The 144,179-nt window shown below is 40.0% G+C and overlaps 2 protein-coding genes across 7 annotated transcripts; one reads left to right on the top strand and one right to left on the bottom strand.

Annotated features, from left to right (window-relative positions):
• Positions 1–28,729: 28,729 nt before the first annotated feature.
• Nup50 (nuclear pore complex protein Nup50) lies at positions 28,730–45,102 on the bottom strand. Of its 4 annotated transcripts, none has more exons than XM_053771999.2 (2): positions 44,982–45,102; positions 28,730–31,297 (listed from the first exon to the last, which is right to left on the bottom strand). In XM_053771999.2, the coding sequence occupies exons 1-2, from the start codon at positions 45,085–45,087 to the stop codon at positions 29,796–29,798; spliced, it is 1,608 nt and encodes a 535-aa protein (XP_053627974.1). In that variant the 5' UTR covers positions 45,088–45,102; the 3' UTR covers positions 28,730–29,795. The 4 variants fall into 4 exon arrangements, with proteins under 4 accessions (XP_053627974.1, XP_053627976.1, XP_053627977.1 ...); XM_053772001.2 differs by lacking the exon at positions 44,982–45,102 and adding an exon at positions 44,806–44,924; XM_053772002.2 differs by lacking the exon at positions 44,982–45,102 and adding an exon at positions 44,739–44,820.
• Positions 45,103–45,234: 132 nt separating this feature from the next.
• On the top strand, positions 45,235–129,458 carry LOC128685463 (uncharacterized). Of its 3 annotated transcripts, XM_070082933.1 has the most exons (11): positions 45,235–45,811; positions 54,364–54,396; positions 70,459–70,524; positions 75,434–75,738; positions 89,580–89,740; positions 91,934–92,046; positions 93,723–93,969; positions 95,588–95,749; positions 100,761–100,864; positions 127,322–127,598; positions 127,806–129,458. In XM_070082933.1, exons 1-11 carry the CDS (start codon positions 45,758–45,760, stop codon positions 128,129–128,131), a joined length of 1,848 nt encoding a protein of 615 aa, XP_069939034.1. In that variant the 5' UTR covers positions 45,235–45,757; the 3' UTR covers positions 128,132–129,458. The 3 variants fall into 3 exon arrangements, with proteins under 3 accessions (XP_069939034.1, XP_069939031.1, XP_069939035.1); XM_070082930.1 differs by having other exon boundaries at positions 45,382–45,811; positions 127,322–129,454; XM_070082934.1 differs by lacking the exons at positions 45,235–45,811; positions 54,364–54,396 and adding an exon at positions 65,483–66,330 and having other exon boundaries at positions 127,322–129,456.
• Positions 129,459–144,179: the final 14,721 nt, after the last annotated feature.

The raw sequence follows: 144,179 nt of genomic DNA, 5'->3' as shown, positions 1-144,179 counted from the left end.
TGAGAACTACTGAGGGTATGAGTGGTTTTATGGATAGTTGGTTTGGAAAATATTTGAGGAGTGTAGGAGTGAACGGTGAGGATTTAGAGAGATTGGGAGAGAATGTATCTTGTGTGCTGAGTGGAAGTGATCGTATGGCATTGGGTGGGGATATTGAAGAGGGGGAGGTGTGGAGAGCTTTGGAGAATATGGCGAGAGGTAAAGCGCCAGGTATAGATGGGTTACCTTGTGAATTCTATGTGAAGAATTGGAGTGTGTTGAAGGATTTTTTAGTGAACCTGATGAATGTGATGAAAAGTGAGGGGAGGATGGGCGAGTTGCAGCGTACTGCAGTAGTAGTATTGATTCCAAAAGGGGAAGGCCCTACTACAGTGCAGAACTACAGGGCGTTGTCATTGTTATGTGCTGATTATAAGATACTCGCAAAAATCTTGGGGAACAGGCTGAAGTGCGTGATAGATAGAGTTGTTGCGAGAGGTCAGTATGGGGTGCCTGGAAGGACGATGTATGAGGGACATGGAATAATAAAAGATTTTGTGGAAAGTATGGAGGGGGAGAATGAAAGGGGGGGAGGTGTCTTAGCATTGGATTGGCAGGCTGCGTATGATTGCGTAGAACGAAAGGCACTGTGGCATATCTTACGGAGGCAGGGTTTTGGGGAAGAGATGGTACGTTGGATTGAGACTTTGTATAATAGGGTAGGTGTACGTGTGCAGGTGAATGGGAAATTGGGTGAGTGGGTTTCAATGGGTAGAGGCATAAGGCAGGGTTGTCCTCTGTCTCAACTGTTGTTTGCTTGTATACAGGACCCTTTTTATAGGGCTGTGGGGCGATGTTTAGGGGTGGTACGTGGTGTGGAGAATGGTGGGATGGGAATAATAGGGTATGTGGATGATACAACAATTCTAATGAGCAGGGAGGAAAGTTTACATGAGGTGGAGGATGTAATTGGTGGTTTTGAAGGTGTTACAGGTTTAAAAGTGAATGTGGAGAAATCGAAATTATTGGTCTTAGGGAATTGGGTAGGGAGGGCGCGATGGGAAACAGCTGTGCGTTGGTGTGTGGTGGATAGACTAAAGGTGTGTGGGATAATTTATATGGGGAATGCCGGGGAGGCACGGATGCTTAATTCTGGGAGGGCAGTGGATAGGTTGGTGGGTAGGTTAAATGTTTTGAGACCCTTGCATTTGACGATACATCAACGTGTAATAGTGGTGAATGTGATGTTATATAGTATGGTCTGGCATGTGGCAGCAGTATATCCGTTGGCAGGACCGGACATAACTAGAATGCTAAAAAAGGTTTTTCGATATATATGGGGTTCTGGGTGTGATTGGTTGGGTAGAAGTGTTGTTATGCTACCGGTCGACAAAGGTGGATTGGGTTTAATAGATATAAGATTAAGGGTTAAGTGTATATATTTGAAGAGGGGGTTTATCCGAGTGGACGGTCGTGTGGGGAAGGGTGTGCAAGCATTATATGAGGAGGCACGAAGGTGGTGGGTAGGATCAGAGATGAGAGAGTGTGAGGATGTGCTGCGAGCTTTATTGTATGTTAGAGATCCGTCTAGGATACGGGTAGGTGTTCTGGAGCGTGCTGTAGGGGTGAGGGTGATTGCAAATGTTGAGGGCATATACCCAATGTATGCATGGGGAGACATTTGGGTAAGGTTGCGGTTGGTGCGCATAAGACCAAGAGTGAGAGAGGTAATGTTTCGTTTCCTTCATGGAATATTGCCGTCTGGTGTGGTGCTTCGGGAGAGAGGGTTGATGGTGGAGGACGTATGTAGGGTGTGTGGGGATAGGGAGACAGCTTTTCATGTAGTATATTTTTGTAAAAATTTGGAGTGTATACGGGAGTGGATGGGTGGGATTTTGAGGAGGGTGGGTGGGGGAGGGATATCGGTATTAAGGGCATTGAGTTTAGATGTGGGAGGTGTGGAAGAGTCTGTGCAGCGTGCTTTGGTGTACATCATAACTGATTTTGTTTTCGTATCATGGGCCATGAGGGGTAATGGGGATTGGATGGTGCGAAAGAAGGTATTGGCTGCAACAATGTACAAAACACTTAGTCGTAATAGGGGGATATATGGAAGTAGATGGGAAAGGGTTTTTCCTGAAGGATATCGAAGTATGAATGTCAGAGGTTTGTTGGCGGAGTAAGGGAAAGAAAAAAAAAAAAAAAAGAAAAAAAAAAAAGAAAAAAAAAAAAAAAAAAAAAAAAAAAAAAAAAAAAGGGGGGGGGGGGGATGTGTTTGGATTTTCAGGGGTTGCATCGGGCTCGTCTCAGAATTTGGGAATGTATGAAGAGTTCCGTGATATGGTGTGAAATGGCAGCGTAGTTGTGGAGTGTGTTTTAAGTAAGTTTGTGGTGGTTTGTAAGGGAAAAGTTAAGATTTTTATGATATGGAAATGAGCAATATTTGTGTGCATGTGAAAAGTATACGGTCATACTCAGAATGGTATACTGATGTATGTTATGGATCAGTTAAATTTGGCATATGTTGTGATGTATTATCAGGATTGGTGGTTGTATTAAGCAACGGACATGAGGGCGTGATAAATATGTCTGTGTACCAAATGTACTGCTAATAATGAGATAATGTAATGTGTGTGATTTTTATCATACATAAAGTGTATATAGCAGTATGTAAGAGAATTTCATGTACTCAGTATGGGTTGTATATTGGTATTCGGTGAAGTTCAATGAATATTATTGACGAGTGATGGGTATATAAGGATGTGTTGATGTACAATGTGTTAAGTAGGGTTAGGATGGTGAGGCAAGAACTGCTGCCGTCTGTAGAATAAGAATATAGTCTTGTTTAAGTTAATGTTTAATAGTAATGACTATGTATATTTCATTATATAGTAGAAGAAGTTTGTTACTTAAAACTGGAAATTATATTTGAAAAATATTACTAAATATACGTGATTGTGTAAGTTCGCTTGTGGTGATGAATGTAGTGTATGGAAGTGAGGTGGGATGAATGTAGTGTATGGTAGTGAGGTGGGACGAATGTAGTGTATGGAAGTGAGGTGGGATGAATCATTTGTTATATTGTACTGTGTTTAGTTTTTCTGTGGTGAGGTGTGGAGATTATTTTCAAACCTTTATTTGTTTCGTAATTATTGAGGTGTTACGTATTATGTATTTGATATGAAGTTTAATATACAACAATAATAAGTGTGTAAAGAATTTTTGGATAATTGAGAATGTCTTCGTACATACAGTTTTATGTAAAATGTCAATACCTGTGACATTTTTTGGGTTATATTGCATATTGTGTTTATGGCTGCAATTTTGGATGTAATAAACCCACCTGTATATGAAGCTGTGGGCTGTCTTTAGTTTAGTTCTTATGTATAAGTTTAGTGCTACGGTAGGGAATGTGGAGTTTTCTTTTGTTATATATAATGGATACGTTTCATTGATTACATTGTCTACATGTATAACTATGTATTGCGTTTTTCAATAAAATATAAAAAAAAAAAAACAATAATAACTCTAACAAGAAGCTACCGTTGGAACAATTACCTAATCAAGTGCCAGACAACACTCTCTCCCCTACTCTTTAAAAGCTTAAATTTACTTAATATACACAATATGCACTCATACTATTGTTCCTACTATATATTTAGGACAATCAATTCAAATTTCAATCATTCTCTGAAACCTTTCCTTGAGAGTAGCAACAGAACACAGGCTTACACAAATATTTTTATTATAATAAAAAAGAAGCGCTAAACCACAAGGGCTATACAGAACTGCAGGGTAGGAAGGAAGCAGGGGTATCAGGTGGCAAAAGGGAAAAGGATAATTAGTAGGGTACTGAGAACAGCAGGGCAGTGGATAGTACAGGGGCAGAGGGTAGCAAGAGATTGAGGTAGAAAAGGCTGAGGGGAGTGCAAAAGGTATTGTTTACCTGGAGACCTGGAGAGAGTTTCGAGGGTCAACGCCCCCGCGGCCCGGTCTGTGACCAGGCCTCCTGGTGGATCAGCGCCTGATCAACCAGGCTGTTGCTGCTGGCTGCACGCAAACCAACGTACGAGCCACAGCCCGGCTGATCAGGAACTGACTTTAGGTGCTTGTCCAGTGCCAGCTTGAAGACTGCCAGGGGTCTGTTGGTAATCCCCCTTATGTGTGCTGGGAGGCAGTTGAACAGTCTCGGGCCCCTGACACTTATTGTATGGTCTCTTAACGTGCCAGTGACACCCCTGCTTTTCATGGGGGGATGGTGCATCGTCTGCCAAGTCTTTTGCTTTCGTAGTGAGTGATTTTCGTGTGCAAGTTCGGTACTAGTCCCTCTAGGATTTTCCAGGTGTATATAATCATGTATCTCTCCCTCCTGCATTCCAGGGAATACAGGTTTAGAAACCTCAAGCGCTCCCAGTAATTGAGGTGTTTTATCTCCGTTATGCGCGCCGTGAAAGTTCTCTGTACATTTTCTAGGTCGGCAATTTCACCTGCCTTGAAAGGTGCTGTTAGAGTGCAGCAATATTCCAGCCTAGATAGAACAAGTGACCTGAAGAGTGTCATCATGGGCTTGGCCTCCCTAGTTTTGAAGGTTCTCATTATCCATCCTGTCATTTTTCTAGCAGATGCGATTGATACAATGTTATGGTCCTTGAAGGTGAGATCCTCCGACATAATCACTCCCAGGTCTTTGACGTTGGTGTTTCGCTCTATTTTGTGGCCAGAATTTGTTTTGTACTCTGATGAAGATTTAATTTCCTCATGTTTACCATATCTGAGTAATTGAAATTTCTCATCGTTGAACTTCATATTGTTTTCTGCAGCCCACTGAAAGATTTGGTTGATGTCCGCCTGGAGCCTTGCAGTGTCTGCAATGGAAGACACTGTCATGCAGATTCGGGTGTCATCTGCAAAGGAAGACACGGTGCTGTGGCTGACATCCTTGTCTATGTCGGATATGAGGATGAGGAACAAGATGGGAGCTAGTACTGTGCCTTGTGGAACAGAGCGTTTCACCGTAGCTGCCTCGGACTTTACTCTGTTGACGACTACTCTCTGTGTTCTGTTAGTGAGGAAATTATAGATCCATCGACCGACTTTTCCTGTTATTCCTTTAGCACGCATTTTGTGCGCTATTACGCCATGGTCACACTTGTCGAAGGCTTTTGCAAAGTCTGTATATATTACATCTGCATTCTTTTTGTCTTCTAGTGCATTTAGGACCTTGTCGTAGTGATCCAATAGTTGAGACAGACAGGAGCGACCTGTTCTAAACCCATGTTGCCCTGGGTTGTGTAACTGATGGGTTTCTAGATGGGTGGTGATCTTGCTTCTTAGGACCCTTTCAAAGATTTTTATGATATGGGATGTTAGTGCTATTGGTCTGTAGTTCTTTGCTGTTGCTTTACTGCTTCCTTTGTGGAGTGGGGCTATGTCTGTTGTTTTTAGTAACTGAGGGACGACCCCCGTGTCCATGCTCCCTCTCCATAGGATGGAAAAGGCTCGTGATAGGGGCTTCTTGCAGTTCTTGATGAACACAGAGTTCCATGAGTCTGGCCCTGGGGCAGAGTGCATGGGCATGTCATTTATCGCCTGTTCGAAGTCATTTGGCGTCAAGAAAACATCGGATAGGCTTGTGTTAATCAAATTTTGTGGCTCTCTCATAAAAAATTCATTTTGATCTTCGACTCTCAGTCTGGTTAGCGGCTTGCTAAAAACTGAGTCATATTGGGACTTGAGTAGCTCACTCATTTCCTTGCTGTCATCTGTGTAGGACCCATCTTGTTTAAGTAGGGGCCCAATACTGGACGTTGTTCTCGATTTTGATTTGGCATAGGAGAAGAAATACTTTGGGTTTCTTTCGATTTCATTTATGGCTTTTAGTTCTTCCCGCGATTCCTGACTCCTAAAGGATTCTTTTAGCTTAAGTTCGATGCTTGCTATTTCTCTGACCAGTGTCTCCCTACGCATTTCAGATATATTGACCTCTTTTAGCCGCTCTGTTATTCTTTTCCATCGCCTGTAAAGGGAGCGCCTGTCTCTTTCTATTTTACATCTACTCCTCCTTTTTCTTAGAGGAATAAGCCTTGTGCATACATCGAGTGCCACCGAGTTAATCTGTTCTAGGCATAAGTTGGGGTCTGTGTTGCTTAGTATATCTTCCCAGCTTATATCGGTTAGGACTTGGTTTACTTGGTCCCACTTTATGTTTTTGTTATTGAAGTTGAATTTGGTGAATGCTCCCTCGTGACTAGTCTCATTTTGTCGGTCTGGGGCTCCACGCATACATGTCTGAACCTCAATTATGTTGTGATCTGAGTATATTGTTTTTGATATGGTGACATTTCTTATCAGATCATCATTGTTAGTGAAGATGAGGTCTAGTGTATTCTCCAGTCTAGTAGGCTCTATTATTTGCTGGTTTAAATTGAATTTTGTGCAGAGATTTAAAAGCTCGTGTGAGTGTGAGTTTCCATCAGAGCTGCCTCCTGGTGTTATTACTGCAACAATATTATTTGCTATATTCCTCCATTTTAGGTGCCTTAAGTTGAAATCCCCCAGGAGCAAGATGTTGGGTGCAGGAGCTGGAAGATTTTCCAGACAGTGGTCAATTTTTAACAGCTGTTCCTGGAATTGCTGGGATGTTGCATCCGGAGGCTTGTAGACTACCACAATGACTAGGTTTTGGTTCTCGACCTTTACTGCTAAAACTTCCACTACATCATTTGAGGCATTAAGCAGTTCTGTGCAAACAAGTGACACTGCAATATACAGGCCAACCTTCCCCCCCTTTTGCCTGTTCACTCTGTCACATCTGTATAGGTTGTAACCTGGGATCCATGTTTCGTTGTCCAAGTGATCCTTTATGTGGGTCTCAGTGAAAGCCGCGAACATTGCCTTTGCCTCTGCAAGCAGTCCACGGATGAAAGGTATTTTGTTGTTTGTTGCTGGCTTTAGACCCTGTATATTTGCAAAGAAGAATGTTATCGGACTGGTGGTATTGTTGGTACTGGGGGGGGATTTTTTTTCCGGCATTAGTATCTGTATCTGTTGGTTTGGAGTGGAGGCCATCGACTGTGGTTCCACTCCAGGAATGACTGGATTTGGTGTACGATTTCTGCCATTTCCTGCCAGTTTTTTTTCCTTCCTGGCACTAAAAAACCTCTCCCTCTTGAGTGGCTGTGGCTACCCAGGTTTTCCCATGGCCTGGGTGTTTTGTATCTTTTTGTCCCCTTTAGATGGTATGCCTGGCAATTTAAGTTATAGCACAGTCTTTCCTGTACTGAAGAGGTACACATTTCAGGGTGAAAAAGCTTACAGGAAGGGAGTTTGCATTTTCCTGTTGTCACATGGGCGTGGCATTTTCTAGGGTGGTCATAGTTGCATGTCCCATCTGTTTTTCCAGATTTCCCATGCCAGCAGATACCAAGTATGTGCACAGGCTTGGTTTCCGCTTGCCTTGGGTTTCTGTGACTGTATTCCCTGTTGGTGCATGTTTCCCTGTCTTACTTCTATCCTCCCTAGCACCAACAATGGAGCTCCCACCAGTTGTTTTTGGTAATTTATCCTCACTATTGCTATTGGAGTCCTCTTGTTTGCTATTTCCTGCGGTATTTCTAGTTTGCAATATTGGTTTTATCTTATCTTTGACTACACTTGTTTCCCTACTATGGCTCCTGTCCCCTATGAGGTCATTTATATGTATTCCTTCCTGCGTATAATTCCCGACTACCTGGACAAAATCTCCAGCTTCACCATTACTGTCTCCCAGGACAGTATCTCCAGCTTCACCATTTCTGTCTCCCAGGACAGCACCTCCAGCTTCACCATTACTGTCTCCCAGGACAGCACTATCAGCCCCACATTTACTGACTACCAGGACATCACCTCCAGCCTTACAGTTTGTGACTACATGGCCAGTATCAAGGGCAGTACCATTCAGCCCAGACTTTTTATGTTCCCATCTGTTGTAGAAAGCTTCCAGGTTTTCTATGAAAGCAGCTTTGATGTTGTCCTCTTTTAATACCCTTGTGATTTTAGTCCACAGATTTTCCTCATTTGGGCATACCCAAAAACACTTCTCTGTTTTAATACTGCTTGTAGCTAGTTCTTGAATATCTGCACAAGGAGCGTGACACCAATTTCCACAAAAATGACAATTTATCCATGTGGAAGCCCGTTTGTTTGACTGAACACAGACTACACACAGCTTCATAATGATTTGATTGGTTGATTTACTGCAATTCTACTAGCAACCTCTTGAATTTTCTATTAATAACCTTAAATGAAGCTCTAGCTATTTGTATTTCTGTTTCTAACTGTTTTTGTATATTGGACAGCTTACCGTCACGTTCCTGATTTTTAATGTTTGTGTTTATAAGGGCGCCTACAACCCCATCCGTTTACAGTCTGCTTTATTGTCCAACGAAACCGTTTGAAACCAGTCCCGGGTTCGGACCAGTCAAGGGTTCGGACCAGTCAAGGGTTCGGACCAGTCAAGGGTTCGGACCAGTCAAGGGTTCGGACCAGTCAAGGGTTCGGACCAGTCGATCTGATCTGATCAGTGGGTCACTTATTTAAAACATACTGGTCGGTGATTTGAGCTAACACATGAAGGATCTACTGGAAATTATCTACCCGAGTAATATGTGATTTGACTGATACTAAAGTATAACTTGCGTGTTGAAGAAATCGGTGACTGCTGGCAGCTCCTACAGTGACGAACGGTCGACCTCCACCCTTGTTTATCAATCGCTGTGTCTAGCTTTTCTATTTTTTTTTTTCCGTCTCCACCACAATAAATGCTATATTATCACTATAGTTGACTGGTGCAAATTTTGGAGGAAGGACGCTTTTTCTGTAGTAATAATTGCTTCTCGTTGTGTATATTGCGACCGCTGGTAACTACAGGTTATATGAAATTCACAGTAACGTCTGGTATTTCAAGAAAGAGAAACTAATGAAAGTCACTCCACTCCACTAAGTACCATTATAATACTGGTTAGTTGCTACTACAACACTGTATTCTGCTATTCACTGGTATCACTAGATTATATGCGAGTACACTAGCAGGCCAGGAAGATTATTAAAATTGCATTTATCTGTATGTATAATTATGTACATAACAATAAATGAGCATAGATAATTATTATTTATCAGTTAGACAAGTAGGCATTTGGGACACCAAGGTCGCAAAAATGTCCCCCTTCGATACCTACCACTGTCATATCCACAAGTTGCTCTGGACCTATTAATTAAATGAATTATACATCACCAGATATTCTGGTAAATATATAAATTTGTGGACTGTATATTAAATTAAAATATGATGATATATAAATACACATATACATAACAGAAGGAAAATATATCTTAACATCACTCACCAATTTGACTGGATATTAACTTGTATCATACTCAGAAAAACCTCACTAACTAAATTTATGAAAATAATGCTGGCCAGAATTATACACAAATCTAGAGAGCTTATCTGAGGTTCCTGGAGCTGTCTTGTCCAGTCGTCTGATATCTCAAGTTATGCAGGAATGCACATCCAACAATTTCGCCTCCTATTTGAGAGGTGTCAATCCAATTTTAACCTCTAGAGCACGAATTACTATTCCATTCTCTCAGAGACATATTTGCACTTTGCATTATTTTATTAGCCTCTCCATAAGTCATTAACAGTTCCTCTTCAGTTGACGTCACACCCAGGAAATTGTCCACATAAAATTGTTTGCTCATTACTTTACTCAATGGACTTTCCATACGTTTAAGGTGTGCATTTATTGTCGCTTGAAGTAGGAACGAACTGGATGTAGCACCAAATAATACGCTCCTAAAGTGAAAGGTTTTCAGAGGGCTAAGTGGGTCAATAGGATTCTCAGGCCATAGGAAGCGGGTACAATCCCGGTCAGCCTCTTGTAAACCCACTCTTAGGAAAGCTTTACTTATGTCAGCTGTAAAGGCATAATTCTTTACTCTGAAATTTAATAAGATATCTCCTAATTTTTCCGTCAACGACGGACCTGTCATCAAACAGTCATTTAAACTAGGTACATTTTTGTTACTCCTGGCACTACAATTAAACACAATTCTCAGAGGAGTGGTCTTAGAATCCTTCTTCACTCCGTGATGTGGCAAATAGTGACCATAAATTTTGGCTTGCTCAGGAGGTACCTCTTCTATAAATTTATTAATTAACTGCTCAGCAATTATATCATTATAGGCAGTTAACAATTCTGGTGTCTTACTCAGTTCGCGGAGCTGAGCCTTTAACTGCCCATATGCCATTCTGTAATTAGTGGGCAATTCTGGATGGTTCAGTCTCCACGGAAGTCGTACCCAGTATTGTCCAGATTCAAATTTTACATCTTTCAGGTACTGCTCGTGAGTAAAAGAATCGTCTGGACTTTCTTCATTTACATTTATTCCAATGCTGTCTAATTCCCACAATTTATGCACTGGCTCAACACCATCCTCTATGGAAGAATTATACTGGGGTACAACTTCATGAGTAAGACACACAGTTATGGTATTTGTAGTTTCCTCTAGTCATGAATTATTATTACGAGGAATCCTACCATACATTACATGGCCTCCTGCAGTCTTCAAAAGGGTGACACCACATTTCTTTACCATACCCTTTACAAAGGAGGCATAATAGTCACTACCTATCAAAATATTTATTGAGCCTACGGAATCATCACTTACACCAGAAGGTGCTAAATTTACATTATGTGAGAGTCTTTCTGTAGCTTTACTAAGCCCTACTGTAGATATTTTCTCTGGAAGTCTATCTACAATTACTGAATCAACACGTTTTTTCTCATTGCCCAACCTGACAGTTACATAAACAGTGTCATACAATTGAGACCTTTTATCCGAGAGAAAACCAGATAATTTTAAAGTTGTGGGATCTCCTATCTGTACTTTCATACCATCAAGATATTTACGTTTTATGAAAGTACGCTGGGATCCCTGGTCCAATAATGCATTTACATTTTTTGATTTATGCCTTTTATCATCAATTTTTACCTGTAACACAGGTAAGGCTACTTCAGCAAAACCATCATTATTAACATTAGCAGCAATTTTTACATTAGCCACTGTTGTGTCAGGATTGTCAACATTATCATTATCAACATTATCATATAGACCTTTACACATTACTATATGGTGTCTTCCTTTGTGACATTGATAACAGAAGTTTAATTTGGCATAACAATCCTTTACATTGTGATTACCTAAACATCTGATACATCTGTCAAGTTCCTCCAATCTTTCAACTTTATCATTCCATGAATTGTATACATTGCAATTCTTAGAAAAATGAGTACCCTTGCAGAAAAGACAATCTCTCTTTTCTCTGACTGGTTTCTTATTAACTGGGTTACTCTTAGGAGGGTACTTATTCTTCTTACCTTGTGGAGAATCATTATTTCTGATTCTTACTACTTGATATGCACCTATGCAACTCTTTTTAGGAAATGAATTTTGATTATTAACATTGGGATAATTTTTCCCTTTGTGAAACTTGACAGATACCTCAGAGTTATTATGTGTTGCATCTTTAAAATGAGTTAGTTGGCTGGTCTGCAACTGCACAATCAATTCTTGTAGACCTAGTCTTATTTCTCCAGACCAAAATACCCTTGTGATATTTATTTGAGAGTCATTCAAGTGTTTTATAACTTAATTTATTCTGTATCATGGCACTCAATAACCAGTCTGAATCCTTCAGATTATATTTATTACTTAAAGTTTTGAGAGTGCTCTCAAGTTTAACTCTAAACTGTTGTAAACCTTTGTAAGTGTGATCTGGAGATTTTAAATTAACAATGATATTCACTAGATCGAGCCTACTTTGTTCTATATTACCATAAGTGACCTTCAACAAGTCAACTGCTTCCTTGTAAGAGTCATTTTCATTGGGAAAGGCTTGTATGAGTATGTGAGCGTCTCCTCTTGCCTGTCCTTTGAAGTAAAATAATTTAGTTACACAGGCTAGATCACTCCTGTCATGCACAGCTGCTTTAAAAATTGACCAAAATTCCTCCCAATTTTCTCCAGGATTAAACACAGGCAAATACAATTCTGGGAGCAGACTCACCAACTGCCTGGTTTACACATTTTAATTTATTCAAGGCCTGACTTTTACAAGAAAGAATCTTTTCCTCTAATTCATAATACTGATTAATCATGAGATCTATTTCAGTCTCATCTACACAGTTTACTAATAAATCTCCTTCATATTTGTTGTAATATAATTTGTATGAATCATATCTATTACCTAAAGCATCTAAATACAATTTTAAATCATCAGTATTCACAGTTTCTTGATTCATTAATTCCAAGCACTTATTATATGCCTTGGTTACATGAACTTTTCTAGCTTGTAGTGATGCTTTCTTTACTCTATCTTCCATATGTTTGTCTTCTATATTAATTTCCTCATTTTCAGCCATGATGCAATGTATTAAATTCAAGTTAATAACACTGATTATGTACTAAATTATGCACTTTATAAAGGTAAATAGTACAACTTACCTTTAAATAAATTCTAGCTACTTGAGCTTAGCAATTACATGTAAAAAAATTTAATATAAATTTCAAATACACATTAATAATGCACTTGAGCTTAGCAATTACACATGCAAGAAATTTATATATAAATTTTAAATGTACATTAATACAAACCTTTAGCCAGCCTTGGCTTATCAAAATTAACATACAAATTAATATAAATCCTTGCCAGAATTTGGCATAGCAAAATTAATATTATACACATTAATATAATTAGCAACACTTGCCTTATCAATTACACATACATTGATGTAAATCTTGGCCAGAATTGTCTTATCAAATTAACATTATACAAATTAATATAAACTTCGCCAGACTTGACTTATCAAAATTAATATTGTAATAATTATAATCCACTACACATTAAATAAATTTGTGAACTTAACATCCACCTCCTGTCATTTCACATATAATTATTAAGTAATTAACCAATTAATGACTTCACTAATTACATCCGGTTCAAAGGACCAACAGGCAAATTAAATGTGGAAAATTGCATTTATCTGTATGTATAATTATGTACATAACAATAATTGAGCATAGATAATTATTATTTATCAGTTAGACAAGTAGGCATTTGGGACACCTAGGTCACAAAAATGTCCCCCTTCGATACCTACTACTGTCATATCAAAAAGTTGCTCTGGACCTATTAATTAAATGAATTATACATCACCAGATATTCTGGTAAATATATAAATTTGTGGACTGTATATTAAATTAAAAAATGATTATACATAAATACACATATACATAACAGAAGGAAAATATATCTTAATATCACTCACCAATTTGACTGGATATTAAGTTGTATCATACTCAGAAAAACCTCACTAACTAAATTTATGAAAATAATGCTGGCCAGAATTATACACAAATCTAGAGAGCTTATCTGAGGTTCCTGGAGCTGTCTTGTCCAGTCGTCTGATATCTCAAGTTATGCAGGAATGCACATCCAACAATTTCGCCTCCTATTTGAGAGGTGTCAATCCAATTTTAACCTCTAGAGCACAAAAAATTCTTCCCATTACAACGTTTCTAATACAAATTCAAAACCCAAGATGGCGAGTCCCGTCTGCGCAGACGCAGGCTTTCCGTTTTCTATGACATAAATATTATTAAATACAGTATGGCCATCTATTTACATATAAATACTGTATTTCCGGAAAATATGTACAGTATTTTCCACAGGTATCGTCATCAGAGTTTGTGGAGTAAGTCAGTTGCTGTCAAGAAGTCAATGAGAGAGTCAGGATTAAAGGAGGGTCCATCAGCAAGAAGGGAAGGTAAAGAGATAATAGAGCGGAGACGACGTTGGAGGTAAATTCTGCATGCTCGTTGATAGGGCAGTCTAACAATGTGGCTAACCGATACTGGAACCTGACACGTCTCAGAGAGAGAAACAGGGTGCCTCTCCATGAGATACCCATGAGTAAGACGAGTGTGGCCAATGCGAAGATGGGAGAGAGTAGTCTCCCAACCTTGACGCTGAAAACAAGAAGACGGCCAGTAACCTATACTTGGTTTAAAAGAATGAAGTTTGTTACCGAGTAGATTAGACCAACGTTGTTGCCAATGGGTGTGAAGGTGGGTAGCTATTACAACAAAATAGTCCGTAAATAGAACACCTCTATATGAAACTGGTAGGTCATGTACTGCTGACAGCGCAGCAGTGTCTGCCTGTTCATTGTCCTGTACGTCAACATGACCAGGGACCCAACAAAAAACAATATCTTTATGCTTGGTAGAGATACGGTGTAGCCTAAGTTGGATACGGAAGACTAGGAGGTGAGATGTATCAAATTTTCGTATAGCCTGTAGAGCACCAAGGGAATCTGAGACAACCACAAATGATGACACAGGCATAGATGCAATACAGATAAGTGCTGCAAGAATGGCATACAATTCAGCTGTAAAAATGCTAGCCGAGGATAGTAAATGTCCTCATATGACACTGTCCGGAAACAGTGCTGCGAATCCGATGCCATCAGAAGACTTAGAGCCATCTGTGTACACTGCATTGGCATGAGAATGAGAGCGGAAGTGGTCAAGAAAAAGAGAGTGGGAAGCTACCATAGGCAGTTGGGCTTTCGCACAAGGGAGAGAGAAAGAACAGACTTGACAGCTGGAACATCCCAGGGGAAGCAGGGAAAAGAAAGGTGGTAACTGAAGGGAAGACAAGAGCGAATGTAATCGAAGAGAAAAGGGACAGAGCAAACAGTGGCGACGAACAAATAAAGAATGTCTACTGACATCGGTGACTATTCTATATATGGAAGGATTGCGGAGATCATGAGAGCGAACATAGTAGCGAAGGCAATGGGCATCGCGCGATCGGACAAGGATGGAATATTCGATTCTGCATAGAGGCTCTCAACAGGGGAAGAGCGAAAAGCACCAATGCACAAACATAATCCCTGGTGATGGATAGGATTAAAGCTAGAGTAGTAGGAGAAGCCGCTGAATAGATCTGATTTATTTATTTATTTTTATTTATTCACAATTTGAGCACACATACAGAGGTACAAAAAAATACAGATAAGAGCAGCATGCCAAAGCCACTTATACTATGCATAGCATTACGGGCTGGCTTAAAATTAACTTAAGATTAATTAAGCAATGATAAAATCAGTGATAAAACATTAATGTAAACAGATTACTATAAAGCATAAGTGAGTATTACAAAGACAGGTCATATGGTTGCATGCATTGTTGTACATTCAGTCATATGGAGTATTCTGTTAGGTAGTGTATTTAAAAAATAATAAAGTTAGATTGGGTTTTAGGTTTAACATTTATGTGATATAATTGTGAGAAACATTTAAGATATACAATTTATCAGGTTCAGTTATTCAGTATTTATTTGGTTGTGGGTGAGTAAGTGATCTTTGAGAAGAGACTTGAATTTATAAACAGGTAGTGTTTCTTTTATATTTACAGGTAATGAATTCCAGATTTTAGGGCCTTTTATGTGCATTGAGTTTTTGCATAGTGTGAGATGGACACGAGGAACATCAAAGAGTGATCTGTGCCTTGTGTTATGGTCATGTATTCTGTTGAGGTTGGCAAGGAGATGTTTGAGGGGAGGGTTAATATCAGAGTTAAGTGTTCTATGTATGTAATAGGTGCAATAATAAGTATGGATGTTTTGTATGGTGAGTAGGTTTAGTGTATTGAATATTGGTGGAGTGTGATGCCTGTAGTGAGAATTTGTTATCATTCTAACTGCAGCCTTTTGTTGGGTAATTAGTGGTCTGAGATGGTTAATTGTTGTTGAGCCCCATGCACAAATTCCATAGGTGAGATAGGGGTAAATAAGAGAGTGATATAGGGCCAGGAGGGCTGACTGTGGAGCATAGTACCGTATCTTCGATAGTATGCCTACAGTCTTGGAAATTTTCTTAGAAATTTGTTGTATATGTGTATGAAATTTGAGTCTATTATCAAGGTGGATTCCTAAGAATTTTCCCTCTGTTAGCTTTGTGATAGGTGATCCGTTTATCATTATGTTAAGAGGGACATCTGTAGCTCTGTTACCAAACTGAATGAAGTAGGTTTTGTCAATGTTTAGTGTAAGTTTGTTAGTCCTCATCCAGGTAGATATTTTCTGTAATTCGGTATTTACAGTATTGGCTAGCGTGACTGGGCTCGGGTGGGAGAAGACGTATGTAGTGTCATCTGCAAATAGTGTGGGTTTGAGTAATTGCGAAGCATTTGGTAGGTCATTTATGTATAGGAGAAAGAGAAGAGGGCCAAGGACACTTCCCTGTGGGACACCAACTGTAATTGGTTGTGCAGAAGAGTTTGCCCCATTTGCGTACACATATTGGCTTCTGTTGCTGAGGTATGACTTGAGGTAGTTGAGGGAGTGCCCTCTTATACCATAGTGTGACAATTTTACGTGGAGCAAGTCATGGTCAACTGTATCAAAAGCTTTACGTAAGTCAATGAAGATCCCCAGTGGGACTTCTTTTTTCTCTATTGCAGTGTATATATGTTCCAGCATGTGTATAATAGCATCATTAGTATTTTTATTAGGCCTGAATCCAAATTGGCAGGGGTTGAGTATGTTTTGGGAGATAAGGTAGGAGTAGATTCGTTTATGAATTAATTTTTCGAAGATTTTTGAGAGAGGGTGTAAGTTGGCTATTGGCCTATAGTTATTCAACTCTGTTTGGTCTCCTCCTTTGTGGATCGGGGTGACCCTTGCTAGTTTGAGTACTGTAGGGAAGGTGGAGGATTCAGTGGATTTGTTAAAGAGTGTTGCAATGATTGGTGATAGTAGCACTTGTGACACTTTTTTTGTAAATAAAGGGTGGTAAGGTATTTAAATCCCCTGCCTTGTTTTTTAATGCATTGATAATAAGGGAGACTTCGTATGGGTTAGTCGGAGCTAGGAACAGTGTGTTCGGGTAGTTGCCGGTGAGGTAGTCATTTGGTGGGGTATCTGAGCTTGGGATTTTATTGGCAAGGTTTTGTCCTATAGTGGAGAAGAAATCATTGAGTCTGTTTGCTGTTTCTGTTGGTGGGAGTTGGGGTTCATCTGATTTTGCTAATTTTATTTCGCTATTTCGTGATATCTTTTTTGTTCCCAGAATTTCTGATAGGGTTTTCCAGGTCTTTTTTATATCACCTCGTAAGTTGGATAATCTGTTCTCATAATACAATTTTTTTGCCCTTCTTATCAGGCTGGTTAGGATTGACGAGTAACGTTTTGTTTGGTCTCTGGTTGTGTGACCCATTCTGTACTGTTTTTCATATTGGTGTTTTGTATTTATGGATTTAAGAATGCTGGGTGTTAGCCAGGGACTGTTCAGTCTCTTAGCTGTCATCTGTTTAGTTTTTTTAGGGCAGTGCTTGTTATAGAGGTATTGGATCTTTTTTAGAAAATTATTAATACATTCGTCAATATCTGTATAGATTTCTAGCTCAGTGTGCCAGTCAAAGTTTGCTACTGCTGTTGTGAAGTTATTAATGGCTGCCTCATTGTGAAGTCTGAAGGTGACTTTAGTAGTGTCTTGGGGTAATTTACCAAGAGTTGTTATGAGGAAAGTAGGGTAGTGGTCTGTGGTATTATCTGTAATTATGCCTGATTTTAAAGGGGATATGGTTATTATTATTATTATAATCAAGGGGGAAGCGCTAAACCCGGAGGATTATACAGCGCCTGGAGGGGGGATGTGGAAGGCATTCAGGCTTAATTCGGGGAACTGGAGCACAGATCCAATTCCCTAAATCAAGAGCCCCTCACCAACATCAAGGAACCTTCCTTGAGGGGAAGGGGATATGGTGTTGGTCCAGATGTGGTCAAGTAGGGAAACACTAGTCTCTGTAACTCTTGTAGGTTTTGTTACTGTTGGTAGCAACATACAGTTACTCATTGTGTTTGTGAATTCAGTAACGTGTGGGTCCTGGTCTTGCAGGAGATTTATATTGAAGTCACCTGAGAGTAGTAAGTGATCTTTGTTCATGCGTGCATCAGTTATCATACTTCCTAGGTTTTGACTAAATTGGCTAATGTTTGACTGTGGAACTCTGTAGATGTTTATCAATGTGAGAGGTTTTCGTAGGTATTTGGATTTGAATTTGGCTATTATATATTCCCCATGTTCATCCCTTGTGCAAGTATTAGTGATACATTCTAGTTGGTCTGAGTAGTATATGGCTGTGCCACCCCCTTGTTGGTCTGGCCTACAGTTGTGTATGGCTGTGTAACCAGGAATGGCATAGACATCTGTAGTATCAGGCTTTAGCCAGGTTTCAGTTAGTGTAATGATGGACATATTGGCATGTAAGGAATTTAGTAATGCTATGAGGTCATCGTAATGCTTGCTTAAAGATCTGATATTGTAGTTAAAGATAGTTATGTTGTTGGCACTGAGAAGTGCCTTTGATTGTTCTGCAGTGTAGTAATTACAGTAACTGTTTGATTCATTTAAGTCATTATATAAGAGGTTGGTATCAGGATCAATGCTTGTAATCATAAGATTTGTAGTGATTCTATAGTTAGAATTAAGTATAAAACAAAGTAAATAGTCTTAAGCTAAAAAATAGCACCTGAATTATTTAACAAATGTAAAATAATGAGCTAAGGTAGTTTTTTTTTTTTAAGCTAAAATAAAGGAGACAACATAAAAGGGACTAATACAAATAAAGTGATGATCAAATAATGGAGCTTGGGAATATGATAGTAGGTAGTACTATAAAGGCAATTCTTTAAAGTTAGAATTATAGTATAAAATTATAATATAAAAGGGACTAATATAAGTTGTGGTGAACAATAAAGTGGTAATCAAATAAATGAGCTTTGGAATATAATGGCAAAATTGTGAACTTATTCTACTTTAGCACCTGAGAATAGCACCTTGATTATTTTAACAATTGTGAATATATAAACTAGGGTAGTTATATAAAGCTAAAATAAAGGAGAAAATATATAAGGGACTAAAATTAAGTAATGGTAAACAAAGTTAAATGGACAGATGGTCACTATGAAATAATATTGGTTTAGGAGCAAGATCTGATTTGTAATATTAAATAAATTGAGCAGTTTATTGCACAATAAAAAGTAAAAAAAAAATGAGGTAGTTGGTACTAGCTAGCAAAAGATAGTTTTGGTACTTGCAAAAAAGTAATTGGAATATACACTAATTGCATACACAATGAAAAGTGACTAAAAAACAAGTAGTGATAAACAAAATTAAATGGACAGGTAAGAATAATGAATATTATTAATTTGGAGTAAGATTTGACTTGTAATTTAAAATTATGAGCAATTAATAGCAGTAAGAAAGAAGTATAGAGTATTGGAGGTAGTTGGCATTAGCTAGTGATGAAAAATAATAAAAATAATAATGCACAATATAATAGTAAGGTACACTATATGCACCACACGTATATATGTATTAAGGGCACTTATCTAATCTGTTACAGAAATGTCAGCTTTTCTAAGGAAGGTAGAGAAATCATGTTCATTTGAGATGGTATATTGTTGTCCTGTTGATGTTTTCCTTACTAGTATTTTTCCATCTCGCGTGAAACACTGATGTATTTTGTTTTCCTGTTTAAGTTTTCTCAGCCTGAACAGAAGGTTGTTAGGTAAGACACATATGCAACAGTTAGACAACTTTATTCCGAAACGTTTCGCCTACACAGTAGGCTTCTTCAGTCGAATACAGAAAATAGGCAGGAACAGTAGAGATGTGAAGACGATGTAATCAGGCCGAGGGACTGACAACCTCAAATTCTACGACTACAAGGGTGATGGACTGATTACATCGTCTTCACATCTCTACTGTTCCTGCCTATTTTCTGTATTCGACTGAAGAAGCCTACTGTGTAGGTGAAACGTTTCGGAATAAAGTTGTCTAACTGTTGCATATGTGTCTTACCTAACAACCTGTCGGTATTGTATACCATTTTGATGTTCATCTTGTCAGACACTGCAACACGTGGCATCTTGGTACAGAAAACACCTTGGACAAGCTTTTCAAGTGAGAAGTGTTGGATCTGAGAGGGACATGACCTTTCAGTGGTTACATTCTCACTACTACTACTACTACTACTACTACTACTACTACTACTACTACTACTACTACTACTACTCTGCACCTCTCCTTCCGACAGTATTTAAGTCTCCGCACTGTCGCTTGATCTTCAGATAGTTCCTGACTATGGAACTGAACTTCTCCAGGCCGAGGGACTGACAACCTCAAATTCTACGACTACAAGGGTGATGGACTGATTACATCGTCTTCACATCTCTACTGTTCCTGCCTATTTTCTGTATTCGACTGAAGAAGCCTACTGTGTAGGCGAAACGTTTCGGAATAAAGTTGTCTAACTGTTGCATATGTGTCTTACCTAACAACCTGTCGGTATTGTATACCATTTTGATGTTCATCTGAACAGAAGGTTTTGACGTTTTTTTGTTAGACACTCATTTATGTACACTCCATTTTTCATTGTAATTGCTGATTTAATTAGGTCCTTTCTTTTATCGTATGAATGAAGTCTGATCATTATACTGTGTTTACTTCCTGGTTTTCCTAGCAAACGTGTTTCTTTGATTTCATTGTTTTGCACGATGACTTATCGAGTTTCGATAAAATGAGGGCTGAATGTAGGCGAAGGAGAGTTCGACGATCAGCTCCCCATGAAAGATGAGCAAGGGTTTTAAGAAGGTTCAGCCGGTTGTGACAAGTTGCCTTCAGAGAGGTAATGTCAGATTTCCAGGATAACCTACGGTCAAAGAGAAGGCCTAGAAACCTGACTGTATCACGTTCAGGGATACGTGAGCCATAGAGGTACAAAGGATGATCAGAGATGACAGAGTGTCTAGTGAAAGTAATTTGGTGAGTTTTGGTACTGAAAAATTTAAACCCATGCGTGGTGGCCCAATTGGAAACACAGGCGACCGCATTCTGGAGAGAAACTGTAATGAGGTGACAGTCGGCGCCTGCACAAGCTATAGCAAAGTCATCAACATAGAATGATTACCAAATATTGTATGGAAGATTAGAGGCCAAATCATTCATAGCAAGGAGAAAAAGTGTTGTGCTCAGAATACATCCCTGAGGGACACCCTCAGTTTGGACAAAGTCCGGGGAGAGCACATTATTAACCTGAACATGGAAATGTCTGTCAGTTAAAAAGTTTTTAAGGAAGGATGGTAGATTGCCTCGGAGGCCTAAGGAGTGGGCTTGGGCCAAAATATTATACCTCCAAGTTGTATCATATGCCTTCTCGAGGTTAAAAAATATGGCAATAACTGAGTGGTTATTCGCAAAGGCATTACGAACACACATATCCAAGCATAGTAAGAGGTCTATGGTAGAACGGCCCTTACGAAAGCCATATTGACTAGTGGAGAGACTGTTGTGTGTCTCTAAATACAACATTAAACGTCGATTTACCAGACGTTCCATCACTTTGCAAACTGCACTGGTAAGAGCAATGGGACGATAGTGGGAGGCATCATGTCCCGTAGTACCTGGTTCGTGGAAAGGGAGAACAATGGCAAATTTCCACAGCTGGGGGAGAACTCCTTGTGACCAAATAAGACTGAAGAGGTGTAAGAGGACTACAAGGGCTGACTGATGTAAATGTTGTAACATCCGAATATGAATGTCGTCAGGCCCAGCTGCCGATGATCGGCAAGTGGAGAGTGTCGCCTCCAGTTCCTGAAGTGTAAAAGGCACATTATACGGTTCTTGAATGTGAGAAGAAAAGTCCAAGGGTGCTAACTCTCTGGCAGACTTTGAGGAAAGAAACGAGGGGTATAGATGGAGCCCCTGAGAAATACGGACCAGATGACTGCCACTTTCAATGGCAACATCAAAAGGGTTTGCTATATCAACACCAGCAACCTGCAAAACAGGAGCCGGGTCAGGAGAGTATTTACCACTCAGTTTCCATACTTTTTTCCAGACTGCACTCATAGAGGAAGCCGAGGGGATGATGGAAACATAATCTCGCCAGCAAGTGCATTTAGCATCACGGATGACACGGCGAGTGACCGTTCGCTTCTGCTTAAAATCAAGACGTCTCTCTGTGGTTCTATTGTACTGGTACCTGCCCCACACAGTGCATTTCAAATGTACTGCCAGAGCACAGGCCAGAGACCACCATGACACACACTTTTGAGAATGCCTGCCTGAGGTTTGAGGTATAGAATGAGAAGCTGCGGTTAAAACTGATGTCGAGAAGAGATGTAAAAGTTCATCAATGGAGGATGAAGAAGGAACTTCTCTAAAGGCAGTTAGTTGCGAGTAGAGGTCCCAATTTGCTCGATCAAATTGCCAGTGAGGGCTATGAAAAGGTGGTGAATATGAAGGAGAAGTAAGAATGATTGGTAAGTGATCGCTGTCATGTAAGTCTGGTAGAACAGACCAGGCAAAGTCTAGTGCAGTGGAGGAAGAGCAGACCGAGAGATCGATGCAAGAGAGAGTGTGAGTACGAGGATCAAAATGGGTGGGGGTACCCGTATTTAAAACATGGAGGGGGTGAGAAGCGAGAAAAGCCTCCAACTGAATGCCATGTGAGTCACAATGAGACCCCTCCAAGTAACAGAAGTGGTGGCGGTAAGGATGAAACAAAAAAGGCACAATCTGGGATAGATAATGCCCGAGAAGGAAAGAGACATAAAGGACATATTGTAAACCACTTATTCAAGTGGATACGAGCTGCAGTGTAATGCAGCAAGGTATGGACAAATAGTTGACAGTACAGAATATCATTGTGTAGAAGAAGGGCACTTTCATTAAAAGTCTCATCTGAGAAAGGATCCGAAGAATACAATCAATTATAGCCTGAGATGGGTTGGAAAACAGCTGAGTGTATTTTTGGTTCTTGTAAGCAAACACCAACAGGGAAAAACCGGGAAAGCAACATCTGAAGCTCACCCTGATTACCCCTGACGCTGCAGATATTCCACTGTAAACAGGCCATGATTGGCAACGAGAAAAATACCAGGAGTCCGCAGGTAAGGGCACCTACGGACTAGAGGGGTTAGAAAAGTCTGCATGCAGTGGCATAGGAGAGCGTTTAAGCAGCGAAGGAATGGAGCGTTGCGAAGAATGGAGTTGTGGAGATGAAGGAGAGGGAAGAGAAGGAACAGGAGGTGGATCAGTGTCCATTGAAGGTTTAGTCCCTGCAATATATTCTGAAATAGCATCAAGTGTTTCTAAATTCAAAGACATTGTATGGGAGACAATATTGGAGATAGAAGGAGGAGGGTGAGTAAAGACTGGGACAGTAATGGACTGTACTAATGTAGGGGGGGACGAAAGCATGTTGGAAACTGGAGAAGTGTGGGAGGGGACAGAAGAGGCAGAAACCTGGGAGGTGGCAGAAGAGGAAGAGACTTGGGAGGGGACAAGGGAGGAAGGCACAGAACGAGAAGGAGGGTGAACCTCCACACTTGTAATAGAGCCAGTGAGAGGGGAAGAACCAGGTACAGAGACTGGAAAGGTAAAATGTGGGGGTGGAAGAAGGGAAGGAGGGGGCAAAGAAGATTTGAGCAAAGGGGATTTTTTGGACTTCTGAGAAGTAGAGGGGCGATTGGTAGAAGGTGTCGTATGAGATCTTGGCTTGTGAGGGAGAACTAAAAGATGTCAGAACAGACTGAGGTGTTGAAGTAGGGATGTCTGAGCCTAGGACAACAAAAGAATTAGATACAGGAGTGACTATGGGAGGGGTAACAACAGAGGAGGCTGCAGAGGATGGGACCCCAGAAGTGGGGGGACGTTTTGAAACACAAGAATAAGAAACACGGGGTAGTCTCCCTTGGAGGTGGAGATGAGAAACTGCCATAGCATAAGGGAGACCTTTTCCCTCTTTGAGGCAACGGATTTCACGCTCATTTAAGTAGACCTGGCAATGGCGAGAGTACGAAGGGTGAGCCTCATGACAATTAAGGCAAGAGGAAGGTCGACTGCAAGATGTATTAGAATGGTCATCGGCACCACAGACTGGGCATTCCTGGAGTTTACCTGGAGAGAGTTCCGGGGGTCAACGCCCCCGCGGCCCGGTCTGAGACCAGGCCTCCTGGTGGATCAGAGCCTGATCAACCAGGCTGTTGCTGCTGGCTGCACGCAAACCAACATACGAGCCACAGCCCGGCTGATCCGGAACTGACTTTAGGTGCTCGTCCAGTGCCAGCTTGAAGACTGCCAGGGGTCTGTTGGTAATCCCCCTTATGTGTGCTGGGAGGCAGTTGAACAGTCTCGGGCCCCTGACACTTATTGTATGGTCTCTTAACGTGCTAGTGACACCCCTGCTTTTCATTGGGGGGATGGTGCATCGTCTGCCAAGTCTTTTGCTTTCGTAGTGGGTGATTTTCGTGTGCAAGTTCGGTACTAGTCCCTCTAGGATTTTCCAGGTGTATATAATCATGTATCTCTCCCTCCTGCGTTCCAGGGAATACAGGTTTAGGAACCTCAAGCGCTCCCAATAATTGAGGTGTTTTATCTCCGTTATGCGCGCCGTGAAAGTTCTCTGTACATTTTCTAGGTCGGCAATTTCACCTGCCTTGAAAGGTGCTGTTAGTGTGCAGCAATATTCCAGCCTAGATAGAACAAGTGACCTGAAGAGTGTCATCATGGGCTTGGCCTCCCTAGTTTTGAAGGTTCTCATTATCCATCCTGTCATTTTTCTAGCAGATGCGATTGATACAATGTTATGGTCCTTGAAGGTGAGATCCTCCGACATGATCACTCCCAGGTCTTTGACGTTGGTGTTTCGCTCTATTTTGTGGCCAGAATTTGTTTTGTACTCTGATGAAGATTTAATTTCCTCATGTTTACCATATCTGAGTAATTGAAATTTCTCATCGTTGAACTTCATATTGTTTTCTGCAGCCCACTGAAAGATTTGGTTGATGTCTGCCTGGAGCTTTGCAGTGTCTGCAATGGAAGACACTGTCATGCAGATTCGGGTGTCATCTGCAAAGGAAGACACGGTGCTGTGGCTGACATCCTTGTCTATGTCGGATATAAGGATGAGGAACAAGATGGGAGCGAGTACTGTGCCTTGTGGAACAGAGCTTTTCACCGTAGCTGCCTCGGACTTTACTCTGTTGACGACTACTCTCTGTGTTCTGTTAGTGAGGAAATTATAGATCCATCGACCGACTTTTCCTGTTATTCCTTTAGCACGCATTTTGTGCGCTATTACGCCATGGTCACACTTGTCGAAGGCTTTTGCAAAGTCTGTATATATTACATCTGCCTATAGATCTGCAATATTTCGCTGGGTGACTAAATTGCCAGCAATTTCTACACTGTTGCGGTGTAGGGATCACCTTTCAAACTTGTAACCGATGTCCTGCTACATAAACAGAGGACAGGAGTTCACGGCTGTTGAAAGTTAATCGATCCACATTGCAAGGGTATCGTCTCCGCCCGCGGGCAGGAAGGACATAAGTGTCTACCTTGAGGATTGGGAGATCTTGGAGTTCCAGCGGTTCAAGAAATGTCATTGTCACATGCCTGGAAATTCTGTTGGACTATGGTATGGGGCAGAATGACAGTACCACTACAAGAATTGAGGGAATGATGTTTTTCGATAGTGACAGGAATAGTATCGATATGGGAAAGCAGAGAAAGATCATGAGCTTGGGTAGCATTCTGCACAGTGATGATGCGCGTACCGCTCTTCAGAGCATGGAAGGAAATATCTCTACCAACATGGTGGAGGAGTGCCTAGCCAATACTATGGTCAGATTATTATTATTATTATTATCATCAAGGGGGAAGCGCTAAACCTGGAGGATTATACAGCGCCTGGGGGGGGGATGGGGAAGGCATTCAGGCTTAATTCGGGGAACTGGAGCACAGATCCAATTCCCACTATGGTCAGAAAGATAGGCAATAGAGAAAGTCAGTCGTAAAGAATTTAGTCCATTGTGCATTCCGAAACTGAGCATGGAAAGGGAGTGCTTGATGTGTTGATCTTTTCTGAGAAGAACGTGGTGGTGGTGAAGTATCATCATCAGGCAATTGTCATTGGCTTTTAGGAGTGGGACCGGAGTTGATCCGATGTGAAACGGGCTGGCGATTCGAAAATTGCCGCACCGTAGCATAGTCAAAGAAGAGCGGAGGTCAGACAAATCGAAGGAGTCAATCGAAACCCCGGTACCTCAAGCAGGTGAGGAGACAGCACCAACAAGAGGTCCAGGGGCATCAGGAGCGTCTGAAGAGTGGTCAAAAAATGAGGCAGGGTCAGAATGGGGTGTGGTATCAAGAAGGGGCCCGGGGGTAGTAGGTTCATGGACTGGGTTCTCTATGGTTAGGTTACTTTTCTTTTTGTTTTTAAGAAAAAAAAAAAAGAAAAGAAAAAAGAAAAAAAAGAATAAAAAAAGGAGGAGCAGGGAGGAATAGTTCCCAGGAGGAATGAAAGGGTCAGAAATCTCCCTCTGCACCTAAGAGGACCTCAGCACCACAAGTAGCGCAGATGCAGCATGGAACCAGTGCCAGTAAACCAGCAATCCGGGATAGCGACCTCACATCTGCCGCGCTACCTCGGTGGACAAAATAGAGGGTGGCCGGATATCCACCACAAAGCATACCTCCTTCGGCCACCACCCAGGGAATTCGAAAGGTGGCTTCCAGAGATACACCCATCGCCCGAAAGACACCCAAAGCCACCCTCCGGGATACCGTAGAGGAATGGGATGGACCCCAGTACCCTTTCCCCTACCTAGGAACTAGCGCGTCTGTGGGAAAAATCCCAAAGGCCAAAAAGAGGAAGGGCAAAAGGGAGGGGTGGGGAGGAGGAGGAGCAAAGGTAAAAGGGGAGGATGGGATAGGGAAGGTGGGATTGGGGGGTAATTAGGTTCGGTCTGAGGAAGGAGACCGACAGGTCTAATTCCTCAGACCAAGCGCCTCTTCACCACGCCAAGGAGCCCCCCTTGAAGAGGCATACACAAATAAAAAGCCCTAAGATTTGGAACCCCCTGCCTAAGCACTGAACAGTCCCCTATCAAACAATCGATTTAGCTATTGTTAGAAAGCACCTCATCTCCTTAATGTAAAAGAGACAGTGATACGCTATCATACAAAACCAGCTTTCATCCAACTGTCCATTCTTCTTCCAGCCTCCTTCAGTTCCTGTTACATAATTGGTAACATTTTATTTGTATTGTAAGCTAAGTAACTTGCTGTATCTTCACCATCTCTGTTCAATTACTCCACAACACTGAAGATCATTGACCCAGTTTAATTATTATAATCGAAGACAGTGCTAAACCGAGACCCAGTTTAAATAATATGCATTTACGTATTTTGTAATTGACCTTTTGTCATTAGCTACTTTTTGTGTATTTATGGTTGTAGTTAACTGCACTAAAGTCCTACTTAATAGTCTATGTTTAGTTTCTAAGTAGCATCCAAGCCTTTCGTTTATAATCATGTAGTGTTAAATCCTTAGGGTCACACAGTGCCTGGGGAATAAGAGACAATCAGATTTTGTTCCAAGAGCAGTATTATAATATTCATCCAGAGAGCACTAAACCCATAGGGGTCATACAGCACCTGAGGGAATAGAGGGCATTCAGGCTCAATTCAAGGAATTGGAGCACAGGTCCAATTCCTAAGATCAACAGCCCCTTACTAGCATCAAGGATACTACACCCATAAGAGTTATACAGCACCTAGAAGAATGGGAGGCATTCAAGTTCAGTCCAAAGATGAGCCCAATGATTTGGATCATTTATTATACTCAGGAAGAAGCACCAAACCTGTAGGACATATAGCACCTGGGAAAAGGGAAACAAAAGTTTGATCCAAGGAAAGGGAGGATAAGTCCACTACCTTGAATCTAGGCACCTTCCCACGAGAGGTCCTCAGATCAAAGCCCCTTACTGCCATTGTGAGTTAGGTAGTTACAATCACAGTCTTCTACTAGACATTTCTCGGCATAGTAGTGTTTTATTTACAAAAATGTGCCAAACCCATAGTACAAGTATTTTTTTTTTTTTTCAACAAGTCGGTCGTCTCCCACCAAGGCAGGGTGACCCAAAAAAGAAAGAAAAATCCCCAAAAAGAAAATACTTTCAGCATCATTCAACACTTTCACCCCACTCACACATTATCACTGCTTTTGCAGAGGTGCTCAGAATACAACAGCTTAGAAGCATATACGTATCAAGATACACAACATATCCCTCCAAACTGCCAATATCCCAAACCCCTCCTTTAAAGTGCAGGCATTGTACTTCCCATTTCCAGGACTCAAGTCCGACTATATGAAAATAACCGGTTTCCCTGAATCCCTTCACTAAATATTACCCTGCTCACACTCCAACAGATCGTCAGGTCCCAAGTATCATTCGTCTCCATTCACTCCTATCTAACACGCTCATGCACGCTTGCTGGAAGTCCAAGCCCCTCGCCCACAAAACCTCCTTTACAAGTATGTTAACATTTAATAGACAAATATACTATATTTTTGTTGCAGACACGAGTCTGGAAAACTGTATATTCATACCAAGTGCTAAACCCATAAAGGTCATATAGCACTACTGAGCAGAGAAGAAAGTTGTTGGATTTACAAAGGACTTTGACACAGTCAAGGTAATGTCTGGGTAACATTGTAAATATGGCCATAACCGTTTCGGTAAATCAGTCATTTTTATACAAAAAGCTCAAAAAGTTGAAGTAATAAAAAATTTTTTTCACATAAAATATTTTATTATTTAATTTATGACAAATGACAATCCAAAAATTACTTGAAATGTTCACTAGTAGAGTAACATTTTTCAAACTGATTAAAAAAAATAATTGGCATTACTAATTTAGGATGGTTTCTAAGAAAAAGTTGACACTGATGACTCACAATGAAATACCTGCATTTCCAACATAATGAAGTGTTTTATTTTGACTAATATGGTATTCATTTGGCATTGTCACACTCAAAATCAAAATGAATACTATAGGCTGCTGCACTGACAGGCATTACAATAAATGTATTAAATAGGTTCGAATTAATAAAATGACTATGCAATAAAAAAAATTTGTCTTTCATCCCTACAGCATACTTGATTTTAGGATAAAAATGACAGCACATAACTTTTGATAAAGAGATGTTATGATGTTTTAGCATTTAAACCAAGCCTAAGTTTCCAGCATAAGCAAGTTTATTGTAAAGTTGTTTGACACTACTGTTAAATAATACACAACAGCTCTCCAATTAGATAGTTTGATTCAACATTATTATTAAATGGTCTCCTGCAAATAATTTTGAATATTTTATTGATGATGTGCTCAGTGATTTTCTACACCTACACCAATCTTTATGAAGAACCTCTCTTGTGAATGTCAATATTGATGAGTTTGAGCAATAGTTTAAGAAATGAATTCTGAAGCACAAAATGAGCCCAAATCAAACTATTTTAAGGAGAGAATTTCTGGGTATCTGCAGTTTCTGGATTTGCTATGTCTAGGATTGTAACCCTCCATAAATTTGGAAGGCTGTCACCTAGCATTTGAAAATACAGCATAACCACATTTATGCAATGCCTAACATCTGGAGTAGATAACCATAGTTTTTTGTCTTCATACAAATAATCCATTTTTTTTAGCTTGAAAGCCAATTAATTTAAAGCATTTTCCAAAAACAAATTTTTAATAAAAAATATTTAATATTTTTCAATCGAGCATCCTTATCCAAAATACTTTCATCGGAACCAATATTTCTCTATTAAACTTTTTTTTTCACATACTCTATGCCAAAACCTATTTTTTGAGCTCATCAATTTTTTGTAGCAAATTATCAGCATCTTCAACAGTTTTGACACGTATCAACATCTTAACAGGCTCAGTGGATGTAGATTTTCCATCAAGAGGAGGGTTGGGGACACAGGCAATAATCACACCATTCTTCCCAGCACGCATTGCTGGAACAGAAGCATTAAGAATAATGTTGAGCAAGATATTACCTAAATTTGTTAGTGCTCTGATTACCAGCTGAGTCTTGTCTCCAGCAGGCTTGAGGAACAATGTACCTACTCCCTTTTCTACATACTCTTTATCCTTCATGTAGAATAATTTACATTTTTTTTCATAGAGGGCACCATCCTCTTTCACTTCATTTACTTCAACTTTAGGTGGCTCGTCATTTGATTCATCATCTACTTCAGCTTTGCCTACACTGCTTCCAGCAACTTCTGATGTATTACTATTACCATTCCCAAAAGTGAACCCTTTTGATGGTGAATTAGACTGTGAAGAACTTAAATCACCAAAAATTAATCCTATATTCTTACTACCACCAAAAATTGAGGATTCTGGATTTTTACTGCTAGTACCAAAGCCCCCAAATGTGAATCCAGATGTTGTATCAGCAGCCTCTGTTTTCTTCTCAGATTCTGTTGCATTGGAACCTGAGCTGAAAAACATTTTATTTGGCTCCAAACTCTTCTCAGTTGTTGGTGCATTTGGAGGTGCTGTGATAGGTCCAGAGGTTAATTTGTTACTTAATGGACTCTCTTTACATGTGTCCACTGAAATTAATGGCTTATTTTCTTTCTCACTACCTTCATCCTTTTTTAAACTGTTTGATGCTCCTGCATCTGAGTCACTTTCCCCTCCAGATGCAGGGGGATATTTTCTGGTTAATTCCTCAAAGTGCTTCTTGTAGTCATCAAAGACAGGTGACAAATTGACATGTGGATTCTTGTCAAGGTGTTGTTTAACCCAAAGAAGTACACCTTCATTCAATGCCTTTAGATGAGCAAGGAAAATCTTACTACCTCCTTTACCAGTTGAGTCAGCAATTGCCTTTGTTGGTCCAACACCATTAGTATTGCTAGAATCTACTGTCTTTTGATCTGTGGATGCAGTGTCCTGTGTGAATTTAAATGGCTGTGTGGTAGTTTTGCTCTCACATGAGTTAGTTTCAGGTTTTGTAATAGAATTTGTATTTGTGCTAGGCATACTTGAAAAGTCAAAAGATGGTTTTGCTGCAGTCTCGTTAGAATTTTTACTTAGAAAACTAAAAGAAGGTTGACTAGTAGAATCTTTGTTTACACCAAATCCAGTAAATGAAGTGAATCCTTTGAACACTGATTGTGAGGAAGTGTTTCCTGCCACACCTCTTCTCCGTGCTTTTTTTATTTGCCGTACAACCAATTGTTCGGATGATGCTTGATTAAAGGTGCCCATCTCTTCTGGCTCTTCTTCATCTGCCCAGTTATCGTGGTTCAATTCCTTCGCTGCAATTCGCTTGGCCATACTATCTGAAAGAAAAATATAAATGTGAGATATCAGAAGCACATGTTTTCCTATGCGTAGCTGCAAAAAGCAACAAGACAAATTTCTCTACCCTAAAGTGAAGAGTAGCAATTTTTATTCATACAGCACAACATTATATGTGAAGTTCCAGAAAAAAAAAAAACATAGTTCAAGGCATATACTGAAGAGAATTTTTTTATTCACTGTATGTTAATTAGCATTTTTCCACTAACTGCTGCAGGTCCAACAGATTTATCTGTAAATTTATTCAGCATTTCTGGACCCTTTACAGGTCCCAATTCACAGCAAAGCAACTTCTCATAACACACACATGCACACACATGCAAAGGAAATTATTTCTATTTTATTTAATGTACAAATGTTAAATACATACTGTACTCTAAGAGCAAACTTAAATGAGAAAATATCCAGTTTCATAACATATGCACTGTAAGTTTTTTTTTTTTTAACTTACAGTAATGTTAGCTGCTTTGTTTGCTGTCATTCATGCATATTGTACAACATTGTTTATCAACCAAGCTACTGTACATTGAAATTTACTTGCAATAGTTGAAGATGGCTACATCTTATATGTATTCAATGATGTTAAAACTGAATTGTTTTCTTTAGTCCTGTAAGATTGACAATATGAATACACCACATAGCTGGGTGGAAAGAGGGCATTTACTAGATGTAATACAACAGTGCCAATAGAGCCTGTTACCAGCTTATCACCAGCATATTACACGAAATGATATGTCTAATTTTATTTTAACGAAAACAACTGGAAAAGTTGGATACACTATGCTCACTGAAGATAAAATTAGGGTATTTTCTTGCAGTGTAAGAGTTAGGCTAGACTTCAGAGTATACTAAATGTTATGAAGCATTCTGACATTTGCTGAATACTAGTCATGAAATGAGATTCATGGCAAAAGAAAATAACTGAAGTACAAAAAATATAAACAAATATGAATTATTATTACAGTATGCTTACTGGCATAAATAGTTTACACATTATTTAATTCTTTCACCCATTTCCATTAAATGGCACTTATCTGCAATAAATTCCATTACATGGCGGATTTTTTTTTAATTAACACATTGGCCATTTCCCACCAAGGCAGGGAGGCTCAAAAAAGAAAAACTTTCATCATCATTCACTCTATCAATGTCTTGCCAGAGGCATGCTTATACTACAGTTATAAAACTGCAACATTAACACCCCTTCTTCAGAGTGTCAGCACTGTACTTCCCATCTCCAGGAATCAAGTCTGGCCTGCAATAAATTCCATTACATGGCACTTACCTGCAATAAATTCTATCATCCATCTATTGTTCCATTTGATCAATTTATCAGTCTTATTTTTTTTATACACAGACCACTGTTATGGGCTAAGAGCTGTTATCCTACCTAAGCTCATTTCAAAGCCGAGCCCAACTTATGGTATATGACCACAAAGCTGACTAACACTTAGAGCAATAAGTACCTACTTACTGCTAAGTGAACTGGGGCAGCAGCTGCAAGCATGTGTGATGGATCTAGTCATTTGTATTACTGTAATTTCTTTTGTACAAGACTTTTTTCTTCTCTAATTTTAACACACATCATAAAAACCACTTGCCTCCACTCACTCCTACCTAACATGCTCACACACGCCTGCTGGATGTTCAAGCCCCTCAGTACAAACAGCCTTCCTTATCTCTTCCCTCCAACCTTTCCTATGTTTATATGGTTTTATATTCCATCTTTAAGTCATTTATATGAATTAGAAATTTATTTGGACAAGAGCTGATTTTTTGTGGTGGTATAAAATGCAAAATTCAGAGAAGAGAGGGATGATCAAGATGATTGGGTCATTAAAAAAAAAAAATAATAAACTGGCTGACCAAGGTGTACATTGAAAATCTGGGCTGGATGTCACAGAAAGGGTTGGAAGGAAGGTTGAGTGGAATTTCATGAATATTCAGAAATTATAATAAAAACCAAGAAATAAACCCAAAAGGGTCATACAGCAGAGCAGGGCAGGTTGTGCTTGCTTGATTAGAAACTAGCAAAGGTAGAGTTAGAAAGGGTTGTGAGAAGTGTTAAAAGTAGTACCATCAAGTTTGTGTAATAAATTTGTTGCTGTAATTATTATTATTATTATCCAAACTAAGAGCTCAACTACCAGGGTCATACAATGCCGTAGGGTAGAGTTAGTAAGGGTGGAGAGGATTGCTAAAGAAAGTATAATCAAAGGTTGTGTAATAAATCTGTTGCTGTCAAAAAGTCAAGAGGGAGTCTGAGTCAAAGGTGGGGGGCCATCGGCAAGGAGGGAAGATAAAGTAAGGGTGTTTGAGCGGTGATGTCGAAGGTAAATTTTGCATGATTGCCGATAGACTGTACAGTCTAACAGAATATGACAAACTGAAATGAGACCCTGACAATTGGCTGGGCTCCTCTCCGTGAAATACCCATTAGTGAAACGTGTGCCTGATGCAAAGACGGGAAAGTGTAGTCCTCCAACCACGACATCGATAAGACGATGGCCAGGGTCCTAAACTCTGCTTGATAGTGTAATTTGTTATAAATTAATTCAGATCAACATTGTTGCCAATGGTTGCAAAGGTAGCTAGAGATGATAGCAAAATAATGAGAACGAAATACCTCTATATGAACCTGGAAGGTCATGTACTGCTGATCGTGCAGCCGAGTCTGCCTGTTCGTTGCCCTGAACATCAACGTGACCAGGGACCCAGCAGAAAGCAATTTCTTTTTTTTTTTTTGCTACAAATGCGGTGCAACCAAAGTTGTCTGTGAAGAACTAAAGGACGGGGCAAGTTAAGGTTTTGGTAGCTTGAAAAGCACTAGAGGAGTCCGAGACTACCAGAAACTACGAGGTACGTCTGGATGCAATACGGATAATCGCTATGAGAATTGCATCCAGTCCAGTAGTGAAGATGCTAGCCGAGTCTAATAAATGACCTCATACAACACTGTCCGGGAACAATGCTGCAAACCCGACACCGTCAGAGGGTTTAGAACCCTCAATGTTACCTGCAACAGCCCGAGAATGAGACCGGAAGTGGTTAAGAAAAAAGGGAGTGAGAAGCCGCTAAGTATTTGAGCTTTCATGCACAGCAGTGGGGAGGAACAGACACAAACTGTTGGAACCTCCCGAGGGAAAAGGAAACTTAGATGCTAGATGTAAATACAGTGGACCCTCGACCAACGATGGCATCGTCTAACGTTAAATCCGACTAGCGATACATTTTAACGCAAAAATTTTGCCTCGACTAGCGCTAAAAAACTCGACCAACACTATTCGTTCCATCTGAGATGCGTCCACTTGTGGCCAGTGTTTACAAGCCAGCCAGCCACTGCGGTCCCATCCAAACATACAATCAGAACATTTCATATTATCACAGTGTTTTTAGTGATTGCACCTGCAAAATAAGTCACCATGGGCCCCAAGAAAGCTTCTAGTGCCAACCCTACAGCAAAAAGGGTGAGAATTACTATGGATATGAAGAAAGAGATCATTGCTAAGTATGAAAGTGGAGTGTGTGTCTCCGAGCTGGCCAGGTTGTACACAAAACCCCAATCAACCATCGCTACTATTGTGGCCAAGAAAACGGCAATCAAGGAAGCTGTTGTTAGGTAAGACACATATGCAACAGTTAGACAACTTTATTCCGAAACGTTTCGCCTACACAGTAGGCTTCTTCAGTCGAATACAGAAAGTAGGCAGGAACAGTAGAGATGTGAAGACGATGTAATCAGTCCATCACCCTTGAAGTCGTAGAATTTGAGGTTGTCAGTCCCTCAGCCTGGAGAAGTTCAGGGACTGACAACCTCAAATTCTACGACTTCAAGGGTGATGGACTGATTACATCGTCTTCACATCTCTACTGTTCCTGCCTACTTTCTGTATTCGACTGAAGAAGCCTACTGTGTAGGCGAAACGTTTCGGAATAAAGTTGTCTAACTGTTGCATATGTGTCTTACCTAACAACCTGTCGGTATTGTATACCATTTTAATGTTCAAGGAAGCTGTTCTTGCCAAAGGTGCAACTATGTTTTCAAAACTGAGATCACAAGTGATAGAAGATGTTGAGAGACTGTTATTGGTGTGGATAAACGAAAAACAGATAGCAGGAGATAGCATCTCTCAAGCGATCGTATGTGAAAAGGCTAGGAAGTTGCATGACGATTTAATTAGAAAAATGCCTGCAACTAGTGGTGATGTGAGTGAATTTAAGGCCAGCAAAGGTTGGTTTGAGAGATTTAAGAATTGTAGTGGCATACATAGTGTGATAAGGCATGAGTTTGGACCAAAAAGCAGCTGAAAAATATGTGCAGGAATTCAAGGAGTACATAGACAGTGAAGAACTGAAACCTGAACAAGTGTTTAATTGTGACACTGACAATGTTGTGAAACACTTTAGGAATGTCATAAAGGAACGGGAGGTACAGGCCTCTATGGACAGATATGTTGTGCGACAGATGTCCAGTGACTCTCAAGCTGCTCCTAGTGGCATTAAAAGATGGCATTAAAAGAAGAAGGGAAGTAACCCCAGAAAAGGACTTGACACCTCAAGTCCTAATGGAAGGGGATTCCCCTTCTAAACACTAACACCATCCACAGTCTCCCCTCCTCCCATCCCATCAATCATCACCAGATCTTCAATAAAGGTAAGTGTCATGTAATTGTACATGTCTTCTTCAGTTTGTGTGTATTAAAATTAATATTTCATGTGGTAAAATGGTAAAAAAAAATTTTTTCAATACTTTTGGGTGTCTTGCATGGATTAATTTGATTTCCATTATTTCTTATGGGGAAAATTAACTCGACTAACGATAATTTCGATTAACGATGAGCTCTCAGGAACGGATTAATATAGTTGGTCGAGGGTCCACTGTATAAAGGGGGCGACTAAGAGAAGTGTAGGGTCTTCTCTTCCCATGTTTATTCACCAGTCAAGTCTTCCCAGAGTGGAATCTTCTCTCCAAGTGGAGACAAAAAGGGACAGAGTAAATGAACATTGAACAAATAATGGACCTCTACTAATGCCCGTTACTATCCTGTATGTAGACGGATCGTGAAGATCATGAGAGCAGACAAAACAATGGAGGCAATGGGAATCACAGCAATCATTTAAGGATGGAACATTCGCCTCTGCATATAGGCTCTTGACACGGAAGGATAGAAAAGCACCTAGACATAAATGCAATCCCTGATGATGGATGGGATCCAGTTTAGGAGGAGTTGTGGGAGAGGCCGCAGAATATATTTGGTCACCATAGTCTAGTTTTGATAAAATTAAGGTTGAATGAAGTAGAAGGAGAGTTTGACGATACGCCCCCCACAAAAGATGAGCAAGGGTTTTATGAAGGTTCAGCCAGCTATAGCAAGTGTGGCTTTCCGTGAGGTAATGTGAGGTTTCCAGAACAGCTGGCGAGATCAAACAGAAGGCCAAGAAACCTACCGTATCACGTTCAGGGATATGGAAGCCATACAGGTACAAGGAGTATCAGAGACAACAAAACATCTGGTGAAAGTAATCTGGTGTGTTTTAGCACCTTAGCACCAGAAAATTTAAACCCACTCGTAGTGGCCCAATGGGAAACGTGGTTGACAGTATTCTGGAGTGAAGCTGCTACTAGGCAACAGCCAATACCTGCACAGGCTATAGCAAAGTCATTGACATAAAGTGATGACCTGTAGCTCGATCGCTAGTGCACTTGGCACACGCACCGAGGTATGGGGGTTCAATTCCCCGGTATGGCAGGAAACATAAGGACGTGTTTCCTCAAGGAATCTACTGTCCATGTTAACCCATCAGTAAAATGGGTAACTGGGTGTTAGTCGACTGGTGTGGGTCGCGTCCTGGGACAAAAATTTACCTAATTTGCCCAAAATGCTCTGTGGCTTTCTATATAGTATTATGTCATTGATGTCAGCTAGGCCTGTATACCTTGTACATGTACTTGTAGAAATAGAGATATTATATTATTATTAACCCGTAAACGGTCCAAACGTATATATACGTTCTCTCCCGTAGTGCCCCAACTTTGAGAAAAAAAAAATCTTTTTTTTTTTTTTTTTTTTTTAATAGGAAAAAAGAGCATATGGTACCCAGGCATCCCCAATTATTTTAATATGGCGCACAGTGAATGCGCACACCCATTCTCTCATGCCTAGGCGACTCAGGCTTATCGTGGCAATGTTGAATGACAAAAAAAAACGTATATACGTATACGTTTGGGGCACTAGCGGTAAAAACGTATATATACGTTTGGTCCGTTTACGGGCTAAATACAGCCTCTCCTCACTTAGTGACATACTCATTTACTGACGACTCAGACTTACGACAGGATCTCTGACCAGTATGCATACCTAAATAATGTATATCAGAGCTTATTTCCTCTATTCTGTTTATTACAATATACAGTACACTACTGTATAAACATTTAAATGGTGCAAAGGTGATATTAAAACATCAGAGATGGTTGACATAAATCCAGTACCATGATAGTATGCTCCTTGCTTAATGACCAATTCATTTACCGACCTACTCTTAGGGATGGAACCCCCTTCGTTAAGTGAGAAGAGGTGTATAGGGTTCGCTACTACCTGCAGTTTCAGTTGATGGTACATGCCAAAGACAAGGATGAAGAGACTCGTAAGATACATAGTATATAGCCAAAGCAAGGTCAAGGAGAAATATCTATTAGAATGTATTCTAGAGCATGGAATTCAGAACAAACCCACACATCATGGATATTGTGAGAGTTGATGTCCCTGTCTGAAAGCAGTAGTTCAACCAGGGGATGAGAGAGAGAGTGATTTCCTGGGAAGAAATAAAGTGAGTGACTGAAAAGCATCCTTCATGGGCCCCTAAAGCAAGAGGCAGATGGAATACCATTATTAGGTATAATTTTAGACAGTTCTGGATGATTACAATTTTCCTCAATAGTCTCTGATGTGGGACCCTGTCAAAAGCCTTACTGAAGTCCATATACACAATATCATATTCATTACCATGATTTACCTCCTCAAATACCTTAGTGAAAAAAGTTAATAAATTCGTAAGGCACGAACGCCCCTTTGTAAAACCATACTGAGTCGTTGATTAATTTATGCTTTTCAAGGTGGCTACGAACCCACCTTAGCAATTATTGATTCCATAAATTTTCCCCACTATGAAGGCTAGGCTTATTGGTCTATAGTTCGAAGCTAAGGACCTGTCACCTGCTTTGAAAATAGGTATCACATTTGCCATTTTTCCACTTATCTGGCACCATGCCAGTTTGTAGTGATATGTTGAAAAGATTAGCCAAAGGTTTGCTAAGTTCCTCTTTACATTCCTTTAGAACCCTTGCATACAGTGCATCAGGGCCTGGGGATTTGTTAGGTTTTAATTTATCTATTTGCCTAAGGACCATGTCACTTGTGACCCTAATCGTGCATAGTTTATCGTCCTGTTCTACATAATTTATTATTTTTGGAATATCGCTAGTAACTTCCTGTGTAAAAACTGAGAGGAAGTATGTGTTAAAAATTCTACACATTTCCTTATCATTGTCCGTGAACTGACCTGAGTAACTTTTGAGTGGGCCTATCTTGTCCCTGATCTTACTTCTGTATACCTGAAACAATTCTTTTGGGTTAGTCTTCAATTCTCTTGCAACTTTAACCTCATAATCTCTTTTTGCTTTTCTTATTCCCTTTTTTATTTCTCTTTAACTGAATATATTGATTTCTTAACTGCCCCTCTCCTCTTTTGATGTGCCTATACGTATATGCCTCTCTTCTGACCAATGAGATGTTTTAACCCTTTGACTGTCGCGGCTGTATATATACGTCTTACGAGGTACCGTGTTTGACGTATATTTTTTTTTATTATCACACTGGCCGATTCCCACCAAGGCAGGGTGGCCCGAAAAAGAAAAACTTTCACCATCATTCACTCCATCACTGTCTTGCCAGAAGGGTGCTTTACACTACAGTTTTTAAACTGCAACATTAACACCCCTCCTTCAGAGTGCAGGCACTGTACTTCCCATCTCCAGGACTCAAGTCCGGCCTGCCGGTTTCCCTGAATCCCTTCATAAATGTTACTTTGCTCACACTCCAACAGCACGTCAAGTATTAAAAACCATTTGTCTCCATTCACTCCTATCAAACACGCTCACGCATGCCTGCTGGAAGTCCAAGCCCCTCGCACACAAAACCTCCTTTACCCCCTCCCTCCAACCCTTCCTAGGCCGACCCCTACCCCGCCTTCCTTCCACTACAGACTGATACACTCTTGAAGTCATTCTGTTTCGCTCCATTCTCTCTACATGTCCGAACCACCTCAACAACCCTTCCTCAGCCCTCTGGACAACAGTTTTGGTAATCCCGCACCTCCTCCTAACTTCCAAGCTACGAATTCTCTGCATTATATTCACACCACACATTGCCCTCAGACATGACATCTCCACTGCCTCCAGCCTTCTCCTCGCTGCAACATTCATCACCCACGCTTCACACCCATATAAGAGCGTTGGTAAAACTATACTCTCATACATTCCCCTCTTTGCCTCCAAGGACAAAGTTCTTTGTCTCCACAGACTCCTAAGTGCACCACTCACTCTTTTTCCCTCATCAATTCTATGATTCACCTCATCTTTCATAGACCCATCCGCTGACACGTCCACTCCCAAATATCTGAATACGTTCACCTCCTCCATACTCTCTCCCTCCAATCTGATATTCAATCTTTCATCACCTAATCTTTTTGTTATCCTCATAACCTTACTCTTTCCTGTATTCACCTTTAATTTTCTTCTTTTGCACACCCTACCAAATTCATCCACCAATCTCTGCAACTTCTCTTCAGAATCTCCCAAGAGCAGCTGTGACAACTCCCATTTTGTGTGTGATTCTTTATCTTTTAACTCCACGCCTCTTGCCAAGACCCTCGCATTTACTTCTCTTACAACCCCATCTATAAATATATTAAACAACCACGGTGACATCACACATCCTTGTCTAAGGCCTACCTTTACTGGGAAAAAATTTCCCTCTTTCCTACATACTCTAACTTGAGCCTCACTATCCTCGTAAAAACTCTTCACTGCTTTCAGTAACCTACCTCCTACACCATACACTTGCAACATCTGCCACATTGCCCCCCTATCCACCCTGTCATACGCCTTTTCCAAATCCATAAATGCCACAAAGACCTCTTTAGCCTTATCTAAATACTGTTCACTTATATGTTTCACTGTAAACACCTGGTCCACACACCCCCTACCTTTCCTAAAGCCTCCTTGTTCATCTGCTATCCTATTCTCCGTCTTACTCTTAATTCTTTCAATTATAACTCTACCATACACCTTACCAGGTACACTCAACAGACTTATCCCCCTATAATTTTTGCACTCTCTTTTATCCCCTTTGCCTTTATACAAAGGAACTATGCATGCTCTCTGCCAATCCCTAGGTACCTTACCCTCTTCCATACATTTATTAAATAATTGCACCAACCACTCCAAAACTATATCCCCACCTGCTTTTAACATTTCTATCTTTATCCCATCAATCCCGGCTGCCTTACCCCCTTTCATTTTACCTACTGCCTCACGAACTTCCCCCACACTCACAACTGGCTCTTCCTCACTCCTACAAGATGTTATTCCTCCTTGCCCTATACACGAAATCACAGCTTCCCTATCTTCATCAACATTTAACAATTCCTCAAAATATTCCCTCCATCTTCCCAATACCTCTAACTCTCCATTTAATAACTCTCCTCTCCTATTTTTAACTGACAAATCCATTTGTTCTCTAGGCTTTCTTAACTTGTTAATCTCACTCCAAAACTTTTTCTTATTTTCAACAAAATTTGTTGATAACATCCCACCCACTCTCTCATTTGCTCTCTTTTTACATTGCTTCACCACTCTCTTAACTTCTCTCTTTTTCTCCATATACTCTTCCCTCCTTGCATCACTTCTACTTTGTAAAAAACTTCTCATATGCTAACTTTTTTCTCCCTTACTACTCTCTTTACATCATCATTCCACCAATCGCTCCTCTTCCCTCCTGCACCCACTTTCCTGTAACCACAAACTTCTGCTGAACACTCTAACACTACATTTTTAAACCTAGCCCATACCTCTTCGACCCCATTGCCTATGCTCTCATTAGCCCATCTATCCTCCAATAGCTGTTTATATCTTACCCTAACTGCCTCCTCTTTTAGTTTATAAACCTTCACCTCTCTCTTCCCTGATGCTTCTATTCTCCTTGTATCCCATCTACCTTTTACTCTCAGTGTAGCTAAATTCTAGCGGCTTCAAATCAAGCAGGAGAAAGCTGGTAGGCCCACATGTGAGAGAATGGGTCTGTGTGGTCAGTGTGCACCATATAAAAAAAATCCTGGAGCACGCAGTGCATAATGAGAAAAAAAAACTCCGACCGTTTTTTTTAATTAAAATGCCGACTTTGTGGTCTATTTTCATATAGTATTTATGGTTGTATTCTCGTTTTCTTGGTCTCACTTGATAGAATGGAAAACATATTATAGAAATAGAGGTGATTTTGATTGATTTTACTATAAAAAAAGAACCTGGAAATGGAGCTCAAAGTAGGGGAAATGTTTGATTTTTGCCAATGTTCAAAAGTAAACAAATGATGCCATTGTCCAATAAATGTCCAACTAGCCATTCTAATATGCAGTCATGAATGGGTTGATGTTATTTATACAATTATTACAGTATTGCAGTAGTCTGCATAATAGTAAGTCTTCCATTTTTTGTTTGAATAAAAATTCAAAATAGAAAGCAAGAGTAATATCAGAGGGGCCTGGAGACATGACTGATGAGCAAAGAAAATGTTATTTTAGAGCCAGGAATGTCTGCATTGTTCATTCTGGACCTTATTTTGAAATTGTCATATTTTTTAGTTTTTGTGAAATTGGCCAAATTGCAAATTTCTGACCACATTATTAGGTAGTTGAAATCGGTAAATGGGCAGTTTCTTGTACTCAGTCGATAGAAAAAATGGAGTTCTAAAGAAATAGCTATGAGTTTGGGCGACTGGAACAATGGAATTAGCCAAAAATAGGGCTCAAAGTGGGCGAAATCGCCGATTTGTAAACAGCGCCGAGGTCGCTAACTTCGCGAGAGCATAACTCCGTCAGTTTTCCTTCAAATTTCGTTTTTTTGGTGTCATTACAATCGGGAAAAGATTCTCTATCATTTCATAAGAAAAAATATTTTTTTTTTTTAAATTTTGCAACACCAGGAGACACCTCAGGATTGGGGGTTGCGACAGTCATTTAGGATCGTTTTTGTTTGATCCGAGTTACCTATTTGGAACATAAGTTGTCTGAGCAGCTAGAACTATGCCCTGGAAAATGCCATATTGGCAATCATCACCACCTACCTGACCCATAGTCAGGTCATTCCAGTTCAGCCCACCCAAGTAATTTTTCAGTCCTATGAAATCAGCCAAGTGTAAGTCAGGGAGAGAGACTTGATTGCTATTATTAGGGGAATTCCATGATATATTAAAACCGAGTGATTTGTGATCACTTTCCCCAAACTCGTCATTAACCTCAAGATTACTAATTAGTGTTTCCCTGCTGGCAAAAACCAAGTCAAGCAGGTTTTTTTCTCTAGTTGGTTCTGTCACAAACTGTTTTAAAAAAGTCCTGAATCGTATCAAGAAAGTCACTTGACTCTAAATTTCCAGTCAAATTGCTCCAGTCAATCTGTCTATAGTTGAAATATCCCATTATCACAACATTTTCGTATGTAGATGCCTTACAAAAATCATCCCATAGAAGTTTACTGCACTCAATAAGATTTGGGGCCCTGTAAATCACACCCAAAATTAGTTTTTCACGGCCCTTGAGAAGCTGTAACCAAACAGATTCAGTGGCTGTTGCTTCTAATTTTATATCTTGTCTAACACAACAATTTAAACTGTCTCTGACTTACATCACTACTCCACCACCCTTCCTGTTGACCCTGTCAGTGTGGAATAATTTATAGCCTTGTATGTGACATTCAAAAGGCATCTTATCTTTCAGACTGAGCCAGGTCTCTGTTATAGCAATAATATCTTTGCTTCCTGCACTTGCAATTAATCTTAGCTCATCTATCTTATTTCTTACACTCCTGCTATTAGTATAATAGACCTTAAGGGAGCTAGTCCCTTACTGCCCTCTGCTGTCTCCCTTTGTTTGCTGACCTGATCTAGTGTCTTTATTTATAACTTCATGATGAATGTCTTTTATACATTTACTGTTTTCAACCCAAGTGTTGCAACCTGACTGTGATACATAAACTTTGTTTCTATAAAGAATGATTTACAATTTCTACATAAAAGGCGACATTACTGACATACTCTGTGGAATGTCCCTGGTTATGCAGAGCATTTTGGGCTAAACAATGTCAAAAGACCTCTAATGACTCCATGCATGTGACCCAAGGCATTCAAGAAACAGGGTTAGTTACCCAAGAATAAGCAGGTTTATTTAGGCAAAGATACAAGTACGTACAATAATCATACATAGTGTAAATTACCTAGGATAATCTAAAGAGAGTCAGACAGTGACTTATTGACAGTGAGGTCATAGCTTATTTCCACTGGCATCCTCTTCCAAAGGTGACTCACACTAATACCAAGGTACCTACTTACTTACTAAGTGAACTGGTGTATGGAAGTATTTCCAGCACCTCCATATGCACCAGGAATGTAGGTAAGTTTATTCAAGTATACACAAATACAGTTACACAGATTATCATACATAGCAGCATATGTGTAAAGAACCTAAGATAACCCCTAAAAAAGTCAGACAGTGACTTATTTCCATTGGGGTCCTTCCATTGTGAGACCAATACACTGCTACTGTGCAGTGTTGTTGTAACTATGTTAAAAGTATAACAAAAGGAACGTTCCTTCTACTTTCCCCTCTTTCCGTTGCTTCATTAATTAGCAATAATCTTATAATTAGTGTTAAATAACTTCATGCATCCTGTGAGCCTTAAGGTTATTGTATGTTTCACCAACAGTAATTCTGAAATAATAATTTGTATTTGTAATCTTTCACAGCCAATAAATATTAATATTTTAGTCAAGTTTATATATTAATATATTGCACTGACGGCAGCCACAATCACTGCCTAATAATGGACCGCAAACCACTCGAAATTTTAGGTTGCCTAGTCCTTGTAATTCTAGCTTAAATGCCTCCCCAAACTATATTAAAGCTATAAAATGATACTATGAATAAATAAACTGTTTTCATCATATTGGGAGATGAAATATTCCAGCAAAAATCTCAAATTCAAAAGCGAGCGGAGTGGCACCATTCCCGCGCCTGACCTTCCTTCACCAGTCCTGTGCTCACCTCCCATGACTTAAACTTTAAGTCTCACCTCCTGCACCTCTTACAACTTACACTATTAGCTAGCACGTACAACCTTCCAAGATTATTACCTATGACATAAATAAATCTGAGTTCTTACCAATTTCAATAATGCCCCTATGGTGGCCTACACATCTGGTTGTCTTAAGTCAAGGTTGTGTAAACTATGAAATTATCTTCTTTAAATTTCATTATTTATACGTCTTAGTAATCAAATTTGTGCAAAATTATTATATTAAAATTGGAATTTACATTCTTATTATTACAGAAACGTACAGCAAAATACAGTGATAATTTGATGGTGTGGAAATTCTTCACCACTGTGTAACAAGTATCTGTGAAGGTTGGAGTCCAGCGCTGGGAATGTGTTCAGCTGCTTCATCTAAGAGAATTGGAACCTTTTTAATTCTTGTCAAAAAATGCATAATTAACATCGGTAACTTGTCAACCAGGTGACTAAATAAACTACTTTTTCATACTTTTTTCCACTTGATACTCATTCCACCAGTAGTAGAGCTAACATATATATATATTTAAGAATATTTGAAGAACATTTCTACGACGATCAAGAGGCCTAGAAGCTTCGCGGCATTTCCATATAATGGCTATTGTGTGCAACTGATCATGTTCTGGCCTTATTCACAGCTTCTACGTAGATTACATATGTGGCTATCACACACTATCAGTGACTGACGCCAGATAATTTGGCACATTTTCCTTGATATAGAATGTTTCTCTATTCAAGGTTAAAAGCTTTAGAACAAACGTTATTTACTGTGCTTATTAACTTTTAAACATTGTCATCATTCATTTACAAGAAGTACTATTAATAAAAGCCCGTTTAGGAGTACACCACTGAAAGATCACGACGCAAAATTATTAAATTGGTCTTTTTCTAGAGTTTGTTGTAGTGGGAAGGCGGAGAGTTGCGAGGGGTTCCAATAATAACTTCATTTCCCAAACCTGTGTAAGTTTATCTCCTCATTTAAGAGATTCTTGCAAGTATTTACAACTTAAAACTGGCCAAAGTGCAAGAGTGACACACCGTTACAATGGACCTTCAAGCTCTACAATATCAGATGTGGCTGGCAGTCAAAAAACACCAGGTATGTTGTATTTTAGAGGTGGATAAAAGTATACTTGTATAAAGTTCGCTACTCACGTTCACCAGAGTGTATTGATTGTTCAAGACTCTTCTTCTTTCAAGACTTTTCTCCTACCCACTCTCTCATATACTCTTGCACAAGTCTTTATTTAAGTCAAATGATGATAAATGAAGATAATGTGGGGTGTAAAGTGTATGAAAAAAGCTGTTATGAGTGAATAAAATGTGAGAGGTGTGTGTGTGTGTGTGTTGGTTAGACTTTCTGCATCCGAGATCAACTTCTAACAAATTCTAACTAATTTTATTACTAATGTAATCTTGAACACTTAGTAGTTAAAACATTGCAGAAGTGTGTGGGTAGCCTCATTAATATATGTACTTTAAAGTTGTAATGTTATAGCATGTTAAGTCACTTCGTATTTATCAATTATGTGGTGGAGTTGCAAGTTTGCAAGTTTAAATGAGAGGAGGTGGGTGCGCGAGGTGTCCTGCATTCTGTATTGATTTCTCCCAAGATTATGACATTCTCTTTAAAGAATATCAAGTATAAAGAAGAGTCATTACACACCGGGTGCTTCGCCTCTTTATTCATTACACTAAATATTGTCTCTCGTGCACAAGTTTACCAACTATCTTCCCAAGTCAATATTTATTTTCTTACAAACTTTCTATTAATTGGATTATATGACTTACAAGATTTTGGGATTTATTAATCTACATTGTTATTCGTCGTATTATAATGAACTAATTATTTAAGTTCTTACAATAATATATCTGGAAACAGATTGGATTAGTTTTGGTAATAAATATATACGTAATGACTGACACATTTGCAATAAATTTATTGCCAAAAGATGTGAACATGTGAGCTTGGTGCCGCTAACCAGGCGATGCACATCTCTCCACAAAACATATGCCTTTTTTGTATATAAATAGATAATCGTTCCCATGTTAATTTGAGGGTTTTACTTCATACAACAGTGTGCTTATTTACTAATGAAGATTAGGGTAAAGGAGGTAAGCATTGGTTGGAATCCAGAGTTAGGAAGGCGAGCATGGTGCCCCTAGCGAGGCTGAGAAGCCACTGCCATGGCCGCTCCAACCCTCCCTTCCCATGTAACCTCTCGCCTTCTATCATATCTATTTACCTTTAATTAACTCTTTTTCGTTCTCCTGTTCGATAATTTGGTATTATTGCATATAACTAGTCCCTATGTTGAGTTATTTTATAGTTTAAATTTGTAAAATAGTGTATCTTTAAGGTAAAATTAAGAGGGTGATAGCGGGGTTGGCTGAAGCCAGTCTTGCCTCGACCATCCGCCAATACACTAATATATCCTGACGTAAATATCTCTACACAACATTGTTGCCAGCGACATATTGTCAAATGTTAAATAAAGTTAGACATTGATGGAATAAGAAGCTGTGTAAGAGGAAGGAAGATATGGGCCAGTCTCAAGACTGGTAATAAGTTTGCTTATTCTCGTTACACTGCCTGAAAATAGCTGGTGAGGATTATTTATTAGATGTAGGTTGTTGCCAGTGTACAGTTCTGCAGCAGCAGCCACTCAACTTCCACTCCTTCTACAACTTATGATGATTATTGTTGTCAAACACAACATCCACCGACATTATTTATGCTCTGAATAATATACAATAAATTTTATATAGCGTTAATAAGCTTATCGATTTATATTTAAACTCATGCGTGTGTAACTATTTTTATGTAACATTAGTATTGTTATTTATTATTATCGCGACGTACCAATACTATTTTCATCGATTTTTTGTGGAGCAAGTTCACTACACATTCAAAAGATCGCAAATGTAGAATATTTTTGGATTATTAACCTGGAGGGTTAGGTATAACCACGACAGCCTAATAAAGTCAAAATATCATTAGACTGCTTACATCCATTGGGTCATTTATTCCTCCTCCCCCTAGGACCCCCTGAAGGGAGATTCCTTGACGTCGGTGAGGGGCTCTTGATCTAGGGAATTGTATCTGTACTTCAGTTCCCTGAATTTAGTCTGAATACCTTACATCCCCCCCACATGCGCTGTATAATCCTACGGGTTTAGCGTTCCCCATGATTACAATTATAAATCTGTCCCTAGGATGCAGCAGTGACTAACACTCAGGTACTTAGTCGCTGCTAGGTGACGAGGTGCAGCAGATGTAAGGAAAGATGTCCAGCGTTTTCATTCGTGCTGGGGATGGAACCCCGGTCCCTTATTGTGTGAGCTGAAGCCGCTACCATATTGAATATGAGTCAGTAAACATATACTTAAGGGACACGATATTATGACATCCTAGGGCATCGTAACAGTTATTCAAAGAAAATATTTACGTAGTGTCTTACGTTGTGTATCTAAGACGGGTAATATTCAGAGGAGCCATAACAACTCCGACAGGCTAATATACCTGGAGACATGAGTATTACAGTAAAATTAGTAATACTATTACTAATTTTACAAATTTTTAGCACACACGTAAAACAGAATCAAATCACGTGTTCGTTATTCAAGGACAGTACCAGTATGTTATTGTTTTAAAAGATCACAAAAAATGAGTAAAAAAAGGCGTATACACATCTGTTGTAATAGGAATCCTAGTTAAAGATTATATTGTAAGTGAGCATTACAGAAATCTTAGACCGTTTCGTTCGACTTATTTACTGTTGCCATTTATTGTCTGCCCTTAGTACAGCATTGTTATTAGTATTAAACGATATTTTCAGCTAATGTATTTCGCATTTTAAATGGAGAAACAAAACATAACTTGATTTGCTTACTTGGCAGAACATATGCAGAAAATGGAGGCCCTTTTTGTGAGAGCTGGCGACGCTAAAACCTCCTCGCTACTTTGACTACCAAATCTTTAAAAATACAGCTAATCATTCTTGGATGATGAAAAATATTAATTTACATCTACCAATAAGATATACCAGCATTACTAATTTGTTTAATAAATAGTTTATTTTCTATTATAAATCACCTTCCCTCCTCTCACCGACTTCTCTTGCAATACCTCGAGACCACGTTAACTTCCCTCCTCCTTACTCTTCATATTTAGGTAAGTTGGCCTTGCATCCCTGCTCATCTCAGCAAAAATAGGAACTTGCGCGTTACTGTTAGCCGACTTGTGTGGATCACTCATGAAAAGATTGTTATGCAAATGTTTTAGGATATTCCAGTCCTGCTTAAGTTGTATTCTGGGCAAAAATGTCATTGCTTAAAAAAAATCTCGAGACCATCTAGAAGTATTCAAGTGTTGAATAAAAGGTATGCACAAACTGTGATGTATCTAATGATGTTAATTATAAAACGAACAAAACATCTCGCTATCGATGGCATCCAGAACACTTGCTCTGTCTAGCTTTGCTTTATTTGCTACACTCATCTCAAATATTGTTAATTGTATATTTGTCAGCAGTGCTGAAGATATCAAAAATCATTGCCAGAGTATTTTCTGAATGGTCTCCTCCTGAAACAAGTCTCATTATATTGGATGAACATGAACCATGATGCTTAACAATACTGAATCACACTTTCGGGAGTTGCATAACCTGTGCCTCAACATTGTTGCCCGGATTCCAGCAGTGCTCCTGAATAATGATTTTACTCTGCGCTTTGCCCTGCATGGGAGAATAACACCTTTATACTTCGTTTTTTTATTATTTAACATTTTACGTGGCTAGAACAGTAGCTACGTTTACATAATACTCCCACCACGTAGGGTAGTTTTAATTTTATTGTACATATATACAATGAAAACAGATCTTACATGGCTCGTGTAATCCCACCAGTTTATCACTTTCTCCCATTATTGACCGTTATGAAGTATTGTCTTAGGATTCGTACACTAACAGTTTATTTTAAATTATTATTTGTTGTGATTAACTAAGTAGAGAATAAGTTGGTGGTAGCGAGTACAGCGAGAGGGAAGTGTGTGTGGCATACATGTGAGATGACTGCAGCACTTCACAGCCTCCTGTATCCCGGGCCAACTGTGGCTGCTCAGCTTTAGGCCTCGCGCTTCAACTCACTCCAACCTCCCAAGAATATTTAACTTTTCTGCTCCAGTATATAATTTTCTGTTTAAGTCTGTGTTTCTTGGTAAATGCATTAACAACTATTTTACTTTGCATGATTGAGAAAGCCATTAAATATTTAAATCGTTCCTGTTTAGTAATTTTTGAATTTTCTGAAGACTTCCCCCTCATGAAACAAAACTCAATGCACTTGGGTCATTGTTTCCCCGAGTTCCGGTGGCTGCTGTCATCCACCAAGTTCATCACTCCTCACTTGAATACAATTGTGGAGAAAGAAATACATTTTCATATTCGTTTTAATTCAGATCTACAGATACTGGTTTTATTTGAGAATCCTTTGTGACAGAGTATGACGAAAAAAAATCTTTCGTAGCAAGAGAATCACATTATTCTTATTCTAATCTTGTTAAATGTCAAGATAGCTAAACGTTGTAGCGTATTGAATTTCGATAATCCTCCACCATTTAAATAATAGCGCAAGGCATGTCCAGAATGGTGTACACAGATTTCGAAAAAAAATTCAGGTTCAGATTAGTAACGAGGATAAATAAACTAGAATAATAATAATAAAAAAAAAAAGCTTCCCACAACAGTCGATTAGCTCCAGTGTATCTACTGCTTAATAGGTGTTAAGAAACTTACCTAAGGATTCGAGCCGGGTTCTTTTAATTACGGGATGAACGCGCTGCCAGTGCGCCGCGACCTACATATGGAGTTAAACGCTTCAGATTGTTGCTGTATTAGTAGCGTTCCGCTACTTAACATAAGTTCGCTGATGACAATAGTAGGCTGACAAATTGTGGACATCAGGCAAATTCGGATAGTTGACACCTGGATATATATTGTGAAAACGTTTCGCTAACCAGTGGCTTAATTATTTCAGTACAGAGGTTACTGGTGTTGAAAATGGTGACAGGAGATCAGGTAATCAGTCCCACATCCTAGATGAAGTTATTCGCCACCATAGTCGTCGTGACTGACGCTTAGGTAAGACTCGTCAGGGAATAGGACAAGTGTTACCTGACGCCGCTGGAGCTTTTGGTAATCTAACCGAGGTTTTCTCTGGCTTACATGTCCACCTCTTTGAAAATTAAGGCTGAAGCTTAGGCGGGAAGATGGTCTCTTATGGAGGAGTCAGATGAGGTGCAGTAGTTGAAGGTATCGTGACCATGGACGGACCCACTAGAGAAAGTAGGTCATGCCCAATAGTTGGGTCAGACGTTAGATAACAGGTTGAAGAAGGAATCCTCTGTATCAAGATTCCACGGCGTTGTGTCACACAGGTGTAATAATAATGATGGTATACAATACTGACAAGTTGATGAATAAGGTACATGTGCAAAAATGCGGTGGTAAACCCCCTTTAGGATGAGGGACTGGCTACCTCAGCCTCCAATAACCTCAGTATCGAGTTGATAAAATCATTGGCTGACGGAACGTGTTCACAGTAATGATATCCAAGTGTTACACTTTCTATTTCATCAACTTATCGGTATTCTACTGATGTGGATGTGGTTGAAAAGAGGCAGATACAGCTCAAAGTAATACTGGGAACTCCGGGCGGTGCAGTGATGTCAATTCAAAGAATTGGAGGTATCCTTTATTTCCTTGGATCGAATCTGACTGTCCTGTGTTTCGCTGGCTCTGAATGTAATAATGATAGCCATCGCACCCGTAAAATAAATATTTTAGAAATTAACAAGTCTAGGTGCTTAGACCTGTGAATTCTGATTGAAAGAGACATGAAGCAGACGACTTTATAGAGTACAGTAGCGTCAGTGTAGTTCATTTCTGGCTTTGCGTGCTTAAGTCAGTTTATTTACACACGCTAGTTTGGGTATGTATCATTGATATGTACAAATGGATGGTTACCTGGAGGTTATTCCGGGGATCAACGCCCCCGCGGCCCGGTCCACGACCAGGCCTCCCGATGAATCAGGGCCTGATCAACTAGGCTGTTACTGCTGGCCGCACGCAGTCCAACGTACGAGCCACAGCCAGGCTGATCCGGCACTGACTTTAGGTATCTGTCCAGCTCTCTCTTGAAGGCAGCCAGGGGTTTATTGGCAATTCCCCTAATGCTTGATGGGAGGCTGTTGAACAGTCTTGGGCCCCGGACACTTATGGTGTTTTCCCTTAGTGTACCAATGGCGCCCCTACTTTTAATTGGGGGCATTTTGCATCGCCTGCCCAGTCTTTTACTTTCGCAGGGAGTGATTTCTGTGTGCAGATTCGGGACCATTCCTTCCAGGATTTTCCAAGTGTAGATTATGATATATCTCTCCCTCCTGCGTTCCAACGAGTACAAGTCAAGTGCTTCCAAGCGTTCCCAGTAGTTAAGGTGCTTGACAGAACTTATACGTGCAGTAAAGGATCTCTGTACACTCTCTAGATCTGCGATTTCACCTGCTTTGAATGGAGATGTTAATGTACAGCAGTATTCCAGCCTAAAGAGAACAAGTGATTTGAAAAGGATCATCATTGGCTTGGCATCTCTCGTTTGGAACGTTCTCATTATCCATCCTATCATTTTTTTTGCACGTGTGATCGTGGCACTGTTGTGATCCTTGAAAGTGAGATCCTCAGACATTTCTACTCCCAGGTCCCTTACATTATTTTTCCGCTCTATTGTATGGCCAGAGTCTGTAGTATACTCTGTTCTAGTTATCTCCTCCAGTTTTCCATAACGGAGTAGTTGGAATTTGTCCTCATTGAGCATCATATTGTTTACCGTTGCCCACTGGAAAACTTTGTTTATATCTTCTTGGAGGTTAACCGCGTCCTCAGCAGATGACATCCTCATGCAGATCCTAGTATCATCCGCAAAGGATGATACGGTGCTGTGATGCATATCTCTGTCTATGTCTGATATGAGGATGAGGAATAAGATGGGGGCGAGTACTGTGCCTTGTGGAACAGAGCTTTTCACTATGGCAGCCTCCGCTTTAACTCTGTTGATCACTACTCTTTGTGTTCGATTTGTTAGGAAGTTGAAGATCCATCTCCCCACTTTCCCAGTTATTCCTTTAGCACGTATTTTATGGGCTATTACACCATGATCGCATTTGTCAAATGCTTTTGCAAAGTCTGTGTATATTACATCTGCATTCTGATTTTCTTCTAGTGCATCCAAGGCCATATCATAGTGATTCAGTAGTTGTGAGAGGCAGGAGCGACCTGCCCTGAACCCATGTTGCCCTGGATTGTGCAGATTTTGGGAATCAGGTGATTTGCAATCCTGCTTCTTAGCACTCTTTCAAAGATTTTGATGATGTGGGACGTCAGAGCTATTGGTCTATAGTTCTTAGCTAATGCTTTGCTGCCACCTTTATGGAGTGGGGCTATATCCGTTGTTTTAAGTGACTGTGGAATTTCACCCATGTCCAAGCTCCTCCTCCATAGTGTACTTAGGGCACGCGAGAGGGGTTTCTTGCAGTTCTTAATGAAAACAGTTCCACGAGTCTGGGCCCGTGGCTGAGTGCATGGGCATGTTGTCAATGACTTTTTCGAAATTTATCGGAGTTAGGGTAATGTCGGAAATATGGCATACATTTATGAAGTTTTGAGGCTCATTCATGAAGAAATAATTTGGGTCGTCGATGGTAGCGGGAGACATAACTAACTAAATATGAATTTATTCATCCTAATCAAACGTTTTCAGTACATCCATGATTTTAAAGACTGTACATTTATTGTTCTTCATTATAATAATGGAAGTAGCGGCAAGTAGATGAATGAGACATCTATTTAATAGTTTTTGCGTCCCTTTTTTCGAAACGTTTTTCCGAAAGCAGGTTTCTTCAGTCGAATACTGTGTAAGCGAAATTTTTCGGAAATAAAAAACAAATTGTTGGACGTGTCTTACCGGTGTTTTTTTTTTTTATCATCGTAGAAAACACAGATGATATAATTATCAACTTTCTCTTTGTTTCTGGTGAATCTATAACTCTTTTTTTATAATAAACTAGAAATATCCTCATTAACTGAACCGAAACCTCGTCAACGGTGTGAATATTTTATTATTATTATTATTTATATTTCTAGATACACAATACAGTCTCGCACCTTCTGGACAATAAGGTTAAAATATGAATTATCGTAGTCATCCTCAGTCTAGGGTCTATTTATTTGTTCATGGGTCCTTAGTAAGGTTTCTGCAACCCGACCGTGGACTCCATCTCCTGGTTGATGACCTGATCACTTGGGTTTTTGGTGCCAGCAGCAGGAGGAACGTATAGGATCTTGTTAAGTTGGTAATATTTTTTCCCAAGAAGCGCTTAATCCATGTGGGTCATTTATAAAAACACTGATACTGTCTAGAAATGTGAGTTCCTTCAGTCTGATTAATGATTTTCAAATTTATCAATTACAGTATTCATACAGAAAACTGGTAGTGATTGCAATTTAGACAAATACTTTATTTTTCACTTAAATTATAGGTACAACTAATATGCAGTAATAGCCAGGTGAAAGATTAATGTTATTTTTTATTTGACAGGCGCTGATAGGACGACGCCAGGAGGACCCCCACGTGAGTACCCGGGTGGGGGGGGGGGGAGGTTCTTGCTCTGTTACTATGCTCTTATCCTAACTAATTATTCGTATTATAGGTAATTGCACAGTTATATAGTAAAAAAACACTTTTCCTAGTAATTACACATTTTCCTTAGTGATTACACTATTATCCTTAGCTTTATGTAAACGAAATCCCCTTTAGGGTGAACATAAAAGATGTAGATTATGATATATCTCTCTCCTGCGTTCCAACGAGTACAAGTCAAGTGCTTCCAAGCGTTCCCAGTAGTTAAGGTGCTTGATAGAACTTATACGTGCAGTAAAGGATCTCTGTACACTCTCTAGATCTGCAATTTCACCTAGTAATTACACATTTTTCTTAGTGATTACACTATTATCCTTAGCTTTATGTAAACGAAAGCCCCTTTAGGGTGAGCGTGGAAGATGGGAGAGATAAAGAATAGATTTGTAAGAGTATCCTGAGGGAGGAGCGGGGAAGTGCCGAGGATTAACCCAGCTGCTGGGCGTTTTAGAGCGCATGTAATGTTAAATTCTAATTACGGCACGTCATGATTTCGGCTGGGCAGGCAGCGAAGGTCGGGAAAGAGAACGGGGCCACTTGCTACAAATGCGCGGCACTTACCTCGGTGTCTGGGGTTAAGGTAATACAAAATTTTGCACCGGGGGGAAGACAGAGCTTTTCAAAGGTTGTGCCGTTAAGACAGGCCATTAGTTGCGATTTCAGTGACTTATTTGTACATAAGGGTAAGTATAGAGTATAGCGCTGTTTGAAACAAATGTGGGTTTCTTGGCCTTTGATAATGTCGTCCTGGTAGGGCGTCCAAGTGTCGTGGCTTGAGAGTAATTATGTCAAATGATCTTTCATTCAAAGAACACAATAAGGCAAATGTCACGACAGCCAGGAGGATGACTGGGTGGATAATGGGAACTTTCAAAACATGGGAAATAGTGACACTGTGCTCTCGTTTAAAGTTTTGTATTGTTCGTTGTTGACGGCCGATCAGGGCAGGGAAGATATCAGGGTTCGAATCGATACCGAGATTATTTACGACCCGCATAGAGCTGGTTCAAGAATCTGATTTTTCATGGTTTTTGAGTGTTGATTGGGAGGTTGAAGTTATTGTAGATTTTGCATTTTGATCTATGATTCCAGTGTCGAATGCTTTTTCAACAATCTTGTCGACCATCTCTGTTTTAATGCCCTGGTATTTGTTGATGTGCATTTAGTTGAAGATGATGATAGTGTCTTGTGTTGGTCTGCGTTATCTAATCCGAATTGTCTGTCAGTGTGAGGATGTTATTGCTTGTGAAATGGTTTCGTAAACGTTTTTTAATGTTTTTCGAATGTTTACCCTAGTGTTTCCAATAAGCTGATAGGTCTATAGTTTTTGGGGCGTATTTGAGCTTTGTTGGGTTTTAGAATTAAAATGGCTATCGCTGACTTGAAAAGCAGTGAGAAATAACCAGAGGCTAAGGATGTAGTGAGCAAGTTGGTGTAGGCAGTGATGTAAAACCAGGGAGATGTTTTAGGATGATGTAGTTGAGTCTCCTGGATCTTCGTCGGTGGGGGAAGTTGGGGTAACAGAGTTAATGTTATTGTTACTGAAAGGAGGGTTTAGTTTACGTGATGAGAGAGTTCAGGTTGATGTGTGTCAGGGGTAGTTACGTGTCTGTGTCTTGTAATTCAGATTTCGATGTACATGGCGTTTTGGTTTAGAAAAAACACGTAAGTGTAAATACTAGGACATATTTATTAGAAAACGTTTCGGTCCTGGGACCTTGATCACTTCTAACATTCAGAGGTTAGGTTAGGTAAGGTTCGTCAAGAAACGGGACAAGGGTTTCCTGACGCGGGTCTTAGTCAGATGATGACCCGCCTTTGGAACTTTTGGTCATTTGACCGAGGCCTTCCGCTGACTTACCGGTCCACCCCTTTAAAAATTATGGTCGTTTATAACCATCTAGTTTGTCTAGTAATAACATACAGAGGTTGAAAGACAGTATATATAGGCGGAGAGTGAGGTGTGAGTGACGCACGATGACCTGAAGAATGCCATATTGGGATGAGGACGGGTAGACGATGAGATCATGTGACTCCTGTGTTGCTGGGTAGGTGGTACTTTTCTAATAAATATGTCCTAGTGTTTGCTTACATGTTTTTCTAAACCAGCTTGTCGGTATTTATTACCAAGGTTTATACCAACATGGTGTTTTGTATAGCTGTGTGATGGGATGGGTTGCCTCAGCAGGTTGAGATGTTTCTGTTGTCATGTGAGTGAACTTTGAAGTGAGAGTGCCTTTGACTCTTCTGATTAGCGTGTAAAACTCTTGTGGTGTAGTGATTCTGTGTTCTCATTTCTGTACATGAGGGGTGAGCTAGTTTTTATGGGCCTCCTAGAAGCTGCGTATGATGTGGTTTCTGAAATCATTGAGGTCCCAGATATCTTGGTCGTGTCTGTCGTTGTTTGCAATAAAGCAGTTGCGGCAACATGAGACTTGGCATTTGATTCTATATGAGGGGAAGGAATGAATATCGTTTTGTGGGAGTTTGCTTCAGGATAATTTCTGGTGCTGCTTATGAGGCCTGGTCACAGACCGGGCCGCGGGGGCGTTGACCCCCGAAACCTCCAGGTATCTCCAGGTATATGGTGGTGTTTTGGATTACTTCAGGCTGAGTGTTGATGTCTTTGACAATCCTGTATTGGTAGTCAAGGTTAGCGATGATCTGTTTTGTGTTTGAAGGCATTCCGTAGATTGCTTCGCTTTGCTGTACATGTTGGGAAATACTTCTTCAGCTTCGATGTTGTCAGGAAGTGGAACTTAGACATCGAAATGATAGACGCGGAAACCGTACATAGTTTTAAGAAGTATGAAATGACTCACACAGACGGGAGTGAACCCAGTAGCAGCCAGCAGAGAGGCAGGGCCAGGAGCTGAGATTCGTCCCTTGCAGTCACAAATAGGTTACCCTCCCCACACACACACATTATGAACTACTTGTAAGCGCTATAAGAACTGTAACCTTTAAAATCGTAAAATAAATACTTAAAATGGGGTGCACTTATCTATGTGACCATAAATATGTTATTCCCTTCCATCTTTAGTATTGTATTTGTAATTTAATTTTTGAAGTTTTCAGTGCTTGTAGCCTACTGTCTACTTTAGTAATTTATTCCACTGTTCTAACACTGTTACGTGGAGGTTATTCCGGGGATCAACGCCCCCACGGCCCGGTCCATGACCAGGCCTCCCGGTGGATCAGGGCCTGATCAACCAGGCTGTTACTGCTGGCTGCACGCAGTCCAACGTGCGAGCCACAGCCCGGCTGATCCGGTACTGACTTTAGGTATCTGTCTAGCTCTCTCTTGAAGGCAGCCAGGGGTTTATTGGTAATTCCCCTAATGCTTGATGGGAGGCTGTTGAACAGTCTTGGGTCCCGGACACTTATGGTGTTTTTTCTTAGGGTACCAATGGCGCCCCTACTTTTAATTGCGGGTATTATGCACCGCCTGCCCAGTCTTTTACTTTCGTAGGGAGAGACTTCTGTGTGCAGATTCGGGACCATTCCTTCCGGGTTTTTCCAAGTGTAGATTATGATATATCTCTCTCTCCTGCGTTCCAACGAGTACAAGTCAAGTGCTTCCAAGCGTTCCCAGTAGTTAAGGTGCTTGATAGAACTTATACGTGCAGTAAAGGATCTCGGTACACTCTCTAGATCTGCAATTTCACCTGCTTTGAATGAAGATGCTGATGTACAGCAGTATTCGAGCCTATAGAGAACAAGTGATTTGAAAAGGATCATCATTGGCTTGGCATCTCTCGTTTTGAACGTTCTCATTATCCATCTTCTCATTTTCTTTGCACTTGTGATCGTGGCACTGTTGTGATCCTCAGACATTACTACTCCCAGGTCCCTTACATTATTTTTCTGCTCTATTGTATGGCCAGAGTTTGTAGTATACTCTGTTCTAGTTATTATCTCCTCCAGTTTTCCATAACGGAGTAGTTGGAATTTGACCTCATTGAACATCATATTTTTTACCGTTGCCCACTGGAAGACTTTGTTTATATCTTCTTGGAGGTTAACCGCGTCCTCAGCAGATGACAGCCTCATGCAGATCCTAGTATCATCCGCAAAGGATGATACGGTGCTGTGATGTATATCTCTGTCTATGTCTGATATGAGGATGAGTAATAAGATGGGGGCGAGTACTGTGCCTTGTGGAACAGAGCTCTTCACTATGGCAGCCTCCGATTTAACTCTGTTGACCACTACTCTTTGTGTTCGATTTGTTAAGAAGTTGAAGATCCATCTCCTCACTTTCCCAGTTATTCCTTTAGCACGTATTTTGTGCATTTGTCAAACGCTTTTGCAAAGTCTGTATATATTACATCTGCATTCTGATTTTCTTCCAGTGCATCCAAGGCCATATCATAGTGATTCAGTAGTTGTGAGAGGCAGGAGCGACCTGCCCTGAACCCATGTTGCCCTGGATTGTGCAGATTTTGGGAATCCAGGTGATTTGCAATCCTGCTTCTTAGCACTCTTTCAAAGATTTTTGTGATGTGGGACGTCAGAGCTGTTGGTCTCTAGTTCTTAGCTAATGCTTTGCTACCACTTTTGTGGAGTGGGGCTATATTCGTTGTTTTAAGTGACTGTGGAATTTCACCCATGTCCAAGCTCCTCCTCCATAGTGTACTTAGGGCACGCAAGAGGGGTTTCTTGCAGTTCTTAATGAATACAGAGTTCCACGAGTCTGGGCCCGGGGCTGAGTGCATGGACATGTTGTCAATGGCTTTTTCGAAGTCTATCGGAGTTAGGGTAATGTTGGAAAACTGGCATACATTTATGGAGTTATGAGGGTCATTCATGAAGAAATCATTTGGGTCGTCGATCCTCAGACGGATTAGTGGCTCATTATACACAGGAGGAACTTTCTAGCACAGTATTCCATAGGCTCTTCCTAGTTGATAGCTCTGGGCTTGTATCCCCTGATATATCTAGTTGGATGAATCCTATGAGAGTTAGCTGGCTCAGTGGTTAGCGCACTGGCCAGGGAGTTTTTAGACAAGGTGTTCCGTGGCTCGGTTGGCAGAGTAGCCAGCTCACATACTGAGTGTCCGTGGTTCGATCCCCAGCATAAGTGCAAACGAGTATGTTTCCTTCCACCTGCTGTCCCCTTTCACCTAGCACGTACGTAGATACCTGGCTGTTAGTCGACTATTGTGAGTCGCATCCTAGGGGGATTGTAGTATACCATAGATAGGGCTGAGCTTTGAAATGAGCTGAAGTTGGATAGCAGCTCTTAACCTATAAAACTGATATATAAAAAAATGGGGTTGAGTCCCACCCATTCTGTGATTTGTTTCCCCTATTGATGGTGCCTGCACATAACTTTATAAGTTCTTACGTATCCTTAGATGATCTTATACTATATGTGGTTACCATGTCTCCTCGTATCCTGTTAACCAGTGAAGTCATGTCTAGTGTTTTTTTACTTACCCTTATCTCCTTTTACCACTCTGGGTAAGCAGGCCGTAGATGTGATGCGGGTGTAGGGAGTCTGTTCTGTGTTGTGGGTGACCATGATTAAGTAAGTTTATTCAGGCATACACAAATAGTTACATAGAATTATCATATATAGCAGCATATGTGTAGAGTACCTAGGATAACCCAAAAAAGTCAGACAGAGTGACTTATTTCCATTGGGGTCCTTTTACCTTATTATTATAATATAAAGGTTATAATATTTTCTTATTATTCTATAATGAAGATAAAATCTTATTATCGTACTAAAAAGACTATCTACTACACGAGGGTCATTAAGACTATCTACAATACGAGGGTCATTTTTAGGAATAAGGTAAAATTTACACGTATGTTAGCTAAAAAAATAGAAAATCATTCCCCTCCCTTTCTGTAGCTACATTCATCAAACACCTTTTGGCACTCTTCTTGAACTGGTTCATGCTATGACTGGCTTTGACATGTGCAGGCAGTCTGTTCCATTCCTTTATTGCTGTACAATAAAAGGTGTTTGAAACCTGGCCAATGACTGTGGGTACTACAAAGTTGTGCTCTCTCCCCTTAGTACTATGATTGCTTTGGTTCTCAACCTTGACAAAATTGACAGCTAGATATTCTGGACACTCTTCGTGAGCAATTTTATAAACATGATTTAGCTTCAGTTGTTTTACTCTGTCTTCAACATTCAGCATATCCAACTGCTGTAATTCATTCTGGCCTACATGTTCTCTTGGTCCCAGCCCCAGGATGAATCTTACGATTTTGTTCTGGGTGATTTGCAGTCTATCTTTCAGTTTTTTTTGTCAAGGCAGAGTACCATGAAGAGCAAGCGTAATTCATATGGCATTGTATAAGGGCTAGACATAGGGTCCTGCGAGCCTCAGTAGGTAAACACTGTGCTTGTCTATACAGGAACGTCAGTCTGGCATTCGCTTTCTTTACTACACTGTTCCCTATCAATTCTCCTGACATGCATGGGTCAAAGGGGATTCCCAGATATTTTACTGGTGATAGAGAAGTTTTTGTTAGGATTTTTAACCCAGAGGGTTAGCCACCCATAACACTTGAAAGCCTGAGTCATCGGCGACTGCCAGTCTTATTTCCATTGGACTCCTTTAATCTTGTCCTCCAAGATGCGACCCACAACAGCCGACAAACACCTGGGTACCTACTTACTGCTTGGTGAACAATGGCAGCAGGTATAAGCAAACATTCCCAACGTTTCCACCCTTACCTGGAGGTTATTCCGGGGATCAACACCCCAGCAGGCCGGTCCATGACCAGGCCTCCCAATGGATCATGGCCTGATCAACTAGGCTGTTACTGCTGGCCGCACGCAGTCCAACGTACGAGCCACAGCCCGGCTGATCCGGCACTGACTTTAGGTATCTGTCCAGCTCTCTCTTGAAGGCAGCCAGGGGTTTATTGGCAATTCCCCTAATGCTTGATGGGAGGCTGTTGAACAGTCTTGGGCCCCGGACACTTATGGTGTTTTCCCTTAGTGTACCAATGGCGCCCCTACTTTTAATTGGGGGCATTTTGCATCGTCTGCCCAGTCTTTTACTTTTGTTGGGAGTGATTTCTGTGTGCAAATTTGGGACCGTTCCTTCAACAGATACCCAGTACGTGAGCTATTAACAAAGCCAAAGGATAAGAATGATAATAGTTATCTCTGCAAGTACATGTGCAAGGTATACAGGCCTAGCTGACATCAGTAACATATTACTATGACTCACGAAATCGTAATGACACGATTGCAAATAAACCATACCACGGACGGGGATAGAACCCTTGATCAGAGTGTCTCAAAACTCCAGACCGTCGCGTTAACCACTGGGCCAGCTGACCCAGTGGCTAACTCAACGGTCTGGAGTTTTGAGACTGATCGCGAGTACTATCCCCGTCCGTGTTAGAGTTTACATATTACTATATATAAAGCCCCTTATGCAGAGCATTTTGGGCAAATTTGGTTAATTTTGTCTCCAGGATGCGACCTGCACCAGTCGACTAACACCCAGGCACCTGTTTTGCTGAAATAAACATCTTATAATAAGGATAAATACCATAGTACAAAAAAAAAAGGAAGATGGGTGGTAAGTTAGTTTAATATGTTTATTATGCACCCCATACCCATCCTGTGGGCGGTAGTCAAAAGATTACAGAGGTACATAATGGGTCCAGGGACTGGACTCCAAAGTTTTGATAGCTGAGCAAGTTACAGAGGTAATGAACTCACAATTTACGAAGGTAATGAACTCACAATTTACAAAGGTAATGAACTCCAGGTAGGTCTGGTCACAATCATGACAAGTTACAAAGGTATTTACAGATTACAGAGGTACGTAATGAGTCCAGGGACTGGGCCCCCAAAGTTTTGATAGCTGAACTAGGTACAAAGGTAATGAGCTCACAAGTTACAAAGGTAATGAATTCTGTAGAATGGTTACTTACGTTTATACATGGCTACAATCATGAACAAATTATAGAGTAATGAGCAATTCACACTTCCACACCCGGTCACAACTGTAATGAGTTATTGGTGCAAATATTGATTGTTGAGTCACATACATACACACACACACACCACACACACACATACACACACACACATACACACACACACATACACACACACACACACACACACACACACACACACACACACACACACACACACACACACACACACACACACACACACACACACACCAGAATAATAACAGATTCAATCTTTCCATCCGGATATCAAATCCTCAGGAAAGACAGAGGGAGGAGAGGGGGAGGAGGAGTTGCACTGCTCATTAAAAACCAGTGGGGTTTTGAGAAAATGGAAGGAATGGATGGCATGGGCGAAAGGGACTACTTAGTAGGAACAATCCAGTCTGAGGGACATAAGGTGATAATTGCAGTAATGTACAACCCACCACAGAACTGCAGGAGGCCAAGAGAAGAATACGATGAGAGCAACAGAGCAATGATCGACACACTAGCCGAGGTGGCCAGGAGAGCACACATGGGGGGAGCAAAGTTACTAGTTATGGGTGATTTCAATCACAAGGAGATTGACTGGGAAAACCTGGAGCCCCATGGGGGTCCCGAAACATGGAGAGCCAAGATGATGGATGTGGTACTGGAGAACCTCATGCATCAACATGTTAGAGACACTACCAGAGAGAGAGGAGAGGATGAACCAGCACGGTTGGACCTTGTATTCACCATGAGTAGTTCGGACATCGAGGGTATCATGTATGAAAGGCCCCTGGGAGCTAGTGATCATGTGGTTCTGTGCTTCGACTACATAGTTGAGCTCCAAGTGGAGAGAGTAGCAGGAATAGGCTGGGAAAAACCAAACTACAAAAGGGGGAACTACTCAGGCATGAGGAACTTCCTTCAAGACATTCAGTGGGAGAGGGAACTGACAGGAAAACCAGTACAAGAAATGATGGACTATGTAGCAACAAAATGCAAGGAGGCAGAGGAGAGGTTTGTTCCCAAGGGAAACAGAAATAATGGGAAGAACAGAACGAGTCCTTGGTTCACCCAAAGGTGTAGGGAGGCAAAAACTAGGTGTACTAGAGAATGGAAAAGGTACAGAAGACAGAGAACTCAGGAAAATAAAGAAATCAGCCGAAGAGCCAGAAACGAATATGCACAGATAAGAAGGGAGGCTCAGAGACAATATGAAAATGACATAGCATCAACAGTAAAGATTGACCCGAAGCTGTTGTACAGCCACATCAGGAGGAAAACAACAGTCAAGGACCAGGTAATCAGACTGAGGAAGGGTGATGGGGAATTCACAAGAAACGACCGAGAGGTATGTCAGGAGCTCAACACAAGATTTAAAGAGGTATTTACAGTGGAAACCAGTAGGACTCCAAGAAATCAGAACAGGGGGGCACACCAGCAAGTGCTGGATGAGGTACATATAACCAAGGAGGAGGTGAAGAAGCTGCTATGCGAACTTGACACCTCAAAGGCGGTGGGACCAGACAACATCTCTCCATAGGTTCTTAAAGAGGGAGCAGAGATATTGTGTGAGCCATTAACAAAGATCTTCAACACATCATTTGAAACTGGGCAACTCCCTGAGGTATGGAAAATGGCAAATGTAGTCCCAATTTTTAAAAAGGGAGACAGACATGAGGCACTAAACTACAGACCTGTATCACTAACGTGTATAGTATGCAAGGTCATGGAGAAGATCATCAGGAGGAGAGTGGTGGGGCACCTGGAAAGAAACAAGTGTATAATTGACAACCAGCACGGTTTCAGGGAAGGAAAATCCTGTGTCACAAACCTACTAGAGTTTTATGAGAAGGTGACAGAAGTAAGACAAGAGAGAGAGGGGTGGATCGACTGCGTATTTTTGGACTGCAAGAAGGCCTTCGACACAGTTCCTCACAAGAGGTTACTGCAAAAGCTAGAGGACCAGGCACACATAACAGGAAAGGCACTGCAATGGATCAGAGAATATCTGACAGGGAGGCAACAACGAGTCATGGTACGCGACGAGGTGTCAGAGTGGGCGCCTGTGACAAGCGGGGTTCCACAGGGGTCAGTCCTAGGACCTGTGCTGTTCTTGGTATACGTGAACGACATAACGGAAGGGATAGACTCAGAAGTGTCCTTGTTTGCAGATGATGTGAAGTTAATGAGAAGAATCGAATCGGACGAGGATCAGGCAGGACTACAAAGAGACCTGGACAGGCTACAAGCCTGGTCCAGCAACTGGCTCCTTGAATTTAACCCTGCCAAATGCAAAGTCATGAAGATTGGGGAAGGGCAAAGAAGACCGCAGACACAATATAATTTAGATGGCCAAAGACTGCAAACCTCACTCAAGGAAAAAGATCTGGGGGTGAGTATAACACCGAGCATATATATCTCCTGAGGCGCACATCAATCAGATAACTGCTGCAGCATACGGGCGCCTGGCAAACCTACGGATAGCGTTCCGATACCTCAGTAAGGATTCGTTTTAGACTCTGTATACCATCTACGTCAGGCCCATACTGGAGTATGCAGCACCAGTTTGGAATCCACACCTAGTCAAGCACGTCAAGAAATTAGAGAAAGTGCAAAGGTTTGCAACAAGACTAGTCCCAGAGCTACGGGGATTGTCCTATGAAGAAAGGTTGAGGGAAATCGGCCTGACGACACTGGAGGCCAGGAGGGTCAGGGGAGACATGATAACGACATATAAAATACTGCGCGGAATAGACGAGGTGGACAAAGACGGGATGTTCCAGAGATGGGACACAGACACAAGAGGTCACAATTGGAAGTTGAAGACTCAGATGAATCAAAGGGATGTTAGGAAGTATTTCTTCAGTCATAGAGTAGTCAGGCCATGGAATAGCCTAGAAAGTGATGTGGTGGAGGCAGGAACCATACATAGTTTTAAGGCGAGGTATGATAGAGCTCATGGGGCAGGGAGAGAGAGGACCTAGTAGCAATCAGCGAAGAGGCGGGGCCAGGAGCTGTGAATCGACCCCTGCAACCACAAATAGGTGAGTACACAGGAGGGTCAGGGGAGACATGATAACGACATATAAAATACTGCGTGGAATAGACAAGGTGGACAAAGACAGGATGTTCCAGGGAGGGGACACAGAAACAAGAGGCCACAATTGGAAGTTGAATACACAAATGAGTCAGAGAGATAGTAGGAAGTATTTCTTCAGTCATAGAGTTGTAAGGCAGTGGAATAGCCTAGAAAATGACGTAGTGGAGGCAGGAACCATACACAGTTTTAAGACGAGGTTTGATAAAGCTCATGGAGCGGGGAGAGAGAGGGCCCAGTAGCAACCGGTGAAGAGGCGGGGCCAGGAGCTAAGACTCGGCCCCTGCAACCACAAATAGGTGAGTACAAATAGGTGAGTACACATGCACACATGTGGTAATGCTTTATTTACAGCTAGCAAAGGGTATTTCTCCAGAATGGTCTGCAATATACCACTGTGGATAAAATACTTTGCCATTTCTTGAACATTTCTGAGTGAGTTGTTTCTAAATTCATTAATTTGACCACACTCCAGTACATAATGACGCATTTATCGTTCACTTCTCGCTAGGGGTTCCATACATCAACTCCTCCTAGGTTTCAGGAGAGCCATTTGTTGTTGACTCAGGAAGGTTTGGTTGGTTGTAGACTTCTACCTTTGCCAGGGTTTAAGCAAGGAGAACTTGACCTAATTAATCACTTTTTATGTTTCTTGACGGATCTTACCTAATCTAACCTGACCTAATTTAGAACAATTTGTTTTGTTTTCTCTTTCCTTTAATTCTCGCCTATATTTGCGCAAAATATTTTTCCCGGACTTCCGAGAAACCGCCATGGAGTAGGTTTTGGTGATCCTTAACAACCATAACAACAACAATGTTTGGCTGTGCGAGTGTGTAAGTTTATTTATTTAGGTACAGCTACACATTAGTACAGTTTTATCAATTTAGGCGATTACAGTTATCATAAATAGTAACATGTGTAAATTACCTAGGATAAGTAAGTTTATTTAAGCACAGGTATACATAAGTACAATTATAGCTTATATTACTTGGGATAACCCAAAAAGTCAGACTTATTTCCATTGGAGTCCCTGTAATATCTTATTATTTAAAGCTTAGCTATGACATTCAGCAGAAATCAGTTATGATTATAACCTTAAATATTAATTGTTATGCAAGTTTGTTTTATAATTTAGTGCATTGGTATTTTGTGGAAAAAAGCACTTAGGAACAATTAACGATGTGTATTTAAGGAAGTGTTTCGCCATTAGTGGCAAAATGTTTTCTTTAATAAATGTCCTGAACTGTACACAAGTGTCTTTTCTTGCCACAGCTTGTAAGTATCACCAGTGGAAATAAGTCTGACCTTTTGGGTTATCCTAGGTAATTTACACTATGTAAGAGAGTTGTACCTAAGTGTACCTGTGCCTAAATAAACTTACTTATTTACCACTGTTGTGTCCTCTGATTGGACCCAAGGTTAATAATTAATATTGTGTGCACATATTTTGCTATTCACTTAATACTATATTACCGATGGCATTATTATTAGCTAAAATAATGTCTGTTGTGCTTTATAGTATTATCTGTCCTTACATTGTTAGCTATGTTGATAGGTAGGATGTTTATTCTAAGTGGTAAGCACTTCACTGAGTAGCAACCTGGCTAACTGTCGTTAGGTTGTTAGTGTGGCGGTCCCTCACACCGTCAATGTCACGAGGTATTGTAAGGCTTGGAGGAGTAGTCTCAAGTCAATCTGGGCTTGCATAGCCAAGGGAGCATACCTTACTCAGTTACTGGTTGATCTCTCATAAGAGACATGTCAAGTTCTCTCTCGTGGTCATTTTCCTTTCATAGTTGACTTCCCTTCCTTAACACTTTGACTGTCGCGGCCGTATATATACGTCTTACGAGGTACCGTGTTTGACGTATATATACTCATAAATTCTAGCGGCTTCAAATCAAGCAGGAGAAAGCCGGTAGGCCCACATGTGAGAGAATGGGTCTGTGTGGTCAGTGTGCACCATATAAAAAAATCCTGGAGCACGCAGTGCATAATGAGAAAAAAAAAACTCCGACCTTTTTTTTTTTTAATTAAAATGGCGACTTTGTGGTCTATTTTCGTATAGTATTTATGGTTGTATTCTCGTTTTCTTGGTCTCATTTGATAGAATGGAAAACATATTATAGAAATAGAGGTGATTTTGATTGATTTTACTATAAAAAGAACCTGGAAATGGAGCTCAAAGTAGGGGAAATGTTTGATTTTTGCCAATGTTCAAAAGTAAACAAATGATGTCATTGTCCAATAAATGTCCAACTAGCCATTCTAATATGTAGTCATGAATGGGTTGATGTTATTTATACAATTATTACAGTATTGCAGTAGTCTGCATAATAGTAAGTCTTCTATTTTTTGTTTGAATAAAAATTCAAAATAGAAAGCAAGAGTAATATCAGAGGGGCCTGGAGACATGACTGATGAGCAAAGAAAATGTTATTTTAGAGCCAGGAATGTCTGCATTGTTCATTCTGGACCTTATTTTGAAATTGTCATATTTTTTAGTTTTTGTGAAATTGGCCAAATTGCAAATTTCTGACCACATTATTAGGTAGTTGAAATCGGTAAATGGGCATTTTCTTGTACTCAATCGATAGAAAAAATGGAGTTCTAAAGAAATAGCTATGAGTTTGGGCGACTGGAACAATGGAATTAGCCGAAAATAGGGCTCAAAGTGGGCGAAATCGCCGATTTGTAAACAGCGCCGAGGTCGCTAACTTCGCAAGAGCATAATTCCATCAGTTTTCCATCAAATTTCGTTTTTTTGGTGTCATTACAATCGGGAAAAGATTCTCTATCATTTCATAGAAAAAAATCATTTTTTTTTTTAAATTTTGCGACACCAGGAGACACCTCAGGATTGGGGGTTGCGACAGTCAAAGGGTTAAGTTTGTTACTTTCGAGTTATTTATACTCTGGTGAATTAATCGTTCAGTTGACTGAATAAGCCCTCTCGGCCTTTGTGTGCTAATATGGGGTCTAAGCTATTCTAAGTCATGCTGGATGGAAATGAGACTAAGTCTGTTACTTACGAGTTCTTGTATACTCTGAATTGATAGTTCAGCTAAGTCTTTATAACCATTGTAAGTTACTTTATGGATAAGTCTTAATAACTATTATAGGTGGATATAAATGAAGTTAGTATAAAGTTCGACCTTATGATGTTGATTTATTCATGTCAATATACTGGTATGTGCCAAGAGAAGTGAGATAAACTCATTTTTTTATGTCAATTCTAACATTATATAATCATATATTAAGCTAAAACTTTACTAGTAAAAATTCTAAATTTTAGTTACTTGTTTTGTAATTCTGAATTATTATTAAAAGTTATTGTTACAAAACCGTAAGCAGGCCATCTGCTTAACAAGAATATGCTACCTTAACACTACTATACCATTGGAGGAGGTTAAGAAGACGAGTTTTGTAACAACCACTTACATCCATCTGTTGCTCTTTTATTTACATTAAATGAACTTTTCTTAACTCTTATTGTCCAACTGATTCAAGGCAAAATCATATCTACTCTTGAAACCCATAACAGTATAATAATTATCACCACTACCTCTTTCTTCGTCTAGTGCATTTCACTTTCTTCCAGCTCTAATACTGCAAATGGATTTCCAAATGTCCCGGGTGGCTCATCTGTGTCTTTAGCTGATATGTATCTACAACTAGTAGTGCTCCCTCCTTGGATCTCAAATAGTCGATACCTCTTCAGTCTGTCTAAACCTCTGAGTATTTTGTTTATAATAAATATTTACTCTCCAGTTCTCCTGTCTTCTAGTGTTGTTAAAAGCACTCATAAGAACATGAGAATGATAGAATGTTATGGTAGGACAATTGGCCCATGTTGGGCAAGGAGTATAACTTAGACCCTGCCACACCCACTTTGAATACCCATCCATCTTATTTTTAAAACTATTAATATATCCTTTCTAAATACGTATTAATAAAACAGAATTCACAGTTCCTGTGAATTTTGTCTTGGGTAGATACTTCAATATGTCATTCCTGTTTTCCATTTGTACACTAATTGTATCTTCCTTCCTGTCAGCTATGCCTCATCCTAGGAGATAATTTCTTCTGTACCATGTGCTGCTACTCTTTTCATCAGGCTTGGGTGAGGAACATTATCAAAAGCCTTACTGAAGTTTATATACACAGTGTCAAATTCTTTATCTTGGTCTACCACCACAAATATCTTAGCAAAAAATATAGTAAATTTGTAAGACAAACATGCCCCTTTGTAAAACCATGTGGAGATTCTGTGATCAAATTACATCTTTCAAGCTGGCTTCAAATTACATCCAAAATTATTGATTCCTTCATCTTTCCCACAGTTGGGTTCTGACATTTGTCTTCTGGTCATCTCTGCTCATCTGACTCAGTTGTGACTTGATAATGAGTCAGGGCAAAGAAAAATATTGTTTAAGGTTTTCTCTTATTCGTAGGTTATTTGTGAAGTAGCATTGTTAAATTGAGCACCTCTTGCCTCATAATCAATTTCTCTCAGTTCTGTACCAAACTCATTACAAACATTTGGGCCATTGTAGTTTATTTGCCTGATCCACACCATGCTGGCTCTGCTTACTCCAAGATAGGCCTAGTGTACATTGTATTTACAGTAAAAACATGACTGAATCGCTGTTCATATTTCCTAGAGTATGACAGGAAAAACTATCCTGGATGATGGGTGTTAGGTTAGCATAGTTCTTGATATAACCTTTTACATATTTATTTATTTATTTATTTTAATCAGAGGGAGAACTAAATATGTAGGGGTCATATAGTGCCTTCTAACCTTGTACTAAATTGTCGTATAGATACAGCATCAACACAGTGTGTAAAAAAAAAAAACACATTGATAATACTTTAAATGAATTGAGTATTCTTTATTTGCTGCATTAATATTCCAATAGTGAATCAGTGATTTTCATATTGTTTATCTTGTGTTTCAGAACTTGGCAATACAGAAGGAGATCTTTGATGTACTCTGTCAGCTTGTCTCCATCAATGAGAGTCAGGTAAAGGTTTTGCAAGTCTTTGCAATCATTATTTAGTGATTACTTCTGCCAGAATTTTTTTTGATTCTCTTCATTTGTGAATACAGTGCAATACATACAGTGAGTAGATTAAGGTATTCTGTGTATGTAGTACTTTGTGCATGATCAACAACTGTTCATCTCGCATGAAGAATAAGACTTTCATCTTATTATTAACCCTGGAAAATTAATAACCCAAGAATACTAAACAAGAAGGCCAAATAGCATGGCTTATTTCCAGTCAAACACCAAAATTATTAGAGAGAGGTAAAACTCCCTGAGACTACGCTTTTAGGGTGAAAAGTGAGAGAGATATACAGTATCATAATTTACACCTATAAATTCCTATAGGGACTGGTTCTAAAAATGTAAGTACGTATTCCAACAATGGGTGGTACACGTACAATAAGTACATAAGAAAGAAGGAACACTGCAACAGGCCTACTGACCCATGCGGAGCAGGCGCCCCCCCCTTCCCCCGGAATAGCCCAATGACCCACCCAGTCTGGTCACCTCCACTCAAGGAAGGAGCACGGCACCAGACCCAGCAGCACAAACTAGTCAGGTCCAACTCCATATATCTTACCTGAGAATTGCCTACTATTAAAATATTCTTACCTTGATTAGCAGGGGAATCAGTGGTACCTTCAACCTCACTAACCACTGAAGTACACTCGTCTTGGAGAACAGAGAATCGATTTCCTACCTTCATATCTTCTCTTTGAACTCTCCTCATCTTCCTTCTTCCTGAACTGTGAACCACTTGCCACTTAAAGCGGCTGCCACCATCACTGCTGGTGACCATTTCCTCCTTACAAGCTAAATCCTTCTCACACTCTCTCCCAAACTCATCTATGTGAATCTTAAGCCTCCTATTTTCCTCCTGAAGAAGTAGAATCTCCTTCTTCAACACTTGAACCTGATATTCTAAAACACTACAACAGGCCATGGTGCTTGGTAACAGCCCACGCTAACTCCCAAGAGCTTAGGCAGGTATGACCACAGTACACTAAGCGATAACTCAGTGGATAGACACAAAAGTAGTATAATGCAATCCTTTATTGACATCGTTCTGCTCACACAGTGGACATTATCAGGTCACAAACGTGCAGTGCACGTTTGTGACCTGATAATGCTCACGTCCCTATGTTCATGCATATAGTGAGCATAGTGACGTAAAGAGTCAGGTGAGATATGTTGAAGCTGACTTCTTGGGTAGACTAATGAAAGCTTGGACATATACATGGCTGAGAAGAGGTTTGATTAGAGAAGGACTTGCCTAACATGGGGCAGTAGGCCTGTTGCAGTGTTTCTCCACATTATGACTTGTTTACATGTAGGATAGCAATCAAGAAGTTTCCTGGTAAGAAGTTCTGCTGTGTTGTAGAAGCTGCTCTGGTTGATGATGCTTGATACGCTGATTAGCAATCATTCCAGAATCCTGCATTTTAGAGTGTCGTCTTCTTCAAGGAGTCATGTACAATTGTAATTGATCAGGTGGTTATGCAAGTTTCTGTGGAAACACAGGCATTGTTCAAGTGACCCATTCTACAAACATATTTGTGTTCATAAATACATGTGTGGAGGTCTCTCGATGCTTTTACATATATTTGGTCACAGTTGTTACAAGGGATTATGTATACCCCTGCCATGTTTTGACTGTGGTGTCCCTTATTGATGATGTCCTTGATGGTAGTGGAGACGGTGGTGGATACTTAGATTTTGGTGTTGGAGAGAATGCTGGGGATGTGTTTAACAATAGAGTTGTTAAGGAGGACTGTCTAAACCATAGCAGGATTATACACACTCCCTTGCGGTGACTTACCAAATATACATGGGAGAAACATCGAGAGACCACCACCACATGCATTTCTGAATACAACTATGCCAGCAGAATGGACCACTTTAACAATGTCTGTGTTTCTCACAGAAACTCCCACAACCACCTGATCAATTACAATGGCACACATGACTCATTGTTAAAGAAGGCACTTTCAAACACAGATACTGGAATTATTACTAATCATTATATCAAACAGCTTCAATCAGAACAGTAACTTCTACAACATAGCTGAACCTGAGAAGTGATATGGTGATACTGACAAGATGTGGAAAAAGACATTATATACAGTTCAGGACATTTATTAAAGGAAATGTCTCGCCACGAGTGGCTTCAGTCCTCATGGCAAAACGTTTCCTTTAATAAATGTCCTGAACTACACATAATTGTCTTTTTTCACATATCTGAACCTCTTGCCAGGAAACTTCTTGATCATATCCCACATTGCAAAAGGTCATAGAATGAAGAAACACTGCAGCAGTCCTACTGACCCAAGCTAGGCAAGTCCTTTTCAAATCCAGTCACTTCTCAGCCACATATTTGTCCAGCCTCTCATTAGTCCATCTAAGAAGTCGGCTTCAGTATGCCTCACCTGACTATTTATGTTGCAACACTCACTATATATACATGTATATGCACATCCTCCCCAGGTGGATCTGTTTGTAACTTCATAAAGCCCACAATAAAGGATCACATTATACTGCAGTTGTCTTCATCCATCATTTTTTTTATTATTATTTTTATTAACACAGCCGATTCCCACCAAGGCAGGGTGGCCCGAAAAAGAATAACTTTCATCATCATCATTCACTCCATTACTGTCTTGCCAGAGAGGTACTTTACACTACAATTATAAAACTGCAATGGTAATGCCCCTCCTTCAGAGTGCAGACACTGTACTTTCCATCTCCAGGACTGAAGTCCCTGAATCCCTTCATAAATGTTACCTTGCTCACACTCCAACAGCACATCAAGTATTAAAAACCATTTATCTCCATTCACTCCTATCACATGCACATGCATGCTTGCTGGAAGTCTAAGCCCCTCGCACACAAAATCTCCTTTACTCTCTCCCTCCAACCTTTCCTCAGCCGACCCCTACCCCTCCTTCCCTCCACTACAGATTTATACACTCTTGAAGTCATTCTGTTTTGTTCCATTCTCTCTACATGTCCAAACTACCTCAGCAGCCCCTCCTCAGCCCTCTGGATAATAGTTTTGGTAATCCCGCACCTATTCCTAATTTCCAAACTACGAATTCTCTGCATTATATTCACACCACACATTGCCCTCAAACATGACATTTCCACTGCCTCCAGCCTTCTCCTTGTTGCAACATTCACCATCCATGCTTCACACCCATATAAGAGTGTTGGTATAACTATACTCTCATACATTCTCCTCTTTGCTTCCACAGACAAAGTTCTTTGTCTCCACAGACTCCTAAGTGCACCACTCACCCTTTTTCCCTCATCAATTCTATGGTTCACCTCATCCTTCATAGACCCATCTGCTGACATGTCCACTCCTAAATACTGTATCTGAATACATTCATCTCTTCCATACTCTCTCCCTCCAATCTTATATCCAATCTTTCGTTACCTAAACTTTTTGTTATCCTCATAACAGCATAAGAACATAAGAAAGAAGGAACACTGCAACAGGCCTACTGACCCATGCAGAGCAGGTCCATGCCCCCCCTCCCCCCGGATTAGCCCAATGACCCACCCAGTCTGGTCACCTCCACTCAAGGAAGGAGCATAGCACCAGACCCAGCAGCACAAGCTAGTCAGGTCCAACTCACACCCACCCACACTCACTCATGTATTTAACCTATTTTTAAAACTACACAACGTTTTAGGCTCAATAACTGTACTCGGGAGTTTGTTCCACTCATCCACAACTCTATTACCAAACCAGTGCTTTCTTATATCCTTCCTGAATCTGAATTTTTTCAACTTGAAATCATTGCTGCGAGTCCTTTTAATTTTCTTCTTTTACATACCCTACCAAATTCATCCACCAACCTCTGCAACTTCTCTGCAGAATCTCCCAAGAACACAGTGTCATCAGTAAAGAGCAACTGTGACAACTCCCACTTTGTGTTAGATTCTTTATCTTTTTTCCCCACACCTCTTGCCAAGACCCTCGCATTCACTTCTCTTACAACTCCATCTATAAATATATTGAACAACCATAATGACATCACACATACTTGTCTAAGGCCTACTTTTACTGGGGAATAATCTCCCTCTCTCCTACATACTCTAACCTGAGCCTCACTATCCTCCTAAAAGCTCTTCACTGCTTTCAGTAACCTACCTCCTATTCCATACACTTGCAAGATCTGCCACATTGCCCCCCTATCCACCCTGCCATATGCCTTTTCATCCATCATGTTGGTATTTTATACCTTTTCTCTCCAAGGGATAACTCGATCAACATAAAGGGTCTCTAGTTTTTCGGTACCTGTCTTTTAAATTCATTATTAGGGAATAACTATCAACAGACCTTGACTGTCTCGGTGAGGGAACTTATCATGATTCAGTGAACTGTTCCTGATTAGTTGTTCTGTGGTGGACAGCCTGCATTGGCCTGTGTGCCATCTGGCACTAGCACCCTGACTGACCAGGCCATCACCCTGGGTGTCTGGTCTGAAACAGAGCTACAGGTGCAGTGATCCCTGGGATTTGGTCTGAGAGGGGAGTGCAGTGATCCAAAGTATCATCATCAGTACACTGAAATAGATCTTTCTTAATACTTTACTTACAATGTTATTTTACATTCTACTGTCTTATGACTATTGATGCTAGTGGCTACCTTGATGAGGTTAAAAAGCTGAGATTTACAAAAGGTTACCTTCTCTTTCTATTCATTATCATGCAGCTGATTGTAATTTAAATCTGTTGTTTTGTATTTTTTGTTACTCCATTTGACTAGTATTAAATTTTATTGCATTAATACTGTTCAGGTTCAGTTTTTGTTTTACAATTTTTTTGTTCTTTGGTAAATTTTCACGTGCACTGACTTACCTAAACCTACTTAACCCAGAAATTAGTTGTTGCAAGATTGAGAGGAGAACGTGAATATGAAAGGCTCCAGCACGAGAAGCCAAAAGAACTCGACAAAGATGAAAGCAAGGAAGACATAGATCTGCTTTGTGATGAGCAGATGCTCCAGGAGGCACAAGATCATGAAGGTAAAAACCCTGGTCTGGATGCTTGCTTGACACACTCCTGTAAGAGTCCGTCAGATGTCTTGGGTGCAGGAGTGTCCACACCACCGTATTCCGATTATACTGAAGAAGGGCAAGGTGCCACTTTAGATGATTGTTTTGAAGAGCCTTCAGTATATAAGTAAGTTTTATTTATTTGTCTTCTTTCAACAAACCGGCCATATCCCACCGAGGTAGGGTGGCCTGAAACGAAAGTTTCTCCTTTTAAATTTAGCATTATATACAGGAGAAGGGGTTACTTGCTCCTGGCATTTTGCATGGCTCGCAGAGGAAGAATTCTGTTCCACTTCCCCATGGAAGAAATAAACAAGAACAAGAACTAGTAAGGAAATACACTGTAGAAGAAAACCCAGAGGGGTGTGTGTGTGTATATATGTGCTTCTCTATGCATGTGCAGTGTGACCTAAGTGTAAGTAGAAGTAGCAAGACATACCTGAAACCTTGCATGTTTATGAGACAGAAAAAAAGACACCAGCAATCCTTCCATCGTGGCAGTCAGTTACAGGTTTCAGTTATATTTTCACTTGGTAGGATGGTAGTACCTCCCTGGGCGGTTGCTGTCTACCAACCTGCTGCCTAGAATTTATTTATATATTTTTTCTTTTTATGTATGTGTATACATGTACATTATTTTTAAATTCATGTTATAGTACACTTGCTCTAAGTTTGCAGATAATTTTGAATGCTGTATTCACTTACTTGGCTGGTTCCCGTATTGTTTTGGCTTAGCTTGGTGGCTCTAAATAGAAAGCCAACTACAATGGTACCTCAAATTTTGGCCATAATTCGTTCCAGAAGGCTGTTCGAGTGCCGTTACCGAATGAATTTGTTCCCATAAAGAATAATGTAAATTAGATTAGTCCATTTCAGACCCCCAAAAATACACTTACAAAAGCACTTACAAAAATACACTTACATAATTGTTCGAGTTAGGAGCTGATCAAAATTCAAGGTATCACTGTACATGATTACAATGAAAATTTGGGTGATAAATTTTCTATGCCCAAATTGCTTTTTCTTTGCTATGAATGTCAGCATTAATGAAATTAGAGCAACTTTTAAAAAGAGATAGCCATCTGAACTCCAATGTACAGTTGAAAACCTTAAGTTGTGCAGTCATAGCACATGTTTTCATTATTCCATGATTTCATTTGGTTTTTCATTCTCAGTAGAAGTGTTATTTTCTTATACAGTGGAACCTCAGTTTTCATTTGCCCCGGTTTTCGTCACATTCAGTTTTCGATGCCCTTTTTTTTTTGTGTGTGTGTGTGTCAAAATTTTGTCCCAGTTTTTGTTCATCACGTCGGTTTTCGTTGAGTTGACAGTAGTCTGCCATATAGAACGTGTCCATCCCCGCCCACACAAAGCATCCCACGTGTTCTGAGTCAGTCTGGCTTTGTTTCTCGTTTGTAGAGAGTGGTAGTGATGGTGGTAGAGGGTGGTAGTGATGGTGGTAGAGGGTGGTAGTGATGGTGGTAGAGGGTGGTAGTGATGGTGGTAGAGGGTGGTAGTGATGGTGGTAGAGGGTGGTAATGGTTGTGATGGTGGTAGAGGGTAGTAGTGATGGTTGGGTTAGGTTAGGTAACATTCGTCAGGAAACATGACAAATGTTTCCTGACATGGGTCTTAGTCAGATGATGACCCGCCTTTGGAGCTTTGGTCATCTGACCGAGGCCTTCCGCTGGCTTACCAGTTCATCCCTTTAAAAATTATGGTCGTTTATAACCATGTACGACTGTCCACACTTGGTAGTGATGGTGGTAGAGATAACCTCTCCTCCCTCTCCCCTCCTCGCCGTCTTCTCTATGCCAACAAGAGTCTTCAGTAAAGGTAAAAAGATGTTAAATGTTCATTTATCCATTTCATTAGTCCCTATATTTATTTCTCATCATTTTCTGAATGTAAAACTATAGTTATTCTCTATAAAATGTATTTTTTGTTAATAATTTTGGGTGTCTGGAACAGATTAATTGAATTTACATCATTCCTTAAGGGAAATGTTTCTTCAGTTTTCGTCGAATTCGGTTTTCATCAAACTTTCTGGAACGAATTAATGACGAAAACTGAGGTTACACTGTATATATGTAAAATTCTTCAGTCTTTCTATATGTTAGTTAGGTTTAAGCTTGCCAGGAATGTTCTGCATAACTAAGGGGCTTTGTGTGCAAGAGATGTAATGTCATCCAGTTTTGTACAAACTTTGTATCATGTGGAAATAAATTAGAACATAAGAAAGGAGGAACACTGCAACACAGCCTTTTGGCCCATACTTGGCAGGTCTGTGTCAAATCCAACCCATTAACAAAAATATTTGCTCAATCCAATTTCAGTGCTATCCATACAATAAGCTTTGATAACCCTTTTAACTTATGTGCAAATTCTGCTTAAATTTAACCCATCTCACTTATGAATTTATTCAACCTAAACTTGAAACTTGAGAGTGTTAGATAGGAGCGAATGGAGACAAATGGTATCTAGGACTTGACATGCTGTTGGAGTGTGAGCAAAGTAACACTTATGAAGGTATTCAGGGAAACCGGCAGGCTGGGCTTGAGTCCTGGAGATGGGAAGTACAGTGGACCCCTGCATAACGATATTAATCCGTTCATGAGAGCTCATTGTTATGCGAAATTATCGTTATGCGAATGAATTTTCCCCATAAGAAATAATGGAAATCAAATTAATCCGTTCAAGACACCCAAAAGTATGAAAAAAAAAATTTTACCACATGAAATATACATTTTCCTACACACAAAGAGAAGGATACATGCACAATAGTAGAGTAGTACATGCACAGTATATATTGTGCATGTACTACTACTAAATGAAGAATAAATGACACTTACCTTTATTGAAGATGCAGCAATGACTGATGAGACAGTGCGTCCTGGGAGTGCCTTTTCCTCCTGAGTACTGTAGGTCCTGTTTGGCATTTTCTTCCAGAACAGGCCTTATCACACTGTGTATGCCACTACGATTCTTAAATCTCTTAAACCAACCTTTGCTGGCTTTAAATTCACCAATATGAGCACTAGTTCCAGGCGTTTTTCCCTGTTCACCTGGGTGTTAGTCGACTGGTGTGGGTTGCATCCTGGGAGACAAGATTAAGGACCCCAATGGAAATAAGTTAGAGAGTCCTCGATGATGCACTGACTTTCTTGGGTTATCCTGGGTGGCTAACCCTCCGGGGTTAATCGTTTCTCGGTAATTGTTTCACGTTAAGCCACACCAACAACACTCTCTCCACATCTTCGAGTAATACAGCTGATGGTGGTGCAGCAACAACAACAGCTGTGGTGCAGCTGACCATGGTGCAGCAGCAGCTGTGGTGCAGCAACAGCTGACCATGGTGCAGCTGTGGTGCAGCAACAGCTGACTGGTCCAATTTATCAGCTGACCGTGGTACGATAGTATTTATCACCCTTTTTACCACAGGGTTGGCACTAGAAGCTTTCTTTGGGCCCATGGTGGCTTATTTAGCAGTTACAAGCACTATAAATAATGGAATAATACAAAATGTGTCGAATGTATGTATGCAACCGGCCACCCTGGCTTGTAAACAATGACGGCAAGGCAGGCGCTCAGGCTGGACGGACAGGTTCGGGACGAGTCATGTTCAGAAACAGCTGATGGTGCAACAGCAGCTGACCGTGGTGCAGCAGCAGCTGACTGATCCAGCAACAGCTGACTGGTCCAGCAACAGCTGACTGATCCAGCAACAGCTGACTGGTCCAGCAACAGCTGACTGGTCCAGCAACAGCTGACTGATCCAGCAACAGCTGACTGATCCAGCAACAGCTGATCGTGGTGCAGCAGCAGCTGACTGATCCAGCAACAGCTGACTGGTCCAGCAACAGCTGATCGTGGTGCAGAAGCAGCTGACTGATCCAGCAACAGCTGACTGGTCCAGCAACAGCTGATCGAGGTGCAACAGCAGCTGACTGATCCAGCAACAGCTGACTGGTCAAGCAACAGCTGACCGTGGTGCAGCAGCAGCTGACTGTGGTATGATAGTATTTCACTCCCTTTTTACCACTGGGTTAGCACTAGAGGCTTTCTTGGGGCCCATGGTCACTTATTTTGCAGATGAAATCACCAAAAACGCTGTAATAATACGAAATGTTCCGATTGTATGCTTGGATGTTACCACGGAGGCTGGCTTGTAAACAATGCCACCGGCGGAACGTGTGAAGCTGGCTCAGGCCGCACATTAGAAGCATCTCGGACAAATAGCGCTGAGCAAGTTTTTTAGCAGTATGCGAGGCAAAATTTTAGTGATAAAATGTATCGGTATGCGGATTTAACGTTATGTGATGCCAACGGTATGTGAGGGTCCACTGTACAGTGTATGCACTCTGAAGGAGATGTGTTAATGTTGCAGTTTTATAACTGTACTGTAAGCTCGCCTATGGCAAGACATGTGGGAGATGGCTGATGTGTTAATAATAATGAATAAACTTGAAATTACCCAAGGTTCTAGCTTCAGTAACCCTACTAGGCAGACTGTTCCACTCATAGACTACCTTATTTCCAAACCAATACAGTGGTACCTTAACTTACGAGTTTAATTTGTTTCATGACCCAGCTCGTAACTCAGTTTGCTCGTATATCAAATCAGTTTTCCTCATTGAAATTAATTGACATGCCATTAATCTGTTCCAGCGGAATTCCTGGCTCTCGGGAGGCAGGAGAAAATACTTCAATATGACGCTAATAGCAACACTGCAGCTTATTTATCTATCACAATTGATCTAATATGACATAATAAACAATATAAATAACATAGAAATATGATCTATACTCTAGAATGAATAAAATGTCATTATGTGATGAGTGGTGGTGGCCACTCCCGAGGTAAAAATAATTATCGCTCTGACCATATCTTCCCATTCTGAGGTCTTATTATAAGAGAAAACAGAATATTTGTGAGGCTAGCTGCACTAGATCACTAGTTTCATAAGGAAAACACTAAAACAAAAGCGATTTGCTCAGACTTTTATTTTCCTGAGTCAGGAGACCAGCCTGCATTTTGGGTGAATATCTCGGAAGTAAATCAGCATAAATGCCTCGTGCCTTCTCTGCGAGAAGACACAAGGCACGAAGTACATATTACGTTTGTACTGCCTCGCCAAGTCAACTACACGCACACCTCGCCCGTGTTTTTCTGTGATTTTATGCTTTAATTCAGTGGACATCATCTTCTCAGCACTGTCCTTTGCACTTACTTTCTTAGGACCCATGGTTAGAAAAAATAAACTTGGCAAAAAATTTGGCACAAAACGCAAGCACAACACAAGACAGATGCTTCCATGGTGAGGTAACCATGTGCACTGTGGTGGCATATCTGAAGCTCCCTCATAACTTGGATTTTGGCTCACAGTTCACAGCAAAAAATCGACCGAGCGATGGCTCGTAACTCAGAAAATTTGTAAGTTGGGGCACTCGTAAGTCCAGGTACCACTGTACTTTCTTATATCCTTTCTAAATCTAAATTTATCTAATTTGAATCCATTATTGTGGATTCTCTCTTAGAGGGATATTCTCGGGACCTTATTTATATCTCCTTTGTTAATACCCATCTTTCACTTATGCACTTCAATCATGTCTCCCTTCATTCTTCGTTTTACAAGAGAATGTAATTTAAGGGACCTGAATCTTTCTTCATATGGAAGATTTCTTACGTTGTTTATTGATTTTGTCATTTTTTGCTGAATGTTTTCTAATGAATTTATCAAAACGAGGCCTTACTAATGATGTGTAAAGCTATAATTTGTCTGATGGACTTCTGTTGCTAATACGTACTTCTTGATATAAAGCCCAGTAATATGTTTGCCTTATTACGAATGCTTAGGCATTGCTGTCTTGGGTTCAGGTTTCTTCTTACCACAACCCCCATTGGATGTAGAACTTGTATGGCCAAATTCTACATCATTTAGTTTATAAATGCTAAGGTTACAGACATTCCCGAGCTTCAGAACTTTGCATTTATCTACACTGAACTGCATCTGCCACTTTTCTGACCACAACATGAGTTTGTCTAAATCCTCCTGAAGTTCAGTGACATCTTTGTCTGAATCAATTATCCTACTAACTCTCGTGTCACCAGTGAATTTGCTCATGTCACTAGTTATTCCCTCATCAAGGTCATTAACAGTGGCATCGTAAGGGGGGCGGGGGGGGGGGAGGTGACACCATTTAGAGGGTGACACCATAGAGCCTCTAAAGAAGGTAACACTAATGACCAAAACCGTGCTGCAGCAACATAAGAGAAAAATCCTTCGTTCCTATATAGCAGTAAAGCAATAGCAAAGAACTACAGACCGATAGCACTAACATCCCATATCATAAAAATCTTTGAAAGGGTCCTAAGAAGCAAGATCGCCACCCATCTAGAAACCCATCAATTACACAGCCCAGGGCAACATGGGTTTAGAGCAGGTCGCTCCTGTCTGTCTCAACTATTGGATCACTACGACAAGGTCCTAGACGCACTAGAAGACAAAAAGAATGCTGATGTAATATATACAGACTTTGCAAAAGCCTTCGACAAGTGTGACCATGGTGTAATAGTGCACAAAATGCGTGCTAAAGGAATAACAGGAAAAGTTGGTAGATGGATCTATAATTTCCTCACAAACAGAACACAAAGAGTAGTAGTCAACAGAGTAAAGTCTGAGGCGGCTACGGTGAAAAGCTCTGTTCCACAAGGCACAGTACTCACTCCCATCTTGTTTCTCATCCTTATGTCTGACATAGACAAGGATGTCAGCCACAGCACCGTGTCTTCCTTTGCAGATGACACCCAAATCTGCATGACAGTGTCTTCCATTGCAGACACTGCAAGGCTCCAGACGGACATCAACCAAATTTTTCAATGGGCTGCAGAAAACAATACGAAGTGCAACATTGAGAAATTTCAATTACTCCGATATGGTAAACACGAGGAAATTAAAACTTCATCAGAGTACAAAACAAATTCCGGCCACAAAATAGAGCGAAAAACCAACGTCAAAGACCTGGGAGTGATCATGTCAGAGGATCTCGCCTTCAAGGACCATAACATTGTATCAATCGCAGCTGCTAGAAAAATGACAGGATGGATAATGAGAACCTTCAAAACTAGGGATGCCAAGCCCATGATGGCACTCTTCAGGTCGCTTGTTCTATCTAGGCTGGAATATTGCTGCACACTAACAGCACCTTTCAAGGCAGGTGAAATTGCTGACCTAGAAAATGTACAGAGAACCTTCACAGCGCGCATGAGATAAAACACCTCAATTACTGGGAGTGCTTGAAGTTCCTGAACCTGTATTCCCTGGAACACAGGCGGGAGAGATACATGATTATATACACCTGGAAAATCCTAGAGGGACTAGTACCGAACTTGCACACGAAAATCACTCACAGCGAAAGCAAAAGACGTGGCAGACAATGCAACATCCCCCAATTGAAAAGCAGGGGTGTCACTAGCACGTTAACCCCTTGACTGTCGCAACCCCCAATCCTGAGGTGTCTCCTTGTGTCGCAAAATTAAAAAACAAAAAAATGTTTTCTTATGAAATGATAGAGAATCTTTTCCCGATTGTATTGACACCAAAAAAGACAAAATTTGGTGGAAAACTGATGGAATTATGCTTTCGCAAAGTTAGCGACCTCGGCGATATTTACAAATCGGCGATTTTGCCAACTTTGAGCCCTATTTTGGGCTAATTCCATTGTTTCAGTCGACCAAACTCATAGCTATTTCTTTAGAACTCCGTTTTTTCTATCGATTGAGTACAAGAAACTGCCCATTGACCAATTTCAACTACCCAATAACGTGGTCAGAAATTTGCAATTTCGCTAATTTCAAGAAAACTAAAAAAATATGACAATTTCAAAATAAGGTCCAGAATGAACAATGCAGACATTCCTGACTCTAAAATAACATTTTCTTTGTTCATCAGTCATGTCTCCAGGCCCCTCTGATATTACTCTTGCTTTCTATTTTGAATTTTTATTCAAACAGAAAATAGAAGATTTACTATTATGCAGACTACTGCAATACTATAATAATTGTATAAATAACATCAACCCATTCATGACTGCATATTAGAATGGCTAGTTGGACATTTATTGGACAATGACATCATTTGTTTACTTTTGAACATTGGCAAAAATCAAACATTTCCCCTACTTTGAGCTCCATTTCCAGGTTCTTTTTATAGTAAAATCAATCAAAATCACCTCTATTTCTATAATATGTTTTCCATTCTATCATATGAGACCAAGAAAACGAGAATACAACCATAAATACTATACGAAAATAGACCACAAAGTCGGCATTTTAATTAAAAAAAGGTCGGATTTTTTTTTCTCATTATGCACTGCGTGCTCCAGGATTTTTTTTTATATGGTGCACACTGACCACACAGACCCTTTCTCTCACATGTGGGCCTACCAGCTTTCTTCTTGATTTGAAGCCGTAGGCCTATATAGGGAAAATAATTGATTTTGATGATGTGGTAGATGATTTTGCAGGATTGAAGGCAAAGAAATGTAATATCAGATTCACTGAGATGTTACCTGTACTCAAGGTCAAATCGGAACTAGTGTTTTTCTTTATTTTTCAAGTTTTTTTTTTTCATTGTTGAAGATGAATAAATGTAGGATCTATGCCTATACTCAAAGTGGTATTTGAGTTTACGTTTTCTCAATATTACTATGATTATTTATTTTATCATTAATAAAGTTCGGTTTATGGCCCTTAAACATTCTCATTGCTAAACATTAGTCACTGATCATGCAGCAGTGATGTAACTGGAGTTTACTACCCCCATCCCCCCCTGCCCTTGGATTTCATAGGGGTGACACCAAAGATGCCACCCTGGGTGACACCAAAGATTCCGCCCCGGGTGACACCAACCCTAGATACGCCTCTGGTCATTAATGTACATTAGGAACAACAACAGGCCCAAAACTGATCCCTGTGGAATGCCACTTTTTACAGATCACCACTCAGATTTTACTCCATAACTCCATTTATGCACACTCTGCTTCTTGTTGGTGAGCCATGCCTCAGTTCATGACAGCACTTTACCCCCTATACCGTGATCTGCTACTTTCTTGAATAGTCTTTTGTTTGGTACCCTGTCAGAAGCTTTATTAAAATCCAAATAAATAATATTGAATTCTTTATCGTGATCAACAGCCTCAAAAGCTTTACTAAAGAAAATCAGTAAATTGGTTAGGCATGATTGGCCCCTCATGAATCCATGCTGAGTATCATTAATCAAATTATACCTATCAAGATGGCGTCTAATATATATATTTTTTTTATCATGTCGGCTGTTTCCCACCGAGGCAGGGTGGCCCAAAAAGAGAGAAACCCTCAAAAAGAAAGAAAAAACTTTCATCATTATTGAACACTTTTACCATCACTCATATATAATCACTGTCTTTGTGGAGGCGCTCAGATATGACAATTTAGGTGGTAGGTTGGTAGACAGCTACCCCCAAGGAAGTACTACTGTACTGCCAAGTGAGTGTAAAACAGAAGCCTGTATTTGTTTTACATGATGGTAGGATTGCTGGGGCCTTTTTTCTGCCTCATTAACATGTAAGATTTCAGGTATGTCTTACTACTTCTACCTACACTTAGGTCACACTACACATGCATGTACACATTTTTGTATACATACACACTCATTTGAGTTTTCTTTGATTTTATCTTAATAGATCTTGTTATTATTACTTCTCCTTTCATATCCATGGGGAAGTGGAATAAGAATCTTTCCTCCATAAACCATGTGTATTGTAAAAGTCAACTAAAATACCGTGAGCAGTGGGCTAGTAACCCCCTTTTCTCGTATAGCTTACTAAAAAGAATAAGAAGCTTCTAATAATATCATTTGTAATTGACTAGTAATTTGCCTACAGTTGAGGTCAGGCTTATTGGGCGGTAATTTGACGGTAATGACTTGTCTCCTGCATTAAAAATAGGAATTACACTGGCCATCTTCATATATCAGACACTACACCTGTTTGAAGAGTTTTTTTTTTTTTAACAAGTTGGCTGTCTCCCACTGAGGCAGGGTGACCTAAAAAGAAAGAAAATCCCAAAAAAGAAAATACTTTCATCATCATTCAACACTTTCACCTCACTCATACATAATCACTGTTTTCGTAGAGGTGCTCAGAATACAACAGTTCAGAAGAAGCATATAAGTAAAAAGATACACAACATATCCCTCCAAACGGCCAATATCCTAAACCTCTCCTTTAAAGTGCAGGCATTGTACTTCCCATTTCCAGTACTCAGGTCCAGCTATATAAAAATAACTGGAAAAAGATTATTCACATGTACCCGATAATAATTTTGAAGAGATATATATATTAATAATGTTGGTTAACGGTTCACAGTTTCATTTTGCACTCTAAGAACCTAGGGAAATAAGTTCATCAGGGACCGGGAATTTATTACCATGGCCCCAGTGACTGTGGTATTACATAGTTTAGTTTCTTCAGGGCTTGTTTTTTAATCATTTGCCACTTTAGTTTTGTAGTACATGTATATTTCTTTTAACTGTGTGAACCTCACTTGAGTTCAGGCATTTCACAGAGCATGTTCATTGGCAAAATTAAGTAGAAATAAGTATTACAGTATTTTTTTTTTTTTTTTTTTTTTTTTTAATTTTTATATATTTATTTTTAATATTTTTTTTAGTTTTTATTTATTTTTTTTTTATTTTGGGAGGTGTGAGGAATGCAATCCTATTTTCTGTTTTTTTTTTTTTTTCAGTCCAAAAGTCATGGTAGCACAGTTTTCAGGAACATAACCTGTACAAATTATAAATGTCCACTGTATTTCTCATTTCAGATGATATCACACTTAAGAGAAAATAATAACCAGGCAGGACATGAGAAAGCTACAACTGTCAATATTGGAAATATAAACACATATGCAGTACAGTGGACCCCCGCATAACGATTTTAATCCGTGCAAGAGGGGTAATTGTTATGCAAAATAATCGGTATGTGAATGAATTTTCCCCATAAGAAATAATGGAAATAAAATTAATCCGTGCAAGACACCCAAAAGTAAGAAAAATTTTTTTTTTTACCACATGAAATGTTAATTTTAATACACACAAACTGAAAAAGGCATGCACACTTACATGACACTTACTTTTATCAAAGATCTGGTGATGATTGATGGGATGGGAGGAGGGGAGAGAGAGTGTTAGTGTTTAGAAGGGGAATCCCCTTCCATTAAGACTTGAGGTGGCAAGTCCTTTTCTGGGGTTACTTCCCTTCTTCTTTTAATGCCACTAGGACCAGCTTCAGAGTCACTGGACTTCTTTCGCACAACATATCTGTCCATAGTGGCCTGTACCTCTCGTTCCTTTATGACTTCCCTAAAGTGTTTCACAACATTGTCAGTGTAATAATCACCAGCACGGCTTGCAATAGCTGTGTGAGGGTGATTTTCATCCATGAAGGTTTGCACTTCAAGCCACTTTGCACAGATTTCCTTTATCTTTGTAGTAGGCAACTTCTTCAATTTCTCTCTCCCCTCCTCTGAACCAGTTTCCTCAGGTCTGGCCTCTTGCTGTTGAAGTTGATCTATCAGCTCATCAGTGGTTAGGTCTTCATTGTCCTCCTCCACCAACTCTTCCACATCCTCCCCACTAACCTCCAACCCCAAGGACTTTCCCAATGCCACAATGGATTCCTCAACTGGAATAATCCTCTCAGGGTTAGCCTCAAACCCTTCAAAATCCCTTTTGTCTACACATTCTGGCCACAGTTTCTTCCAAGCAGAGTTCAAGGTCTTCTTAGTCACTCCCTCCCAAGCCTTACCTATAAGGTTTACACAATTGAGGATATTAAAGTACTCTCTTAGAGTCAGTTGAGTTTCTGAGGTCACTACAAAGCATCTTTCAAACAGAGCTTTTGTGTACAGTTTTTTGAAGTTTGCAATAACCTGCTGGTCCATGGGCTGCAGGAGAGGAGTGGTATTAGGAGGCAAAAACTTCACCTTAATGAAGCTCATGTCCCCATAAAGTCGCTCTGCCACGTCTGTAGGATGACCAGGGGCATTGTCTAACACCAGGAGGCACTTAAGTTCTAATTTCTTTTCAGTTAGGTAATCTTTCACATTGGGGGCAAATGCATGGTGGATACTTGAAATGAGGTATTGGAAAAGATGTTGGAAACGTGTTTGGCAATGGAGTTGGTGGGGAGGACTATGTATCTCTTCTCGGCAGTGTCTTCTCTGGGTGTGTTGAAGATGTCTAATGCCCGTCGTCTGCAGTCTCTGACGAAGTGACGAGGATAGTGAAGTTTAGAAAATACTTGTTCAATCATCGTGCATTCTTCTTCAAGAAACTCATTGCTGCAGGTTCTGAGTGCACGCAGGAAGAAGCCTATAATTACACCACGTTTGGTTTTGGTGTCGTGGTGAGAGTAAAAGTGGAGAAGATCGTTTTGGTTGGTGGGTTTTCGATAGACTTTAAAACGAAGTTCGTGGTCAGCTTTGCAAAGCAGAACATCAAGGAAAGGTAGAGTGTTGTCGACTTCTTCTTCAGGTGTGAACTGGATTGAAGGCTCGACCTGGTTGAGCATTAGACATCTTCAACACACCCAGAGAAGACACTGCCGAGAAGAGATACATAGTCCTCCCCACCAACTCCATTGCCAAACACGTTTCCAACATCTTTTCCAATACCTCATTTCAAGTATCTACCTCCACAACCACGACCATCAAGGACATTACCAGTGATAGACAGGACAAGCTTCCACCCTCTGCAGGGGTATACATAATCCCTTGTAATGACTGCAACAAGTTATACGTTGGCGAAACATCAAGGGACCTCCAAACACGTATTTCAGAACACCAATACGCAAGCAGGTCTGACGACACAAGGAATACCTGCATACAACACCGTAATTCACACAACCACTTGATAAACTACAGAAACTCAAGACTTATCGCCACAGAAGACAACACTCAATACCGAAGAATCCTGGAATCATCACTTATTTCTATATCCGACAACTTCAACCAGAATAGTGGCTTCTATAACATAGCTGAACCACTTGCCAAGAAGCTTCTTCATCGCTATCCCACATAAGAACACTGTAGAAGGTCTGCTCACAAACTTGTCCAATCTCCTTTCCAAGCTACCCAAGATTTTAGACTCTATAACCCCACTCGGTACATCATCAGATGCAGCATTCTCCACCTGACCTCAGCACTCTGAACCTGACTATAAATACTCGCGTTCCTTCCACCCCAGGTAGTTCTGTTTGTGACTTGAAAAAGCCCACTGTGTGGGCGAAACGTAGTCAATAAAGGATCACATTATACTGCATATGTGTTTATATTTCCATTGTGTCGGTATTTTATACCATTTATTTCCAACTGTCAATATTACATCATTAAAAATGGATTAAAACTAATTTCAACACTTATAATTCTCTGCACTTGGCTTCATTTTTATGATGATATAAATGGTATTTTTCCTCTTTACAATTGCAAGCATGCAGAAAAGGTGTCAAATACAGTTGCTGTTGCTGGAATATAAGTAAGATAGCTGAAACATAATCTTTGGGTACTTTGTTATTAGTTATTAGTGTATCTATTTATAGCTTCAGGACCTAAGCTGAACACTGTCTTGTCTTGAGTATTTAATCCACCATAAAGATTTTAAAAGTTTCCAGAGGTTAAAGTAAACAAAGACCCATATAGTGGGAGGAGTGGCATGTGACTTCTACCAGTTCACTGTTTGGCAGTGACAGGGAAAAACAGTTCTAACTAAAGATAATTTTTTTAGAGGGCACTGATACCCTGTGAATTACTTTTTAGCAGTGTTTTCCACTAGTATGCCTTCAAAATAAATGAACACCTACTGTATAAGTTTTCAGATAAAAAGTGAAAACTGATATTCATCATCAGCTGTTGGCAATGTTTTATATCAGTGTTGCAGACGATCCTAACAACTCCAGTGGGCCTGCGAGTCCCTCCAGCAGCTGGTGCTCTCCAGAGAAGCGACTCCATAACTTCCAGCCACCAACTGCAGACTACACTCAGGAGGACATACATGATCTCGTCACTGAAGATGAATTCATGCATGCTTTGGGTAAATATTACATAAACAGCATATATTTTTTAAATGAAGCTCTTAGAGTGATATCAATAAGTAAGAAAGATTTAGCTTAAAATGCTAATGTTTTTATGTTTTATGCACATTTACCATTTGCCATCATCTTTAATAGCCTCAGGATGAATAGGAAGCCCATGACTTTTACTTGCAAAGATTTTCTTGTGAATTTTGAATTGAAACAGTCTTGGGTTTGATGGATAGACCACTTTGTAGGCTTATTACTAGGCTCAAAGATGACTTTCTTGTATGTCTTCATTATGGTTTGGCAAGCTTGAAGTTGCCTCTTCTATGTGTCACACAAGACTTCTTGAAGTGATCGGGGCTTCATTTAAAGTTCTGAAACTATGTAATCATGAGAGGGCTCACAACAGTTGATTTAAGATGGAAATAAGGGAACAAGTCTGTTGAGTATACCAGGTAATGTGTATAGTAGAGTTATTGAAAGAATTAGGGGTAAGATGGAAAGCAGGTTCACAGATGAACAAGGAGGCTTCAAGAAGGGTAAGGAATGTGTAGACCATGTGTTTATGCTGAAGCATGTAAGGGAACAATGTTTAGATAAAGGTAAGAAGGTTTTCATTGCATTCATGGATTTAGAAAAGGCATAGGATAGGGTGGATAGGGAGCAATGTGGCACATGTTATAAATGTATGGAATAGGTGGTAGGTTGCTGAAAGCAGTTTAAGAACTTTTATGAGATAGTGAGACTCAAGTTAGGGTATATAGAAGAGAGGGAGATTATTTTCCAGTGAAAGTAGGCCTTAGGGATGCATTGTTTAAAATATTCTTGGGATTGTTAAAAGAAGTGTCAGGGAGAGGTGTGGGATCAAAATATGCAGAATCTAAAACAAAATGGTAGTTATCATAGTTGCTTTATGCCGATGACTGTGCTTTTGGGAGATTCTGAAGAGAAGTTGCAAAGGTTGGTGGATGAATTTGGAAGGGTATATAAAAGAAGAAAATTAAAAGTGAACATAAGAAAGAGTGAGGTAACGAGGTTAACAAACAGTCTAGATATGAAAGATTGGATATCAGATTAGGAGGAGGGAATGTGGAGAATGTGTTCCAATATTTGGGATTAGATTTGTTGGCTGATGGATATATGAAAGATAGGTGAACCATAGAATTGATGAGGGGGAAAAAAGGTAGGTGGTGCATTGAAGTATATGTCGAAACAGAACATTACCCATGGAGGCAAAGTGGGGAATGTGTGAGAGTATAATGGTACTAACATTCTTATATGGGTGTGTAGCTTGGGTTGTGTATGTTGCAGCAAGGAGGCTGGAGGCAGTAGAGGGGAGTGTGTGATATAAATATTATGCAGAGAATTTGTAACTTAGATATTAGGAGGAAGTGTAGAGTTACTAAAAGTATTATCCAGAGGACTGAGAAGGCTTTGTTAAGGTGGTTTGGACATTAGAGAGGGTGGAGAAAAATAAGAAGATCTGGGGGATATGTAAATCTATAGTTGAGGGAAGGTGGGGTACGGGTCGTAGTAGGAATGGTTGGAGGGAAGGGGTAAAGGAGGTCACATATGTGAGGGTGGCTTTGACATCCAGCAAGCATGTGTGAATATGTTAGGAGTGAATGGAGGCAAAGGGTTTTGGTACTTGACAAGTCGTTGGAGTGTGAGGAAGGTAACAATTTTTTTTTTTTTTTTGAAGGGACTCTGGGAAACTGGTTAGCCAGACTTACGTCCTGGAGATGGAGAATATAGTACCTGCACTTTGAAGGAGGGGTGGGGATAGTTGCAGTTTGGAGGGCATCTGAATTGTAGTATCAGTGCACCTCTGGCAAAACAGGGATAGAGTAAGTGATGGTGAAAGTGTTTCTTTTGGGTCACCCTACCTCGGTGGGAGACGGTTTTTGATGTGTTAAAAAGAAAAAAAATAGCATCAGTATAAATTTATAAATAAGCTAGGTGAGTATATACTTGCATGTATGTACATGTCTAGCATGGACTACTAAGCTTACTGCAATGCAATGTAACTCATTACAGTTGTTTTGATTAAGATTTTACATAAATAATCATTTATATCATAGAAATTCTTTAGTGAAATTTTAACTTATTCCTTTGATCTTTTGGTTTTCATTTACATTTTTCACATTTGCAGGAGGCCTTTGATTATTGTTAAGATTGATTAAACAGTGTATTTTTTGTCATCTCAGGTCTACTGACAGTACGAGAATGTGATGAGGTGTTAGCTAAGCGATATGAGAGAAGGAAACATACTGCTTATTCTCATATTTTCTCAAATACTATATGGGAAAAGCCTGAGACAGTAAGTACCTCTTTTCTCTCCCATACTATCTTCTCCTGCAGAATCTCCTATCCTTTGCCTACCTTATATATCTGGTCTCTTAAATCTTAACAACATTCTTTGTTCTTTAGATATCAAACTTTCTTTTCTCCAAGCTAATACTCTTTGTAGTAATCTTGTTTGTACCTCTCCTACCACTGATGTTTTCAGAGCCTACTCCATTTCCTGTTCCTCTTGTCATCTCTAGCATTTTGGAGAAACTGGCCACTCGTTTTCTGACAGACTTATGGAGCGCCAAAGAAGTGTTAGGCTTGTCAACTCTAACATGCTCTTTTCTGTCATGTCAGTGATTATAATCATCCTATTAACTGGACCTCTGCCAAAACTGTCAGCCCTCCTAGCTTTCACAGATGCTGTCTTATTGAAACATCCTAAAATGAATCTTAGTCCTGGCTTTGTCCCTGTAGATGCCTTCCTTTGTCATTACATTGTTGAATGCTCCAAACTTCAGAACACTTCTGACTTGACCTGATCTTTATCTACTCTTCCTACCTTTTCATCTTTAATATATTTTCATTGCCTTTACTACCTTCTGCCTAGACAGGTTCTGTCTTGTGAGGGTTTTGCCCTGCAGGGATTTTGTCCTTCCCTCCTGGAACATTAGCTCTCCTAAAGTGCTCCTGTTCTCAGACCACCACCATCACTGCTGCCACTGCCACCACCACCTACTAACTACTACAATATTACTACTCCCTCCTCCAGTTCTAACACTCTCATCCCCCTCCTCCTCTCACATATATTCAGGCTCCCTTCTCTTCACACTTAACTGTGTGACTAATTAATGGTCCAAGTTGGACTGAATCAGCATAAGTTTCTGTCTCCTAAGTGCAAGTTATTTATGTATTGTTCCAGTCATATTATTGTGCTATTTTATTCATCTACAGTATTTTTAACACTTGCCATCTCCCATCAAGTTAGAGTGAGCAAAAAAGGGGAAAAACACTTTCACCATCACTCATCAATCACTCTTATTAAAATCATGTTAGCATCACAGTTGTGATGGCTCTCTGAGCTTCAGCATTTCCACCCCACCTTCAGAGTGCAGGTAATGTACTTCCCTCCTCCAGTGGTCAAGTCTGGCTTTCCGGGTTCCATGAATCCCTTTATAAATGCCTCTTCTCACTCCTAATGCACTCACACATGCCTATATGATGTCCAAGCCCCTAGCATTCAAAACTCATTTTTATCCCTCTCCCTCCAACCTTCCTGGGATGACCCCTAAATCATGGGCACTCTGTAGGATTACCACATTAGTTACCAGTATCTTCCTAAATAGAAAAGCTGATGCACCATTCATATGATATAATGTTAGACTTGCATTAAGTAAGTATAAAATGTGTGGTATATGTTGTATCTCAGCTAACAAAATTTTCTGGAAAATTATAACCATAAAATCTCATATCATTAGGTTACCCAGTTTTAGGAAAGGTGGGTGAAGGTATTGCAGAGTGACACCTAAAGCAAAATAGCATATGCAATATTTGAATCATGCTAAATATGTAACTACACAGTTTGAAAAATATTGACAGCATCTTGATAATATGAAATAAAATAAAACTACTCGATTGCAATACTAATAATACTTTTGTGTAATTTTTTCATTGGCGTAGTTTTTATAACCAAGTCTCTCTTTCTAGCGGCGAAAACGGCGCGCTTGGCTGACCTCTGGTGCAGGCTCTCCTCCCACATTACGGCGTAAAGTACGACCACCCTCCCAGCCTTCGTGCCAACCACAGTCTCGTCCAGTCTCTCCCACACAGTCTTCATGTTCCCCTCTGACAACCTGCCCTCCATCCCAACCTGCCTCACCTCAGTCTATGGAGGATGAGTTTCCTTCAGCATCACAACCATCAGAAGAGATCTGCCCCATGTGCAAGATAAAAGGTTAGTAGCTCAGTCATTATTATTATTATTATTGTTTAAGCAGTTCAATTCAGGGAATAGGCAGGACTCTTGTTATGATTTTCATAAGTCATAGGCAGATCTTATATTCCTGCTGCCCCTGTTCACCTAGTAGAAAATAGATGCCAATGTATAGGCATGTCTCTCTACACCTTTTTCTGTTCACCTAGCCTTTAATAAATGTCACTGTATGGCCAGGCTCTCTGCACCCATTGCCTCTGTTTACCTAAAAGTATATAGCATGCTTGGAATGAAATCCAAAAGCTTGTTTTCAGTTTAGTCTTGTGTAAAGTAAAAAGAAAATGACCAGATGAGGTTAAGGGTGGAGGGAGGAAAGATGTGTATTCAGTTTCATAATTTATGCACTTCAGCCCATACAGAGACATAACTCACAAAATCGTAATGACACGATTGCAAACAGACCACACCACGGGCGGGGTTAGACTTTCTGATTGTGGGTTCTAACCCTGCCTGTAGTATGGTTTTTTCATACAGAGACAGGCAGGAGTGGTGATAAATGGTTTTTGGGACTTGATGAGCTGTTTGAGTGTGAGCAGGGTAGCATTTTACAAAGGGATTCAGGGAAACCAGTTTGCCTGACTTGAGTCCTGGAGGTGGAAAGTACAGTGCCTGCACTCTGAAGGAGGGGTGGTGATATGTTGCAGTTTGGAAGGACATCTGAACTGTAGTATCTGCATGCCGCTGGCAAGACCATTAGAGTGAATGGTGGTGGAAGTTTTTTTCATCCTACCTTGATGAGAGACAGTCAGTGTGTTGAAAAAAAAATATGGCGCTTATTTTCCCAATTCTGTCACTGTTAATTGTATAGTATGTAAGATTGATATTTGATTTTTTCCTCTTTTTTTTTTTACCAAAATATGTTGTTCTTAGTATATGGATATTTGGTGCCAGTGTGGTATTTCCTGTCATGTAATTTTAGTCTGTCTGAAATGCTCTGCACATAACTTAGTTAACAATCCTCTATTAGTTTTAAATATACATTACATCTCTAGTTTAAGTCAGTATCAACATTATATAATTTCACTGTTCACTTCTACTATAATTTAGCTACTGTACTATATTGTATTGTTATTCACTTATTTGTTCCCCTCATTTTTTTTTTTTTCGACAAGTTGGCCGTCTCCCACCGAGGCAGGGTGACCCAAAAAAGAAAGAAAATCCCCAAAAAGAAAATACTTTCATCATCATTCAAGACTTTCACCACACTCACACATTATCACTGTTTTTGCAGAGGTGCTCAGAATACAACAGTTTAGAAGCATATACGTATAAAGATACACAACATATCCCTCCAAACTGCCAATATCCCAACCCCTCCTTTAAAGTGCAGGCATTGTACTTCCCATTTCCAGGACTCAAGTCCGACTATATGAAAATAACCGGTTTCCCTGAATCCCTTCACTAAATATTACCCTGCTCATACTCCAACAGATCGTCAGGTCCCAAGTATCATTCGTCTCCATTCACTCCTATCTAACATGCTCACGCACGCTTGCTGGAAGTCCAAGCCCCTCGCCCACAGATATTCTTTGTGATGGCTGTGATGTAATCTAACATATATATTGTATTTTTCACATAGGTGCAGATGTTCAGTGTGATGGCTGTGGTGTTATCTACCATGGACAGTGTGTTGATTTAGGAGATGCTGACCCCCCTCCATGTTGGCTTTGTCTCACCTGTGAACAGCTGGGGCTGAGGGCTTCTACAAACCATGATCCTCAGCACCTCAGCAGGCGTAGAGGTAAGTCCAGGTAATGTCTGGTTCCCTTTGTTCTTGGCCTTCATCTTATGCTTCCATGCAATATTGTATATTTTTTTCTTTACTACATCACTCATTTGCTATCAAGGTAGGGTGACTCAAAAGAAGAAACATTTGCCATTATTTATTCAACAGCTATGTTGCCAGAAGGACATGAGCATCACACTAATAGTGAGATGTATATTACTCTATATTCATAAATCCACTCCGTGTAAAGCAGTGTATTTTTGTGACTACTGAAAAAACACAATTTGAGTAATTTGCCATTTTCTTTAGATTCCACCCTTCCACTTAGTAAGATGACCTGGTAGGTCCTCCTAACAAATGGCCAGATGAGGCCTCGTTTCCAGGACTGTTACACTCCCACAGGCACCAACCACATGATTCATGTATGCCCTATATACCTATTTTTATTTCTCCACAAATATAATATACAAGAGTTATTATATTTGTGGGGTGTTAATGTTGCAGTTTTATAACTGTAGTGTAGGCATGCCTCTGGCAAGACAGTGCAGTGAATGATGATGAAAATTTTTCGAGAAATGGTCGATGTGTTAATAAAAAAAAAAAAAATCAGTTACAATGTTTTCATTGAAAACTGCCCCAGGTATGTTAACCTTTTGGTCCCTTAAAAGCAATTAAAACAAAATGATAGTTCTAGGGACCCGGCTGTGAGATCACATGATGAAAGGCACAATTCACTAAGGATCTTGAGAGTAATTGAAATCATAGATGTGTTAGTGTTTTGGGGATTAAGTTGCAAAATTATTAATGTAGGCTGCACATTTCCTTCTTCCAGTTACATTTTATCTATTATCTACTGGTAACTATTTCTTTATACTGCCTGTTTCACTCTGTCTCATGTTTCACAAGTGATTTCTGTGATGGTACTTATAACTCATGTTCCATTATCTAGGAAAAATGGAATTTTTATGTGTAAAGGTAAAAAGTTGAAAGTGAACATAGATAAGAGTAAGGTGATGAGGGCATCAAATGATTTAGATAAAGAAAAATTGAATATCACATTAGAGGGAGTGTGTATGGAAGAAGTGAATGTTTTCAGATAGTACACCTACCATCCGACTTACGACCTGCTCGACATACGACGACTCGACTTATGACCGTGTTTTTTATGCCAAATTTCTGGGAAATAAACAAGTGTTTGTGTTGTACACAGTTTATCCTAAACCTTACAGTATAAAATACAGTACTAACAGCATAAAAAGTAAAGTAAAACATGAAATACCAAAATAAAACAATAAAATAAAGTCATTACAAAAATGTTATGTTAATATTTAGTAGTAAAGTTCGACTTACGTCCATTTCGACTTACGGTCAGTTTCTCGGAACCGAACTCAGTCGTAAGTCAGATGGTAGGTGTATTTGGGAGTTGACTTGCCGGCAGATGGGTTTATGAAGGTTAAGGTTAACCATAGAATTGAAGGAAAAAAGGTGAGTGGTGTGTTGAGGTATCTGTGGAGACCAACAACGTTATCCACGGAGGTAAAAAAGGGAATGTGTGAGAGTATAGCAGTACCATTGCTCTTATATAGGTGTGAAGCATGGGTTGTAAGTGCTGCAGCGAGGAGGCGGCTGGAGGCAGGGGAGATGTCATGTGTAAGGGAAATGTGTGGTGTAAATGTTATGCAGAGAATTCGTATTGTGGAAATTAGGAGGAGGTGTGGAATTACTAAAAGTACTAAGCAGAAGGCTGAAAAGGAGCTGTTGAGGTGGTTTGGTCATTTAGAGAGAAAGGTACAAACTAGAATGACTTTGGAGAGCGTATAAATCTGTAGGGTAAGGAAGTTGGGTTAGGGGGTCATCACCGAAAAGGTTGGAGGGAGGGGGTAAAGGAGGTTTTGCGGGCGAGGAGCTTGAGCTTCCAGCAAGCATGCGTGAGCATGCTAGATAGGAGTGAATGGAGACGAATGGTTTTTGGGACCTGACGAGTTGTTGGAGAGTGAGCAGGGTAATATTTTGTGAAGGGATTCAGGGAAATCAGTTAGCCAGACTTGAGTCTTGGAAATGGGGAATACAGTGCTTGCACTTTAAAGGAAGGGTTTAGGATATTGGCAGTTTGGAGGGACATCCAAGCTGTCTTATCTGAGCACTTCTGCAAAGACAGTGATTATGTATGGGTGATGGTAAAAGTGTTCAATGATGATGAAAGTTTTTTCTTTCTTTTTGGGTTTTTCTATCTTTTTGGGTCACCCTCCCTCAGTGGGAAACAGCTGATGTGTTAAAAAAAAAAAAAAACTCCACCATGAAAAGAAGTGGAAGAAACTGTTGTAGAGGGTGTAGTAGGTAATAGAGCTGTATTGGATGTAAAAATTTAGATATCCGTAGATGCAAATATCTACTTATTTTGCGGATGTTCTGTTGATGCGGATGTAAGAAATTGTGCAGATGTTCCGCGGATTTGAATGCAGATGTACATGCGGATATCTGTTTACAGTAAAATGTGAATGCGAATGTAAAAACTTGTGCGGATGTTCTGCAGATGCGGATGCGGGTATCCGATACATCGTTAGTAGGTAAGTAAGTAGGTAGGTAAGAGGTATGGGCTAGGTATAAAAATACAGTGTTCGAGTGTGCAGCAGAATTTTGTGGATATAGGTAAAGGGAGAAAAAGTTAGCCAAGTTACAAAGCAGAAGTGGTATGAGGAGTGTGGAGTATATGGAGAGATAAAAATTTATGATAATGTGCATTTCTATACACTATAGCATATTGTACCTAAAATTTCAAGTACTGTATGTTGGAAAATGTTTCAGATTGGTCTGAAAGAAATATCACCTTCAAAGATATGGGTATATGAAATCATAACTTAATATACATTGTAGTACATTTTTGTATTACACTGGTGAATTCTAGGTTAAGTTATTCGTGGACACATCGTACTGTATTTCCTCTTTCAGGTGATATATATAATTTTAAATGTAATATGGGATAGAATAATTTGAGGAAATTACTTACTGATTATTATAAAAGCATGAGGAAATTATATTTCAGTAAATATAGCTATAGGTAGTAGACTGGGGAATGGCAGCCTCCTGGCAGGTACTATTGTTATGTTAAATAAGTGTGAAGCGGAAACCTGCTAAATATTTTGTGCACTGTTAGAGTGCTGATACACAAATGACCCACACATAGGAGAAAGAAATTTATGAAAATGCTTCAGTCCAACTTGGATTATTAACTAGTCACACACTAACACACGAAGGTAGAGGAGCCAGTGTATATATAATGTGTTAGTGTGTGACTAGTGAATGGTGCAAGTTGGAACGAAATGTCATCATGAATTTCTTTCTCCTATGTGCTGGTTATTTGTGTATGTATTGTTCCAGTCATGGTATTGTGCTTTTTTGTTCTTTTAGATTGCTGATCTTTTCTTTCTGTCTCATAAATGCACAAGATGACAGGTAAATCTTACAGACTTCTACTTATAGTCAGTATGTCTCCCACCGAGGCAAGGTGACACAAAAAAGAAAGAAACACTTTCACCATCATTCAACACTCGCCATCATTCACACATAATCAGTGTGTTTGCAGAGGCACCCAGATACGACAGTTTAGATGTCACTCCAAACAGCTTCTTACTGGTTCTTAATACTATAATATTTCCTTTCCATCCTAGGAGGTTTGGTCTGAGACCGAGCTGTGGGGAAGATAAATCTCAGAACCTCGAACAGATAACAGGTTGGCAAGACAAATGTCGTATTGTGCTATCATTCATCTTACAATTTCTTTTTAAAACACTTGGTATCTTTCTTGTCTTCTCGTTCTTACTCTTTATTATAGTTCTTATCAGTCGGCAACGTAAAAATTATTGTAGAATTATAACCAAAGTAGATATTTCTATGTAGAAGACATGGGAATGTGTAATAATGTAATGTATGGTATAGTATTGTACGTACTGGCTTGATGTTTATCCTCAGCCACTTCACAGCATTTTTAATAACAAAACTCGTTTCTTGCATACACACTCCAGCTTGTTCTACAACTGCAGTATTGTAGAAATGTATTCTGAGTAGATACATCTCTGTAGAAGAAATAGGGGTGTTTAATATTAGTGTAATGTAATAATAAAATAATGGATCATAGCTCTCACAAGGGTGACTGTAGCACCAGGGGTGGGTACTAAAAACTCCTCCTGCGCATACCACTCCTCGCTCATCCCACAAATGTTTCTGAGATTGGACCAGAAATTGGCAGTCTGGCTTCTCGTTCATCTTATGACAAAAATTAAATTTTTTTAGCCTTTTTTTGGGGGGGGGGGGTTATAAGAGATAATTCCATCTTGGCCCTTTTGAAGTGGTCAGTTCACTGTAGAAAATTTGCATCTTCCATTCTGCTATAGAGAGATACTAATAATGTATACAGGGATAGATCCTAAATTGGGTCTATAGGTAACAGAGTCTAGCGGCCAGTTCCTACAACAAACATGTGCTCTCATCTATTAATAATAAGAAAGTAACTCTGTTTCTTGTACAGTATTGACCTCCATTTTGAGTCTGCCCTTGATATAAAGGACTCTTTTTGAACAGTGTGTGAAACAGGAGTTGAACAGGTGTACTTGATTGATTTTTATGTGCACGTCTGAATGATATGAGTGATTCACATGTGTAGACGTTTCATTTTCATGTGCATGTTTGCGTGATATGAGAGTTGCGCGCACACACACACATATGTATATACAGTGGTTCCCCAAGTTTCGGCCATAATTCGTTCCAAAAGGCTGTTCGAGTGCCGTTACCGAACGAATTTGTTCCCACAAGGAATAATGTAAATACACTTACAAAAGCACTTACAAAAATACACTTACAAAAGCACTTACAATAATACACTTACATAATTGTTCGAGTTGGGAGCTGTATGCAACTCGGGGTACCACTGTATTTGATTTCATTGTGCATGCCTGCAGAAGCATGAATAACAATGTCATATATTGACATAATAGAATATTATTTTATCATTATGTTATTGTGCATGCAGAGGCTCTGGCAGTGAGGGAACGACTGTTGCGTCAGCGGGCAGAGCTCACCATCGCTAAGCTACAGCTGCAGGAAAGAAAACAGCACCTTGCTGTTGCTCTGGAAGTAGGCTATGCATCATTATTTTTATTGGTTTTAGTTTTATGAAAATTCTCAGTATTACTTGTTTTTCTTCTTAATTTTTTTTACTTTAGTTACTTTAGTGTACAATACTTAAATACCAAGTACTTAATTCTGCTTTATCATATATCTGGTGTAGCCTTATACTATTAAGTGAAGACAAATCAGTGACATCACCAATTTCCAATTAAGGTATTGCCCCTATTAAGAGCGAACTCAACATCTTAATAATGGTAAAAAATATGTTAAAATAGTGTAGTATGGATGTCTGTAAAAAAATATTATTAAAAATAAAATTTTAAAATACTGTAATTTTTTTTTTTTTTTATATATATATATATATATATTTTTACTTGCGCAAAGTGTTTTCATTAAGGCATTATTTACCAAAGATCAGATATTAAATTCATTCTTAATAAGGAATAAGGATAAGGATTTTATTTCTTTGCATAGTTTACAGTGTGTTAATTACAATTTTGATTTGCTAAGTACAGTGGTCCCTCATTTATCTTATTTAACCCATTCCTGGAGGAGCTACTATTATCGAAATCTACGATTTTCGAATCAATTTTCCCCATAAGAAATAATGTAAATACAATTAATCCATTCCTGGCACCTAGAAGTATTAAAACAAAAAAATTTTTTACATGAAATATAGATGTAGTACATAAACAATACAATGGGACATGATGAATGAAACACTAACGGCATAACACTTACCTTTATTGGAGATTCTTCTTAGTGACTGGAGGAGGAGAGAGATTGGATTATTTACAGTTTGGAAGGGGAATCCCCTTCCAGCAACACCTCAGGTACCAATTGCTTTTCTGGGGTTACTTCTCTTCTCTGTTTCTTAATTCCACTAGGACCAGCTTGAGAGTCATTGGAGTCCTGTCTCGCAAAATAACTGTTCAGAGAGCTCCGTTTCCGGCGTCTCTTTAACACTTCCCTAAAATGGCCCAAGACTTTGTCACTACATGTTGCCAACATGGCTTGCAACAGCCTTGTCAGGGTGATGTTTCTCCATAAATCTTTCCGTCTTGCCTCACATTTCAAAAATCTCCTTAATTTCTGAAGAAGGCACCTTCTTCCATCTCTCTTCCTCCTCCTCTGCAGCAAGATTCTGAGCTGCGATCTGTTGCTCTTCCTGCTGAAGCTCTTGCAGCTCCTCAGTGGTGACCTCTTCGTTGTGGTCTTCCACCAACTCTTCCACATCCTCCAAACTCACATCCAACCCCATGGAACTCCCCAGTGCCACAATAGATTTAACAACAGACATAGGCTCATCAGGGTCAGCCCCAAACCCTTCAAAATCCCTCTTGTCGACACAATCTGGCCACAATTTTCTCCAAGCAGAGTTCAAAGTCCTGGTAGTCACTCCCTCCCAAGCCATACCTATAAGGCTTATGCAATATAGGATGCTGAAGTGTTCTCTCCAAAAATCTCTTAGGGTCAAGTGAGTGTCTGACGTCACATTCAAGCACCTGTGAAACATTGCTTTGGTGTAGTTTTTTAAAGTTTGCAATGACCTGCTGGTCCATGGGCTGGAGGAGAGGAGTGGTATTTGGGGGCACGAACTTTACTGTGATGAACCCAAACTCCTCGAAAATTAGGTCATCCAAGTTTGGAGGATGAGCAGGTGCGTTGTCCATTACTAGGAGGCACTTGAGATCCAATTTCTATTCCAGGAGATAATTCTTCACACTAGGGCCAAACACTTCATTGAACCACTCGACGAAAATTTCCCTCGTGACCCATGCCTTACTATTAGATTTACAAAACACACAATTTACTCTTCATAACATTGTTTTTCCTGAACACTCTGGGATTTTCAGAATGGTACACTAGTAACGGCTTCACTTTGAAATCCCCACTAGCATTAGCACAGAACATGAGCGTCAGCCTGTCTTTCATAGGCTTGTGTCCTGGCAGTGCCTTTTCCTCCTGTGTAATGTAGGTCCTCTTTGGCATTTTCTTCCAAAAGAGGCCTGTTTTGTCACAATTGAACACTTGTTCAGGTTTCAGTCCTTCATCCTGTATGTACTCCTTGAATTCATGCACATATTTTTCAGCCGCTTTGTGGTCCGAACTGGCAGCCTCACCATGCCTTACCACACTGTGTATGAGACTACGGTTCTTAAATCTCTCAAACCAACCTTTGCTGGCCTTAAATTCACTCACATCACCACTATTTGCTGGCAATTTCTTTACCAGATCGTCGTGCAACTGCCTAGCCTTTTCACAAATAATCGACGTCATAATACTATCTCCTGCTAATTGTTTCTCGTTTATCCACACCAATAATAACTTCTTAAACTCTTCGAGTACTGGTGATCTCATTTTTGTCAGCATATTTACCCCCTTTGCAACAACAGCGTCCTTGATTTCCTTTTTCTTGGCCACAATAGAACATATGATTGTATAGGGTTTGTTATACATCCTGGCCAGTTCGGCCACACTTAAGCCAGTTTCATATTGTTCAATGATGTTTTTCTTAAATTCATTCGTATTTCTCACCTTCTTTACCAAAGGCTTGGCACTAGGAGCTTTCTTTGGAGCCATGGTAGCTTATTTAGTACTTTTTTTTTTTTTTTTTTTCAACAAGTCGGCCGTCTCCCACCGAGGCAGGGTGACCCAAAAAAGAAAGAAAATCCCCAAAAAGAAAATACTTTCATCATCATTCAACACTTTCACCACACTCACACATTATCACTGTTTTTGCAGAGGTGCTCAGAATACAACAGTTTAGAAGCATACACATATAAAGATACACAACATATTCCTCCAAACTGCCAATACCCCTAACCCCTCCTTTAAAGTGCAGGCATTGTACTTCCCATTTCCAGGACTCAAGTCTGACTATATGAAAAGAACCGGTTTCCCTGAATCCCTTCACTAAATATTACCCTGCTCACACTCCAACAGATCGTCAAGTCCCAAGTACCATTCGTCTCCATTCACTCCTATCTAACACACTCATGCACGTTTGCTGGAAGTCCAAGCCCCTTGCCCACAAAACCTCCTTTACCCCCTCTCCAACCCTTTCGAGGACGACCCCTACCCCGCCTTCCTTCCCCTATAGCTTTATATGCTTTCCATGTCATTCTACTTTGATCCATTCTCTCTAAATGACCAAACCACCTCAACAACCCCTCTTCAGCCCTCTGACTAATGCTTTTATTAACTCCACACCTTCTCCTAATTTCCACACTCCGAATTTTCTGCATAATATTTACACCACACATTGCCCTTAGACAGGACATCTCCACTGCCTCCAACCGTCTCCTCACTGCTGCATTTACCACCCAAGCTTCACACCCATATAAGAGTGTTGGTACTGCTATACTTTCATACATTCCCTTCTTTGCCTCCATAGATAACGTTTTTTGACTCCACATATACCTCAACGCACCACTCACCTTTTTTTCCTCATCAATTCTATGATTAACCTCATCCTTCATAAATCCATCCGCCGACATGTCAACTCCCAAGTATCTGAAAACATTCACTTCTTCCATACTCCTCCTCCCCAATTTGATATCCAATTTTTCTTTATCTAAATCATTTGATACCCTCATCACCTTACTCTTTTCTATGTTCACTTTCAACTTTCTACCTTTACACACATTCCCAAACTCATCCACTAACCTTTGCAATTTTTCTTTAGAATCTCCCATAAGCACAGTATCATCAGCAAAAAGTAACTGTGTCAATTCCCATTTTGAATTTGATTCCCCAAAATTTAATCCCACCCCTCTCCCGAACACCCTAGCATTTACTTCCTTTACAACCCCATCTATAAATATATTAAACAACCATGGTGACATTACACATCCCTGTCTAAGACCTACTTTTACCGGGAAGTAGTCTCCCTCTCTTCTACACACTTTAACCTGAGCCTCACTATCCTCATAAAAACTCTTTTACAGCATTTAATAACTTACCACCTATTCCATATACTTGCAACATCTGCCACATTGCTCCTCTATCCACTCTATCATATGCCTTTTCTAAATCCATAAATGCAACAAAAACTTCCCTACCTTTATCTAAATACTGTTCACATATATGCTTCAATGTAAACACTTGATCTACATATCCCCTACCCACTCTGAAACTTCCTTGCTCATCCGCAATCCTACATTCTGTCTTACCTCTAATTCTTTCAATTATAACCCTACTGTACACTTTTCCTGGTATACTCAGTAAACTTATTCCTCTATAATTTTTACATTCTCTGTCCCCTTTCCCTTTATATAAAGGGACTATACATGCTCTCCGCCAATCCCTAGGTACCTTCCCCTCTTTCATACATTTATTAAACAAAAGTACCAACCACTCCAACACTATATCTCCCCCTGCTTTTAACATTTATGTCATGATCCCATCAGTTCCAGCTGCTTTACCCCCTTTCATTCTACGTAATGCCTCACGTACCTCCCCCACACTTACATTCTGCTCTTCTTCACTCCTAAAAGATGGTATACCTCCCTGACCAGTGCAAGAAATTACTGCCTCTCTTTCTTCCTTAACATTTAAAAGTTCCTCAAAATATTCTCGCCATCTACCTAATACCTCCATCTCCCCATCTACTAACTCCCCTACTCTGTTTTTAACTGACAAATCCATACTTTCCCTAGGCTTTCTTAACTTGTTTAACTCACTCCAAAATTTTTTCTTATTTTCTTTAAAATTTCTTGACAGTGCCTCTCCCACTCTATCATCTGCTCTCCTTTTTGCACTCTCTCACCATTCTCTTTACCTTTCTTTTACTCTCCATATACTCTGCTCTTCTTATAACACTTCTGCTTTGTAAAAACCTCTCATAAGCTACCTTTTTCTCTTTTATCACACCCTTAACTTCATCATTCCACCAATCACTCCTCTTTCCTCCTGCCCCCACCCTCCTATAACCACAAACTTCTGCCCCACATTCTAATACTGCATTTTTAAAACTATTCCAACCCTCTTCAACCCCCCCACTACTCATCTTTGCACTAGCCCACTAGTACTTGCAAGAACTAAAATGAGCGGAATATTATGAAATATTTCGTAGGAGCACATGAGGGGACCTTCACTCACTGGTAAACAATGCCAGACTGGCTGGGTAGGGAGGTTGCCCCGGCTCACACCGTGCGTACGCGTCCCGGACAACCTACTATTCGCGAGTCAATCTACGATTAGCGAGCCCATGTTTATACGAAAATATTGCCATGATTTCCGAAATCTACAACTCTCGAGCCCTACGTTTATCGAGGGACCACTGTACAAAGAAAGCCACTATCATGCTGGGACATTTCGGGCAGACTTGACCTAATTCTTAACAGACTACTTAATTTTTTTTTTTTTTTCAAAAAGTTGGCCGTCTCCCACCGAGGCTGGGTGACTACTTAATACTTGGCATATATATCGTAGTTAGTTCGAATTGAACATTGTTTATTATATTTCAGCAGAGGTAGTAGTGGTTTAGCAGTAATTGAATTAACACGCAATTGATTAATAGGTTACAGTATTATATTTTGGCACATTTTATGCAATGTCAGGCAGTGACTCAATTGATCTCTGAATAAATAATATTTTGTAGTGCAGTGATCCCCACTGAATGAGAATTCACATAACATAATTTTGAGTGACTGACAAATCTAGGACACTTCTGCTTAATGACCACCAACAAATCATACAATGACCTCCACCCTCTACTACCACTTCTGCTCTTAAAACACTAAAATAATGTTTATAAATATATTAATCCCTCAAGGGAGGTTCCTGATGCTAGTGAGGGGTTGTCAATACAAGGAATCAAACTTGCTATCGTCATCTTCCTTGGATCAAACCTGAATGCCTACCATCTCCCTCCACGAATGTAATAATAACAATAATATAAATATATTGAGTATTACTTCACAAGTTGCTACAGATGGGACTAAATCAGTTGTTTCCTTCATCGGCAGTCAACATACTATTTTCATATCTTCTGCATCATCAGTTAAAATGTGAGGAAAATGGGAATGATGTTTATTGTATAATAGAACATATATGATTGTTTCATCCTTGAAGAGAGAGAGAGAGAGGGTCCAATCATGTCTGAGAGAGAAGTGATGTCATATTACATTCTGTACCTGCTACCACTTCTTCCCTTCACCAGAGCTGGACCCATTGTTTAGTAGAAGCATAGTTAAGATATATCAGAGGTCTTGTACTCCCACATTCCACATATGCATAACAAAACAAAAACTGAAAAATTATAAAAATATTAAGAGAAGTATTACATCGTGTTTTTGTTATTGTTGAAATGAAGAGTTATAACAGCCCCTAGCCTGTTCACTATTGTTGGGCTGAAATGCTGTGATGCCGTAAGGACTTTTTTTTTTTTTTTTCAACAATTCGGTCGTCTCCCACTGAGGCAGGGTGACCCGAAAAAGAAAGAAAATCCCCAAAAAGAAAATACTTTCATCATCATTCAACACTTTCACCTCACTCACACATAATCACTGTTTTTGCAGAGGTGCTCAGAATACAACAGTTTAGAAGTAGTATATACATATAAAGATACACAACATATCCCTCCAAACTGCCAATATCCCAAACCCCTCCTTTAGAGTGCAGGCATTATACTTCCCATTTCCAGGACTCAAGTCCGGCTATATAAAAATAACCTGTTCCACTGAATCCCTTCACTAAATATTACCCTGCTCACACTCCAACAGCTCGTCAGGTCCCAAATACCATTCGTCTCCATTCACTCCTATCTAACACGCTCGTGCACACTTGCTGGAAGTCCAAGCCCCTCGCCCACAAAACCTCCTTTACCCCCTCCCTCCAACCTTTTCGAGGACGACCCCTACCCCGCTTTCCTTTGCCTACAGATTTATATGCTCTCCATGTCATTCTACTTGATCCATTCTCTCTAAATGACCAAACCACCTCAACAACCCTTCTTCAGTCCTCTGACTAATACTTTTATTAACTCCACACCTTCTCCTAATTTCCACACTCCGAATTTTCTGCATAATATTCATGCCACACATTGCCCTTTGACAGGACATCTCCACTGCCTCCAACCACCTCCTTGCTGCGGCATTTATGACCCAAGCTTCACAACCATATAAGAGTGTGGGTACTACTATACTTTCATACATTCCCTTCTTTGCCTCCATAGATAACGTTTTTTGTCTCCACATATACCTCAACGCACCACTCGCCTTTTTTCCTTCATCAGTTCTATGATTAACCTCATCCTTCATAAATCCATCTGCTGACACGTCAACTCCCAAATATCTGAAAACATTCACTTCATCCATACTTCTCCCCAATTTGATATGCAGTTTTTCTTTATCTAAATCATTTGATACCCTCATCACCTTACTCTTTTCTATGTTCACTTTCAACTTTCTACCTTTACACACATTCCCAAACTCGTCCACTAACCTTTGCAATTTTTCTTTAGAATCTCTCATAAGCACAGTATCATCAGCAAAAAGTAACTGTGTCATTTCCCATTTTGTATGTAATTCTCCATAATTTAATCCCACCCCTCTCCTTAACACACTAGCATTTACTTCTTTTACAACCCCATCTATAAATATATTAAACAACCATGGTGACATTACACATCCCTGTCTAAGACCTACTTTTACCAGGAAATAGTCTCCCTCTCTCCTACACACCCTAACCTGAGCCTCACTATCCTCATAAAAACTCTTTACAGCATTTAGTAACTTACCACCTATTCCATATACTTGTAACATCTGCCACATTGCTCCCCTATCCACTCTCTCATATGCCTTTTCTAAATTCATAAATGTAATAAAAACTTCCCTACCTTTATCTAAATACTGTTCATATATATGCTTCAATGTAAACACAATCTACACATCCCCTACCCACTCTGAAACCTCCTTGCTCATCCGCAGTCCTACATTCTGTCTTATCTTTAATTCTTTCAATAATAACCCCACCGTACACTTTTCCTGGTATACTCAGTAAACTTATTCCTCTATAATTTTTACAATCTCTTTTGTCCCCTTCCCTTTATATAAAGGGACTATGCATGCTCTCTGCCAATCCCTAGGTACCTTCCCCTCTTTCATACATTTATCAAACAAAAATACCAACCACTCCAACACTATATCCCCCCCTGCTTTTAACATTTCTGTCATGATCCCATCAGTTCCAGCTGCTTTACCCCTTTCATTCTACGTAATGCCTCGTGCACCTCCCCCACACTCACATCCTGCTCTTCTTCACTCCTACAAGATGGTATACCTCCCTGGCCAGTGCATGAAATTACCGCTTCCCTTTCTTCGTTGACATTTAAAAGCTCCTCAAAATATTCTCGCCATCTTCCCAATACCTCCATCTCCATATCCTCTAACTCCCCTACTCATTTGTTACCTAGGCTTTCTTAACTTGTTCAACTCCAAATTTTTTTTTTTATTTTCATTAAAATTTTTTGACAGTGCCTCTCACACTCTATCATCTGCTCTCCTTTTGCACTTTCTCACCACTCTCTTCACCTTTCCTTTATTCTCCATATATTCTACTCTTCTTATAACACTTCTGCTTTGTATAAACCTCTCATAAGCTACCTTTTTCTCTTTTATCACACCCTTTACTTCATCATTCCACCAATCACTCCTCTTTCCTCCTGCACCCACCCTCCTATAACCATAAACTTCTGCCCCACATTCTAATACTGCCTCTACTAAACAATATACTCATGACTGTTGAAGGATAGGAGGAATGTCAGGAGGTACAGTGTGTAATATGACATAGCTTCTCTCTTAATTGTTCATGCTTTTGTGTTATGTATAGCACCACTATGCCTCTACTGAAAAATAAGCCCATCTTTGTTGAGTACATAAACCATTTTTATTTCATCATTGAAAAATTAATAGGAATTGCACATGGAATATTGTTCTCTCGGTTCCCTTCTCGGGTTAAAACATTGACTTTAGTGGGAAAATGTTTTTTCTCTCGTAACGAACCATTCCTTCCCCCCTATCTAAGTGGTTGTTAAGCAGAGTTCTACTGTACAGTTTTATTTGTGTGGGAGTTTATAGAGTTTTTATTTGTATGGAAAAGTTTATAGTTTTGTAAGAGCGTGAAGAAGAATGTGCATGAGCTGAAATAGTAGACATTGTTGTCTTAGACTGATGAAGGCTAACATTATTGTTTCATATTTTTTATATCATTTGAGTGAGTATGTGTGGGGAGGATTTAGTGCTCCACAATATACGCAACACAAAATTGGATTGCACAGTAAAGAAAATGCTGTTTAAAAATATTTAATTAGAGAGCTTAGGAAACTGCATTACCACAGTAGGTCATGTTTGATGAAATACTTGTGGTGGATGTCATGGCTGAATGTACCAAGTGTTTACCAAACTGGCTATCTTTACGCTGAGAGGAGTATACGGTCCTGAGCTGAGAGGAGCAGACAATCCTGGGCTGAGAGAAGCAGATGGTTCTGGGCTGAGAGGGGCAGACAGTCCTGGGCTGAGAGGGGCAGATGGTCCTGGGCCAAGAGTGGCAGACAGTCCTGGGCTGAGGGGGGCAGATGGCCCTAGGCTGAGAGGGGCAGATGTCATATAGAGGGGGGTAAGGAATGAACTGATAACTGGGGGAATATGGGAGAAAAGGGAGGGAATAGGAGGGAGATAGAAGTGAGAGGGAAAGGAGGTAGGTAGGTAGGTAGGTATGACTCTCATTAACTTGATGAAACAGAATGTAACTTACAATCTTGTTCAGAGGAAAGTTCACCACAGGAACTCAGTTATACACTAGCCACAGGTCCCAAGACCTACACAGCATAAGCACTGCTCCAAGCCAGTACTCTGCCCAGTGTCCCCAACAGTCTCCTCCAGAGACTCTCCAGCAGCCTTCTCCAAGCTCTCTGCCCACAGGCAGCAACTCTGCCAGAATCTCGCTCTCTAGCTTTTTCCTTGAGCTTATATGGTCCTTAAAGCACCCTCCCCCTCCCTTATGAGGAGTACACCACGCATTTTAGGACCTGATGCTAGTCAAGAACATAAGACCTGAGACTTAAGCCATGAGGCTTGGCTGACAGCTATTTGCCAAGGCAAGGTGTGTGACAATTTACTGGTTAAGTCTCCCTTAGTGACCTCACAAGCACTACATCACACAGACAGTCTTGGGCTGAGAGGGGCAGACAGTCCTGGGCTGAGAGGGGCAGATGGTCCTGTGATGAGAGGGGCAGAAGTCCTGGGCTGAGAGGGGCAGACAATCCTGGGCTGAGAGGGGCAGATGGTCCTGGGCTGAGAGAGGCAGATGGTCCTGGGCTGAGAGGGACAGATGGTCCTGGGCTGAGAGAGGCAGACTGTCTTGGGCTGAGAGGGCCAGATGGTCCTGGGCTGAGAGGGCCAGATGGTCCTGGGCTGAGAGGGCCAGATGGTCCTGGGCTGAGAGGGCCAGATGGTCCTGGGCTGAGAGGGCCTGATGGTCCTGGGCTGAGAGGGCCAGATGGTCCTGGGCTGAGAGGGGTAGACAGTCATAGGCTGAGAGGGGCAGATGATCCTGGGCTGAGAGGGGGTAGACAGTCATGGGCTGAGAGGGGGCAGATGGTCCTGGGCTGAGAGGGGCAGACAGTCCTGGGCTGAGAGGGGCAGACAGTCCTGGGCTGAGAGGGGCAGACAGTCCTGGGCTGAGAGGGGCAGGCGGTCCTGGGCTGAGAAGGGCAGACAGTCCTTCACAGCCAGAAGTGGTTGTTAATATTTGGGAACTTTACAAACATTTCAGTGTAAATGTTATACATACATTTTTTTTAGCTCAGAATGACTGAGAGAAGAAAACACACTTAACATCATTCTTTTTTTTTTTCAACATAATAGCCATCTCCCACCAAAGCAGGGTGACCTAAACAAGAAACACTCTCACCATCATTCACTCAATATCACTCTCTTTGCAGAGGTGCCCAGATATGACAGTTTAGATGTCACTCCAAACAGCCAGTATCCCAAACCCCTCCTTTAAAGTGCAGGCATTGTACTTCTCACCTCCAGGACTCGAGTCCAGCTAGCTGGTTTCCCTGAATCCCTTCACAAAATATTACCCTGCTCACACTCTGACAGCTTGTCAGGTCCCAAAAACCATTCAACGTGCTCGCACATGTCTACTGCATGTCCAGGCCTATTGCACACAAAAACCTCTTTTACCCCCTCCTTCCATCCTTTCTTAGGACACCCCCTACCCTTCCTTCCCTCCACTACAGATTTATACACCCTCCAAGTCAGCCTGTTTTGCTCCAGCCTCTCTAAATGACCAAACCACCTCAATAACCCCTCTTCAGCCCTCTAAACAATACTTCTAGTAACTCCACACACCTAATTTCTACACTATGAATTCTCTGCATAATGTTTATGCCACACATTGCCCTTAGACATGACACCTCCACTGCCTCTAGCCTCCTCCTTGCTGCAGCATTCACAACCCATGCTTCACACCCACATAATAGTGTTGGTACTACTATACTCTCATACAATCTCTTCTTTGCATCCATGGGTAACGTTTGTTTGGTCTCCCACAAATATCTCAGTGCACCACTCACCCTTTCTCTTTCAACAGTTCTGTGGTTAACCTTGTCCTTCATAAAACCATCTGCTGACAAATCTACTCCCAAATATCTGAACACATTCACTTCTTCCATACTCCCTCCCTCCAATGTGATAATCAATTCTTCTTTATCTAGCTCGTTCGATACCCTCATCACCTTACTCATATCTGTGTTCACTCTCAACTTTCTTAACACATCCTTCCAAACTCATCCACTAACCTTTGCAACTTCTCTTTAGAATCTCCCAGAAGTACAGTATCATCAGGAAAAAGTAACGGTGTCAACTCTCATTTTGCATTTGATTCCTCATAATTTAATCCCACCCCTCTCCCCAACACCCTCACATTTACTTCTTTTACTACATCTATAAATATGTTAAACAACCATGGTGACATTACACATCCCTGTCTAAGGCCTACTTCTACTGGTAAGTAATCTCCCTCTCTCCTACACACCCTAACCTGAGCCTCACTGTCCTCATAAAAACTCTTTAAAGCATTTAGTAACTTATTACTTATTCCATACACTTGCAACATCTGCCACATTGCTCCCCTACCTGCTCTATCATATACCTTTCTAAATCCATAAATACAGTGGACTCCCGGTTCGCGATGCTATCGGTATCCGATAAATCCGGTAACCGATGCACTATATCGCAGAAAATTTGCCTCGCTTCCCGATACAAAACCCGGTATGCAATGTGGTTCGTATGAGACATGTCCATGTGTGGCCTGAACTGCCCCGCGTGTGCCAGTGTTTACAAGCCAGCCAGTGTGCGCGCATCTAAGGATACATTCGGTACATTCCATATTATCCATATTATCACTGTTTTTGGTGCCTGTTTTTGCAAAATAAGTCACCATAGGCCCCAAGAAAGCTCCCAGTGCCAACCCTTCGAGACCAAGGGTGCTAATGACTGTTGAAATGAAGAAAGAGATAATTGCAAAGTACGAAAGTGGAGTGCGTGTGTCGGAGCTGGTCAGGTTGTATAGTAAACCCCAATCAACCATCTCTACTATAGTGAGCAAGAAAACGGCAATCAAGGAAGCTGTTCTTGCAAAAGGTGCAATTGTGATTACGAAACAGCGACCGCAAGTGTTAGAAAATGTTGAGAGACTGTTATTGGTGTGGATAAATGACAAACAGATAGCAGGAGATAGCATCTCTCAAGCAATCATTTGTGAAAAGGCTAGGCAGTTGCATGACGATTTGGTAAAAAAATTGCCTGCAACTAGTGGTGATGTGAGTGAATTTAAGGCCAGCAAAGGTTGGTTTGAAAGATTTAAGAATCGTAGTGGTATACTTAGTGTGATTAGGCATGGTGAGGCTGCCAGTTCAGACCACAAAGCGGCTGAAAAATATGTGCATGAATTCAAGGAGTACATAGAGGCTGAAGGATTGAAACCTGAACAAGTGTTTAATTGTGACGAAACAGGCCTGTTTTTGAAGAAATTACCAAGCAGGACCTACATTACTCAGGAGGAAAAGGCACTCCCAGGACATAAGTCTATGAAAGACAGGCTTACTCTATTGATGTGTTCCAATGCTAGTGGTGATTGCAAAGTGAAGCCTTTATTGGTGTATCACTCAGAAACTCCCAGAGCGTTCAGGCAAAAGAATGTCCTCAACGCTAATTTGTGTGTGCTGTGGAGGGCAAACAGTAAGGCATGGGTCACTAGGGACTTTTTCTATGACTGGTTACACCATGCATTTGCCCCCAGTGTGAAAAATTACCTAATTGAAAAGGAATTAGACCTTAAGTGCCTCCTGGTATTAGACAATGCCTCTGGTCATCCTACAGACTTGTCAGAGCGACTTTGTGGGGACATGAGTTTCATTAAGGTCAAGTTTTTGCCTCCTAATACCACTCCTCTCCTGCAGCCCATGGACCAGCAGGTCATTTCCAACTTCAAGAAACTGTACACAAAAGCTATGTTTGAAAGGTGCTTTGATGTGACCACAGAAACTCAATTGACTCTAAAGGAGTTTTGGAAGGATCACTTTACTATCCTCAATTGTGTAAAACTTGTAGGTAAGGCTTGGGAGGGAGTGACTAAGAGGACCTTGAACTCTGCCTGGAAAAGACTGTGGACAGCTATTGCAAGCCGTGCTGGTGACTATTACACTGACAATGTTGTGAACCACTTTAGGAAAGTCATAAAGGAACGAGAGGTTCAGGCCTCTATGGACAGATATGTTGTGCCACAGAGGTCCAGTGACTCTCAACCTGGTCCTAGTGGCATTAAAAGAAGAAGGGAAATAACCCCGGAAAAGGACTTGCTACCTCAAGTCCTAATGGAGGGGGATTCCCCTTCTAAATGCTAACACCATCCACACTCTCCCCTCCTCCCATCCCATCAATCACCACCAGATCTTCATTAAAGGTAAGTGTCAATTATTCTTTCGTTATTTATTGTTATTTATTGTTATTGTTGTTATTGTAATTACTATTCTATTGCATTAAACTTAATATTTCATGTGGTAAAAGTTTTTTTTTTTCATACTTTTGGGTGTCTTGCACGGATTAATTTGATTTCCATTATTTCTTATGGGAAAAATTGATTCGCTTTCCGATATTTTTGGTTTACGATGAGCTCTCAGGAACGGATTATTATCGCGAACCGGGGGTCCACTGTACAATGAAAACTTCTCTACCTTTATTTAAATATTATTCACTTATATGCTTCAATGTAAACACTTGATCTACACATCCCCTACCCATTCTGAAGCCTTCTTGTTTATCTGCAATCCTGCTCTCTGTCTAACCTCCAATTCGTGACTTACAAAATTGTAATGACACGTTTGCAAACCATACCACAGGTATGGTTAAAACCCATGATCAGAGAGTCACGAAACTCCAGACCAACGTGTTACCTCAAATTCTTTCAGTAATAGCCCTACCATACACTGCCGGGTATACTCATTAAACTTCTTTCAACGCACCGACTGTATCCCACCGAGGCAGGGTGGCCCAAAAAGAAAAAAGTTTCTCTTTTTAAATTTAGTAATGTATACAGAAGGGATTACTAGCCTCTTGCTCCCAGCACTTTAGTCGCCTCTTACGACACGCATGGCTTATGGAGGAAGAATTCTATTCCACATCCACATGGAGAACTTAGAACCCTATAATTTTTACAGTCTCTTTTGTCCCCTTTCCCTTCTTCTTCTTCATATGACCAGAGCTTTGGTAAGATGGGTAAGGAAGAAGGATGGGTAAGGATGGAAATATTGGAAAAGGGTGGGAGGGGGGAGAGAGGTAGGATATAAAAGGTAAGTGGCCCAACCACTTTGGTGTAATTTAAAAAGTGTATGTGAAATGATAAGATATTCTTTAAGGGGTATAATACTAACCCATCAGAATCACATAGATATAACAGATATATAAGTACATGACTCTGAATTGGTAGTAATTATACAAGTTGCAATTTTTTTTTTTTTTTTTGCGATTGCACAACGGATATTTATGCGACAATGAAGGCAATAATTTTCTGGCCAGTTTATAGAATTACGTGACAATGGCTTCTTACAGGTGGTGTCCAGCCATGGTAAATAGCATAATTTTTACATTAGATTGTTATATGTCTCCCTAATTGGGGGCGATGATTTTCTCAGTATACATAGAAGGGTTCTGGTGCTACCCAATCTTCTTCATCAGGCAGGTTGCTCAATATCATGGGTCGATGGTAATCATCTTTATGGATAAAACGACGGACCCTCTGTGGGAGAGTCATTCTTTGAGTCCTGTGAGGAGGAGTATTGATGATATAATCCGTGGTATTTACCACTTGTATAGGATGTTCTCTATCTGGCATGTATAGTTCTTGCATTGTATAGAGCTGTTTCTTTTTTAGGGTGTCGAGGCGTACATTTATGGCAGTAATATCTTGTTGTATGTGTAAATCTGCCATTTTAACTCTGTCTCTCCTCCTGGTATCGGTAATGAAGCAAAGAGCTCTATTCTGGACCCTTTGTAACCGTAGCATGTTGGTCTTTGTTGTTAATGACATTGGGACACAAGGATATTCGAGTATTGGTCTTATTATCATTTTATACAGATGTTTTTTGACATGTTGAGGGGCTTGATTGAATCGAAAGAGACTGCTAAGACCGGCTTTGGCTATGTTGATCTTTTTAGTTACATGAGATGTTGAGTGGAGCAGCCTGTCTATTTCATATCCCAAAATCTTGTTAGGGTTTCTAATGGCTACAGGTGTACCTCTGATGGAGATACCCCCTTTATCTTCAATTGTTGATGCAAAACATCCTATCGTGCTAACAAGGACCTTGTCAGGATTAGTCGTAATTCTCCATTTCTTTTCCCAATTAGATGTTCTACGAAGTTCAATATTCATTTTTTCTATGACTCTCTCATACTTGTATTTTCCTGTTACCGGAGTTGATGAGACGACATGAATAACATCATCTGCAAACTGTGTCACAATTGTATCATTAAACTCTGGTTGAGGAAGGTCATTCACATAAATGTTGAACAGAATTGGACTGAGACAAGAACCTTGTGGGACACCAGCTGTCGGTATAAAAGGCTCTGTCGACCTGCCATGAAAGGTGGGAATGATTTTTCTTTGAGTTAAGAAATTATATATTAATCTGAGAAAAGTCCAGTTATGGTCTGGTAGGTCAATGAGTTTGTATATAAGGCCATCATGCCATAAGCTATCAAAAGCTTTATGAACATCTCTGGTGGCAATTAAGGCAAGATTGCCCTGATGTTTTAGACTTGCTACAGTATCGAAAATAACATTTATTGAATGATTGGTACCTCTATGTGTTCTAAAGCCAAATTGTTTTTCAGTGAAAAAGTGATTAAACTCCATATAGTAGTTCAATCTGTTGGAAATGACTTTCTCAAGAACTTTTCCAGTGACTTCAAGTAAAGATATAGGTCTATAGTTCCCAGGTTGGTGGATGTCTTTATTGGGCTTACCAAGAAAGATCATCCTAGCAGTCTTAAAAACCACTGGAAAATGTCCTGAGGCCAAGATGGCATTAAAGATATTTACCAAAGACTGTTTACAATTTCTGGGTAGGAACTTTATTTGTTTCATTGTTATTCCAGAGAGGCCAGGGGCTCTATTTCGCATTCTTCCAATAACCTGACTCATCTCTAGTAATGTAATAGGTCTAGTAAGCGGGTGGGTATCTTCAAGAGTTGAAGTATCGATGGAAGGTAGTGGTTGTAGATCATCCAAGTTCTCATCTCTCCATTCATTTACCAACTGATAATGATTATTGTTAAATCGACGACTGTTATTGTGGGAGAGAATTTTTTCCCATACATCACCCATCAAATTAGCCTGGTCCTGTGGATCGTCAAGTTTAATTTCAACATCTTCTTCATCCTCATCAGTGCTTTGCCCCTAAAAGTTGTCGGATCTTACTCCAAAATTTTGCTGGTTCACGTTTATACTGATTAGCTTGAAGAACTAGCAATTTCCATAAGTCCCGTTTGTGATGACTAATCATGTTAATTAATTCTTGCCTTAATCGGTGCAGTGTAGCTACTGGTGGTTGTCACGTTTGAAGATGCCTTCCACATTCTGCTTGATAATTTCTTAAATTGTCTCTAATTTCCCTAGTAGGTTTATATTGTTGGTATATCTTTGTGGAAGCTAATTGACAAGTTGCATTAGTAGCTTCAATTATTCGATTATGCAGGGACCTGATTGCATCATCAATTGCAGTGGAAGGTAGATTTTCCAATGACAATTTCATCCTCACCCAGAAATGCCCTGAAGGGGTCAAATCCTAGGGTGTTAAGATTAGGTTTAGGAGGTACAGGGATTCCAAATGGAGAAGTTTGTAGTTGTATTATAACAGGGATATGGTCAGATCCTACGTTTCCACCAGGAGATATACGACAGTGAAAGATGTCACAGTCTCTGTTTGTCAGTACTATATCTGGTGTCCCTGGATGAGGTCCAATGTACGATTTAAAGAATGGGCCTTGAAATGACAAGTTTCTAGCTGTCATGATATTAAATAGTTGTTTTCCTTTTAAGTCACCCAGTGGAATACCAGCTCCACAGTTGAAGAGGGCAGGGTGATGAGCATTAAAATCTCCTGCTAGAATTGTTGGAATATTTCTGCTTAATATCTTATGTAGAGGAATTGACTCTATATATTGTTGTCTCGGGGGAAAATATCCAGTTCCTATCACTAGTTGTCCATGAGACGTTGTCATTTCTATTGCAAGAATGTTATCTTCATCAACATGAATATTTTTAAATGTATAGCCTAATTTAACTAAGATGGCTACACCACTAAAGGGTCCTCTCGATTTCTCCACAGTAGAGTAACCACGTAATTTAATATGTTGATCAACTCTTGCAGCTGTCTCGTTCAAGAGTATAACATCGGGATTGTAATTATGTAGTTCAACCTCAAGGAGGTAATGGTTATTAAAGAAATGTTGAACATTAAGTTGGAAAATTGTAATCCCCATTATTTCTTGCACTTCGCTCGTGTACTGCGGTCTGAACGTCTGCAAGTAATGTCATGTTTGGTATCCACACTATCCCTGCTGGACTCGTCAAGGGGGGGAGGGAACTTCTGCGTAGTTGCTTGTGTATTAAAAATGCCATCATCTTCACTAGAGGTGGTAATATTAACAGACTCATTAGAATCGTTAGAGTCATCATCAGAAAACTGAGGTATGATATTCCCAGTTACAGGAAGCAGAGGCTCGTGAGAGTTAATGGGAGACTGTGGAGGCTCCAAGGGAAAATTAGGTAGGCAAGGTGAGTTACCCTGGGAAAGTTCCTGTTCAACAGGATCAGCTTCAATAGCGGGAGAGTAGGCACCAATTTCTGGGGCATTGTTATGTTCAGGTGTTGACTTATCGGGTTGAGGGGAGTTGACAACCTGGGTATGCAAGGTGGGCGATCCCTGGGCCAGGGATGACTTAGGCTTATTTTTAGATGTAGAGTAGGGTACATACTTCTTGTTATGAGAAGGCTGGGTCATAATAGCCTTCACATTTTCTGGGATAGTGATGGGAGTGATCCCATTAGCCATTAACAGATCATTTAAAACCTGAGAGCAGAGTTGAATGTCACCACCTGCTATGTCTTTGGCCATCATATACATTAGTTGTGCTCTCGTCATATCCCCGGCTGTGGATACAGGAGATGAGACTGAACCTTGTTGTTGCGTTTGTGTATGTTGTAGGTGGGGCGCTCCAAGAGGGGCAGAATTCCAAACATTGGAACCATTGGTAGAGACCTGAGGAGTCCCACTTGATCCAGGCAGAGCTGGGAAGGAAGTTTGGGACATCGTTGGCGGTGCCTGGGGAGTGGTCTTCTTAGAAGTGGACAGTTTCTTGGCTTCAATAATTTTCTGCATTTCCTTTTTCCTTTCAGGACAAATAGCAGAAACAGCATGATGTTTTCCGTTGCAGAGGACACAGTTGGGTGTATTTTTATTATTACAATCTCGATAAGAATGTTGGCCAGAGCAAATGCTACAAATCTGCCCTTGAGTACTGCATTTGTTGGTGTTATGACCAAAGGCATAACATTTAAAACATTGTGTCACACTGACAAATCGTTCAAGAGAGATTTGGTCAGGTGTACATCTGGTGCCAAAACATTTGAAGCCATTTTGACACACAAGTTTGGCCTCCTCAGGTGTCTCAAGTATTAACTTTAAGGTTACCTTGTTGTTGTTAGGTTTAGAGAATTTATGTGCTTCGACAGCCCTAAAGTCAGAATTCTCTGTATTAAAGTCCTCAACAATTTCATTCGCTGTGCTATGTCTCATGAAACTGTTAATTCTGGCAACAAACACAGTCCTCTGAGCTTGATAGCTCTCAGGTGCAACTGGGGTAATACCAGAAGTCTTCAGTTTTTCAAGGACATCGTGCTTCAGCAGTTGAAGTAACTCTAATTCCGAAGAGAGGAGAAGTACTGCTCCAGCGTGGGTTTGAAAAACATCCACTGGAGCAACAGTTGAGTTCGAGCAAATACACGCTAGAATTTCTTTCATCGACTTTTGATTTCCATCAATACGTAATCTTACTCGTATCCTCGCCATGATGTCTAGGAAGGAACATCTGGCAGAGGAGTTTCTTAACAAAAAGGGAACTTTCCTTGGTGTTATTCTAGCATCCTATTTCAGCTGACTTATGAAGGTCAGCCCCTAAGATAGCCTACCCTCGAGTGGTGAGGGGGAAAGGGCCCAAGGCAAAGATTGGCCGGATTTTAAAAAACCACACGGGCTACCTGATGTTCAAATGCCTTGTGTTAACTCGCCAAAGCGAAGTTGCCGAAAAAGAAGAAGATAGGAAAGTCAGAAGGATAGCAATGTGTGTAGTGTGTTAGTGTGTGGGCCAGTGTTGATGTTTGGGTGAGGGGAGGATGGGGAAGGATGGGGGGATGGGGATGAGAGGGGTGAACAAGCAAGCAAGTCACCGCCGTACCCTCTTGATGGGATGGGGCTCGAAGTGACTGCAAGCAAGTTTCCTCTCAGCTCTGGTGAAGAACTAATCAGGATAACCCAAGAAAAATCTCGAGCAACAGTGTTCAGAGTTGCTCAGCTGAAGAGCAGGAACGACGACGTCTTCTCTCCACGGTGGCTGGGCTGCTTCACCTTTCCCTTTATATAAGGGAATTATACACACACATTGCCAATCCCTAGGTACCTTCCCCTCTTTCATACATTTATTGAACAAAAGTACCAACCATTCCAAAACTATATCCTCCCCTGCTTTTAACATTTCTGTCATGTTCCCATCAATTCCAACTGCTTTACCCACTTTCATTTTACCTAGTGCCTCACACCTCCTCCAGACTCACATCCGGCTCTTCTTTACTCCTAAAACATGTTATACCTCCCTGGACAATGCATGAAATTACTGCCTCCCTCTCTTCATCCCACCAAGGCAGAGTGACCTAAAAAGAAAAAAGTTTTTCTTTTTAAATTTAATAATATATTCAGGAGGAGTTACTTGTCCTTTGCTCCTGGAATTTTACTCACCTCTTACAACATGCGTGGGTTACAAAGGAAGAATTCTGTTTCACTTCCCCATGGAGATAAGAGGAAATAAACAAGAACTAGTAAGAAAATAGAAGAAAACCCAGAGGGGTTTGTATATATATATATATTTTTTTTAACAAGTCGGCTGTCTCCCACCGAGGCAGGGGACCCTAAAAGAAAATCCCCAAAGAGAAAATATTTCCATCATCATTCAACACTTTCACCTCACTCATACATAATCACTGTTTTTGCAGAGGTGCTCAGAAGCACAACAGTTTAGAAGCATATACATATAAAGATACACAACACATCCCTCCAAACTGCTAATATCCTGAAACCCCTCCTTTAGAGTGCAGGCATTGCACTTCCCATTTCCAGGACTCAAGTCTGGCTATATATAAATACTGTAACTGGTTTCCCTGAATCCCTTCACTAAATATTACCCTGCTCACACTCCAACAGATCGTCAGGTCCCAAATACCATTAGTCTCCATTCACTCCAATTGAACATGCTCATGCACGCCTGCTGGAAGTCCAAGCCCCTAGCCCACAAAACCTCCCTTACCCCTTCCTTCCAACCTTTTTGAGGATGACCCCTACCCCGCCTTCCTTCCCCTACAGATTTAAATGCTCTCCATGTTATTCTACTTTGATCCATTCTCTCTAAATGACCAAACCACCTCAACAACCCCTCTTCAGCCCTCTGACTAATACTTTTATTAACTCCACACCTTCTCCTAATTTCCACACTCCGAATTTTCTGCATAATATTTACACCACACATTGCCCTTAGACAGGACATCTCCACTGCCTCCAACCGCCTCCTCGCTGCTGCATTCACAACCCAAGCTTCACACCCATATAGAGTATTGGTACTACTATACTTTCATACATTCCCTTTTTTGCCTCCTTAGATAACGTTTTTTGTCTCCACGTATACCTCAATGCACCACTCACCTTTTTTCCCTCATCAATTTTATGATTAACCTCATCCTTCATAAATCCATCCGCCAACACGTAAACTCCCAAGTATCTGAAAACATTCACTTCTTCCTTACTCGTCCTTCCCAATTTGATATCCAATTTTTCTTTATCTAAATTATTTGATACCCTCATCACCTTACTCTTTTCTGTGTTCACTTTCAACTTTCTACCTTTACACACACTCCCAAACTCATCCACTAACCTTTGCAATTTTTCTTTAGAATCTCCCATAAGCACAGTATCATCAGCAAAAAGTAACTGTGTCAATTCCCATTTTGTATTTGATTCCCCATAATTTAATCCCACCCCTCTCCCTAACACCCTAACATTTACTACTTTTACAACCCCATCTATAAATATTTTAAAGAACCATGGTGACATTACACATCCCTGTCTAAGACCTACTTTTACCTGGAAGTTCTCTCTCTTCTACACACCCTAACCTGAGCCTCACTATCCTCATAAAAACTCTTTACAGCATTTAGTAACTTGCCACCTATTCCATATACTTGCAACATCTGCCACATTGCTCCCCTATCCACTCTATCATATGCCTTTTCTAAATCCATAAATGCAATAAAAACTTCCCTACCTTTATCTAAATACTGTTCACATATATGCTTCAATGTAAGCACTTGATCTACACATCCCCTACCCACTCTGAAATCTCCTTGCTCATCCACAGTCCTACATTCTGTCTTACCTCTAATTCTTTCAATTATAACCCTACCGTACACTTTTCCTGGTATACTCAATAAACTTATTCCTCTATAATTTTTACAATCTCTTTTGTCCCCCTTCCCTTTTTATAAAGGGACTATACATGCTCTCTGCCAATCCCTAGGTACCTTCCCCTCTTTCATACATTTATTAAACAAAAATACCAACCACTCCAACACTATATCCCCCTTGCTTTTAACATTTCTGTCATGATCCCATCAGTTCCAGCTGCTTTACCCCCTTTCATTCTACATAATGCCTTATGCACCTCCCCCCATACTCACATCCTGTTCTTCTTCACTCCTAAAAGATGGTAAACCTCAGTGGCCAGTGCATGAAATTACCGCTTCCCTTTCTTCGTCGACATTTAAAAGTTCCTCAAAATATTCTCGCCATCTACCCAAGACCTCCTTCTCCACATCTACTGACTTCCCTACTCTGTTTTTAACTGACAAATCCATTCGTTCTCTAGGCTTTCTTAACTTGTTTAACTCACTCCAAAAATTTTTTCTTATTTTCATTAAAATTTCTTGACAGTGCCCCTCCCACTCTATCATCTGCTCTCCTTTTGCACTCTCTCACCACTCTCTTCACCTTTCTTTTACTCTCCATATCCTCTACTCTTCTTATAATATTTCTGCTTTGTAAAAACCTCTCATAAGCTAACTTTTTCTCTTTTACCACACCCTTTACTTCATCATTCCACCAGTCACTCCTCTTTCCTCCTGCACCCACCCTCCTATAACCACAAACTTCTGCCCCACATTCAAATACTACATTTTTAAAACTATTCCAACTCTTTTCAACCCCCCTACTACTGGTACTTGCACCAGCCCACCTTTCTGCCAATAATTGCTTATATCTCACCCGAACTTCCTCCTCCCTTAGTTTATACACTTTCACCTCGCTCTTGCTTGTTGTTGCCATTTTCCTCTTTTCCCATCTACCTCTTACTCTATCTGTAGCTACAACTAAATAATGATCTGATATATCAGTTGCCCCTCTATAAATGTGTACATCCTGCAGCCTACCCATCAACCTTTTATCCACCAATACATAATCTAATAAACTACTTACATTACGTACTATATCTTACCTTGTATATTTATTTATCTTCTTCTTCATAAAATATGTATTACTTATTACCAAACCTCTTTCTACACATAGCTCAATTAAAGGCTCCCCATTTTCATTTACCCGTGGCACCCCAGATTTACCTACTACTCCCTCCACAACATTTTTGCCCACTTTAGCATTGAAATTCCCAACCACCATTACTCTCACACTTCATTCAAAACTCCCCGTGCATTCGCTCAACATTTCCCAAAATCTCTCTCTCTCCTCTACACTTCTCTCTTCTCCAGGTGCATATATGCTTACTATAACCCACTTTTCACATCCAACCTTTATTTTACTCCACATAATCCTTGAATTAATATATTTATAGTCCCTCTTTTCCTGCCATAATTTATCCTTTAACATTATTGCTACTCCTTCTTTAGCTCTAACTCTATTTGAAACCCCTGACCTAATCCCATTTATTCCTCTCCACTTAAACTCTCCCACCCCCTTCAGCTTTGTTTCACTTAAAGCCAGGACATCCAGCTTCTTCTCATTCATAACATCCACAATCATCTCTCTCTCATCATTTGCACAACATCTACACACATTCAGACTTCCCACTTTGACAATTTATTACAGGAAAAGGGGTCACTAGCCTATTGTTCCCGGCATTTTAGTTGACTTTTACAACACTCATGGCTTATGGAGGAATGATTCTTATTCCACTTCCCCATGGGTTTGTATATATATGTTTGTATATTCATGTGTAGTGAGACCTAAGAGTAAGTAGAAGTAGCAAGATGTACCTGAAACCTTGCATGTTTATGAGAGAGAGAAAAAAAGTGCCAGCAATACTACCATCATGTAAAACAATTACAGGTTTCAGTTCACACTTATTTGGCAGGATGATAGTACCTCCCTGTGTGGTTGCTACCTACCATCCTACTACCTAGGCTTTACCTATTTGTCTCCAGAATTTTTTCTTATTCTCAGCAAAATTTGTTGACAGCACCTCACCCACTCTATCATTTGCTTTCCTTTTGCACTTCCTCACCATTCTCTTCACCTCTCTTTTACTCTCCATGTACTCCATCCTTCTTATATCACTTCTGCTCTGTCAAAACCTCTCATAAGCCACCTTTTTTTCTTTTATCACACCCTTTACCTCATCATTCCACCAATCACTCCTCTTTCCTCCTGCACCCACCCTCCTATAGCCACAAACTTGTGCTCTGCATTCTAACACTACTTTTTTAAAACTATCCCACCCCTCTTCAACCCACACACTACCTATACTCTGATTAGCCCACCTTTCTCCTAGTAGTTACTTATATTTCACCCTAACTTCCTCTTCCCTTAGTTTATAAACTTTCACCTCTCTCTTACTTGCTGTTGCACTTTTCCTTTTGCTCCATATACCTCTTACTCTAACTGTAGCAACAACTAAAGAATGATCTGATATATCTGTTGCCTCTTTATAAACATGCACATCCTGAAGCCTACCCATCAATCTTGTATCCACCAATACATAATTTAACAAACTACTTTCATTATGTGCTATATCATATCTTGTATACTTGTTTATCCTCTTTTTTCTTAAAATATGTATTTCTTATTGCCAAACTTATTTCTACAAATAGTTCAATTAAAGGCCCTCCAGTTTCATTTTCCCTTGGCACCCTAAACTTACCTACTACTCCCTCCACAACAGTTTACCCACTTTAACATTTAGGTCCCCCCCACCACAAGTACTTTCCCACTTGGTTCAAAACTTCCCAACATCTTCCAAAATCTCTCTTCTCTACACTTCTCTCTTCTCCAGGTGCATAAACACTTAATACTGTAACCCACTTTTCACATCTGACCCTTATTTTACTCTATATAATCCTTGAATTTATACATTTATATTCCCTCTTTTCCTGCCATAACTGATCATACAATATTATTGCCACTCTTTCCTTAGCTCTAACTCTATTAGAAACCCCCTGACCTAATCCCATTTATTTCTCCCCACTGAAACTCACTTACCCCCTTCAGCATTTTCACTTAGAGCCAGGACATTCAGCTTCTTTTCATTTTAACATCCACAGTCATCTCTCTCTTATCATCCACACACATTCAAACATCCCAACTTTAAGGTGTGCTTCTTTTTATTTTTATTAAGCCGTACAAGAAAAGAGGTTACTGGCCCATTGCTCCCAGCATTTTAGTTGACTTTCACAATGTGCGTGGCTTACAGAGGAAAAAAATTCTTATTCCACTTCTGCATGGATATAAAAGGAAAGTAAGAACAAGAACTAGTAATAAGAGTAGTAAAATATATCTGTTATCTTGTGTGTTTATGAGACAGATAAAAGACATCAGCACTCCTACCATCATGTAAAACAAATACTGGTTCCTGTCTTACACTCATTTGGCAGGATGGTAGTACTTTCATGGGTCGCTGCTGTCTACCAATCTACTACCTAAAATCATTCTTTATTTTTATTTTTTTTTTCAACAAGTTGGCCGTCTCCCACCGAGGCAGGGTGACCCAAAAAGAAAGAAAATCCCCAAAAAGAAAATACTTTCATCATTCAACACTGTCACCTCACTCACACATAATCACTGTTTTTGCAGAGGTGCCCAGAATACAACAGTTTAGAAGTATATACATATAAAAATACACAATATATCCCTCCAAAGTGCCAGTATCCCAAACCCCTCCTTTAGAGTGCAGGCATTGTATTTCCCATTTCCAGGACTCAAGTCCAGTTATATAAAATCATATCATATTAAAATATCATATCATATCATAAAATATCATATCATATATTAAAATCATGTGACAGGAGGGTAGTACCTCCCTGGAAGGTTGCCATCTACCAGCCTACTACTTTGTATTAGAATGCAGTAGATAATGCCCCATGACCTCCAATAATTAATATATCTTGCTGCAGAGCAGTGTCATAAATCAGATTTTCCACCCTTTAACTAAGTAGTAACTTAATAATACATAATAGTATTTTTGGGGCACTTACTAAAGTGAATATGTGGATCAGTATGAAACACTAATTTGATCATCCAGTTTAAATTAATTTAAAAGTACAGTATTATTAATTTCCTACCAGGCACAGTGCTCTGAGAGAGCAGAATTGCAGCGTAAAGAAGAGGAAGTCCACAGAGCTATCCAACAGCTGCAGAACTTCATATTCACCTTCCAGAAGCCAGAATCTCCACAAACCTCCAGAGGGTCAGCTAATTCTCCTAGCAACACCATCCATTGGAGTGACTCATCTTCCACTACCACCTCACCAGCCAGCAATAGTTCTTCTCGTCCCTTCTTGCCAGGCTTAACCATCTCTCGTTCATCTTCACCAAGCCAGGCATCTCTAGCAATTTCACCAGGTCAGCCACCATCTAAGATATTCATGCCAAGCTTAACCATCTCCTGTGTCACTTCACCTAGCCAAAGTTTGTCCCCACGTATCATACCAAATATGACTATATCTCAGTCCTCTTCACCCAGTCAGTTGTCACCTCGACCCATTATTACAAGCCATATCATTTCTCGGTCATCTTCACCTTGCTATATCTCGCGTACTTCTTCTCCAGGCCAACTCTCTCCTCGGACATTTCTACCTGAACTAACTATTTCTCCATTGCCATCTCCAAAGTCGAGCTATCCACATTCTCCATGCCTCAGCTCAAACAAAAGACATCAGATTGAGGCTAAAGTACACTGTCATAGTCAGCAAAATATTCTTAAGCTTCACCCTAAGACTCAGGGAAGGGAGGCTAAACAACTTATATTAACTAGAAAAAGTGAGTCTGTAATTAACTCTCTGCCAACAGATTTATCAACCTCCAAACATTCCAGACAGAATGGCATACCAGGAATAAGGAAAGGGAAAAGTGAAGCAATGGCTGCTTCCATGTAAATTATTGTAGTACTGTATATTTTACAAAATTGTACAGTTCTGTTAGAAATATGTCTTTCAAAATCTTCCAGTGGTACAGTATGTTATTTGATGTACAAGATATATTATTTTGTATGTTCTTTGTTTCCATGGCAACACACTGACTGAAAATTAAGTGCAAAACTTGTGATTAAGACGTATCAATATTTTTCCTTGCTGGAAAACATGCAATATTTTAATTTTTTGCAGTAGAAATAGCTTTATACAATATTGGGAACAGTTAGAGCAAGATTCACTGTACTTTGTATTTGGAAACTTCCAAAGAAACTTTTTTTAATGAGCAGTAGAACCTAGCATTAACAGCTTATAAAGTAAGCTTTAATGTCTTAATTACTATGTTGCTGAGATGAATTTACTAATAATGAATTATTATTTTTGCATAAAAAATGCTACCACAGTCTACTATTTTTACTGTAGCCAAGCAATATACAGTTGTGCTTTTGTAAAGCTGAAATAAATCGTGTTTGTATATTTAAAACGTCGTATTGCAGAAGATGTATTTTTATCTTTAAATTTATTTGAATCTGTACAGTATAATAAATAACTAGAAGGTGAATACCAGTTACCTTCTCTCATACAAATTATAAATAAGTTTTCACTTGTTTAAACAGGTAATTGAATAAATTGTGTTTAATTGAAAAGTTTATTGCATGTATGTATGTTACCACATAGTATTGTTTTATCCAGTTTGTTATATGTAAAAGCTGTCATTGTTGTGTTAAACTTCTGGATTTAAATAAAAGTTAGCCAAAGGCTCTTCCAAATTCATAAATAATCCACACTTAGAGAAGAAACTTTAGACATTTTGGTCCATCCTGGACCATTGTCAAGTCCAAAAAACATTGTCACTCACAGTAAACCCTCCATATAACAAACTAATTGGGAGGATTGTCCAAGTGTTTGTTAAATTGGAATAATATAAAAAATAACATAGAAAAGGCACCTAGATATTTTCTTGTATACCTAAGATGGTATTGTTCACACAATACTTATTTATATTGCAATAAATATAGAGATTAAAGGAGTTAAAAGTACAATTTAAGCAGCAGATTTTTACCCATTGTTTTAAAAGTGTTATATTGAGGATTTACTGTATAACAAGTATAAAAAAATATTTTAATAAATGTTATACAGTATAATTAGATTTAAGCACTGTAGTTGCATTTGTATTCTACAAATACGGTAAAAAGTGTATCATGATAATTTCATAATTTTTTTATTTTTTTTTATTATCACACCGGCCGATTCCCACCAAGGCAGGGTGGCCCGAAAAAGAAAAACTTTCACCATCATTCACTCCATCACTGTCTTGCCAGAAGGGTGCTTTACACTACAGTTTTTAAACTGCAACATTAACACCCCTCCTTCAGAGTGCAGGCACTGTACTTCCCATCTCCAGGACTCAAGTCCGGCCTGCCGGTTTCCCTGAATCCCTTCATAAATGTTACTTTGCTCACACTCCAACAGCACGTCAAGTATTAAAAACCATTTGTCTCCATTCACTCCTATCAAACACGCTCAAGCATGCCTGCTGGAAGTCCAAGCCCCTCGCACACAAAACCTCCTTTACCCCCTCCCTCCAACCCTTCCTAGGCCGACCCCTACCCCGCCTTCCTTCCACTACAGACTGATACACTCTTGAAGTCATTCTGTTTCGCTCCATTCTCTCTACATGTCCGAACCACCTCAACAACCCTTCCTCAGCCCTCTGGACAACAGTTTTGGTAATCCCGCACCTCCTCCTAACTTCCAAACTACGAATTCTCTGCATTATATTCACACCACACATTGCCCTCAGACATGACATCTCCACTGCCTCCAGCCTTCTCCTCGCTGCAACATTCATCACCCACGCTTCACACCCATATAAGAGCGTTGGTAAAACTATACTCTCATACATTCCCCTCTTTGCCTCCAAGGACAAAGTTCTTTGTCTCCACAGACTCCTAAGTGCACCACTCACTCTTTTTCCCTCATCAATTCTGTGATTCACCTCATCTTTCATAGACCCATCCGCTGACACGTCCACTCCCAAATATCTGAATACGTTCACCTCCTCCATACTCTCTCCCTCCAATCTGATATTCAATCTTTCATCACCTAATCTTTTTGTTATCCTCATAACCTTACTCTTTCCTGTATTCACCTTTAATTTTCTTCTTTTGCACACCCTACCAAATTCATCCACCAATCTCTGCAACTTCTCTTCAGAATCTCCCAAGAGCACAGTGTCATCAGCAAAGAGCAGCTGTGACAACTCCCACTTTGTGTGTGATTCTTTATCTTTTAACTCCACGCCTCTTGCCAAGACCCTCGCATTTACTTCTCTTACAACCCCATCTATAAATATATTAAACAACCACGGTGACATCACACATCCTTGTCTAAGGCCTACTTTTACTGGGAAAAAATTTCCCTCTTTCCTACATACTCTAACTTGAGCCTCACTATCCTCGTAAAAACTCTTCACTGCTTTCAGTAACCTACCTCCTACACCATACACTTGCAACATCTGCCACATTGCCCCCCTATCCACCCTGTCATACGCCTTTTCCAAATCCATAAATGCCACAAAGACCTCTTTAGCCTTATCTAAATACTGTTCACTTATATGTTTCACTGTAAACACCTGGTCCACACACCCCCTACCTTTCCTAAAGCCTCCTTGTTCATCTGCTATCCTATTCTCCGTCTTACTCTTAATTCTTTCAATTATAACTCTACCATACACTTTACCAGGTACACTCAACAGACTTATCCCCCTATAATTTTTGCACTCTCTTTTATCCCCTTTGCCTTTATACAAAGGAACTATGCATGCTCTCTGCCAATCCCTAGGTACCTTACCCTCTTCCATACATTTATTAAACAATTGCACCAACCACTCCAAAACTATATCCCCACCTGCTTTTAACATTTCTATCTTTATCCCATCAATCCCGGCTGCCTTACCCCCTTTCATTTTACCTACTGCCTCACGAACTTCCCCCACACTCACAACTGGCTCTTCCTCACTCCTACAAGATGTTATTCCTCCTTGCCCTATACACGAAATCACAGCTTCCCTATCTTCATCAACATTTAACAATTCCTCAAAATATTCCTTCCATCTTCCCAATACCTCTAACTCTCCATTTAATAACTCTCCTCTCCTATTTTTAACTGACAAATCCATTTGTTCTCTAGGCTTTCTTAACTTGTTAATCTCACTCCAAAACTTTTTCTTATTTTCAACAAAATTTGTTGATAACATCTCACCCACTCTCTCATTTGCTCTCTTTTTACATTGCTTCACCACTCTCTTAACCTCTCTCTTTTTCTCCATATACTCTTCCCTCCTTGCATCACTTCTACTTTGTAAAAACTTCTCATATGCTAACTTTTTCTCCCTTACTACTCTCTTTACATCATCATTCCACCAATCGCTCCTCTTCCCTCCTGCACCCACTTTCCTGTAACCACAAACTTCTGCTGAACACTCTAACACTACATTTTTAAACCTACCCCATACCTCTTCGACCCCATTGCCTATGCTCTCATTAGCCCATCTATCCTCCAATAGCTGTTTATATCTTACCCTAACTGCCTCCTCTTTTAGTTTATAAACCTTCACCTCTCTCTTCCCTGATGCTTCTATTCTCCTTGTATCCCATCTACCTTTTACTCTCAGTGTAGCTACAACTAGAAAGTGATCTGATATATCTGTGGCCCCTCTATAAACATGTACATCCTGAAGTCTACTCAACAGTCTTTTATCTACCAATACATAATCCAACAAACTACTGTCATTTCGCCCTACATCATATCGTGTATACTTATTTATCCTCTTTTTCTTAAAATATGTATTACCTATAACTAAACCCCTTTCTATACAAAGTTCAATCAAAGGGCTCCCATTATCATTTACACCTGGCACCCCAAACTTACCTACCACACCCTCTCTAAAAGTTTCTCCTACTTTAGCATTCAAGTCCCCTACCACAATTACTCTCTCACTTGGTTCAAAGGCTCCTATACATTCACTTAACATCTCCCAAAATCTCTCTCTCTCCTCTGCATTCCTCTCTTCTCCAGGTGCATACACGCTTATTATGACCCACTTCTCGCATCCAACCTTTACTTTAATCCACATAATTCTTGAATTTACACATTCATATTCTCTTTTCTCCTTCCATAACTGATCATTTAACATTACTGCTACCCCTTCCTTTGCTCTAACTCTCTCAGATACTCCAGATTTAATCCCATTTATTTCCCCCCACTGAAACTCTCCTACCCCCTTCAGCTTTGTTTCGCTTAGGGCCAGGACATCCAACTTCTTTTCATTCATAACATCAGCAATCATCTGTTTCTTGTCATCCGCACTACATCCACGCACATTTAAGCAACCCAGTTTTATAAAGTTTTTCTTCTTCTCTTTTTTAGTAATTGTATACAGGAGAAGGGGTTACTAGCCCATTGCTCCCGGCATTTTAGTCGCCTCATACGACACGCATGGCTTACGGAGGAAAGATTCTTTTCCACCTCCCCATGGACAATAGAAGAAATAAAAAAGAACAAGAGCTATTTAGAAAAAGGAGAAAAACCTAGATGTATGTATATATATATATATGCATGTGCGTGTCTGTGAAGTGTGACCAAAGTGTTAGTAGGAGTAGCAAGATATCCCTGTTATCTTAGCGTGTTTATGAGACAGAAAAAGAAACCAGCAATCCTACCATCATGCAAAACAATTACAGGTTTTTGTTTCACAGTCATCTGGCAGGACGGTAGTACTTCCCTGGGTGGTTGCTGTCTACCAACCTACTAAATTATGTAAAACTACTAAACAAAGAAAGAGAATCATTATTCAGTGTTACACGATGTCTTCTGGAGAGGCCTTGTGACACTGCATAATGATACTGGGTCTTTGTCTTCGTTAATACTGATTTTACATCATATAGACTTGTATTTAAGCTTGTCATAATGTGCAAATGGTGATATTAAACATAGGAAGAAAACACAAAACAAAAAATAAATGCTCATTGAAAAAATTGTTAATCAAAATATTACATTTTATATTGAGCATAAAGTTCAGAGGAAATCATATTTACATCGAACATAATGTTTGGAGATGGTAACATTTGAGGTAAGGGAATTTACAAGTTTCCAAATTAAGTGAGAAGGGATGCAAAGCTCAGATATTTGCTGCAAAACATACACTCCATCCTCCTAAGCTAAGTCAGTATTTCACTTTGGTTGAAGGACATTGTTGTGTGATGTTGACACTAAAATGAAAATCAATTATTTAACAAGTGTATTTTGCAATCTACTCATTTCATCTTCATATTCTGTTCACACCTCAAAAGTTTTTTCTTTTTTATGTGTTATTGCATTTCTTGACACTAAAGTATGTTATCATTGAGTAAATTTTACTAATATCAGTAGTATAAGCTAACCTAAATAATGTCTTATCAAGAAATATGCTTAAAACAGTATTTAAGAAATTGACATCTTTAAGAGGATGGGTTAAAAAATAACTAGGAAAAATATGTAGCAAAGAGGAAGTATATGTGGCATTCTTGGACCTTAAAAACTACATATTATGAGATGATTTGAATGTATAATAGAAGGTTCTGACAGTTTAAAATGATGGAGGGAATTTATTGACTTGCAAAATCATTATTAAAGTATTTCATGTATAAAAGTCAGTGGTCAATATAGATGTCTTCTTTCATACCATTGATGTAATATTTGGGAGACTACTCTCTCCTGTCTACATATTGGACATACATTTCACTCGTGGATGTCTCATGTGAAAAAGAATCAGCACCACTCTGTGAGGCTTGCCAATTTACTTTTATCAGTTCATCATCTCTTCATAGATTGTCCTGTGAGCATACAGAGATCACTTCCGACGTCTCCACCGCCCAAGCTCACTTATTCTTCCTAACTTTGATGAAAGTCCTACCTTTGACAGACTCCCACTTTGACCTTTTAACAGAAACTAACTTATTTCACCAACTTTGATTATATTTTACTTTTAGCACTCCCACTACTACTAGGCCTACCTCTTGCACACACTTGCCCCACATATTCATTCTAGCACATTACAACCTGCAGTGCTGTATGATCCTTTTGGGTTTAGCACTTAGTTGGATTATATTTTTATCATTATTAATTAATGATATGCTGCCAGACATAAGCTACCTGTATATGTCTTCATTTCCAGTTAACTCCTGCATACATAAATACAGGTTAATTTACATTAACTTAATTATATGTTATTCTAGGTAACGTTTCAACATTATTATTATAGATCAGTCAGAAATACACAAACTACAGTAAATGCAAAAATGCTTATACTTTTAGAGATCAGGTTCTTCACACTGAGTCCAATTCAGGAAACAGATTTGAGGTAAATGCTTATAAAATCTAGGCAGTGATATTTGAAAGGCAGGAAATTTTTTTCCTTACAAAAAAAATATGAAATATATTTTTTTTTGTAAGGAAAAATGTACTTGAACGTAGAATTAAAAATGACAAGATGTATTTGAACATAGAATTAAAATGGACAGCTAGCTTAAATATAGCATTACAGTGGATTGCTAGTTTGAGTGTAAGATTAAAATGGATAGCAAAATATTGGAAGACATCACACACATTAAGTACTGTACCCATCTAAGATCAATACTATACAAATGCCTAACAGTTAAGTAAGAAAGAATGAGACTGATATCAAAGGGAATATATCCATAGGAAGGATTATGGAAGGTAAAGTGATTTGTATATATAGGAAGGAACAGAGAGATTGTATCCATAGGAAGGTACATGGTGATTGTATCCATAGGAAGGTACATAGTGATTGTATTCATAGGAAGGTACATAGTGATTGTATCCATAGGAAGGTACATAGTGATTGTATCCATAGGAAGGTACATAGTGATTGTATTCGCAGGAAGGTACATAGTGATTGTATCCATATTATTATTATAATCAAAAAGAAGCGCTAAGCCACAAGGGCTATACAGCGCTGCAGGGTAGGGAAGGAAGCGAGGGTATAATTGTATCCATAGGAAGGATTGGAAGAGTAATATTGTACATTGTTATGGGTGTGACGAAAGGATTTCCTGACACATTCCTTCCATCTCTGACTTACAAGATGCTATCAAAAAGTTCCTGGACCACTGGGAAAAAAAAATACATAGGCTTACATAATCACCTAGTTGAAGCTATTTTCCTTGAAGTACAGTAGGACCCCATTATACATGGGGATAAATTCCAGGTCCTACCGAGGATATCCGAAACCACTGATAGTAACGAACCCCATGTTTAAGTAATTTTTCATTTACATACATACCTATGATAAAGTTTAATTGATAAATCTGAGGCTATACACTGATCCCAACACCTCTAACGCGTCTCGAAACGTTTCAGTAACTCTTCTTTCCTAACAGTGTCTAACGCAGCCTGCAATTCTGCTCGAATTTCCTTTGTTATTAATATGCTGCACTGCCCTTTGATTGCCATTTATATTTTTGGGAAGACAAAGAAGTCACAGGGGACTAGGGAGTAGGGAGGGTAGGAAGATGACTTCCATGTTGTTTTTGGCCAGAAAATGATGGTCTTTCTGGTTTTGAGTCAGCAAGTGCGGCACAGATTTCACAGCCACTATTTTCAGCACTTCAAATGTCCTGGATATTCTGATGATGATTTTGTGAATAGCCTTCCTTATTTTTTCAATGTTGGCATCATTTTAATGTTGGTGGATGACCAGAGTGTTCATCATCCTCAACTGACAGTTGTCCTGCTTTGAACTGAGAAAACCATTCAAAACACTGTGTCTGACCCATTCTGTAATCACCAAATGCTTACTAGAGCTTTTTGTGAGTTTCAATAGCTGTTTTACTAATCTTGAAACAGAATTTCACACATATGCTGTTCTTTTTTCTAAGATTCCATTCTGTTATACCAAAAATTTCAACAATACATACAGCATGACAAAAAATATCTGCAATCAAATAACCAACTGCACTGAAACCTGCCGCATAACTTCACAAATGAATGTACTGCACAGTGTGATCTACACAGCCTTCATACACTAGAAACCCCATATCCACTGATTCGGTATCCACGGTTTATTGTGGCCCAAAAAGAGCTCTTAATTTTGCATAATAATGGCCCCAAAGTGCCAATGTAGAGAAGCTGGCAGTTCTTCAAAGCATAAGAGAAGCCGTGAAGTGCTTCCCATTAGTGAAAAAGTGATAGTTCTCCACTTATTGTGCATAATTTATCAATTAAACTTTATAATAGGTAAAGTGTATGGTAGGGTTATTACTGAAAGAATTAGAGGTAAGACAGAGAAAAGGATTGCAGATGAGCAAGGAGGCTTTAAAGTGGGTAGGGGATGTGTAGATCAAGTGTTTACATTGAAGCATATATGTGAACAGTATTTATATAATGGTAGAGAAGTTTTCATTGCATTTATGGATTTAGAAAAGGCATATGATAGAGTGGATAGGGGAGCAATGTGGCAGATGTTGCAAGTGTATGGAATAAATAGTAAGTTACTAAATGCTGTAAAGAGTTTTTATGAGGATAGTGAGGCTCAGGTTAGGGTGTGTAGGAGGGAGGGAGAATACTTCCCAGTAAAAGTAGGTCTTAGACAGGGATGTGTAATGTCACCATGGTTGTATATTAATATGTTTATAGATGGGGTTGTGAAAGAAGTAAATGCTAGGGTGTTGGGGAGAGGGGTGGGATTAAATTATGGTTGGTAGACAGCAACCACCCAGGGAGGTACTACCGTCCTGCCAAGTGAGTGTAAAACGAAAGCCTGTAATTGTTTTACATGATGGTAGGATTGCTGGTGTCTTTTGTCTGTCTCATAAATATGCAAGATTACAGGTATGTCTTGCTACTTCTACTTACAATTAGGTCACACTACACATACATGTACACGTTTATTTATACACACTCATCTGAGTTTTCTTTGATTTTATCTTAATAGTTCTTGGTCTTATTACTTTTCCTTTTATATCCATGGGGAAGTGGAATAAGAATCTTTCCTCCGTAAGCCATGCGTGTTGTAAAAGTCAACTAAAATGCCGGGAACAATGGGCTAGTAACCCCTTTTCCTGTAAAGATTACTAAAAAGAATAAGAAGAAGAAAATTGTCAAAGTGGGAAGTCTGAATGTGCGTGGATGTTGTGCAAATGATAAGAAAGAGATGATTGTGGATGTTATGAATGAGAAGAAACTGGATGTCCTGGCTTTAAGTGAAACAAAGCTGAAGGGGGTGGGAGAGTTTCAATGGAGAGGAATAAATGGGATTAGGTCAGGGGTTTCAAATAGAGTTAGAGCTAAAGAAGGAGTAGCAATAATGTTGAAGGATAAGCTATGGCAGGAAAAGAGGGACTACAAATGTATAAATTCAAGGATTATGTGGAGTAAAATAAAGATTGGATGTGAAAAGTGGGTTATAGTAAGCGTGTATGCACCTGGAGAAGAGAGAAGTGTAGAGGAGAGAGAGAGATTCTGGGAAATGTTGAGTGAATGCGTGGGGAGTTTTGAATCAAGTGTGAGAGTAATGGTGGTTGGGGATTTCAATGCTAAAGTGGGTAAAAATGTTATGGAGGGAGTAGTAGGTAATTTTGGGGTGCCAGGGGTAAATGTAAATAGGGAGCCTTTAATTGAGCTATGTGTAGAAAGAAATTTGGTAATAAGTAATACATATTTTATGAAAAAGAGGATAAATATACAAGGTATGATGTAGCACGTAATGAAAGTAGTTTGTTAGATTATGTATTGGTGGATAAAAGGTTGATGGGTAGGCTCCAGGATGTACATGTTTATAGAGGGGCAACTGATATATCGGATCATTATTTAGTTGTAGCTACAGTTAGAGTAAGAGGTAGATGGGAAAAGAGGAAGGTGGCAACAACAAGTAAGAGGGAGGTGAAAGTGTATAAACTAAGGGAGGAGGAAGTTCGGGCGAGATATAAGCGAATATTGGCAGAAAGGTGGGCTAGTGCAAAGATGAGTAGTGGGGGGGTTGAAGAGGGTTGGAATAGTTTTAAAAATGCAGTATTAGAATGTGGGGCAGAAGTTTGTGGTTATAGGAGGGTGGGGGCAGGAGGAAAGAGGAGTGATTGGTGGAATGATGAAGTAAAGGGTGTGATAAAAGAGAAAAAGGTAGCTTACGAGAGGTTTTTACAAAGCAGAAGTGTTATAAGAAGAGCAGAGTATATGGAGAGTAAAAGAAAGGTGAAGAGAGTGGTGAGAGAGTGCAAAAGGAGAGCAGATGAAAGAGTGGGAGAGGCACTGTCAAGAAATTTTAATGAAAATAAGAAAAAATTTTGGAGTGAGTTAAACAAGTTAAGAAAGCCTAGGGAAAGTATGGATTTGTCAGTTAAAAACAGAGTAGGGGAGTTAGTAGATGGGGAGAGGGAGGTATTAGGTAGATGGCGAGAATATTTTGAGGAACTTTTAAATGTTAAGGAAGAAAGGGAGGCGGTAATTTCATGCACTGGCCAGGGAGGTATACCATCTTTTAGGAGTGAAGAAGAGCAGAATGGAAGTGTGGTGGAGGTACGTGAGGCATTACGTAGAATGAAAGGGGGTAAAGCAGCTGGAACTGATGGGATCATGACAGAAATGTTAAAAGCAGGGGGGGATATAGTGTTGGAGTGGTTGGTACTTTTGTTTAATAAATGTATGAAAGAGGGGAAGGTACCTAGGGATTGGCGGAGAGCATGTATAGTCCCTTTATATAAAGGGAAAGGGGACAAAAGAGATTGTAAAAATTATAGAGGAATAAGTTTACTGAGTATACCAGGAAAAGTATACGGTAGGGTTATAATTGAAAGAATTAGAGGTAAGACAGAATGTAGAATTGCGGACGAGCAAGGAGGCTTCAGAGTGGGTAGGGGATGTGTAGATCAAGTGTTTACATTGAAACATATATGTGAACAGTATTTAGATAAAGGTAGGGAAGTTTTTATTGCATTTATGGATTTAGAAAAGGCATATGATAGAGTGGATAGAGGAGCAATGTGGCAGATGTTGCAAGTATATGGAATAGGTGGTAAGTTACTAAATGCTGTAAAGAGCTTTTATGAGGATAGTGAGGCTCAGGTTAGGGTGTGTAGAAGAGAGGGAGAATACTTCCCGGTAAAAGTAGGTCTTAGACAGGGATGTGTAATGTCACCATGGTTGTTTAATATATTTATAGATGGGGTTGTAAAAGAAGTAAATGCTAGGGTGTTCGGGAGAGGGGTGGGATTAAATTATGGGGAATCAAATTCAAAATGGGAATTGACACAGTTACTTTTTGCTGATGATACTGTGCTTATGGGAAGATTCTAAAGAAAAATTACAAAGGTTAGTGGATGAGTTTGAGAATGTGTGTAAAGGTAGAAAGTTGAAAGTCAACATAGAAAAGAGTAAGGTGATGAGGGTATCAAATGATTTAGATAAAGAAAAATTGGATATCAAATTGGGGAGGAGGAGTATGGAAGAAGTGAATGTTTTCAGATACTTGGGAGTTGACGTGTCGGCGGATGGATTTATGAAGGATGAGGTTAATCATAGAATTGATGAGGGAAAAAAGGTGAGTGGTGCGTTGAGGTATATGTGGAGTCAAAAAACGTTATCTATGGAGGCAAAGAAGGGAATGTATGAAAGTATAGTAGTACCAACACTCTTATATGGATGTGAAGCTTGGGTGGTAAATGCAGCAGCGAGGAGACGGTTGGAGGCAGTGGAGATGTCCTGTCTAAGGGCAATGTGTGGTGTAAATATTATGCAGAAAATTCGGAGTGTGGAAATTAGGAGAAGGTGTGGAGTTAATAAAAGCATTAGTCAGAGGGCAGAAGAGGGGTTGTTGAGGTGGTTTGGTCATTTAGAGAGAATGGATCAAAGTAGAATGACATGGAAAGCATATAAATCTATAGGGGAAGGAAAGAGGGGTAGGGGTCGTCCTCGAAAGGGTTGGAAAGAGGGGGTAAAGGAGGTTTTGTGGGTTAGGGGCTTGGACTTCCAGCAAGCATGCATGAGCGTGTTAGATAGGAGTGAATGGAGACGAATGATACTTGGGACCTGACGATCTGTTGGAGTGTGAGCAGGGTAATATTTAGTGAAGGGATTCAGGGAAACCGGTTATTTTCATATAGTCGGACTTGAGTCCTGGAAATGGGAAGTACAATGCCTGCACTTTAAAGGAGGGGTTTGGGATATTGGCAGTTTGGAGGGATATGTTGTGTATCTCTATACGTATATGCTTCTAAACTGTTGTATTCTGAGCACCTCTGCAAAAGCAGTGATAATGTGTGAGTGTGGTGAAAGTGTTGAATGATGATGAAAGTATTTTCTTTTTGGGGATTTTCTTTCTTTTTTTTGGGTCACCCTGCCTCGGTGGGAGACGGCCGACTTGTTGAAAAAAAAAAAAAAAAAAAATACAAAATGAGAGGTGACACAGTTACTTTTTGCTGATGATACTGTGCTTTTTGGGAGATTCTAAAGAAAAGTTACAAAGGTTAGTAGACAAGTTTGGGAGGGTGTGTAAAGGTAGAAAGTTGAAAGTGAATATAGATAAGAGTAAGGTGATGAGGGTACCAAACAATTTATATGAAGAAAAAATGGATATCACATAGTGGAGATGTCCTGTCTAAGGGTAATTGGTGTAAATATTATGCAGTTGGAGGCAGTGGAGATGTCCTGTTTAAGGGCAGTGTGTGGTGTAAATATTATGCAGAAAATTCGGAGTGTGGAAATTAGGAAAAGGTGTGGAGTTAATAAAAGTATTAGTCAGAGGGCAGAAGAGGGGTTGTTGAAGTAGTTTGGTCATTTAGAGAGAATGGATCAAAGTAGAATGACATGGAAAGCATATAAATCTATAGGGGAAGGAAGGCAGGGTAGGGGTCGTCCTCGAAAGGGTTGGAGAGAGGGGGGTAAAGGAGGTTTTGTGGGCAAGGGACTTGGACTTCCAGCAAGCGTGCGTGAGCGTGTTAGGAGTGAATGGAGACGAATGGTACTTGGGACCTGACGATCTGTTGGAGTGTGAGCAGGGTAATATTTAGTGAAGGGATTCAGGGAAACCGGTTATTTTCATATAGTCGGACTTGAGTCCTGGAAATGGGAAGTACAATGCCTGCACTTTAAAGGGGGGGGTTGGGATATTGGCAGTTTGGAGGGATATGTTGTGTATCTTTATATGTGTATGCTTCTAAACTGTTGTATTCTGAGCACCTCTGCAAAAACAGTGATAATGTGTGAGTGTGGTGAAAGTGTTGAATGATGATGAAAGTATTTTCTTTTTGGGGATTTTCTTTCTTTTTTGGGTCACCCTGCCTTGGTGGGAGACGGCCGACTTGTTGAAAAAAAAAAAATTATGCAGAGAATTCGTAGTGTGGAAATTAGAAGGTGTGGAGTTACTAAAAGTACTAGTCAGAGGGCTGAAGAGGGGTTGTTGAGGTGGTTTGATCATTTAGAGAGTGGAACAAAGTAGAATGACTCGGAGAACGTATAAATCTGTAGGGGAAGGAAGGCAGGGTAGGAGTCATCCTCAAAAAGGTTGGAGGGAGGGGGTAAAGGAGGTTTTTATGGGTGAGGGGTTTGGACATCCAGCAAAAGTGCGTGATCGTGTTAGATAGGAGTGAATGGAGACAAATGGTTTTTGGGACCTGACGAGCTGTTGGAGTGTGAGCAGGGTAATGTTTTATGAAGGGATTCAGGGAAACCAGTTAGCTGGACTTGAGTCCTGGAAATGTGAAGTACAGTGCCTGCACTTTAAAAGAGGGGTTTGGGATATTGGCAGTTTGGAGGGACGTCTAAGCTGTCTTATCTGAGCGCCTCTGCAAAGACAGTGATTATGTGGGAGTGATGGTGAAAGTGTTGACTGATAATGAAAGTTTTTTCTTTCTTTTTGGGTTTTTTCTTTCTTTTTGGTCACCCTGCCTTGGTGGGAGATGGCTGATATGTTAAAAAAAAAAATAGGTATGTATAGGACTTATATGTAGGGTTATCTATTATCCATGACTTTGGAATACATGGCATGTCCTTGGAATGTATCCCCCACAGATACAGGGCAATTACGTACTGTATTTCACCCAGGAAGTATGCAAAAATTTGTGTCCAGGAACTTTTTTGATAGCACCTCAAATAGTAGTCAGACATGAACATAGTAAGTGCCACTTGTATTTAAAAATGGAGATGTGAATTATCTATTAAATGGTCTGCAGCCCATTAGTGGGGAAACGTGCTAGTTCATTGAGGGGAAAAAGGCAAAACAGGAGGTTTAATGCTAACTGCTGAATTAATCAGCTGGTCATGCACTGCTCCATCACACACTGCTGATGGGTTGGTTGCTGATTCACTCATGTATGTACTGCCCAAACACAAAGTTAGCTTGAATTTGACTCTTGTCTATTTTGTGGATCATGGGCAACACAAATTGAAAGTTTGAGTATTCAGTGAGTTGGGTGGAGCTTGTGGTTACAGGATGCACATTATGTTTGGTGAAGTCCAAGCAGGTACAGGTGAGGGGTGTTATATATCTTTGGTTTTATGGCAGCTAACTCTAGGCCTCTGGCAGTTACTTGTGTATATGTACCTCTCCACCAGTTGTGGAGCTTTTAGAGTACCTGGTGCTTCCCTTTCTTTTAATGATCCATTGTTCCCATCCCAAAGTGTAGGATGTGGTGATGCTTATAGTAGCTGAGATGCTGTCTGTTGTGATGACTGTAGTGGTTAAGGTATTGGCTGAAGGTTAAGGTGCTTTGCTGTTGTGGCTGAGATGCTGGTTGTAGTAGTCGAGGTGCTAACTGTGGTGATGACTGCAGTGGCCAAGATATTGGTTTTGGATGTGGCTCTAGTGACTGTGGTAAGGGAATCTGCGATGCATTCATTCGATTGAATGCTGAGGTTTCTGATGCAGTTCTTTATTGGGTAAAAAGACACCAACTCTCCCAAATCTTATCATTATTCTTTATGTAATGCACACTGGGCTCATTTACACCATAATGTTTGCAAACAGCAATTGCTTTCTTGCTCTTAGCCATCCTGTCTTAAAAACCTCCACTTTCCTTATTACGTTCATCATGGCCTTCTTCTTAGGAACAGACTCATTCTTTGGCACTCTTTCTTACAGTAGTCCAAAAATTTTGTCAATAAAGGAACAGTTTTGGTCACCGGTGTGGGGAGGTTCAATGTGTTTACGACCAGGGAGAGTTTGAACATTGCAGGTTCACCATGCCACGGGCGGGGAGTCGTAAAACTCCAGACTGACGCACATCGGTCTGGAGCTTTATGACTCTGATTGCAGGCTCAGCAGAGCAACATAAGTGGGCTGCTATGTATAAACATGACTGTTGCATTAACAACAGTTAATATACTTGTTAAAAGTATTAACTGAAATGAACTTGTAAAATATTAAAATTTGTACATTAGGTGAATACAAAAATTTAAATTTTCTTAATTTTTTTAGTCTATGCAAAAATAGTGAATAATCAACATAGTCTTGGGAGATCATTCAGTAAAAAGGTTTGATAATCAAGGTTTGTTAATTTAAAAGGACTGTACAGTATTACTGTCTTTTCCTTCTTCCCTTCACTTTCATTATCACGTTCATCGAGTAATGCAGCATCAGAGGTTACAGGAGTAATGAGGAAGAGCCTCAGTTGTTGATCTCCTGGATTTCCTATATATGTAATTGTCTTTAGAAAGCCAAGCTTCATCAGTCTTCTCTGGCTATGCTTTCTTGTAATCTGTCGAACTATGTCTTAATGTTTCATTCACTTCTTGTGCATGCTGGTATTCAATGCAACAGACTGCTGTATAGCCCTTGTGGCTTAGCGCTTCTTTTTGATTATAATAATAATAATGCAACAGACTTTTCAAAACTCCACTATACAGTGGACCCCCGCATAACGATTACCTCCGAATGCGACCAATTATGTAAGTGTATTTATGTAAGTGCGTTTGTACATGTATGTTTGGGGGTCTGAAATGGACTAATCTACTTCACAATATT

Source organism: Cherax quadricarinatus, chromosome 8 (assembly GCF_038502225.1).
Source record: "Cherax quadricarinatus isolate ZL_2023a chromosome 8, ASM3850222v1, whole genome shotgun sequence".
Taxonomy (NCBI): domain Eukaryota; kingdom Metazoa; phylum Arthropoda; class Malacostraca; order Decapoda; family Parastacidae; genus Cherax; species Cherax quadricarinatus.
Note: the sequence above shows the minus strand (reverse complement) of the source record. Positions and strands in the feature narration are given on the sequence as shown.

Coding starts and splice junctions, on each gene's coding strand:
- Nup50 (XM_053771999.2), bottom strand. CDS start 45,087: ATGAAGCAGCTGAACACATTCCCAGCGCTGGACTCCAACCTTCACAGA. Junction 31,298..44,981: donor AATTATCACTGTATTTTGCT/GTACGTTTCTGT, acceptor TTTTTCTTTCAG/ATAGTATGGCCAAGCGAATT.
- LOC128685463 (XM_070082930.1), top strand. CDS start 45,758: ATGGACCTTCAAGCTCTACAATATCAGATGTGGCTGGCAGTCAAAAAA. Junction 45,812..54,363: donor TGGCAGTCAAAAAACACCAG/GTATGTTGTATT, acceptor TTTATTTGACAG/GCGCTGATAGGACGACGCCA. Junction 93,970..95,587: donor CCCCATGTGCAAGATAAAAG/GTTAGTAGCTCA, acceptor TTTTTCACATAG/GTGCAGATGTTCAGTGTGAT.